This window comes from Astatotilapia calliptera, chromosome 16 (genome assembly GCF_900246225.1).
Source record: "Astatotilapia calliptera chromosome 16, fAstCal1.2, whole genome shotgun sequence".
In the NCBI taxonomy this organism is placed as follows: Eukaryota; Metazoa; Chordata; class Actinopteri; order Cichliformes; family Cichlidae; genus Astatotilapia; species Astatotilapia calliptera.
In genome coordinates, this window is record NC_039317.1 from 17,795,337 (window position 1) to 17,939,515 (window position 144,179).

Genomic DNA, 144,179 nt, shown 5'->3' on the forward strand with positions numbered 1-144,179 from the left:
ATATATGAGTCAGTTTTTTATTAGCACACCCTTATTATTCAGTTGCATATCGTTATATAGCTGTATTACGATAACTCACTGAGGAGCACAATACTGTTTTTCCTCAAAAACAGATGATGGTGTTGCAATGTTATGACAACACAGCTTTGGAGAGGTGACACAGGAGGCCCAAAACTGTAGCCACGTCCTTGAACATGAGTAGTTATAACTTCTATCCCTCCCTCCATCCATCCCTCCATCCATCCATCCATTTACTTTCCCTTATACAATTCAAGGATGTGGAGCTGGATGTCTGGAGCAGCTAATCCCCACCTGGCAGCAGGGGTGCATCCTGGCTGGGTAGGTTATCAGAATCCATTACGGACAGAAAACCTCAAATTCACTGTCAAATCCACATCTAAACCAGTTCAGGAGAATGTCTTTGGACTGTGGGCGGAAACTCATATGATAATATCTTCCATTGTACCATTTTGCTTAATAACTCGTTTTTTTAATACTGAAAAAATGTCATTTTGTAATTTAAAAAAATGAAGACAGAGAAGTTCTGTATATTATCCTTTTCATGCTTTTAAAATATATTTGCAAAAGTGTTTTAAGACACGGAGCGAAACTCACCATCGCAGTGGGATCACCGACCTCTTTATCAAGCCCCGCCCACACTCCCGGAACAGGAAGTACCAGCGCGTTGCTGCTGACGTTGGTGCTGTCTAATCTAACGATGGCGTCCACAGATCAGTCCCTCTTGGACTTAACAGATAAGGAAACCCGGGAGAAACTGTCGCTATGGGACCGCCGTGCCGATGCCACGGCTCCCCTCACGGAGAAACAGATGGACTCCGTCCTGGAGATCCGAGCCGCGGCCGAAAAGCTCTCTGTGCCCTCTGAGGTGAGCTGGAGCTCTGGACTCTGCTAGCTAGCTAGCAGTGCTGCTAACTTACTTTCTAAACGCAAGTGATGTCAAATAAAAGTCGAGGCTGCCACTGTATGACCTTAATTCCCCCTTTCATTACGTTACAAGTTAATTTATCTGGCATGTATGTATTTGTGCTTCACCACCTCGTCAACATGTCCAGGTAGTTAGCTTGAAATCAAGGAGCTTAGAAATAATGAGCCTTGTTTTGTTTTGCAGCTACCCATTGAAGACTTGTGTAGCTTGTCATCTAGATCCTTGCAGTCCCCTTTCACTGCGACTGTTCCCGATTCAACAGAAAACATCCTGCTCAAAGGATTTCAGATGCTCAACATGGAAAACAATAGAATAGAAACTGCACAACAGGTGTCTGACCCAGTCAGCTTTAAGCAGTTATGCACCCAGTCAGATTTACCATACCTTAATAAGATGCATGGGTGTAATATAATTCCTTTTTTTTTTGTAGTTTTTTGCCTGGTTTGCCAAGCTGCAGGCAAACATGGGCCAGGACGAGAATGCAAAATACAGGTATGTAAATCTTATACTCCTCTGTAGTGTCATGCTGTGTGTAGGGCTGGATATTGATAAGATTATATACAAGTTATAGGCTGGATCCTTTACCAGTTGTCTAATTTATTCCTGATCAGCTTTCCAAAAAGATAGGCCTTAATAGGTCATGAATCAAGTTATGTATTAGTCTCAAGTGTACAGTACAAATAACCTCACTGAGGTTCGCATATGCTTCACTGCCATGTGTTTTTCATAAATTTTAATATTTGGTATTGCTCTGCTCCAGAACACCAGGCATTTTTTTGTTTTCAAACCAGCTCTTCATCTAAATAATCATCATTGCATGTCTAAAATCACAATTTTAGTCACCCATCATGCTTGGATTGAATTTTCCCTAATATCGGTTTTCCATCACTTTTATATCAAGATGAAATCTTTTTGCTTGCTCATCGCTGACATAACCTAAATTTGGTGGAAAAAATTAGAGATGAAAATGTAAAACGTGCATCTTCAGTGAAATTCTGGCCCCCTACCCAGCATGTTGGCCATAAGCTCAGCGTTATTCTCTGCTCTGCAAAAATTCTGGACAATGTGCACCAGTGCTTCCAAAGCTGCAGATTCATTTGGTGTCATTTTTCTTTTTGAACTTGTCACCGAGTATCCGTTCAGTTTTCTATCCAGTCATTCTCGTTGTTGACTACTTGGAAAATAATAACTTAAAAAAAAGAACATATACATGAACCAGCAAGTGAAATTTGTAAAGGTGTTGGTGAAAGTGCTTGTTGAACAGTGTATCAGATGTTTGCATTCTGAATCAGAGAAACACATCAGCTTTGATTTAAAGGCGTTATTAAACATGCATAATTCTATTTGCAAGGTTCAAGCTTTCTGTTCGGTCAGACAGTCAGATTTATGTTCACCAGTCATGTTTGAGAAGACATTTGCATGCAGCTTAATAGTTGGTGAGGGCAGCAAAAGAAGAAACGATTGAAATGAGATTTCTAACCATCGGAGATACTCCAACAGTTTTGTTTTTTAAAATCACTTTTTATAAAAGAACTCATTGGCATTTTTAAACAATGACTGGCAGACTGAACAGGAAGGTTTGACCCGGATATCCACTAACTCTGCGAAGGCCAGCAGACAATAGCCAGAGGTTTTCCAGATTGTGTGTGCGTTGACTGGGTGTTTGTTTAGAGGAGGACAAGGTCAAATTACATGTTTTTGAAAGAATAAATCAGAATCAAACATGATGCTCTGTGATGCATCCATCCTTCGTCTGCTTATCCAGTTGAGGGTCGTGGGGGGCTGGAGTCGATCCATCCTACTGTTAGAGGCAGGGTACACCATGGATAGGTCATTAATCAGGTGTAACACACAGAGACAGATAGCCATTTAAGCTCACATTCACATCTACTGTCAGTTTAGAATCACTGGCCTAACGCCATGCGGGAGGAAGCTGGAATATCCAGAGAGAACCCACGCAGACAGATGTGTGACGGTGCTAAACACTGCATCACCATTCTCTCCCACCTCTGTGCTTTATAAAATGCACCATCATACACTACTCACTCAGTTTTCAAATCTCTTAATTGCAGCAAAGTTGTTTCAAGAGTAAAATGAATGAAGTAAGAAATGACAGCTCACAGTGTGCGCTGCTTTCACATATCATCAGGCATGCACCGCTGTGTTAGTTTCACTCAGCCAAAAAAGTGCAACCATCAAGTGTCACCTTACTGTTGCTGTTGTCAAATCTTCTAAAGCATGAAGCCAATATTTAGCTTCAGTGCACTATGCTGTCAAACTTGAATGAAAGGAAGCAAAAGATAATGTCTGCTTTCCACTTAGGAAAACCAGAGATGATCTAAACTGCTACCAGGAACACTGTGATGTTATACTAAAAGATGTCAACACAGCTCTTGAGCACTTGGATTCCCTTCAGAAACAGTACCTGTTTGTGTCCAATAAGACTGGCGCCCTACATGAGGCCTGTGAACAGCTTCTTAAAGAACAGGTGAGATGCGCACGGGCACATCAGACTGTAAGCACGTTCCTTTATTAAAATCAGAAGATCCCTGGTAATCAGAAATTGTATGTACTTTGATGCAATATAAAGCATATATAATTATTAAATAAAGCCATTTTTGGTGTCATTTTGTAAAGATTATTCTTATTTTAAGTTAATCAATATGTGCTTGAAATACTGATTTCCTGCTTTAATTCAAGTTGTTTTACAATAAAATTGTATTAACTGTTTATGAATTCAAGTCAAATTTATATGAAGTCCCCAGTTTTCAACATTAATTGAACACTCACAACTGCCTGAGAAGTAATTTCATGGCAAGATGAAGCCTGTTCCCTCGTTATTTCATGACAAATGAAGAAGATAAAAAAAGCTGTTTTAAATTTGTAATTAAAAGCTTTTCAAAGGAATATGAGGATGTCAGAGAGATGATGATGATTCAAGGGAGGGAGATCATCGTTAGGATAAAAAACAAAACAAATGAACCTTCCAGAAAAATAACATCATCTTTGGAAGTGGTCAAATCAGCAAACTGGTGCATTCTTAAAGATAATGAATGCACTGGCCAGCTCAGCTATGCCAAAGAGCCTGAAAGACCACAGAGAACTAAGTGCGTGATGACAGAATTATTTCCATGATTAAGAAAAACTACTTCAAAATATCTAACCAAGTCAACAACACTCTTAAGGTGGTGGATGTATCATTGTCAAGGTCTACAAAGAAGAAAATGAAATTATGGACTATACCAAACCAGGGATGGTAATAATTGTTTCGCCGTTCTCTGAGGAATAAATTAGTACATTGTTGAGTCTGCTGTTAAATGTCTTATAAATGTGTTATAAACTCGAGCTTTTTGCTTTTTGTTCTTTTTTTTTTCCCCCCACAAGTGTTGGAGATTTGTGCTCAGGCTCGTAGAGACTGGACTGTTGTTAGAAGCTGAACTGAAATTATTAAGCTTCTTATAGCATGATTTTTATTATCTATTTTTGCTTGTTTTAACAATGGTGTTTTGTTTTCTCTCTGTTTGCAGGCAGAACTTGTTGACCTGGCAGAAAGCATACAGCAGAAACTGTCATATTTTAATGAGTTAGAAAACATAAACACGGTAGGCTGTGTCTGTTTGTTTGTTCGTTTGTTAAATGACTAAAACTATGCACTGAAATATGTTTAACTGGTTATTAGATATAGATTTTATTTTCGCACTCAGTTGCTGTAATTTTAAATAAGAAATTATTCTCAATTTTTACATCTTGAAAAATAAGACGAAGTAAAATCTGTAGTTTCTTGTTTTTTTTCTAGATATAGATTTAATTTTTACTGATCTGAAATTATGAATAACACACATAGCAGTGTTTACCAAAAACATTTTTTTTAAATTATAAAAAAGTATTAATTAATTAAAATCGAATGTCTTTGCCTTTGCAGAAACTGAACTCGCCAACCTTGTCTGTAAATAGTGAAGGTTTTATACCAATGCTGTCTAAGTTGGATGACTGCATTGAATATGTTTCATCACATGTAAGTACATTGTGCTGTCAGTTTTGCCTTTGAAGATCTCGTTTTACCTTTTTGTAGGAATATCAGGGATAGAGTAATCAGAAGGATGTGACATTTTTGTTGGAAGCGAATTTCCTTTTATGTAGTGAATGCACATTTACAGCGTGTGATGGAAAAGTTCTGTAAAAAGATCCATTAAAATCAAAAACATGCCCTATATTGTGTTAAAGGTCATATTCTTTTACACCTCTAAAGCATTTTTAGTGCAGATGGTATTTTTTACAACTTTTAGTGGAAGTCTTGTTATTGTCCCTTGCACTTGTGATCTGGATCTCTACCAGCGTGTCAAAACTGCAGACATTGTTGCTGGGAGACAAATCTCATGAGTGGTTCTGATGGTGAGGGAAAATTGTTTTGGTATACCTCCAAAAAAGTGCACTGTGAGCCATCCCGCCGTGCACAATACTTTAGATTGTTTCCTCAAAATGTTCTCCGTCAGACACCTCAGGATGTTACAGTAGAACTCGGCATTGATAAAATTTATGTTGAGCAATAAGCTGCCTTCAGGCTTGGACACTCAGGAGTCATCAACTTAAAAAAATGCTTGCTCATACCCAGAGATCCAGATGTCTTGATGAGCCTCCAGATGAAATCATGTTGAAACAGGAATTTGTGCTTCCTCTCTGTGTGAGTTTGAGGTCCAAAGTGAAATTGCAGAGTGCACAGTGCATGTGGTCAGAACAGGATTTACAGTCTAGAAATAGCACCATGGACACGACCAGCAAGGTGACCTTGAGCGCGTCAAATCTTTTGATTATCATGGAGGTGCTCTCAGAACACTTTAATCACACCTCATATGCTCAGTGTACATTTACAGTGAGTAATCGGGCATCGGTGAGTAATCAGGGATGTAGACAAGGGGGTGGGGATCAGGGAAACGCAGACCAAAATGATAACCTGTGATAACTCCAGAATGAATGATGTTTAACACTTGCTTATCTCTTTTCATTCCAGCCAAGTTTCAAGGACTATCCTGTTTATTTGGCCAAATTTAAACAATGTCTCTCTAAAGCTATGCATTTCATGAAGATTCACATTGTAAACACTATGCAAAACCTCACAAGCCAGTTAACAAAAAGGGTAAGTAAGCATTCTGTTTTTCTTTAGTGCTATTGACCACTGGTACACACACTGTATGCGTTTAGTGGAGTTTAATTTTGATTTCTTTTTGACTCCCACAGGATCCAATGGGTTTAACTAATGCAGACAACGCCTTTACCCTTTACTATGTAAAGTTCAGAGCAGCTTCACCAAAAGTTCGGGTGAGTTTAACGTTCTGTTGCCTGCTATTTATGCAGATCATAATTTTCTACAGTAAAAATCAAAATTTCTTTTTTCCCCTCTTCAGTCATTGATTGAACAGATAGAGCAGCGAGCAGAGAAGATTCCAGAGTGAGTATTTCTTTAGAAAAAGCCAGTAGTGGCAGCGGTAGCATTAACCTTTTATAAATGTATATTTTGTTATAGTTAATGTGCTAAATGAAGTCTTCTATATTTATATTTATGCAAACAGATACCATCAGCTTCTTGATGAAGTTCATCAGTGTTATCTTGATCAAAGAGAGCAGCTCTTAAGTCCCTGCATTACATCCACCATTACTGACTTGACCAGCCAGAACAGCAAAGACCACTGTGCTTTGGTAAGTCTACTTAAAGGCTGGAATGGCTCTTTAGATATAGTAAGGTGACATTTGAGTTTGCTAAGAATGGACAGCTTGGGGCCCTCTGGGATATTTTCTGCACTGTGTTGAAGCACAAAGCTGTGCACATTATAAATGACCTTAACTTGAAGTTGTGAACAGCAGGGGTCCAAAGATTTCTCCTGTTTTATTCAGAAGTGGATTGCTTTGGAGACTAGGTGTTGTCAGTGTATCCCTAGTCATCCATAACAGTGCTGATTATTACGCTTTGTGTCTGAAATTTTAATAGACCCAAAAATTGGCACAATAAAAGTAAAACTTTTTTCTTTTAGTCATCTCCAATTTCATACTTCCGACAAACCCGATCCAGTTTTGAAGCCTGCAAAGGTTCAGTATTTTGACACTATCATGGCATTTGAAGCACTTCTCTAATTGGCTTGATGGGGATGCTATAATTAAAGCATTTCATGCAACAGAACGTCATAACAGCCGCACCATCTGCTCAGGTTATGCATCTTGTTAATGACTGCTGTAATAGGTGGCTGTATCATTTATGTGTGTTTGCTTGTTTGAGGTGAAGCCAAAGTATTTGCAGGCAATACAGCATGTGATCATTATGTGTATTTGTACAGGTTCGCAGTGGCTGTGCCTTTATGGTTCACGTGTGTCAGGATGAACACCAGCTGTACAATGAGTTCTTCTCCAAACCTACACCTAAACTAGAGTGAGCGGTATTCACATTAGTGTTTAGTAGCTCATGCAGGAAATGTGTGTTTGTTTAAGGTGTGGCATTTTAAACAGAACAATAGGCATTTCCAGTTTTGCTTATTATGTGCAGTGTTATGACAGTTTGTATTGTAGTTTAAGGGCTTTTTTTGCATATTTAAATATCGAAATGCCATTACTTAAGTCTTTGATTCTGCCAATGGAAGCTTAGACAGAAAGTATCGCATATGTTTCTTACAATGCATTGAAACAGTTTTTAATATCTGACAGTGAGCTGCTGGAGAAGCTGTGTTTGTCCCTGTATGATGTCCTCCGGCCTCTGATAATTCACATCATCCACCTGGAAACCCTGTCTGAGCTCTGTAGCATCCTCAAGAATGAGATGTTGGAAGATCATGTTCAAAATAATGGTATGTTGGAACTTGGTTCCTTTTTCTTCTTTCTGTAGGCGATTATTTGACTTGCACAGTCATGAAGAGAAGTTAAAAAATAAATTCTGCCAGCTCATCAATATTTCTGACAGTCTTCTTCAGTGCCACATCTCATATCACAACATGTCAGCTGAGTTATTGTCAGGACTCTTTTTCAGCCACTGTTCTGTGTTGTTGATTGATAGACTTGTATCTTGTGGATCGATGTTTTTGTTGCATCACCCAATATTTCTTAAGCTAGAGTTCTTGTATTGCTTGGCTGAAATTCTCCCATAAAATTTAAAATTTCTTTCAAATAATTGCAAAGCCTCTTGGCTCCTGCTCAATCACACTCCACAGTTGGGATGAGGTTTTGATATTGGTGTGGAGTGCCTTTTTTCTGTCCTAACACAGCAGAAATGTTGTGCAGCACCGAGGCAAACTTGAGACATGTTTCTTTTTTTAAAAACTCTTGAGAGCAGTGGTATTTTTTTTTTTGTAGTGTTCTTTCATTACCGTCATTTTCATTTACTGCTTTTCTTCTTATGGACATGTGATCAGAGACAAAGCGAGCTGTGAGTGAGGGTCCTTGGGTCCTTTTTCACATTGTGCTTTTGGCTTGATTTTTGCCAGACACCCACTCCTAGGTAGAGTAGCAACAGACCTGATTTTCTTCATTTTGTGGTGAGTTTGATAAACTCCCAGGTCTGCAAAATTCTGGGATAATTCTGGCTGGATTTGTAGAGTTGATTGATATTGTTTAGTTTCCTGACACCGACCCAGCTTTTAAACATAGTCAGCAAGTTTTCAATAGGGTTGAATTCAGGGCTTTTGGAAGGCCAATCCAGAAGCTCAAGTCTAGGCTGCTCTATCCATTCTGATCCCAGTTTTGATGTGTGTTTGGGATCATTGTCCTGTTGGAACACCCAACTTTGTCCAAGCTTCAGTCATCTAGCTTTTGATTTGAGGTGTGAAGTTGAAGTTTGAAACTTTCCAACTTGTATAAATCTATAATTCACTTTCTTAGATCGTCACTGGGTTTCACTGGACCTTTCCATTTTGTTTCGGGGGTTTTTTGTTATATCTGTCAGCCCAGTGAGAAGTGTCAAATAAATTATTTTTATAGTGTTAAAAAGAAACTGACAGTTGTAGTCAGTCATGATCCCAAATAAGAAATTAATATCACTTGGCCTTGATAAGTTAAAAGACATTGTAGAACCTTCAGTACTACCTATTAAAAGACACTTATGTTTAGTTTTGAACCTGTGTGAATGACAGAAAATCCAAATAAAGGTGTTTGCTGTAAAATCACTCCACCCCACCTCCACCACACTTCAAAGAAATCAATAAAAGCCCCAAATAAATTACCATGAGAGTAATGCCCATGGTGAGAGTATGGAAACATCTGACCACAACTCTACATCCTGAACTTACTATATTAGTATTTTAAACTTTTTAATATTTGAAATATTAAAAACTATTTGACGTTTTAATATGAGCGCCTGCATCATTCCAGCTGCATACTGTGTATCTATCTTACAGACAATAATTAAAAGTATTAAAGATCCCCTTTAATGAAAATCCACATTGTTAAAAACGGTAAATTATTTTAAAATTACAAATTAGGTGCATTTATTAAATGAGATGTATTGTTCCTCACAGAGCTCGATTGTATTTGTTGCGCTATCGAGGCACTGCACATGGATGTGTAGGCGAACGGAGGCACAGCACACTTTCTCGAATGGATTAATGAATCATAGCAAATACATTTCAGAGCAATAATCAGCTATCGCTCCAATAAGTTTATCATCCCATGGAGGAGCTGCAAGAGAAGATAGGATTTATTTGAAGCTTATGGGGCAAAGAACAACTGATTTTCCCTTTGTGCGAGACAAACACATTTTAAATCTTTTTACATAATATTCAGGTTATAGTTCAGACCCTAAAGGGACTTGTATTTGTTGAATCTTTTCACAGCAAAGTAGTGGTTGAACTGTAAACTGACCTGCGTGCTTTCATGCAGCTGCTCAGCTGGGGGCCTTTGATGCCGTTGTGAAGCAGATGCTGGAGGACGTTCAGGAGAGGCTGGTCTATAGGACTCACATTTATATCCAGACCGATATCATAGGCTACAAACCAGCTCCAGGGGATCTGGCTTACCCTGAAAAACTGGAGATGATGGAGGTAAGGTTTTTATATGTTCCTTTTTAAGATCTCTGTTATGTAGTTTTGCAGGCAAGCTTTAAGGGATAATTTGGTTTGGTTCTTATTCAAAGGCAGTGGTCCAATCCAAATATGTGCCCTAAGACCTAAACAGTTCACCTAGTATGTGATTGAGTGTTAAAAGATGCAATTGCTCAAAATATTACGAGTAGGAGTAAATAAGACTTTTGACATGTCTTATTACTTTTGTAGTGACCAAACATGTTATATACTGTTGTTGGTTTGGGACTTTATACTTTTTTTGTCTTAAGAGTAAAGATACTTGAGAAATAACAATAACTTGAGGTTAAATTGGTTCCTTTGTGTTTGTATAACTTTGTCTAAATCTTCTGGAGCTCACCTAGTTGGTGCTTTGATGTCTGGGTAACATCTTGCTGAGTGGGGACTTTTTTTTTTAAACACAGTGCTAACCTTTGGCATAAAGCTAAATGTATCTCTCCCTATAATTTATGATATTTTTGCCACTTAATTTTCCATTAAAGGTCTATTTTTAAAAAGGTTTTGGTGGAACTGAAGTCATTATTAGTCATTAACCATCTGTGCCCTCCTCAAAACCACCAGTCAGAAACAGTCATTTCACCTTGCAGAACATAGGAGTTACCCTTTAAAACATCACAGCTGAGGCAGCTGTTTTAGCTGCTGATTGGAAAGGCCTGTCTAACAAAAAGAGGTGTAGAGGTGAAAGTATTCCTGAATACGGCATGCACTTTAACTGATACAATTTTTGGGTTAGCTGGCTGAAGCACATTTTGCTGCTGATGTCTTTCACAGCAGTAAAGTGCTTTTGCTTCCTTTTTTTTGTAGGGAATACGCTGTGAATGAGTTCCTCATACAACGTCCTTTCAAAGAACCAGAACTGTCATTCTAACTTATAAATTCTGTTATGTGCTGTGGTGTCATAGTATATACTTGTCCCTCTACATATGCTTTTTTTAAATAAATAAATACTGCTGTAATACTTTCAGCTTCTATGCAGTTAGCTGCTATGCAACCTCGATGTAATTAGTGCTGCAAAAATAGTATTTTCATATACTGTGTATGTATTTTATTTATTTATTTTTTTATTGTTGATACACTAGTTTAAATTATATGTCAGTAGAAAGGAAAAGTGGTGATCACAAGCTCCCACGTAAGTGTTTTTTCATACGCACCATTAGCACTGTCTGCAGGTCCATGAAAATATATTTTAAGTGTGAATTTAAGCCTTAGAAAACTTAAGTTTCATGAATGTCTGAACGTGTTGTTAAATATGCCTTTGAATTGTTACTAATGTCTTAAAATCTTCTAATGTCTTGCATACATACACTTTCTCAAACTCACACATTCTCTGATATTTCCTCTGATATTTATGAGTCTTTTTGTCTCGCTTCTTTGACTTTTTAAGTTTTATTTTATGTTAAACTTTCAAAGACCCATAGATTTCTTCTGTAGAAGAGACATCTAACGCTTTCTGTCTGCAGCTTCATAATAAGTTTGAATGTTTTAAGCTGAATTATGCAAATTTATTACTGTGGAATTTCTTTGGTCTTGTGAATACTCAAATGCCATTAGATATGCCTTTGAGTCCTAACTTTTATTTAATGACTTTTAAATGTTTTGCACCTACACTTTTTTTCCCCATTAACATCAGATCACCCTGATGTTCTTAGTATTTCTTAGATGTTTATCTGACTTCCTGTTTGTATACAAACTTGTTTTGCAAGTAAAATTTTATATTCATTTAGCCTTTTCGAAACCCGTGGGCCTCCCGTTGAAGCAAAAGTGGAAGAACATGACTTTCCAGAATCTTAAAATGTTCCTGCCTACCAACTCTCGCGTTTTACTTTCCCTGTCTTCAATAGAAAATTGCTCAGAGCTTGAAGGAAGAGCAGATGAAGCAGATGTCACAGGAGTCCGTTTTTTCTGATGTACAGCTTGACGATTCTAGTGGAAGAAGAAACAGCAGTGCTGGTCTGTGTTTCCAGATTGTGACACTAGCTTCCTGACAGTGTTTGGTGTTGCTGTCATTTATTGCCCAATGGCTTCTCCTCTTTTGAATATAGGCAAAGTAGAAGCATCTCGCCTCCAGACATCTGTCTCTCCTGCAGATCTGCATGGCATGTGGTACCCTACCGTCAGACGAACACTGGTTTGTCTGTCCAAGCTCTACAGATGTATTGATGTGAGTTCTTTGTGTTATTAGTTGTTGTTTTTTGTATGGAAACGTGTACAGCGTTTATTTTAACGCTTTTAAATTTCTTATTCGTGCATTTCCAACTCTTGGTCTTTTTCCAGAAAGCAGTCTTCCAGGGTTTATCTCAAGAAGCCTTATCTGCCTGCATCCAGTCCCTGCTTAAAGCTTCTGATATCATCCTTAAAAACAAGGTTGGCATGCAGCGTAGAGTATGCCTTTGTATTTCTTCTGAGCTTTTAAAATTGCATTTTTATTAAAAAAAATAGTCTGGAAAGTGCCTTTCTTTTTACGTAGTAAATAAGATGTGGTCCCCGCTAATGAAAAATTCCTTCAGGCTACAAGATCCTTAACTAAAGCAGCTGGGATGTCATTTAAAGTTTATTTTAATCGGTACTTTATTATGCTCCACAGAGTGTTCAGCAGACCATCCCTTATTTATGGGCTTCTCTCACCTTCAAATTTGCTGTCAATATCTGTGCTAACTGGCCCATTTCAACCTAACGCTTTAAATTAAAGCAGCAGCATCAGTCTCAGAGGACACATTCCCACCCCTTGTTGATGTCTTTTTCCAATGTTTTAGTTGCTAGTTGAGCAATAAATGATTTCAGATGCCTTTTTCCCCCCCTCACAGTAATATGTCTCTTTCTGGCTATGGTTAATCAGCAGTTATTAATTAGGCATATTCCCTTATCGTCACTGAGCCCATGCTTTTTATGTTCTCTGTAGTTTGGATAGTCATCAGATGTCCTTTTGTTCTTGGCTGCCTGCAGTGTGGATTTTACCGTGTGCCTTTTACGTTCTGTAGACACAAATAGATGGGCAACTTTTCCTGATCAAGCACCTGCTGATAATGCGTGAACAGATTGCCCCATTTCACACCGATTTTGCCATCAAGGAAATCTCACTGGACCTGAAAAAAACGCGAGGTAAGATAATTAAAGGTGGAGGGAACATTGACGTTCAGCTCCATAAAGCCACTCATTACATTTTCATGCTCATTAAGCAACTTGTGCCTATCACATGCACCGGTGGCAACAATTAATGTGGAAATTGTAATCCAACACTATAATGTACATTAACCAGTGGCACACAGGGCAGATTTGCTCCCCCATCACCCTTCTCATAGTCAGTAAAGTATTACATGTGGCCACTAGAGGGCAATCTAATTCTGCACCAGCACAGATTTAGCATCTCTTCTGTTTTTTCTTCTTTTTTTTTGGTTAAGATGCTGCCTTCAAAATCCTGAACCCTAAGGCTGTTCCCAAATTCTTCCGACTTAACAGTCACAACGCCATACTTGAATTCCTGTTGGAGGTAGTGTTTTTTTTTCTTCACCTTTTTTGACTAAATATACCATACACTTTATGTACTTTGATAGCACCCTGCCTGAGGGAAATGCCACTTGATAGTCCTAAAGCCTTTTTCTCTGTGGCCCCCAGGGAACACCAGAGATAAAGGAGCACTACATTGACTCTAAGAAGGATGTGGACCGACACCTGAAGTTCAGCTGTGAGCAGTTTATTCAGCAGCAGACTCAGATCTTTGTGGGGAACCTTGAGGAGTTTCTCACCAAGGTAACTGTTAGAGCGAAGGCAGAGTTAGCCTCAGGCAGCAAAGGCTCATCCTGACCTTCATTTTTTTCAGCTTTTACCTTTTACAAACATTATTTGCTTATTCAGTGATCACTGAAGGTCTCGGTACTTAACTGACAAGCGAAGATAAAATGACAGTTTGGTTTTTGTTCTTCATCGAGAAAATCTAATTCAGCGTGTGTATATATGTGTTCTTGTGCTTTGTGTTCTTTAACTGCAATAATTCTACCAGGTAACACACTGCCTATGCCTTCTTTCTACCTACCAGACTCTGTTTTGTGCTATTATTTATGTAAATACCGCTGTGATTGAATTAGTTTAAATGGCAGCAGACCCTCTTGTGCTTATTTTCTTACCATAAATGACACAATTTAAGCCTTTTCAAATTTTTATGTTTTACCTTGGCTGCGTCTGCTTTCAGGTTGCAGCTCTTAAAACTATGGCCATCCAAGGTGGTCCCACGTACAGTATGTCTCAGCAACCTTGGGCACAGCCAGGTAAGATTTGTCTCAGGAAATGCCATAAGCATCATACTGTAATTCATCAAAACCTGTATAGTAAATGCTAGAGGGCATGTCAGTGTTTTTTTTCTTTCTCTCTTTTCAGCAAAGATCAACGATATAGTGATGGTTACCTACCGCGTGATGAAGAGCAAGCTGCCAAGCACTTTACAGAGCATGTCCTTGTACTTGGCCAATAGAGACACAGAGTTCATCCTTTTCAAGCCTGTCCGGGTGGGTGGCAGCAAACCAAGGATATAGCATGTTACTACATGAGTCACTTTCTTTTTAAGCCATTGTTAAAGCTCGAGGAATCCAAGAATCCTTTAAGACTGTCTTTACAAAGCAGGGATATTATGCTCCCCAAGGTCCAATCAGCAGTTTTTAATAATATAAATAACACTGTATTTGCATGTATCATTTTTCGAGAGCTATAGAAAAAGGTCACGTTTGAAATCTACTTTTGGAATGACTCTTGTTTAAATTTTGGCTTTTAGATTGTGCCTTTAGCTGTAAATTGTTAGTGAGATTGAACTCTAATAGAGAAATCTTTGTGCTGCCTGTGTACTATTCGTCAAGGTGCCAGGTGAGGCTGAATGAGAGAGAAACAAAATTCAGCGGTTGACATGGAAACAAGATAGCGAGGGGACATAGGCCAGATGGAAATGCGGTTTTAATTTCCTTCCAGCACTCAGTAATAGGATGGCTTTTTCCACAGAATAACATCCAGCAGGTATTCCAAAGACTGCACGCTTTGCTTCAGGAGGAATACAGTGGAGAAGACCTTCAAATCATTGCATGTCCATCTATGGAGCAGGTACAGCACTGTGGGATTAGCACTGCCTAAAGGCATCTGACTTAGTTTTAATAACACTGCTGCAGCATCCAAAACTGCTGAAAGCAACTTGAGTGAAGAAACATTAAATAAGGTATATCAGCTAAGGCACGGTGAGCACTCATCATTTTTCACGGCTCTCTTTCAGATTAACCTGCTGCTGTCTGTGAATAAGTAATGTGGGGTGTAAGGATTCTGATTTAACTGCCTCTGGATAGTGATGGGCTGCTCCAGCGCCGGCCATGACCAGGAGCTTTGAGGTTGAGTGGGCGAGATGACCAGATGACTGCACCTGAGCTGCATGCTGGACCAGGAGAACTGAACCAACAGCAAAAAAAAGAAAAATCAGCACAGGGCCAAAGAATTTCCTATAGAAACTCAAGTAGCTACAAGTATGAAGGGGGTTCAGGTGAAGTCTACACACAAACTGGGAAGTGGAGATTATCCTGTGGGTTACTGAGTTGATCATTTTGTTTGACTAAAATTAAATGTGGTGTTGGGGGTTTTAAGGTTGCTTTGTTGTAGAACAAATCCACTTTGAAAAGGGCGGATTTGTGATTACAGTTGCATCTCTCTGTACACCAAATTGAATTTGCACACTCTGTGATGGTGGGGTGCAGGCAGCGGCGCTTCAGGTGCACGAATGGAGCCACTAAGCAGTCGCTCATCAGCGCAGGTAGCTAACAGCCAGTAAAAGGGGCTCACATTCAGAGCTCCCTTGAGTGGTTTGGAAGGGTAAGAGAAAATGCTGCAAAATGTTTTATTCATCTATTTTAAACTGTAAGAGTCTTTGTAACACAGTTAACAGAAATATGATGACCTGTAGTACGTGTGTCTCAGATCCAACAAAGTTTTCCCCTCTAATCAACGCAAAATCCAAGCAGCTGTTTTTTCACCTCCTTACAAATTGTTTTCTTATTTCTATTGCAAGTGTGTAAAGACAATGGAATGTTATGTTTTATACTTTTTCCTTTTATAACTAAGTTTATTAAAACAAATATACTTCTACTCTATCACAATAATAGACTGTTGGGAGCTGTGCCCTGCACATGACTTGTGGGTATGTTTCCTGCAAGGTAACAAAAGTAACAGGACATTATACATGTAACTTTTGCGTAGCTCTGTCCGATGTAAAATGATGTGTACAGTTATTATATTTAAGGACATTCTGATTTAAAAAAAAAAAAAAAAAAAAAAAGTTGATGATCTTCGGCTCGTTTTATAAAGCTCTTTGTCACTGAATTCAAATTCGGAGCACACTGCAGCTTTAGTCACTTCAAACAAATGAGAAACTGCCATTCAAGGACATCATCGGCTTTAGGGGGTCTTCTTGGCAGACCGTTGCTGTTTCACTGGCAGCTGCCGTCTTTCCATCTGAGAGATGAAGCTTTGCTGGGGCTTGACCTTCTGTGGACTGACAGGCTTTTGATAGGTGATGAGGGACTGGATGTTCTGGAGCAGGACATTGATCTCTGCACTCTTCTGCTGCAGATACCTCTGAAGCATGTCAGGCTCTGGCAGCATTAGACCTTTGCCTTGATTCAGCTGCGACAGCAAGGCAGTAGAAAGGAGAATCAATGCTTTGGTCTAAAATTAGGTTTGCTCTTCGTATCTTGTATTCCTGCAATTCCTAAAAAACTATAATAATAACACAAGCCACACTAACTTACTTTCAGTTTTGTCCAAACTTTACACTGACTTTATCAGTGTTTTGGATTGAATGCTGTTGTGTTGGGCAGAAGTGCTGTCACTGTGAAACACTACATGATGCTTATTGTCAAGACAGCTCCGGTGTTTTGCTTTTGTTTTGTTTTCCTTAAAATGTTTTGAGTTACTACAGTACGTGCCTCCACATGAAGTCAGATTTACCCTTATAAAGAGAAGCAGCGGCTGAACAATAAACCCCTCAGGGGTCTTACTGTCTCTTCCAGATCGTTTGTCATTTCCTTCTGCTGCCAAGTTTGTCAATAATTGAACAGTGAAACTTGAAATTCTTCAACAGAAACATGCTGAGAACAAAACAGAATTTAATTATATAGTAAAATGCTCATTTTATACCAATTACATTTCCACTATGAAGAAAAATAGGAAAAATATTATAGAACCAATTATAGCCATCTCCTTGGTAACCAGTAACCTGTCCTAAGTTGCTTCAGTGTGAAGCTGCTAATTTTTGTCTTTAGAGGATCACACATAGAAGACCATTCAGCTGTCAGAATAGCTGATTTTATATGTATTTATATAGTTAAGGCTGGTAATCAAAAGGATGTGCGATTGTTTGGTGAATCTCTGATCTTCAATTAGATATACACTAAAGACTCACATGAATTTTCTATCTGAAAATTTTTTTTTAAAATGTTTCGTAAGTGGTGCAACCCCTGATGAGCCAAATTTATTCATCAAAGAAGAACAAAATTAAAGGAACACACAGAAAACACATCAGATCTTAATGGGGAGAAAAAACAATATTGACTGGGTAATGTGTTAGGAACAAAAGGATGCCACATCATCTGATGGGAATGAAAATGAAAATGGGTGTGTTTGATTTCTACAGAGAGCAGAAATCAAACACACCCAAAAAATTCAAAGTGAAAAAACGATGTAGTAGTCTACTCCATGTTACAAAATGGAACTCAGTAGTTTGTATGGCCCCACATTCATTGTATGTGTATTGTGTGCATGCCTGACAGCGTCGGGACGTGCTCCTAAAGAGAAAACAGATGGTGTCTTGGGGGATCTCCTCCCAGGTCTGGACCAGGGGACCACTGAGCTCCTGGAGAGTCATTCCAGCTGCTGGATGGTAAAACATAATGTCACAGAGGTGCTTTGTGTTCTTTAGATTTTGCAAGCATGGATGCCAGTCAACAGTATCTAATCCTTTATCCAACTGGAACTTTCTCCATACTCTCTTCACATAAGACTGGGCTTTGTTATGCACTTGGAGAAACCCAGGACCTTCTGCACCAGGTTCTAAGCATATGGAGAATTTTTATACATGCAATCAGGACATAGAGGTCTATGCATCCCTCCAGCCATCACACTGGTCATGCTGATCGATATTACAGACAGCATAATGTTCTCCACGGCTTCCTTGGAGCCTTTCACGTCAGTCACATATTCAGGGTGAACCTGCTCTCATCTGTGAATAGCACAGGGTGCCAGTGGTGAACCTGCCAATTCTGGTATTCTATAGGAAATGCTAATTGGGCTCCACAGTGCTGGGCAGTGAGCACAGGAGCCACAAGAGGAGGTCAGGCCCTCAGGCCACCTTCATGAAGTCTGTTTCTCATTGTTTGGTCAGAGACATTTTGTGCCTCTGGCAGTGCTCACTTTGTTCCTCCTTGCACCAAAGACTGCTGATGGGTTAAGGAGCTAGAGTAACTGTCTTGTGGAATCTCCTCCATGGTTTTGGGATCGCTGGAAGTCACAACACAACCTTCTGGCAATGGTTCATATTGATGTGCGTTCTTGGAGGAGTTGGACCTGTGTGTGCTTCCTTTGCAGTGTCGAGGTAATCACCTCATGCATAGAAAGGTAATACAACAATGTAATGTTGGAAGCCACCAGAATTGTTAGCAGTACTGACCTTTGATCTATCTACACCGCTGGGTCCCCATCAGCCACATTTTCTTCAGCAATAACTACCGCAGGCTTCAGGAAATCCTCTGATATCTCACAAGCTGCCTTCTTCACAGAAGCAGTCATTATTTATTCATTCACTCATTTTTATTATCATTTGTTTGTTAGAGAGGCAGAGAAGAGCGTTTTGGTAAAAATCTAAGCGGAAATGTTTTTATTTTAAAGGCCACGAATCTGGATTGATGTTTTTTGAGCTCTTGTCTTTTAAGAGTAATTTCAAATGGTGCTTGATTTAAGATTTTATTTATCCAGGCAGACAAATCCAAATTATTCCAAAAGATAAACAAATGGAGGTGATTTAATTCTAATCTAACAATCATTGTTTGGTTAAAGCAGACTCAAACAGAACTTCTTGGGATACCTCATGTCTTTTAGTGAATTTGGATGGTTGGGTCACAGAGAATGACTGAGAGGACATGCTCACACCGCAAAAGCACTAAAATTTGACTTATTCAGCCTTGATAGCTTACTTCTGAACCTGAATCACAGGCTATTGGCATTGTAGCTTACATAAGAGTGCTCCAATCGAAAGCTGCCAAATCCAAATTCAAAACTTGGAGTAAACTCCAGATCTGCTTAATGTATCACTGAATAATGGGGGAACAGGCTTCACCTGGCTATAAAACTGTTAGTCAGTTGTCCGATCATCTTTGAGGCTCTGAAATAGTGCACGATGTATAAAAATGGTTGTCTTTTCTAAATGGCTAATGCATTTACTTAGGTTAAACCCGATGGATTAAAGCTGAAAGACTTATCCAACCCAGTTTACTGTGTGAAGCTCAACTGAGGCTCATTGTTAAGTCACAAATTCACTAGGTTCTAAACAAAGTAGTGCTCATATATCAGAATTGGATATTTGATGTTTTAAATTACCTCTGTTTGTTTGATATCCCCAGTAATCGTAACTCACTGCTGCACACAGTGACTTCTGTGAGCAAAATCACTTATTTTCACTTCAGTCAGTTTTTATTTATCATGAGCTGCACACACACTCACACACACACACATTCTTACCTCTTTTGGGTCATTGCTGTTGACTATCAGATCGCTGGTCACCGGGGGTTTCTTCAGCGGCTGGCAGCACTCACATCAAATGTTCAGCACGGTCTGCGGCAATGCCTCTGATCCACTTGACGTTGGGGGTCTGAAGACATTATTTGAATAGATGCTTTTCATTCTCTTCTCTCTGTCTTTGTCTCTAAAAGACACTGTCAGAAACACAGCATCTAAATATCCCAGCAGCTAATGAGGTATTCAAAGACAGGGTCAGAGACGGACACATTTTAAAACAAGCAAAAGCCCCTACAGGCAAGCTTTGATGCAAAAAAGAAAAAGAAAGAAATGCACACTAATTGCATGGTCCATAAATGAATTCACATTTATAGCAGGGGATGAAAACCAGCAGTTTAAAAGTAGTACTTTCTTGCATACCTTGTCCAGACTAGTTAGCAGCTCATTCGTTTCTCGTTGGCAGGCTGGAGGAGCTGGGGGAGTTTCCGTGCTGAGCAAATCCAACACTTCATTATCTGGGGATATCTCCACCTCAGATTTCGTGTTTTTAGGAACACTCTGAGGAGAAAAAAAAAAAACAAAGACACTTCATAATTTATTAAATTCTTTGAGGTCTTTAACTTGTGCTTCATGAATAAATCAAAACCGTGAAACTCGGTCTCTGGATACCATGTCATATCATCTTTCACAAGATAAAACTTACACTGTGACAAGGATAGACAAGGCTCTGAAAACCCACATTCAGTATTTCTTTGGCAATAGGAAAAAGATCTCTGAAAAACACAAAAAAGCCTCCGTGTATGCTAATTGTATCAATTCACCATTTATTTCTCGACTCTCCAGAAAAAAAGGGTGTTTTTAAATGTTGGTTTAATAGCATAAAACACTAGAATCTAGCTACACTAGGCAAATTAGACAATTCCTCGAGAGATTATTGTTGTAAACATTCTCCGTAGTATATATCCTGATTATAACCTTCCTTTTTGTACAAATGTTGATTTTTTTTTTCTTCTTTCTTTTGTTGTCTCCATCTCACTTGATTTGCCTAGCGAGTCAGGTTTTTGCATCATTACTGTGATACTTTTGGAGATGCGCAGAGAAACCACAAAAAAAGGAAGAAGCAGACACAGAATGGACGGATAAAAACAACAATTTTCACCGCTAGTGTAAGCAATTGTGTCTATAAGACACCACAACAGGGAAAAAACTTTACCTCAAGTTCTATAAATCCTACCTCATCTTCTGTTTGATCTCTCCTGTTCTCGCCACAGCCATTAGTGTACAGGACTGTGCACAGTATATGGTGTGGATAAAAGCAAAATCAAAAGCTTTACGGACTTTAGATGTTTAGAGTCTTATCCATCAAACAGGTACCATTAGCTTGGTATATTTGATTGGTTCCAAATTCATCCTGCTGCATGACAACAAGGCAAACACGCAGCCAGAGACATAAAAGACTATCGTCAGTGACAAGCAAAACAACGAAGCATGCAACAGATGGTATGATCCTCTCAGAAGTCTGATCTTAATATCTACTTAGTAGGAAAGAACACAAAGAAACTAAGCAACCGAGTCAGTCTGAGTGGGCCTACCGTCTTCAAAAACCATGTGCATATACAACTAAAGCACAACAACTGCATTATTCTTAAATTAAGATAATTAGTAGTGTCTTATGTGTAATTAAAAGCTAACATTTTAGTTAGAATACACTGCCTGGCATGTCAGTGTGTAAGATTTTTCTACAGTGATACATTTTTCATTTACAATTTCAGTGATTTGCACAGGATATGCCAGTTTCACTACATGCTGAACACTTTTCCAGTTATTTATATATACTGTATATTTAAATATAACATGTGATAGTATGGATCCAGTTTGTTGTGCATTTCCAATGACACTGAAAACCTTGTTAAATATACTTTACACTACTGTACTTAATCACGCTCATGCCAACAAAGCAGAGGAGGGAAGAGCCAAAAGAAAAAGACATTGCTACCAACATTTTTGCCTCAGCGCTGTGTTGTGTGTCATGATCCGTACAACTTGGACAAGTTAACACGGCGTTATGGTCATGGTTAGTACATGCCATTTAAATCTCTGGGGAATGTGTTAATTGACAGTCTTCTTATGGGCCATTTTTATTAGCGGGAACAGGAGGTTGAGATGGACGTGGCAGAATTGATGATGCTGAGCTTTTCACTGGGAGTGACCTGGAGGGACAGGATTAGACGTGGGTAGACCTGAGCTGTTCTTCTGACAATTTCCCTACAACTTGTCCTTCTGACAGCTCAGGTTGAGTGGATTGGTGACAAAGTAAGAGCGGTAATGTTGAGATGGGTTGGACATATGCAGAGGAGGGATAGTGGATATATTGGGCAAAGGCTGTTGAATATGGAGCTGCCAGCCAGGAGTAAAAGGGGACGAGCACAGAGAAGGTTTATGGATGTTGTGAGAGACGAAATGGCGATTTCTGGGGTGGCAGAAGAAAATGCTAGTGATAGCAGGAAATACAGGCAGAAGATCCACTGTGGCGACACCAAAAGGGAACAGCCGAAAGAAGAAATGGTCAAAATCAATCTTCAATTACTGAAAAAATAAGTTTCATTTTAACAGAGTGAAAAAAATGCAACGAATTTGAGACTCATCTATTTTCAGTGTACATTTACAGGAATGTTTTGACACAACATGTATGGTAGTATGGAGACTGAAAAGTTTATAGTTGCCTCACAATGTATGTATTGGGATGCTACGGACATGATTAATTTATGAAAGGATTTCTACAAGTTTGATTTTTATATGCTCTGCACCAAAAACAGCCATCCCTTATACCTTTCTAGAAAGACAACTAGATAACAAATGAGATGAAAAAAATGTCAGAGAGGAACCTAAGTGGATAGCAATTATGATGAAAATAAAATCTTTAGTATTTTTTTGTTTATTAACTTTAAAGAAATTGCACAAGACTGGCAAGTATGACCTATTAAGAATTAATTCAGACTGACTCACTACAGCTGGGCAGACAGAGCAAGAGTGCATGCAGTTTAACCATTTCATATAAATTAGAAATAGCATACAGAATGTGAAAAAAATAGTATTGCGATGTGTCCGGCTGAATGGTAACGTATTAGCAGTCAACAATTTATTGCAAGATGACCGGTTGTTATCTGTTATGTTTAAAAGATTTCGTATAAATGGCGAATAATTCATAGAGCTAGGAAGAACGAGGAAAGACAGAATGGACTGTGTTTACCATTTAATGTGTGTGTGTGTGTGTGTGTGTGTGTGTGTGTGTGTGTGTGTGTGTGTGTGTGTGTGTGTGTGTGTGTAGCTGCTGATCAAATCTTTTACAATCTGAATGCAACCGTGAATGACTTTGCACCATATTATTCAAACAAATCTGAAATAATGCAATGCTGTAAAACGCCATCGCTGCCATAAAAGAGGCGAGCTTTTTGCCAATTCTGTATTTCTCTCTTAATTTACATCGGCCTTTATCTTTCCGGGTCACTTCTCCTTCTCCATTTGTTTGTTAAACCACTGCATCTGGGGAAGGAAAATGTAATGTGGCTTAATGTGGTGCAGATTTGCAGAGTGGTGGAACTTGCAGGTCTGCATCAGGCCAAGCAGAAAGTAAGTCTCTGTGCTTGTCATTTGGAACGCTGTGCTCTGGCTTTTTATGATTCTTTAGAAACAAAAGACAAAAAATGCTTCATTAAAATCAAAATGACACATTATCCCTTTTCAAATTTATTTTTCTTTTCTTTACAACTAATGATTATCATGAATGGCTGCTCTGATATACTGCGTGGTTTATAATGGAGGCTCCCGCTGTATATTTTTCACGTATAAGAGCGGCATATCAAATCATCGCAAGCACAGTTTGTAGTGCATAAATTTACCATTAACAACTTTAAGCTTTGACCTCAGATGAAGCTTAATATTTCCATGATGTGCGAAGGTGAAATAGGTTACGTGCATTTTTAGGGGGATATGCACACACACAAACTGATGTGCAGCCCAAGAGTGAAGGTGAGAAGCTTGAAGGGAAGGTTGCATACTTGTGGATAAAAATACAGCCAATTCCTGCACCTCCTCAGATCTCCGGTCTCACCAAAGCAGAGACCTCTACCAGGGGTCAGATTCAACCTTTAAACATACCACAGAGATTAGTGAGGCAGCTGGTCCAAAGGTCTTTAAAGAAACCTATCAAAAAAACTGCAGGTTTGAATTGGTTTTCAACATTAATTTTATATTTGGTTAAAAGGAATAGTTTTACATTTTGGAGATCGCACTTCTCCTCTAATAAAATAAATTAGATGAAAGCTTAGGTAATCTTTTACTGAGGTCATATACCAGACTATTTATGTGGGAGGAAGTTTTACTACATTTGGAGACAGGAGGCAAGTTGCAACTAGTATTTTACTGAGATGAGCTAAGAAGCTGCATATTTGCTATAAAGACAGGAGAGTGGTATCCATCTGCACATCTTCTTCTAATTCTCCACCACAAAGCAAATATGTTTCTTAAAATGTCAAACCATTACCTCAAGGCCTCATTTTTAGAAAGCCCTCTGTTTAAATCCATTTCATAACCCTTATAGAGTAACAATTACCATATCATTCCACTGGGATGATAGCATGTGGAACAGCTTTTATTTTGCAAAAATGCCTTTGATGCTGGGCGCTACGTCCTTTCTACCAGGATTATGTAAGTGAAGTCAGCAGCTTCTGCGGAAGATATTATAATGGCTGCTTTCCCAGAAGGACAGCTTTGTCTATTAAGGATCATTAACACTGTGCAAACCTTTTATCAAAGGGAACAAATGTAGTCTCTCATTTGTACTTTGACCTTGTCCTTGATCGTCCACTTTCAGCACTGCTTAAAAGGATGCAAAACATTATCCGTTCCATTCACGCATAAGGTCAGAAAACATTTCCCACTTTTGTGGAACTTCTTAATTAGCCTGCCTCCTTTAGCTGTGACACGAAGCCAAATAAACACAATCGGCTCAACACTTTGGTCTGCCCTCCTTTTCCGAAGCGTACAGAGCTTTTTGAATTCTGCAGTGATGTCCTTTTTTTTTCTTCTCGATTTTGCCACAGATGATCAAACACATATGCTTTAAGATGGAACACAACAACAGCAATGTCATTACAAATGCATGAGCATACCTTTGGATCATCATCATCTGTCTGTTCTTGTAGACACAATGTAAACATGCTAGTAGTAATTTTTGTTTTTAAATATTACCCCAGGGATGAGGCTCATCAATGATCTTTTTTGACATCCATTTGAAGAGTTTGTTTGATCTTAATACAACCTTAAGAAACAAAGGATACTATCTATGTATTCGTATCATCTCCATGGGAAGCATAAAAGACCACATGCTTAATATTGCTGTAATTTATCTTGAGAAGTCTCGAGGTTGCATACATAATTATACCTTTGTACAAGTCTTGGGTTTTCTATGGAGCTTCAAATGTTTCAGCCTACTTAAAAAAAAATACAAAAAAATCTGCAGATAGGGGGAAATAGTACTCTGGTGTTGCCAGAAAACTGTACCAATTAGAATTATTAAGGAACCTTTCAGGTCTAGTGTTGCTAAGTGCAGGGCCAAATGAGTAGGGTTTAATGTAGTCCAGCTAAATCTGTGTGGACCTGGCAACAATCTGTTACATCTTATCATATTGCGAGTTTGGAGCTATTAAGTGCCAGTTTCTTTCTCAGATAGATTCTAATGGGAAGGAAATTGCAAGAACTACAATTAATTCTATAGATAATGCTTTCAAAGCTTCTTAAACAGTTTTACCTCTCCCTATGTCCTACATTCCTATGGCCTATAATTTCATGATCAAATTGGTTGGTTCTGGTAGTTGGGTAAACACTGATGTCTTTTTTTTTAAATTAAATGTTTTTAAATGACTGCTTCAGTATCCCAAAAGGACTTTACATATGATTTTTACTTACAACAGCTGAACACAAATAGTGGCGATAGCAATCCATACCAAAACAAAAAAAATATGCGGAAGAAGACAATTTGCCAGCTACACAATTCAAGCTTCTCCACTAAATAAATATTAGTAAACTCGACTAATAGAACCAAAATAGGACTGCCAAAAACAGCACTGCCAGAAACTCCCAAATTAACTAATAATTAATAAACAACAATGAAAAAGCAACTGAGGGATAACACCGTTGATGGACTTAAGGGAGAAAGAGAAAGAGAAAGTGAACCTTGCCCACCTTCATGCACCAGCTTCTCTGACTACATATAAGAGTGCAGTCAGCTTTCTGCTGCCAATCATTACTTGGGATGACTCAAAGAGGAGAGAGCACCTTAATAAGGATGACAGAAAATCAATGATGATATCAATCTATCTATCAGTGATGATAGATGTGCTGGTGCGCTGAGGCATGTAACAGGCAATCACTTCTTCTGCGAGAAAAACCTACAGTACTGTAGGCTTGGATAACTTGGAAAAGAGCTTTTTAAATTTACTCTGGTTATCTGGTTGTCTAATATTGATGTTTTATGATCTGAAACATGTAAGCGTGACAAATATGCGAAACAAATACATAATAATAAAAAAACTTATGTTGTATCTGCCGCTACCTCTCCCACATGTTTGGAGCTGAAGGGGGTGGCTGGACCAAGACAGCTAGAACCTATCGCTAGGTAGAGCTAGCTGGCCATAGATAACCCTGAACCCTGAGTTGAATATGTGGAACTGGAAAGATGGATGTCTCTCCATCTGTCTGTCACTCTGTCCATCAGTCCTCGGTGGCACTAAAGGTTCAGGAAACTGCTGGGGTGCTTTTGTCTCATGGGACACTGTGTTCCTTTCTCTTTTGCCTTCTACCACCATCAGACTTGTCGTCAATGAAAGATATCAAGTAGCTTAGCACAGACAACACAAGACAGTCAAAGCAGCCACTGATTTAACAACGGTCTTATTATTTTATTTAACACACTGAAATGTACTGGGCAGCTTACCAGAGGTGGGACCAAGTCATTGTTTTGCAAGTCTCAAGTAAGTCTCAAGTCTTTATCCTCAAGTCTCAAGTCAAGTCTCAAGTAATGTCAGGCAAGTCAGAGTCGAGTCTCAAGTCACTGGTGTAAAAGTCCGAGTCAAGTCACAAGTCTGAAACTTTGAATTTCAAGTCCTTTCGAGTCTTTAAAAAAAAAAACGAAAAAATAATGTTGCAGTTATGCTAAATGTAAATATTAGACCATGTAATTTTAAAATCTGTGTTTTTCTCAACACATGACAAAATAGTGAACTTAGAAAATATACACAAATTGTGAAATTGCACCTCTTTAAAATGCAGCTCAATTAAACCTAGCTCCAAGAATAATTTTCACCGACAGTTCTGAGATAAGCTGCATGTTATTCTTGGATGCGCTTGTAGGACCGGCTTTAAAATCGCATGACAAAAATATCATACATATTAAAAAAAACTGTATCACCAACGTAGCCTGGACAACATTTGCTAGTTAGATGAAGTCAGCTATCTCATCTTAGCATATTTATATGCATATTTATAATCATACGGTTCTTGGAGTGAGTGCACACACTCATGAAGTTTAGTAACTTCAGGTCACTGCAACAAGCCCAGGTACAGTTTACCGACGGATGGGTACAGGACCTTGAAATGCACCGTGTAGAACGAAAGACCATCGTACGTATCATAAGTTTACCAGTCTCACAAATCGTCGTCATAAATACACATTCCTTAACCGTTTATTAATAGGACCTTTGAGCTCAACGGTAATTAATTAGCAGTGGAAATAATTTCTGGTAGCATCACAGAAATGTAGCAGTGACAATAATATTGTATGCTGTAATCGTACTGGGCAATTAGTGATACAAAACAACTGTTTTATTCTGTGAATAAAAGTATATGTTTTTGTCAGTGTACCATAATAACAGAAGCGAAACGCAATATTGTGTCAGGACAATTCACTATTTATGCACAATAAACAAAGGAGCATAGCGCGACAATTTCTGTTCAGCGCCAGACTTGCTTGTAACCTATATCACCAATTATGTTAAGAAAAATGACGCATTAACTACAACAGCAGACTGACCTTCGCTTGGAGCAGACTAACCTGTGAGCTGGAGTGTTCTGGGACGTTATATTTGATCTTTGAATGGCTGCAATCCAGTCGCGTCTTTGTTACTTCGGAAACATGGCTCGAACAATTTCTCTTCAACGACATAATCCGATAACAACCGATCTCTTTACCCGTCGGCTTCCCGTGGCTGTCATGCGACCGGCTATTGCAGTTAATAATACAACAGCTTCTTGACATTTTTGTGTTTCTTTTTATTGCTGTGTGACTGATTTCAATTGAAAGCCTGCGTGCGCTAGTACCGCTTGCCACGAGTTCCCAGAATCCTTTGCGGTTCTACCCGTGAATGACGTCACATTTTCAATCTCTATATAATATGCATGTTAAATTTTATATTTGGGGTAAAATATCAAGTCTTTTCAAGTAAACCGGTTCAAGTCCAATTCAAGTCCCAAGTCATTGGTGTAAAAGTCCAAGTCAAGTCACAAGTCTTACAACATTTTTTCAAGTCAAGTCTAAAGTCATAAAATTAATGACTCGAGTCTGACTCGAGTCCAAGTCATGTGACTCGAGTCCACACCTCTGCAGCTTACTAGATGCCAATTAATGTTGTTTTAATTTATATAGAGTTTTGTTTTCCTCTTAAAATATAAATTAAACACCAAATGCTACTGAACATCTGGATTTTGTGCAAAAACTTTATTTCTTATTGTTTATATTGGTATGCTGCCTGTCTTGTCTTCCTTTTGACTAATCGCTTTGCCATCATCACTCTCAGCAGTGACAGAACCATTTAGTTAAAGAGGTCGTACGTCACATTTTGTTAAGCTCTTGTTTTGTTTCTTTGTTCAAATTACTCTTTAGACAAATACTGTGCGATACTGAGGTGCGGAAATAAGGTTATTTGATTTTAATGGGCGTTTTTCCGGCAACAGTTGGACAACATCATATTCAATAATAATTACAAGACTTGTCTTCATCTCTGGTTGCTGTGGGTTCATGTGTCCGCTGACAAAAATATCTGTAATGAAATGAGTTGGGATGAGTTGGGGAGGGCGAGAGAGCTCCCTCAGATTGTAGTCACGTCCATTCTGTTAACATCCAGAGGCCGTAGTGGTGCAGTTATAGAACGAGGAATGTGCAGCTTACTTTTTGAGTAAAGCACTGTTAGAGTGGAATAACCACAACGTGGTGATTGTGAAATTAATTTACCCTATTTTTGTGTAAGAACTGTAACCTGCCCCAACAATTGGGGAGGTTTTGGTTATGCTCTGAAAGCTTCCTACAGCCACTCGTACAGTGGGCATGAACCCTTTCTTACCAGGTGAGTCAGTCATTCTGTAAATATTATCAGAACCGGAGTGCTTCCCAATTCATTGACTTTTAATTAACAAAACTACATCCACACTCTAAGAATATGCCTCTTTTTCTAGCAGTTGCCAGTAGTTTTTTTTTTTTAACTTTTTTCATGGCATAGATTCAACAGGGTATTGTATTGACGTCATAGCATTGTACAATTTCTGCAGACTTGTTTACATCACATCAATGATGCAAACCTCCTGTCTCACCACATCCTAAAGATGCTATATTGTATTTGAGACTGGTGAGGTGGAGCCCACCATGATCAACTCACCATCATGTTCAAGAAACTAGTTTAAGATGATTTGTGACATGGCGTTTGTCTTGCTGGAAGCAGAAGACGGGTACACTGTTGTCATAAAGGGATGGACGTGATCAGAAGCAACACTCAGGCTGTTTTATTTAAATGATGGTACCAAGGGACATAATAGTGTGCCCAGCAAAAGCCTGAAATGTTGATACAAGCCTGGATCTTTGTCTAATTCTGACCCTACCATCTGAATGTTGCAGGAGAAACTGAGGCTTGCCCAGCTTTGGTGAGTCTTTTGCTTATGTAGTCAGTCTCCTTAATAGTTTAAGGTGTTGTGTAATCAGAGATAATCTTCCATATATCTTGGTTGTGTTGACGGTTTAATTGAGATACAGTTGAGTTACTTCCTACTAGCTCACAAACATTCTGGCCAGTCTCCTCTGACCTCTGACGTCACCAAAACATTTTCCTCCAGAGTATTGTCGCTCCCTGGATGTTTTCTCATTCTCTGTAAACCTTAGAGATGATTGTGTAAGAAATTCCCAGTAGATCAACAGTTTGTGAAATATTTATACCAGCCTGTCTGGCACCAACAACAATGACACATTCAAAGTCACCTAAATCAACTTTCTTCCCCATTCTGACGCTCAGTTTGATTTTCAGCAGGTCATCTTGATCCTGTCTATGTGCCTAAAAGCACTGAGTTGCTGCCACATGAATAGCAGATTACATATTTGTGTTAACGAGCAGTTGAACAGGTGTACCTAACAAAGTGGCTGGTGAGTGCATGTGAAGGGCTAATAGAAGTGCTGGCAATAGACAGACTGAGGGGGAAAAGGGCCATCTTTTTTAGATTCAACACCTGGAACCAGCAGCAAAAAAACTGATTGATAATCACCTCTGCACCTCTGATATTATAGCCACCACATGCAGCTATTACTGTGGGGAAAAAGCCATCACTGTCATTACCAAGTTTGTTTTGGCCTGTATGCTAGGAAACAAGAATGACCCACACGCTTTTCATCATCTGTCTCCTAACTCTGCCCTTGCAGAGGAATCTGGCAGTGGTGACAGTGGTGATATCTGATGCATTAATATACAATGTAAGCAGTGCTTTAATGCTGGTGGGCACTTTTCGAAAAAGAAAAAAAAAGGCTCTATATATAGAGAGATTTGCAGTTTATAAATAAAATGCAATAATCCCATGACGTTTACAGTGTCTTAAAGCAAATATGAAGAAAATTGTATAAGATATCATATCAAATGTCAACGTTGTTTTTTTTTTTTTTTAATGATTATTATTATAAAAAATGGTGTTGGTGAAAAAAGTGCTAGAAAAGAAAAGTTGGGTAACAACAAAAGGTGAAAAATGTACAACTGTCTTTGAAAGACTGTGTTGGCAATTAGTTCATTTTAAGAACATAATTTCTCAGTTTAAAAATGTCAGTAGTTACCATCTAGGTTCATAATTTTATTTCAAGATTTCAGGAATGCTTAAAATATCCACAAAACCACAATACTGAATGGCTTTGCTGTTAGAGCCATCAGCCAGAACTGCATTAATAACAGCAGCTAATTGGGGACACTGTCCACGTTCACCTCTGCATGCATCAACGGGATTCTTCAATTTCCTTTTGAACTACACAAGAGAGAAATAATTAGGATTTTGACAGCTGTCTAAGTCATGAGATCCAAGAGGGGGCTGGAACAGGTGACCCAATCTTAGCCATACTGATGACACAGCTTACCTTGACAGCTGAAAGAGGGGCTCTGCTCCACCCACTCCCAATCTGTGTGTGTTTGAGTACTCATCAGAGTAATAAATCTTCCATCCAACAAACAAACCTTCATGAACTCTGGTGGAACTGAAGAAAACAGCGATGGGAGACAAAAAAAAATGCTTCACGAGAGCAATTTTATTCAGTATTTTTGGTGGATAAGCTACAAAAGAGCTTCTTGCTCACATGACTTACCTGCTGTGATAAGCCATGTAAGCGTGGACACATTTCACAGCTTAGACCATAATCATTGCAAATACCGAGGCTGCAATCTGTAATAAACCCAAGCATTTTGGTTTCCAAATTAAACTGTGTCCAGTGCAGATATGCAGCTGCGGTAATGGTGGGTTTGGCGAGTCATTACATCTGACAGCAGTGGTAGGGTTTGTCAGGTAAAAAGCTCTTTAGCCAAACCGACCACCAAGATAACCGTCATATCCATTAAAGCACAACTGAGGCCAAAGACCAAAAAACAGCTGGTTTCAGATCAGTTTTACCAGCAGTTTGACTCAAAATGGAGTTAATTAAAGTGACAAATGAAACAGAAATGCAAGGTGCTGTGTTTAGAAGTCTTTACATATTACCATAATTACTTCTATGGGTCCTGCATGAAAAAGATACCAAAAAAAATGTTGTATTTATTTGGAATATACCGAAAACTTAGCTGCGAACAGTTGTCACAGTCTTTTATTCTCAATTCACTTCTCATAATCTGTACTTCTTGCAAAAAAACATGCCAGCATGTAGTTTCCCAAGGTCATCTGTGAGCAGCGAGGCACAGATTTCAATGTTGAAATGAGTAGTTGTCAAGTATGTTATTAACAGTGGGATCTTTCTTGTCGTCACGTCTCCTGCTCCTCCAGGCTCTTCAGGTTGTCGTTAGACTGTCGAGGGGGAGAAGTCACCTTCACCGGGACCCTCAGGAGAGGCAGAAGCAGTAACTCTGGTAGGACTGAGACCGAGTCATGTTTTCAAATTGATATGTGTCAACTGAGGCAAAAAAATGTCAGCTGAAACTCTCTAAATGTTGTAGTTAAAATTTGCATCATTTTCGTTATTATTCAAGTGCGTTTGCCTGTCAGTATTTGTGCATCAGGCTCATGTACATCCAAAATGTAATATAGCTGCAGAAGATATTTTTCCAGTTCCCATTGCATTCATTAATGATGACTCGATAGAGTGTGACTTAGTGATAAAGGCTTTGTGGCTCTAAGCAAAGAAAATCTCTTGCTTCACTAAAATAGACATTTTGCTACATTTAGATTTTGTGAGGATATGTCAAATAAGATAATGGACAAGTTTTAGTAACAGAGGGAAAAACTGTAACACAATATCCCTACTGAAGCCTATAAAATGATCTCACTCTGCGATAGCAGACAATACACTTCAACACCATCCTTTCATTCAGGGTGATGCATCAAGGGAAGTAATTACAGTCACTACTGACAGATCGATGACTAATGCTGACAACAGTACCTTAGTCTATAAAACCCTGATTTTCCTCAGCCGGGTTATAGCAGGCAACAAAGAACCGTCCTTTGTATTAAACATACAGCCTGTTTATTATTACAGAGACTATCTGCAGGCAGTGTGTATGTGTTCATCTGAAGGTAAGTTGGCAATCATAATCAATGCTATTATTAATATTTTTTCCCTTTTAAATAAATAAAAATAAGTTAAATGAATCATTTACATTGCACTAAATCGTAAAGCTAATTAGCTGTGCTGATTATAACAGCTTTCATTTTTCCATTCCACAGTTGGCAAAAAGGCGTTTTTGAGGAATTTTACAACAATGTGGATTTTCACTCTGGTTCTGTTTTTGGGAAATCTTCTTGTCGGTGAAACGGCCAACAACCAGGACTCAGAACCATCTCCTGTAATTGAGCTCTCTGCAACAACCTCCCCTGGTTTTTTAATACTGGAAAAGGAGAAATCCAACAGCTCAATTCATCCACCTCAAGTAGCAGGACCAAAAACATCACACCCTCCTATGTGTTCAGAGTCAGCTGGAATCAGAGTCACCTTCAAATATGTCAATATTATAGTTTCCCTGGTTGTTTTCGTTGTTGGAATAGTCGGGAATTCCGCCTTACTTCGAATTATCTACGTAAACAAACGCATGAGAAGTGGCCCTAACATTCTCATTGCGAGCCTTGCTTTGGGAGATCTAATCCACATTGTGATAGACATTCCAATCAATGCTTACAGGGTGAGTTATTTACCACATGGTGTGCAATTATTGTTTTCTTTTCTGCACTTAATTTCAGCTGGAATTGATTGTGGGTGTTTTTCTTTTTTTAAATTGCCAAAAATGCCCTTTTGTTTTTGTTGCAGCTCATGGCAGAAAATTGGCCCTTCGGTTTAGTACTTTGCAAACTCATTCCCTTCATACAAAAAACCTCTGTTGGAATTACTGTGTTGAGCTTATGTGCCTTGAGTGTTGACAGGTAAGGAGATAAACAGCACTGTCCTGTGCCCTCCAAGAAAATAGTGTTCCGTGCCTCCTATCTGTATTTCATCAGGCAGACAGATTTATTTAGCATTAGCCCTTGAAATGTTCTTTAGCTGAAAATGCATCATTGTTACAGACAAAAAGTTCCTCAAGCCATAACATTTTCTCATTGATTTTACAGATACAGAGCTGTTGTGTCCTGGAATCAAATCAAAGGCATCTGGGTTTCAGTGTGGACAGCAATTGAAATAGGTCTGATATGGGTTATTTCTATCCTGCTGGCTGTCCCTGAAGTTGTGGGCTTTGATATGATAACAATGGACTATAAAGAGAAGCGTCTCACGATATGTCTACTACACCCAATGCAAACCACGGGGTTCATGCAGGTAATGTAATTGTCTTCATAACATTTAAGTTTTCATGTCAATTGTCAAAGATAACTAAAAAATGTAACAATTATCATAGTTTTTCTTCTGTCTTCAGCCAGCAGATGCAAAGTACGCTTGTTTTCAACCTACACGTGTGTCAAATATTGTTTCTTGAATGGTGCTCTCGCATCCACGACTGATAGCCTTGTCGTGTTCAACCAACAGATTTATAAAGCAGTGAAAGACTGGTGGCTCTTTGGCTTCTACTTTTGCATGCCACTAGTTTGGACTGCAGTGTTCTACACGCTGATGACCAGGAAAATGCTGAGAAAAACTGAGACTACATTATGCGAACACATCAAGCAGGTAGCATTGTGGTTTTTGGCAGATTTTGCATCATTCTGGCAATGTTTCCTTTTTAAAGCTTATTTTGATCATGTCCTTTCTTTTGAAGAGAAGAGAAGTTGCAAAAACTGTCTTCTGCCTGGTGATTGTGTTTGCACTCTGCTGGTTGCCTCTGTACCTCAGCAGAATCTTGAAATTAACAATTTATGATGAAAAAGATCCTAATAGGTGTCAGCTGCTGAGGTGAGCACAAAGTACTAAGAACCTTTAATTTAAAGTTTATATATATATATATATATATATATATATATATATATATATATATATATATATATATATATTTTTTTTTTTTTTTTCTGCTGTTCACTGGCCAGCCTATGAGCTTTCCTGACATTTTCTGACAACTCTTTTTCAGCGTCTTTCTTGTCCTTGACTATTTTGGCATAAATATGGCATCCCTGAACTCATGCATCAACCCTATTGCATTGTACATTGTCAGCAAAAGATTCAAGAGATGCTTTAAGGTAAGCGTCATGCTCTTATTGTTATTCTTATAGATGGCACTATTTAGTTTAAATAAATCGGGTATATCTTGAAAACATATTGGTCCACATTGTATGAGCTATCAGGGGTGTCATTAAGGACATATGGAGTCATGTCTGTAAAATAGCCAGACTGCAGCAAGTAATAACCTGAGGGGGTAATAAGTGAAAATGGTCTGAGAAAAAAACACATCATCAGACACTTGGCAATCTACCAGACAGTTGGTCACTGAATCAAAGTGACGTGCTATAAAAGAAGAAGAAAACATCGCTTCAAGGCAATTTTTAAGGGAAAAAAAAATCAAGAGCCTTTATTGTACCACAAGTTCAGAAGAAGATACCTAAAACATTCTTTCATTTATTTTATCTATACTTACATTTTTTTGCACTGCACAATACATGGATTTCTTTCTTCATAGCAACATATTTTTTTTAATGTAATATTTATGAAACACCCAAAGCTGAAGCTTGCTTTAAACAACTGTCTTTCCAGACTACATTTCTATTCCCGATAAGGTTTGCGCTCTCTGAATTAATGAAAACTCAATCTGTGGATCATTAGCGATTGCTTTACTGTAGATTTGGACAGGAAATACTTCACATAAAAACGTCATAATAGGCAGTTTTTGCCAGGTGAAGCTGATGGGAAATGTTTGTTGTCCTCTGACCAAATTTTCCGGGTGGTCCTTCAGGCATGTCTGTGCAGGTGTCTACCTCTTCAAGCTGTTGCCCATGACGAGATGCAGTCTGTTTTGAAGTCCAGAATGCAGGATCAAGCCTCAGAGCAGAGCTGCAACATCAAAGCTCACAAGCAGACTCCTGTACCTGAACCTGAGCAGGAGAACACCTTACTGTGCTAACAAAACTCACTTTGAAAACACTTTGTGAGATTGTCGATATATCTTTATTAAATATACATGGCCATCAAAACAGCTACAAAGGCAGCTCTATCGGCAGCTCGGCAACCTTGACATGCCATCCTAATAATATAAAATACCTTCTGAATAACATGGAGCCCTGTCTTTTGTAATGCTGTCGTCAGTTGAACATCTGCTTTGGCATGAGCAACCTGGAGTCAGACTGTTCAGACTATTTGCCCTCGAGGCTTGACTCACTCCCTAACATTACATCAGATTTTACCTAGTACCTATCTTGTATCATGCATCACAGTTCTCAAATCACTGTTTTGGGCACGATGTTAACCTGGCACCCATCAACAGAAATCTTGTCACAGCTTAGCGCCTGCATATATATATTATCTTAATTCTGTTTCTGGATTCTGGAAAGACACTATGCCAGAGGAAATTAAGCGAAGGGGAATTCAGAATTATCATGGTGGGTTTTATGAGGTACGGTGTATTATTATCTCATACTATTTACATATCTGTTAACTTTCATATGCCGCACATCATTTCAAGAGTTTATGGCATTCTTTTCCTGCATGAACCTTGAGAAATATATCAAATTGGTGCCACAAGTAGATTTCGTCTCCACTACTGAATGACTGATTGATGGTGGCCTATTTTTAATGCATTGTTAAATGTGTAATGCATGGAGACACTTTATGAAAGACCTGTGAGTGGGGGAGAAGAAAAACGAAGATGACAGAATGAGGTCAGGAAGAGAGAGGGATTGGGGGGAGTCTGAGGGGGGCACCTGATAGGTCTTCCTGTCACAGGACAAGGCAAGCACAAATAGAGTGCTGCTCTCCCAGCTAATGCTGTATCAGTCTGCAGAAGTGTCTCGACGCTGTGTGCTGGAATGCCTATTAAAAGTTTATCTCGTGTAAGTAAACTTGACTGTTTGCAAAAATGGAGTCGTTTGTTTGAATAAAAGCTTCTGACTTCTTGTTATGCTTTGTGACGCTTATACAAAAGAGAGGTGCATACTGATCAAAGAAAGCCTTTATCTGAATGCTTTTTATTTTTTTGAACTGTTGTATACACCAGCAAAAATAATAAAAACAGTGACAGGTTAAATGAATTACAGTGATTATCCTATATAATCATAAGCAATATTTTTTAAACTGTCCATAACTGGAGTTATGAAGCCACAGGCTGAGTGTTTTTGCAGTTGCCATGTTGGTGTTTTGAACAGGACGTGACAGGTGATGGGTAAAATCAGTGTTAAACCGAGGACACGACGCGCTTATTGGTTAAGGACTTGTCAATCACAATCACAAGTGACTGACAAGTCCTCTTTGGCTAAGGGCTTGTCAATCACAAGTCCTTAGCGAAAGAGCATTTCCTGGATTATCCTCCTGTCTGATTCTAACAATGGCATTACAAAATGAACTTCATGTTTTATTCAATATGACCTGAAACTAGTGACTGAGCCAATAAAGTCATTGGAAAGTGTTCACTGAGGTCATAGAGCTGTGCTGTTTTCCAATATCTATCCAGCTCGTCTTGTTTTTGTAAACAAAGGAGTCGCCCCTTGCTGGACATGAAGAAGAATGCTGGCTTAAGTCAAATCTCCTTTCAGACCTTTGCTACAGTGCCACCCCTGTAAAAATATTGCCAGGAAAAAAACGCATCACAAATAATTAATAATTTGCAAAAATATAACTTGCAATACAAATAAGTACATTTTGTTTATATAACATGTGTGGTTGCCTTCACGTGTCTGCCAGAATCGATTTTCTACTCAAACTTCACCACGTTATGTGTTATGAATAATATAATTATGTATCGACTTGCTTGTACGGACAGTGGTCAAAAAGGACAGACTGAAAGTTTTTCAGTAATAAGGGTCTGAGGGTGAGTTTTATTTGAAGCTTGGAGTTCAGCCGTCGGGGCGCAATTTTGTGCATCCGTGACCAATTGGCGTTTATGGATTTCCTTGTTTATTGCCTTGTTTGAGAATTTGATTGGACAATTTAACATCACACATCCTGACAGCACAGGCACTCTTGTCTTGTAGAGGAAGAAGAGGCACTCGCTAGCTAGCTAGGATGGCAATTTCGAGTGCTGCTTGTGTTGAAGTGTTCATGTTTATTCAAGATTTGTGTTTTTAAAGGTTTTTTTTATAGCAACGGTTTAAGAAATATTACTATTGGTGTCAGATTTGTGTTTTTTTCCCCTTATCTGTAAGATGCTTTACATTGTCCTGTCTGACCCAACTGCGCCCCCACCAATATTTTTACCTCCACTTATCACTGGGGTTAACCACTGGAAGCTGCATCTGTTTTAATTTATTGTTTTTTTAAATTCTGTTGTTATAATGCAAAGCTCTGCTTGAAAACCGTGTGTCCTTGCATGTCAGAACCAATGGTGATAGCAATTATTGTGGACTGAAGCAAGACCCCAAACTCTCAGTGTGCAGTTTAAAAGGTTTATTTGACAGGAATTCAAATATAACAACAAAGACTTGCAGCTGGGGGATTATGGTTCTCCACACAGGAAGTGACTTCTGTCAGAAAGACGAAGGAGGTTAATCCGTGTTGCTGGTAAGTTCTGAAGCCTTTAATGTTTGAACTGAATTGGATTCTTACTTGAGTATTCTAAGCAAAGAGGCAGTGAGGGAAGTGACCGGCCAGGAGTAATTCCACAATTCCTTTGTGCAGGAGCGGACAAGTCCAGAATATCAGGTAAGTATTTTCCACAGGGGGAGAGCTCTTTAGTCAGCATGATGATGTTAGCTCAGGCAACTTTTAGTTTTTTCTCTCAGTTTTCCTTTTAATTATTTGACTTTTTCTATTTGTTTATTATTTATATCCTATGTGTTTTTATTATTTAGTTTCAATGTACAGTACTTTGTGTCAGCTGTGGTTGTTTTAAAGTGCTCTATAAATAAAGATGGGTGGATGGGGTGGAACCTGGACATCAGAAAGCCTGATTTTAACAATCAAAAAATGATAGTCTGGCAAAGAATCAAATCCTGAGGTGGTCCTTAAATACTGTTGAGTGATGATCAGATAAGAAGCAAGCACATTGGCTGAAGAGCAGGAAACCAGTAGGCACTGCCAGCAGGAGCCCAGAGTTTACTCTGCCCCCCTCCACCTGAGAGAAGAGGAAAGAGCGTGACGAGAGAGAGAGAGGGAGAGAGAGAGAGAGAGAGAGAGAGAGAGCAACAAAGGACAACAACCCTGACCATTCTTGGACAGTGACAAGACATTCATACGGCCCTTACTTTGATATGTGTCACTCACCTGAACTTTGTTGCATACTTACCAATTAATCCACTGAACTGGTCTCAAAAGTCCCCAGATCACAGTCCTTTTAAGCATCCTTGGAATGTGAATGGAGCAGCTACCCAAAGGACCCAAAGGATAAGTTGCCAATGCCCTGATTTCAGACAATACGAGACACCACCAGAGGTCACCTGTCCACACCACAATGGCTCAAAACTGAGTTTAATGTTGATCATCGAGTATCTTATATATTTACACTTTTGTGAAAGCCTGCAGTTTAAAGCTTTGTGTTTGTTTTGTAGTCAGGCAAGAGACAAATGAAAAGTTTCGGCATTTACTCTAAAATTTCTGTTTAAAATTCTGAAAACTTAATTACATTGGCACTGGTACCAATTAACTGAGGTCAGCATCCTCCTGTTTGTGCTAATTTTTATTGCCAGCTAACCGAAGCCAGATCTGTGCACTGTAGAACAACTGCTCCCTAACGTTTATTCCGAGCAAAATGCCGTCTGACTATTTTTTCTCTATTTACTTTTTCTTTATCCGTCTGAGGAAATCAGTCTACAGGCTGTCAGAAAAAGCCATGTAAGTCGGGAAAGTACTTCTTTTTAAAAATCCATTAGCACAATATAAAAGTTAAAACATAAAGATTTGACATCCTTACACACAGAACTTTGAAAATAGAAAAAAAATATTTTTTTAACAGTGTGTTCCTTTAATATTTCTTAATACATCATATACAGAACACAAGCAACTATTTATTCCCACACCACATACATTCAAACCAGCAGGCTGTCATCATTATGTGTCTAATCAAATAACTATGAATACTAGAATAAATCAATCAAAAATTAGAATCAGGTTTCGATTTTAAAGCCGATTAACTTCTATAATATTTTCTGTTGTCTATGTGCAAAAACATAGAGCATCAGAAAAATGCTTATTTAGACTTATTTCTTGTAATCTTTGAAGATCACCTCATTTTTAAATTGCACTTTGTTAGAACCATCTGACTCAAAATGTGTTTGTTTGTGATTAGAGATGCCAAAAATATGCTTCAAGAGAACAGAGAAAGTAACGTACACGCTTTTCAGCCCACACAGTCACAGTGTCTGCTATGCTCATACACTCATGCATCTCTTTCTGTTCTGACATAAGAGAGACCGTGTCTCTGAGGCTTTGACTGTTGGATGCAACAGCATTGGACAGGACACAGGAGTTCAATATGCTCATTTATACTGAAGCCAATTTGTACAGTTTTTGATCTATGGCCCACATTTTTAAATCACTCCTGTCTGGGTCTCCTGTTTCTTCTTACTTTATGTTTTATGACCCCCTCAATTCCACATACCTTTCTATAGCAATGGATTTGCCATTATAATTCATCATTATTTGTACTGGTAGCTAACTTTAGGGCGATGAGGTTTGCATATATGCAGTAGCACACTCAATCAGATGCTCCTGTCAAATGCTAATTTGTGTCCAAAGCTGTCAAATGCTCAACTCTCTTTTGTTAATGTAAACGCCAGCAGATAATTAACAAATGGGCCATTACTATCATTTCCCAGCAGTAAACGCTCACAACTGCCAGATGACACTGACACAATCAGGCTCCGGTATCCAGAGGAGGGTGACGTCAGTGTCAACATCAACCGGAGAGCACGAGTCTCAGACCTTCTTTAGTAATCTCTGTGCACACACGGCTCAAATATGGCTCCCCACAGTGCTTCCCAGACTCCCCAGACTGTGAATTTAATTAAACAGTGTGAAATTAATTAATCAGTGGGGTGGCAGGTAAAAGGACTTCTCACTGGAACTGCTCACGCAACCAAGACAGGCATTTCATGTGTGCTGACAGTTATTAATTTGCTGTATGTTTGATTATAATGTTTCTATATAGAGATGCTGAAATTCCGAGAGATTAAAAGAGCTTGGCATGGGAAAAAAAAGTCATGCAAATTATCAAAATAACAGCTCCCGAAAATCAAAGTGTAAACCTGTGTTTGATCTGTTCTATCAATTAATTAAAAATTTCAGTTCTGTATAATAATGTGGTGCAAATTAGATGGAAATGAGATAAAATATTCATTTAGTTATCTGGGGAATCTGCCTGGAGGGCTTTTTAGTCTTCAGTCTGGCTCAAAATGCTGTCCATATGGCAATTATGTACAGTAGTGTTGCAGGAGGATTGGTCTGATGCCTACTGGCAGAGAGGAGCCTGCCTGTGACAAACTGCTGCTAGGATCTGATGTGAGTTGAGGGAGATAATGAGGCTGTTGTAAGCCTTAAGTATAGAGCCTGCCCCCGGGGTGGCATATCTAAGTGCTCAGGCTTCTTCATTGTTGCACGTGCTGCTGAGGATTAGAAACACATTTACTTTTTTCTTCATAAACTTTGTCAGTACTTCCTGCAACTCTTTAGACAACTTCTGCTTTCATGTGGAAAGCCTCTTGACATTGCTTTGTGGAGGAGCTTTTTTTTCTTTTTCTTTTTTTTTGTGGTTTGTAGATGTGAAGTCTTGATTTGATTCTGCTTTGAGCTATCTATAGCTCTTTTTAAGCACCCCACCAGAGAATGTGAATGTTCTGGGGTACATCCTACGGTGACTGAAGTTGAGACAAACGGCATATTTCAATTGAGAATCTTTTTAATATTTATTACATTGGCATGGCATTTCAAATTAAAATTTACTGACAAGGTAAAAAATGTGATATGGGTGAGGTGGTTTAATTTATATTGTTGATTATACAGGATCCTCTCAGGGAGCCCGTGCCTGCTGTGATTTAATGATACCTGCCCACCTCTTGTGAGAAACATCCACTGCAGGTTGGATGCCTCCACCACCGCACTAACTGTCACATATATACAGCGTGTCCCCAGGAAACCATTGGTGCAAACTCCAGCACTGTGTCCAATTTAGACCTACAGCACACTACAGGTTTTCTATTTGAGTGTAACAGGGACACCATGCAACCAAGTGCAATACACAGAAAAAAAGAAAATCCCTGCAATGTGTGCAGAGTACTCGAGTGACCCAGGAGAATTGCCGTAATGTTTCATTACATAGAAAGCAATTTGTGGAATGCAGGCAAGTCTGCAGACATTATTTACAGACATTAACTTACTGAAATAAGCAAGACAGACTTCTTTAGACAATATTAGCAGGCATTTAATTAATAGCCATTCGGGAGTTGCATAGGAGAGTGTCTTGAAAGAGAGGGAGAGAGGCAAGCAGACAGTGTAGCCAATGGCAAGGAAACTTCAGAGAGACCTACTGGGCAGAACTGCAAGTGGTCACTCAACCATGGGATTAAAAAGCATTTAAGCCTTGTACCAGGACACCCCAACCCCCACTTCATCCAGCCGTGTATATCTGACCATTCAGGAAAAAAGAAAAGACAAATGTTTGGAGCCTGGTGCAAAACTGTGGGTTACAGGTTTTTCACAACGCCAGCATCTATAAATGTATTGCGGTGCCTTCTTGGAGAAAAAACATAATGAGCCAGCCTAAAAGGGTTTCTGTGTTCTGGTTAAGGTGCAAAATGGGCTGTCACTACTGTTTATTTCATTCGTGTCTGCATGTAATGAAAAAACATGCAATCAAATGTAGGACAAGTTGACTAGAGTGGTTCACTTCACACTCCTGTTCACACTTCTAATGCCTCTTGGGTAACAACTGGCAATTTATGACAGGCTATTGACATATTTATAGGGGGCTCTAGTGAGCGCACGGGCTTGATTAGTACAAATCCATGCAGCAAACTAAATTACTAGCTGGGTTTCCCAAAGTGATTTTTTTTTTCAGTTCAATTTTGGTGCCAAGAGGATGTTGGAGAAAAAAAGCTTTTGATTCGGTGATCACCAGCGCACCACAGCACCCCACCTGCCTATACTTGTTTTGATGGGCAATGATGAAAGCGCAGGTGGACGCGAGAAAGCTCCCCTCCCTCGTCAGCTACCAACTCCTCATCTCTGTGGTTTCCTATTAGCACAGGAGTGGAGGTTTGCAGTCTGGCTGCTGGGCACAGTGGGTCAGTGCTCACAAAGCTCTGTTTGTTCCCTGGCCTGCAGGGCTCCCAGGGTAAGCTTGGCTCCAGAGGGGAGACAAACAAAAAGGCACCACTGTCTCGCACACTGAAGTGATCTCCAACACATTCGTCTTTTCTTCACAACAGGGGTACATTTCTCTTCTTAGGAGAGGAATGGCAAAAGGAAACAAGTTCTTTAGAAACAGGGCCTGAGGATAACAAAACTGCTGTTGTTCTGAGCTATGTATTTTTCTCAGTTTAAATGCCATTTTGAGTTGTTGCTTGTAATATATATATATATATATGTGTGTGTGTGTGTGTGATACATACATATATATGTATATATATATATATATATATATATATGTGTGTGTGTTTTCTTTGGTTGTCATTTCTATTTGTCTAGCTTTTTATTGAGCTACAGTATTCATACAGTATACATTCTGAGTGAAACCAGTGGAAAATGACAAAAATACCATGCACATCGCCTGCTGTACCTCTGTCTGTAGAAAGCCTATACGTATTATCTATTGCCGCATTGAACTATAGCAGGTGGAAACAGTACACAAAAAGGTTCCTCCTTTGATTAATAATTTCAAGGTGTCTTTTACACCCGTATGTGCTGTCTGCCTGTGATTTCCAAGGATGAAATAATGTGCAGGATAGTCTTACAGCTGCCGTCAGGTCAGACATTACTGTTGTGCAGCAATCTGCAGTCCAAGTATAACTCCATTATTGAGGGGACTTTAAAATGGGAGCTGTGTGACACACAGCGGGATGATTTAGTTTAATGACCATGGCAGTGACAGCACTGTGATGGAAATTGGACTCCCCCTGCAAATTTACATCACTTGAGGGTAGTTGGGGCTCTTTTAGCGGCTGCACTCCAGAGCACGAGCCATCAGGAGGTCCTGGATATGTCATGCTTGTCACCTTCCTTTAAGTGTATCTGTAGACGTGGGAGAGGGATTAATATTATATTGCCTACGGAAGCACAGAGGCCGTCTTATCAGCACTGCAGATGTGATAAGCACCTCTACCCCCATGAAAACCAAAAAGAAGGAAAAAAATCTCCAAGCAAAAAGACAAGCATCTCTTTGTGTTGTTTCCGCACACCGCTTCTGAGTTTCAATGCAGCTTTAGTGGCAGATATGGTGTAATTTCACATCTGTTGTAATTTGATGTGCCTGGATCAACCTCTGTGAAATCGTCTTGATCACAACATGGCTCCTCTCAATTATTTAGAAAGTGGGTATATGGCTTTAGAGATACTAATCTCATTTCTTTTGATTTTTGAGGTATTCGGAATAGGATACTACACCACAAGTCCCAGAAAGAGGCACTAAAAAAACAGTTTCTGTGATCATGTTTTCTGGAAGCTTTGCATTCTGCCTCTTTTCATAGAAAAAAAATATTTAATAAAGAAAAAATGTCACTTTTATGGAAACATTTTCCATCATTGCCATGACACTCATCTCACATTAGTTCACATCAATGCAGATGTCAGTGTGCACAAATTGTATTGCCCTCAAACTGATTCTGAGCTGTGAATGGAAGTTATGGCAACCATTGCTGTCACTTCAGTTTTATCAGGAAAACATGCAGTGGAACCATGGTAACAACATGTGACACAAAAAGCATCTACATCAAAGCCAGCATATACTGTAATTAGAATTTATTGAAGCCTGTCAGAAAAGGTACATGATCTGCTGAGCCTTTGGATTCAGTCCAGTGCCTTCCATTAAACACAGTACAGTGCATTAAGCCTGGCCATGACACGATACAAAAATGAATGCACTGATTTCTGAATCCGCATCTGCAAATAAGAACATTACATGTATGCATTTCCGAATAATTGTATCTAAAAAAAAATGTAGCATTCCTATCAAGATGAAAAACTTGTCATGTATAGTATATGATCATTGGCCACTTAGGTACATGCATTCAGCTGCTTTGTGCTAAAGAAAATTTCTAATCAGCCAATAGTATGGCAACAATGGTCAAGATGACCTGATGAAGTTTAAACTGAGCAGTGACTTTGAATGTGGTATGGTTGCTGGTTACAGGTTGGCTGGAACTGTTGATCTACTGGGAATTTCCTACACAATCATCTTTAGGATTTACAGAGAAGGGATTTTTTTTTTAAAAGCGAAAATGTCCAGTGAGCATCAATTCTCTGGGTGAAAATGCACAACCTGAGTCTCTGTTTCTGCTGATACATTCGGATCATAGGGTCAGGTGTAAGCACACATGAAAGCATGGATCTATATTGCCTTGAATCAATGGTTCAGGCTGTTGCTGCTGGTGATGTAATGGTGTGGGGGATGTTTTTTTCACACACTTTGGGCCCTGTAGTATCAAATGAGCTTAACTGATCAATTAAAGACCAGAGCCTACCTGGTCTTTAAATGCCAATCTCTTTATCTTGATCTTTCTTTATCTTTTAATAGCTGCTTCAATAGTATAACACCCAATGTCGCAAGGTCAAAATCATCTCAATATGTTTTCTTTTTTTTTTTTAACTGAACAGTACGTTTACTCAAATGGTCTCCACAGTTACCAAATCTCAATGCAATAGAGCAACTTTGGGATGTGGTGTAACAGAAGGGATCACGGATGTGCAGCCAACAAATCTGCACAAACTGTATGATGTTGTCATGTCAATATGACCAAAAATATTTTAGGAATCTATGCCATGAAGAATTAAGGCACCTCTGAGGGCAAAAGAAGGGTCAACCATGTACTAGTAAGGTGTACCTAATAAAGTGGCTGGTGATGGTATATATGCTACAATAAAAATGGTCACATTGAAACACTTTGCATATCACGCTAGCAGGCATAGCTTTCTGGTAGATGCTAATAAAAAGAGAAATCTGATATTTGTGTGCAGATCTGAAAAAGAAGCTGAGCTGCAAAGCACACATGTGCACACACATTTGCTCACATATGTTGTGTGTTCTTTTACACAACTCCAAAAATGCGTGCCACCCACCAGCGACAAGGCATGATGAGTCGACAAGCTACCTGGCACCCTCTGTAGTTGTAAGGCCAAGGCCAGTAGCCCCGCAGAGGCTCACACACTTTCTGGCAGTGAGTGTAGCTGCGTTGGCATTCGGAGCAGCAGATCCCCTGGTGGTCTAACATGGTGTCAAAGGTCAGGGCGCTTTCCTCTCCGGCCCCTCTGCTGCGCTGCATTTAAAGGAACCAATGTTGATTTTTAATAGCAATCGTGTTTAAGAAAAAAAAAAAATATATATTTTTTTTTTTAATATTCATTTGCAATTCAAATGTTTTGAAGAACTTCTCATCCTCTCAAGTATGTGACTGCAGTTCTTGAAGGCAGCATGAATTTTTATAACCGGTGGGAGTTTTCACTTCAGTTCATAAGTTCATCAAGTTGGAACGGCAGATATTACCCAAGTGACCTGTAATTACAGCTGCCAGTATGACACCTTAACAACAGCAGCAGTAAGTATGTACCTCCTACAGCCAGCAGAAATACAGGAACCACTTAAACACATTTCCACGCCTTGAACTTCTATCAGTGTGAAAATACATTTAACAAGGCTGCCATCTTCAGAGTCCTGATGTAGTCCTCTATTAAAGTGTTGACAAAACAGAGTGACGTAAATTCATAATGAGCCTTAAAGGGTTGCTTCAAGGCTCTATATAAGCTTCTTGATCAAAAATTCACCAACTCTTGAGACTTGTTTACCATAAACAGCACTGTGGATGAAGAGACTCACTTGATAGGGGTTTTCGGGGTTGTCTGCTGACCCCACAGCTGACTGCGCCCCCTCCTCCTCTTCTTCCACAACTCTGGAGGTGTCATTCTCTGCGTGACTCACCAGGTCCCCCTCCTCGGCAGCTGCCTCAACCTCCTCCATGTTAAACTGCCGCTTGGCTCGATGCGTGTCTCTCTTTTTCCTCTCCCCATCTGTTAGAGCAGTCGCAAGAGGCAAGAGTATTGGGTCAACATACACAGGAAGCCATACATGTCCTCAGAGCTCAATCCTACATAGCTGGAGCTGTCTCAGATGTCTTGAATAATTAAATTAGCAGCAGTGATATCAAGCAGTCTTGCATATTTCAAGATCATTCTTTTTTAATACAAGACTCTGCGAGTCTTTTTTTGGTGTTGGGCTCTGAATGTGGTGTATGTTCAAGATGTTCGAGTGCTTTTCCAACTTCTAAGACAAGACTGTAAATTTTACAAGTGTGTCAGCAGATAAGCAGGGCAAACATAACTAAGGTTTTAATAAGCAATGAGCAACATGCAGATTGATCGAAGGCCAGTCTTCCTAGATTATGATGCTGTGTACAGCAACTAAACAGAACAGAAGGAAACCTTTTAGATATGTCGGTCTGAGCCAGTAAATGGGAAGCTCCCCACAAAGATCCAGAATTTTCTTGCTCAGAAACCTGGTGTCCTTCAGCGGCTGCTCTGCTGCAACCCAAATAAGGAACTCCTCATCAAAGCTCACTGGCATTAATTCATCTGTCTGACAGAGGGCGAAAAAAAGACAGACAATGTCCTTGAATTACTTAGAAGGAAAAAGAAATTTAAGCTGTAATCTCTCTCCTTTTTTTTCTTTTCAATATACAACGGTCTGTATCAAGTAGTTTGCACGTACCAGGTCAAACATCACCATCTCTTTGTCGTGAGCTCCCATGGGAGGAAGTTTGGCTTTGATTTGGGATTTTATATAGCACTTGTCTCCTCCAAAGAAGCGGATTCCAGTCACTCCCTGCACCAAATCACAGAGATGCCATGTTTACACTCAAGGCTTTGCGACTTTGCTAAGCACACAGAAGGTCTCAGCTGAGCTACCTTGGGAAGCGAGAACAAGGACAAACTTACTCACAATTTGAAAGTCATGAATTTCCACAGCTTCCTCAGCTCCACTCCCGGTTTTAAATCTCTCAAGATTGTTGTCAGAATCAATTTCCATGGAGCCCTCCCTCACCTCCCCGTTGATGTTCATACTGTAATGAACATTATAAACCTGGCAGCATTCAAAGTGGGATGTTAAAATGACTGATTAGTCGAGTTATGTAAATGACACAGTAGCGAACATGAGAGATAGAAAACAAGCTTCACGTTGCTTGTGTTATTCCCCAGCACAGTCATCAGTCACAAAATCCTCTGTAGTTTTACCACACTGAGAATTTGAGTAAAGCACCACAGGAGATGCTGTTACAGACCCCTACAGGTGAGCTCATTAGTACACAAATAAACATTACACTATTTCTTATAAGATGGAAATGAATTCCAGGATCAATTTATGTAGTTTCTATGTGTTGCAAACAAAATTAAAGATGCATTTTTACAGTCCGAATTGTGATGGTTGTTGACGGCGCTTCCAAGAGATTAATATACATATCACAGAGCTGAAAACAACCATGCCCATTTAAATTTCCATCATTAAAGGATTCTGAAAAGTACTCGCGGCGTGCTCCTCACCAAAAGCATCCCTGTCACATTCACTCACAGATATTTGTTATTGAAGGGGCAATGCAATAACTACCTTTTTTTCAACGCTTACATTTTTATCGCTCCCCTTCTGCAGATAGAGAGTAGCCACGGATGCACACAACATTAAAACTGCACCAACAATGACAACCACGGCTCCAAATCTCAGGGGACGGCTGAGTGTAGCAGAGGTTGGTGTGCTGCAGGTGCTTTGTCCCTGAAAGTTCAGAGTAAGCAAAGTAAGAAGTGACACACACACTGAGCCAGGACAAGAGAAACATCCCTGGAAAGCTTTAGGTTTTCCTTAGTCGACAGCTTTATTAAAATGTCACAGATGTCAGTTCTATTTCTAATAAAAAGCTAATAAGGTTTCCTTACCGGAGGCCTGCAGTGCTCAAAACACCAAGATCCACAAGTTGTATTTTGCACTTTTTCCATAATCTCTCTTATTGTGTCTTGTATGAACCGTTCTCTGCTTGCTTCTCCTCCGAGAATAGGTTTGTCCACCAGAAGAGTTTTTTCTAGCCCTTAGGTGTGAATGACGTAGAGTTAATTTACTTCACTTGAGCAAAATTCTTCATCTGAATGTTACCTGTATTTCCATATTGCTCAAAGCAAGGTGGCCACCCTGTGGTATCAAGCTAAAACAAGGCTTAAGCAGCTCTGAGTTCACGACAGACGGACTGGTGCCGTGTTTTATGGACAGGGATGCAATTGTTGGTCAAAGGGATGTTATGTGACCTTTGAGTCAGTGATTGTTTGGAAAAGAATATATAACCTGTCACGACAGCTACAGATGAGGGACAGATTAAAGGAGGGAAAAATGCCTTAAAGTCACTCAGTCGGGTGTTGGTACACTGTGTGACACCACAGTTGCATCAGAATTCCTTTGTGTGCTCATTTGAGTTGAAATCTGGTGATTACACTGGCCATAACAAGAACACATTGATGATTTATTGCTTCCTAAATAGCAGAATTATTTTTAGATGCTATGAATATATTATAATCATCAAACGATTCACTGACATATTGCCATTTTGGAAGAGACCACCCAGGATGGAAATGATGAAATTTATATCCGAACAATGTCTTAGCTTTAATTTCTCCCCTTTTCTCACCGTTCTGTGTTCTTGTATGTGTTTGCTGCAGATTTTCTGCATTTGCTTGGCTGTTAAAGATTCCAGATTAAAGTAATGCACTATAATTCTAGTAAAACTTGGATAGAGAAGCTTTCATGCTCTTTGTAAGTCTTTATATTACGAGATGATACAAGAGCACACAGACTGGAAGTAATGTACACATTCATGCACGCACACACATAGACAGAACCTTTGCTGAATTATGAATTGTTTCATCTGACTAGAGGAGAAAGGACATTTTGCGGTGATGTAGTCTTTATCACAGCTTAAAGAAAATTGCATGAAAAGAGATTTAAATGTAAAGTGCTGCTGTTTCTTAGAAAAAGATAAAATCACAGTTTTAAAACCACATAAGCTGAGGGGCAATCACAAAAGGTGAGGGGAATATTTGACCATTAAAATAATGCGCTCACGGAATAGAAAAAATACTCTTATTACTTTAGAAACAATGATAAATCACTGTGTTCTTTACAATAGTTGACAATATCTACACAAAAACAAATATTGTTTGTTATATAACACTTTTATTTTTAAAAAAAACAACCTGAATAATGGGGGTGTTGCTTTTTTAATTCCCCGAGTGACTGTAAGTACATTTGACTGGCAATGCATTATTTGCATGCTAATTGAGGCAGCACAGTAAGTATATTGTGTACAATGACAAGACAGTGACATTGGCTTGTGCTTGTCATCAATTTTGCTGTGATGGTTGGAGAACCTCATTTTATTTATTGCAGCCTATAAGCCTTTAAGGGAAATTAAATGCATTCAGTTGGCTAATTGAGGTTATTCTGTATGCTTTGTGAATAGGACAAAAGGTTGTACTCTGCCTGTAAGATTACAGCTAGGCCCTACAAGCCCAGGATTTTTTTAATAGTACTGAACAAAAAAAATAAAACAAAAAACAACTTCTCTTTATTAAATTGAAACTTTATTTGTGCAACAATGTGATAAAATCTACCACAAACATGGTAATCTTTCACGTTGATTGTTTTCCACAGCAGAAAGGCCCTTCTCAGCCTAAATGTCCACAGGTCATGCCCCTTAAATATTAACACATGCTTTTAAAAATTCATAATAAAATTCCTTTTTACATTGAATCATTATGAAAAATATATTATTAATAATGTAAAAAAATCTTGCATATTACACATGATACAATGAACAGTCTTATATGAGTCAAAAGACACATGACTTACTACAAAACACTGCAACAATCCAACATAGAGTCTATTAAGATTAAGAAGTATTATACAGTATAGAGACAGCACAGAGGAAAAAAAAATCTCCCTTAGTGACTGTTTGATCTGTCATTTAAGCTTTCTTAAGTTTTTGTATACTCTGGGATGGAAATTTCGTCTGTTTCCTGTATTCTCGCTGGTGTTGGTGGACCAACGAGAATGTAATCAAATTCCTGGTGTTGAACTTTTTCATACACACTCTGAAGACCGCTGGTTTTGGGCATGTGAGGTGGGTAGTAGTTTTCCCTTCTGGTGTCCCTGGGAAGTGAAGCTGTTTTGGAAAATGTTGACAGATGGGGACCGCAGGCCAGGCTCGTGTTTGGTCTTGTAGCTGAAGGGCTCCAGCATCGGTCCGAGTGTCCCAGCACTTTGCACTCATTCGTACATGCCCAGAGACCTGTGAAAAACAGTGGTGCTGTCAGGATGTGATATGAATACAGTTGCTGGCTCACCTAGTTGAGTGTGTTTGATAAATGAAAGATCTCAGCTCAAGTCCAAATGATTCGTCACAATGCATCCAGTGTACAGTTAAATCAGTCAAAATGTTACCAGTGAAGTGGTAGAGAGGTTATGTTTTTATTATATCCAGTTATAAACCACATAATCTCCTTTTTTTTCTTTGTACCTCAAGAAACTGCTCTCATATGCTGTTATTTGACTTATTTTCTCTCTAGATATATGTTTCACTTACTGTTCGTTGGGGGTGACTCTTTTTTGTGCACATCTCCACTTATATCAGAATCGCTGTCATTGAAGTCACTGTCTCCTTTTCCACTGTCCTTGCCGCTGATGTGGGGATCTCTTGCTGAGATTGTTGTGAATGAATTGCCCTTCCATATTGTTATCGGCCTGACAGTTTCTTTCCCATATCCTGGTAGTGTAGAATATCCCTGCAGAGATTTAAACACATTCATGGAGATTTTGAGTCTAAATACAAAGAAAACAAAAGAAAACAAAACAAGAAAACAAATTAGATTACCTTTTAAATGGACATACCTTTAATTTACCCTCCATAACCCTGTTGTTTGAATCAAACATCCCTGCTGTCTGTCTGCCATCCTCGCAGCCTGTCTCCATTGTGTTGCTGCTGGCCAATGGAGGATTCTCTGGAAATGGATGGGCATCAAACACTTTGCCTTTGTGGTTTTGATTTAATGAATCAATGTGTCCACTTTCAACTTTCTCCACATTTGGAATTTCTTCTTTATCATCACTTCCCCCATCCCCTGTCTCCTTTTTCCGGCGGCTGCAAATGGTTGTGATGAGAATGATAGCCACCAGGAGAACAGAGCAACTGCCTGCCAGGACAATGATTATGGCTACGGACATGTCCCATTCAAAGGGCTCCTCATTGCCATTTTGAGCTGAGGAAGGTAAACTTGGTAGAGCACCTTCTACGAAACTGAAATGTATTGTAGCTGTGGAGGTAAGTGCGGGGGATCCATTGTCAGCGACTGACACTGTGACTTTGACATTGTCTGCGATATCATACGTCAGCTGTCGACTCACATGCACCTTGCCTGTGTCTTTGTTGATAGAGAAACCCAGGTGTCCCCCCTCGGTGATTTTATAGGACAGCTGTGCATTTATGCCTTCATCAGCATCTGTTGCCTTTATCTGGGTTACCACATAACCTGCAGGTGCATCTTTAGGCAGGAAAACTTCAGCAGATCCTTTGTAAAGGGGGGGCTCTATGATAGAAGGCTGGTTGTCATTCTGATCAACTATTTTTAATCTGATGACAGCTCTGCTCTGAAGCTGTGGTGACCCCCCATCACTTGCTTGAATGTGTACATCTAGCTGTTTCATAACTTCGTAATTAAAGCTTCTGAGTGCATATATAGAGCCAGACACTGAGTTAAGAGACACAAATGTGTTCACTGGGGATCCCATGATAACGCTCTCCACAAGCCTGTAAGTAATTTTCCCATTGTTGCCCAGATCCGCGTCGGTGGCCTCAACTGTGGTGATGTAAGCACCCGGAGCGTTGTTTTCTACCACTGAAACTTCATAGACAGCTTTAGCGAAGTGAGGGGCGTTGTCATTCTCGTCCGTGAGTCTTATGGTGTACTGAGTGATTTTTCTCAGTGGGGGTGACCCGAAATCCTCAGCCATGACTGTCAAGTTATACTCACTAATCCGCTCTCTGTCTAGGGCTGCTGCTGTAACTATCATGTAGCTGTCCTCGTACGCCTGTCGGAGTTTGAAATGGTCGTGGCCGTATAACGTGCAGTAGACTTGGCTGTTAACTCCAGAGTCTCTGTCCATGGTGCTGATGAGCGCCACCAGACTGTCCTTGTCTGCCGCCTCGCTGATGTATGCAATGCCAGTTGTAATGGAGGTCATAGGGGTGATGCTGATTTCTGGGGCATTGTCATTAACGTCGGTGACGTGAATTATGATTTTGCACACGGAGGGGGTGGGGTTGGGTCCCAGATCAGTCGCCTGCACGTCTAGCTCATAGGTGCTTTTGTCCTCAAAATCCACGGGGCCCCTGAGAGTGAGGCGACCTGATTTGTTATCCACTTGGAAAAGTTGTCGGATCTCATGAGAAACCTGTTTTCCGAACCCGTAAACGACCTCTCCGTTTAAGCCCTCATCAGCATCAACTGCGTTTAAGTCCAGTATAACAGTGCCGACAGGCGCGTCCTCTGGCAAACTGACTGAGAAACTATTTTGGTCGAAAACTGGACTGTTGTCATTAAAGTCGGTCACTTTTATAGTTATCTTTGTTGACCCCGATCGGTACGGATTTCCTCCGTCTGTGGCGACCAGCTCTACAGTGTATGATGATTGAGTCTCCCTGTCTAGCTCTTTCATTAGTACCAATTCCGCATATTTAACCCCATCCGCTCTCAGGAGCACATCAATGGTAAAATGACTGTTTACGGAAATTTGATAGCTTTGGATGTAGTTTGACCCGACATCAGCGTCCACAGCCGGGTCTAAAGGGATGCGGGACCCAACAGCTGCATTCTCTGAGATTTCCACTATAGACTCCTTGCTTGGAAACTCCGGAGAGTTGTCATTGATGTCCTTTATTTCCACCTCAACGTGAATCAATTTGTAGCGATCTTTTGAGAAATTAACCACGTCAAAAGTAATCAGACACTGTAGAGAATGTCTGCAGATTCTCTCCCTGTCAACTCGTTCTCCGACAGTGAGTTCCCCGTCGCTTTCTCTCACCCTGATGAATGAATCGTTGAATTGTTTCATCATCCTGAAATTGCTCTTGGAGGAATGAGACAGACTCAAGGACATGTCCTTGGCAAGGTTTCCGATGACCGTACCTGGTGCGTTCTTCTCATTGGTCTGATATCTGATAGTATTTCCCTCGGACCGAACCCACGAGGCAAATAAAAATTGATGGATTGAGAATATTAAAATCCACCGGTGCCAATAAGTTTTAAATTTGCCCCCTATCATCTTCGTAGTAATCTTCCTCTCGGTAAGCAGCCTCATTGTGTGCAGGAGAGAGCAGTTCACATCTGGAGCGAGCTCTCCATACAGCTCCCGCTTTTATGAACTGAAGTGTGCTGAAAGTGAAAGTTGCTTGCTCCTTGCGCGCAGCCAGTCAGATACGCTTGTTGCCTCGCCTTCAACAGCTCAAAATTCTGCAGTGGCGGGGTTTATACAGCTGCTGATGCTAATGAGACGAAGTGTGACCAATCCCTCGCTTTAGAATTAAAAATACCCCCTTATGAAAAAGGAAAAAAAAAAGCTCTGAGCCTTTTCTTTTTTTCTTCTTCAGAGTGCACACTGAAGGAAGTTGCAAAACAGAAATAAGGGCAGAGAGATATGGCAGTCCTTGAAGATAGTTCCTGTAGTGTTTATCGTCTTATTACAGCCATTACCGAGTGATGGTTTTATTCAGCGAAAGCCTATTTCTTTTTCTTTTGATGTCTAGTGTATTTCTGTTGAGCGTGCCTGTGCGCGAGCAGATATGTGCAAGTGTGCGCGCTCTTACACAAATGTCTGCATACACTCACAAGACCAGCTCAATTGTTTTTGGTGAACTGAGCAAGGTTTTTCTTCGGGGCTCAGTTAACACGAGAACAGTTTAATTATCTAGAAACAAATCCGCATTAAATTGTCTACGTCTCCCCTCTGAGTAAAGGGTGGCGCTATATTGATCTCTTGGTGTGGCAGGAGCTGAAATATCTTTTTCTTATATCTTACTTGTATAAGGGAAAATAAGAAAAGAGGAATATACAACCGCCTGCACCCCTCAAATTCGTCAAATCAATCAATAAAAAGATACCAGTATACATTTTAGGGGTCTTTAGTCTTCTTTCTGTTGCTTCAGAAAGACATCTTAGCAAAAAAAACCAAACAAAAGCATTTTAAATTGTATCTACAGGCACTTTGTTGCTAGCAGAAAAACACATCATTTGTTCCAATTTCTTTAATTGGATCTACAAAAATGCCAAAGATAGCACCGTTTGACAGGGATAAAATTTTATTTTTGCACCAACAAGGTGACTCCCAAGGATCTGCTAGGTCAAAACGCGGCATATCTTGGGCATATATCAACATGGTGTGCACTGTGTATAAAAAAAAACAGAGGAAACTGGACAAATGGGAAATAAAAGCATATCTGCATCGCATCTAAAAATATCTACAGAGATGAGCAATATCTAAAGTCATGTCCTTAAAAAACCTGACATAATACTCGAGAGATGCATCTGCCCCTTTAGTTGATCCATCTATTGTTCCCTGAAAGCTCATCAGAAATGTTCTCAGTGGAAAGGCAGCTGTCAACAAGCCATTTTAAAGCAATGGAACCAGAGAGAAAATCTTTAGATATGCCAAATTATACAACAACTGGGCTGAAAATCAGTGTTAACAAGTTTTATTGAGTGATGGATTCAAGTTTGAAAGTCTTGGTTTGAAACATCATCAATATGTACAGAGGAGGTCAGAAAACAGATACAATAATGAGTTTCTACTGCTATCTGTAAAACATAGTGGAGGCTCTGTCGTGGCTCGGAGTTGAATTTTTGCCAGTGCTTTCAGGGATTTGTCGAAACTGAACATTACAGTAATCCCACACAATATTAGAAACAATAATGGCAAACATAACTGTTAAGTTGTTTGGTATGGGAACACTGTTTAGTTATACAGACCTATTTTTACTTTACACTATGCTAAAAGCAGCAACGGCCCAGATGAGCATCTATTCTGCATCTAGTTAGCTAGCTATTATCATTTATTTTTGTGATTAGTGAGATTATATAAAATATTAAAACTTAAGTAAGTGCTGAACAACAAAGCATAATGTTAATACTTCTGATGTCTGCATCTATGAAAAAATAATTTTGGAGGGAATATTTATTTTTCCATTTGTCTCCCCTGCAGGCAGCCAGCAGCTACATTCAGGTACTTGCGTCACATTACCTCTGCAGATGTTCCTTAAAATTGCAACTAAAGCATTTCAGCCTCATGTGCTTCCAGTTGGATGCTTTTAGAAGAGTGGCTGTCATTTTCAGCTGGTACACAACATTTTAGTGGACATAACCACAAAGTCATAAACAAAGCAGAGAAAACAATTTAGATAGGGCTTCAATTTTCTTCTTCTTTTTTTTTTTACTGCTTCTATAATCGTTTGAAATTCATTTCTTTCCCTCTAATAACACAAAGACAGAGTTAACTGTAGACAGTACTTTCTGTGCAATTTAGGTTTGTGGCTCTTCATGGCACAGGCTGCAGCTCCTTAGTTCTACTTAATGGAAATTTTATTGCTATAGCATACACTGGTATTTTAGACCACAAGGCAATACAAACATTATGGCCACAATTTGGGAAAAGGACTTCCATTTTTCAAGATGACTGCACAAATTTCTGACCATTAAGCAAGTGTTTCTCTATGTCTGAAATGGAAGCACTTGAGTGGACTGCACAGAGCCCTTATCTCAAACCCTTCCAGCATCTTCGGGGTGAATGTGGAATGCCGAGTGTGAGACAGACCTTATCACTCACTATCTGTGTCGCATCTCAGCGATAACTTTGTGGCTGAATGAGAACAAATCCATAAGCCTTGTGAATAGCCTTTCCAGATGAGCAGAGGGAGATAAAGGCATGATATTAAAATCAATGTGCCCCTCCCCACTGTTCGTGAGTAACTTGTTGATATGATGTTCACATGCTTTCTTTAGGTATCCACATATTTTTAAACATGAAGTGAACTATGTAAGTATTTTAAGTGCTAATGTTTTGCACAGTACAACAACACTTTAATGTTTAACCCCAAACGTCAGCTTTTATGATTGAGTCTGTAAACTATGACTTTGATTTAGTTTCCATTAAGTATGTGTGCAACCATATTAACTGTTTTTCAGTGTTCTGCCCAGCTCCCGTGGGACCTTATTAATTATTAGAATGATAGAGTGCATTTTTGCAGTATAATTATGTTCTTGCATTTCTTTAGAGGATACATTGATTGGAGGATCCCTTGGAAACACAGTGCAACTGTTCTATTATCCAGCATCTGGATAGACATCCAACTACAATTAGTCTCTGACAATTTATAGCACTTCATGCTTATAACAAATCATCAGTCAGCTACGGAGTCCACAAGTGGCTATGGTTGAACTCCTTATAATATAATCTTATACAGTAATGCTAAAAGTGTGAATAATGATCAGAGACATTGCAAAGAGCCCACACAGACACAGTTAAATAGTTGCGGCTATAGTAAATAATAATGATAGATGGGCAATTTCATACTATACGCTTTGCAACACAGGGAGAACAAGTGTGACAGAATGTTTTTCGCTCTTAAGGCAGATGGCACTGGAAAATAAACCAGGCTTATATCATGCTTTGGTGTAGATGTTCTATTAAGACCGCAGTAAATGCAGATGCTGATTTACTTCTCCATCCTCTAATCAGATTCACTCCAAGGCTGCCAGTATTCTTTTTAACCTGACATCATAATGTCATTTCTACACACATCAGGTAATAGTTTTTACTAACAAACAATACACACACACACACAATGAACAGCCAACGTTAGAGACGATCTTTAAGACCGCCCCCAACAAATGGTAAATGGTCTGTATTTGTATAGCGCTTTACTTGGTCCTAAGGACCCCAAAGCGCTTTACACTATACACAACCCATTCACACACACACACATTCACACACTGGTGATGGCAAGCTACATGTAGCCACAGTCGCCCTGGGGCGCACTGACAGAGGCGAGGCTGCCGGACACTGGCGCCACCGGGCCTTCTGACCACCACCAGTAGGCAACGGGTGAAGTGTCTCGCCCAAGGACACAACGACCGAGACTGTCGGAGCCGGGGCTCGAACCGGCAACCTTCCGATTACAAGACGAACGCCCAACTCTTGAGCCACGACCACCCCTAAACAAGGCAGATACTTCCTTCAGGAAGAGACAAAATTAGATTTAAAAGGGAAGTGCATGTGGCCTTATATTTGTCATGGTGGGAAACAAGATAACAGAAAACAAGAAAGGTCACAACTATTTTCTTGACAGGATGTGGCAAGTTAGCCATATTAGTTTTGTATGGTGTTAATGCAATAGGTTGCTGAAGTGATATTAATGCAAGGCTATGACTATGAGGTGTGCATTTGTTAACTGTCCTCTTGTAGGACAGTCCTGTCCTTTTTATTGACTCACTCCATTAAATTTGAATCCAGAATCTGTGAGAATTTATAGAAGTTATTCTTCCTCCTAGATACATAATGGGTTTTTTTTTGTATTATTAGCAGTTAAAATGACTCAAAATAGATTTTTTAAACTACAATGCTGAGCAATTGGAAGGTCCTCATTTTGAAATGCTGTTTCTTCTTCTTCTTTTCTATAAACCTGCCTGTGCCGTGGATATGGTCCAAAACTAATTTTACCTTGTTTTTTCAACAGCGCATTGTTGCCTTGCTACTTTTAAACAACACTGGCTGATCCAGATGTTGCTTTGCAGACTTCATACATTGAGTTTTTTGATGAGGTCACAGGTAAGGCTTTCTTCTGGCCAATCTTACATGATGCACCATTACTTCTGTACTGGCTAAACCTTCCCTCAGGTCCTTCATGGTTTTATGGAGGTTTGCTTGCCCAACAGACATGCATGCAGTTTTAAAGGTCTTTCCAGGTCCTTTCTTTGCTTCCACACTTGCCCTTAACCGGTATTTGTTTATGACATTTTGCACAGTGGAAATTGCTACCTGGAAGAACTTTGAAAGCTTTTTTAGTGACTTTCTCTGCTTTGGAGACATCAGTTAGCTATATTTTTAGACGCTCAGTCAACTCCATAAATGTATGAATTTTGTAATATATGTTTTCAGTAATTGACAGCTCCTGACCTCAATTCTCGATTTGCTTTATAAGTCATAACAAGTCAGTTAAAGCAGAAGAAATTACTGTGTTACAGCAACCAATAAAGTGAAAAAAGTGATTAATTTATATATTATAAAACTATTTATTATAAAAACTATTATAAAAAAAAATATGTTAGAGACCATGTCAGAGAAAGGGTTCAGCTGCATGTCCAGTAAATGGTATGGTGTAGGGCTCCACATCCCTTCACAACAGCCACAGTCATTTGGTTAACCTTTTCATGTGATAATAGAGGACACCAAACACTGTGTTGATTTACACTGGTTTCAGACAGTAACAACAATGACGAATTCCTTCCGTGAGTAATATGGAAACATTCCAACAGCTGGCAGTACAATATTCAGGCTCCGCTTTGCCACAACATGTCCAGGATGACACCTCTTTTTAGTCGAGTCTGTTAAAGCAGAAAGGGTGTCTGAGACTTCACAAGTGGGTAAGGTGCCCACACCTTTGCAATGTATGTTTTTAATTCATTGAACAAAAGCAAAAAAACAAACAAACAAAAACAATTTTTTTTGCATGCACTAAGTTGCATAAGAAGGTTGAAAAATGGCTAATCTGTGTATGTTTGCTTAGAGGATTAAATTAGCTTGAATTTACTTGAATGTATATGAATTGGTGGTTGGCAACCATTGGTTGTTTTAGAAAAATTTCCCAACCAGATGCAAGTGCTTGCTGGAGGTTGCTCACAATCACTTATTCCTTAATGATTACTTGATTAAAGCCCCAGTCACGCAGACAAATATACCAGTCAGTGACCCACTGATAACCCCCGTGTATGTGTTTTCCCCGACCAACTGGCAATTAAATGGTCAGTGGTAAATGGACTGATCATACTCTACTTGAACACTCAAAGCACTTTATATCACATACCTCATTAACCCGTTCACATCCAATCATGCACCCACTTTTTTCTATCCTTCTCCTACCTAAGTGCTTTATATCTAACATTCACATCAGAAAGCAACTTAGGAGTCAGTATCTCATCCAAGGATGCTTTGGCAGACAGACTGGAGCAATGAGGAATCGAACCACCAACACCAAAGAAATGACCTGCTCCACTCCTGTAGTTGTACGAGGTTGTTGGTTGGTGATAGAAGTAATTGTTCAGAAAAAAATATTATTCACTAACTAATAACAGAGTGCTAGTAAAACTTAGAAAAGTGCAATGCAAACTGGAGAATGTTCACCTTCAAATTTTTAAACATGCTGGGATGCAGTACTGAGGCTATTTTTTTTTCTTTTTCAAGTTTTACTACTGCTTGGTGGTTAGTTAACAAGTGTGTAGACAAGTTGGAAACTTCGATGCAAACTATGGACGACCACAGCAATCTACAAACAACCAAAGCAAACACAATGAGGTTTTTAGTGCCGTAGCCTCTTTGCGATAGATTACAAGTTTGTAATCCTCTACCACCACGCATCCACCACAAACACTTGCATAAATATTGTAATTGTTATGAATTGTAATCCATAATTACCTGACCTATAAGTTTAGACCAATACGGTAAACTGACTGACAGAGCGCTGGACTCACATTATCCTCTCTGGAGCCTTTACAATATTTCATTATCTATCAAATCTTAGTCTCTTACTTTGAATGCCACAGTTTTAATGTTAACTGTCAAAAAATAACATTGTAATGCATTTTTAATACAAGAAAGGAAAGAGTGAAAAACTACAAACTGTTCACTGAACTTGCTGATAAAGTCGTTCCATCTCTCAGCTCGATTCAGAGGCACATGTTGGACAGGCTGATTTTTACTCTAATGAGAACAGAGGTGACCGTGGATTCAGTGTGGGCGATTCTCTTTGGATTTCATTAAACCAGTTCAAATTGTTGTTGTGATAGATGGATTATTTCACGACAATACAGCATTATTTGAACTGGCGTGCGGAGGAGTTTATGTGACTATATAAGTAATTGGTTGTTTACGTCTGTGAAAGGTTATTTAGCAGATGGTTGTTATTCATTGTGATTTGAATATTCCGCAGTTTGTTGTTGTTTCATTTGCATATTATATTTAATTGAATTTCCTAGGGAACATAAAAGACAACATATAGTTTGTTAAATTCTTTTTAGTGCTAGCTTTTCTGCTAATTATGACCTGTCACTGGTTCAAGCTTGATATGTGAGTTTCTGCCTTAGGGTTAGATATTAATAACCCAGGCAGCAGAATGAGATTTTACAGTATATCCTAATACATGAGTAAAAGGTCAGTGCTGCAGAAAGATTGCACTGAAAGGCTCTGAATTCTTGTTGCATTTTATATTAATATTTGACTTTACTTCTTTGTACAAATGGCTCTGTTTTTATCCATAGTAAAAGCAATTCAAGTGTCAAGAATCATCCGTAATAACAAATGTCTGCACGATGCTGATTGGAAAATCGTGATAGCAATTTTGTGATTGATGTTATATAATTATGTCGGGCGTAGCTATTTCCATTAAAGTTACTGACGGATTATTCACAGCCTCAAACAGATTCACCAAGAGAGTGAAGGAAGCAAGCAGCAAACTGAAAAATGCATTAAAAAAAAACTGTTGCAGGCAAAGATATTTCAAAATTACTGTTGGCCCACAGACACAATTCCATATTTAATGGGATTGTAAATGCATTCAGTTTCAAGGGATGCCTGTGCATTTTAAGTTCTCTAATCACTCTGGTCCATAATGTGCCCGAAGAAATGCCATGATAGCGTGCATTTTTGTGAAGGCGTTTAGCTTCGCATTCTTTCACAAAGATTAGAAATCAGAGGCAAATTACACTGTGGTGGAGCTCAGCTTCAACTGAATATTGCTCTGGTGGGAGATCGCTTGCCTTAAAGAACTCAATATTCAAAGTCTTTGAGAACCAGACTCTATTCTGCCTCTGAATATGTCTCTTTCTCCAACTCCTTTTGCTTAAAGAATCATTTGACATTTTGGGAAATACACTAATTCATTTCCCTGCCAAGGAACTCATAAGATGATACCACTATTGCCAGCAGCTGGTTAGCTTATCTTGGCAGAAAAAAAAGGCTGGGGGAGACAGCTAGCCAGGCTCTGTCCATACCAAATCCAGTTATGAACAACTCCACACGTAAGAGCAAAAACAGATACTGTCTGACCTCATTCGTTTGTTGGCTCTGTGATCAGGTGGTGACCTGTCCAGGAAGTACCCCACCCTGTCACCCTAGTCCATCCACAATTGGATAAAGGTTTGGGAATGAATGTATGGATGGATGAGCTCTCAAGAAACTGTTTTTTTTTCTGCAGATTAGAAATTCATGATCTTAAGATGTGCTGGCTGAAGAATCTTTTTTTAGAGCAAGGCTAGTTTTCCTGTATTTTTTTCTGTAGCTTCACAGTTTGAGAATGAGACTGGTATCAATCATCCAAACGAATTCTCTGTAAGACAGCTTTAAAAAAAAAAACAAGTCTACCAACATGACAATTTATCACTTTACAATATTTTAATTGACACTTTGCTGACTGAAGCCTGAGTTCTTTCTTTCCTTTACCCTTTTTGTTCCTCGAACTTATATATATTTTTTTTATATAGCCTTGAGATAACACTGGCAATGGGGTCACGCTCCCCTCCCATTGAGCTCTTCCCTTTGTCTTCTAGTAGTAGCTACATATGTTGACCTGATCGGCCTCATTCTATTACAAGAAGTGACACACTTCACAGTTTAACCTTCACATGAAAGTGATGTTTTAACATGCTATGCAGTGAGGCTATTTCAGTCAACACTAATTTTTTAAGTCTCTGAGGTCAGTCAGTTCTGTCCACCAAGGGAATAGATCAGTACATTTAAAACATGTGGCATGTAAAATCGGGGGGAAAAAAAGACAGGCTGAGTTTGGCACACCACATGCGAGAGGCACCATGGATCATCTTAGGTTATTATGGGCTGTTTCTTCAATGCGTTTCTTCAAAACACGCTTTTAAATACAGGCTTTGAAATCTCTGATGGCCGCAGATCCCACAGGCAACATCAGATCTTTTTGTTCTGAAGATGCTCTCTGCTGATTAATTCAAACATCAAAATAAAACTCCAGTGTTTTCATATGCGAGAATAAAGCCTCCAAAGTCACATGGGGGTTTCAAACCCCACTGGAAGTCTTAAACTCAGAGTGGAGACGGTTTTATGTTTTATTGATTCCTCTCCTAGAGTTTGGAGACAATAAGGCAAGTGAATATTTCATTTCTATCTTTATGTTTGGACTGAGAGCTGTATCCCAGTGTTCAAGGTGTCTCTCTAGACATGTCCCATAGCAGACATAAACAAAGTTATTAGATGAGCAAGACATGATTCTGGGGAGATTCAATGCTGGGAGCTTTGGAGGAGCCCTCTGACAGTACCTTTTGGCAATTCAGACTGTCATGCTTCATTGTTCTTTGGGGAAGATGGGTGTTGTTTGACTTTGAATATTACCAGAGAGCTTATGGACTCACCGGTGGCGTGTCTCTTTTTGCAATATTGTGCATCTAAATGAGAATTTATGTTTTGGAATGAGGTGGTGCTCTTTGGGTTTTGCATATTGAAGACGGATCAACTTAAATATGTACACTAACTGCAAAGCTTTGTAGAAATGTAGGTCATCTTTCCCGGGCATTGTGAATTTTTTTCTCTCTCTTTGTGTGTGTATGTTTTAAGAGGATGGGGTTACACATGTGTGTGCGCATATGGGGAGGAGAGCGCTGATGGTGGGGGGTCACATCTTTAATGTAACAAAACCATCATGTCTCATACAATGCAGATGAAGGAAGGCGCTTCGGCGTTCAGTGTTTTCTTGCCAAAAGCGTTAATATGTCTTTATTTCCTCGTGCAATTTTTCTGCGAGCAACATAGTGTTTAAGGCATGTGCTTCACAGGCCTGGATGAGGTATAATTATGTAAATTGCATTCAAAGGAATCAGCGATAGCTCATGTGGAATGGATGTGTCAACAAGGTGTCCACATTCGCTGTGAGAATTTGCTAATTAAACTTGACACCATTTCTCTTTCAACACATGGGCACGGAGAGACGCGGTGGGATTAAAAAAATACCGGGGTGTATATTGTATTGCTGTCTGAAAAATGATCTTCTCCCTAAAATAGGCTTTCATTTTGCTACTTGAAGTGTAAAAAAAATTGCCCTCCAGTTCACGGCAGGACCATTAAACTTTGTACATGCTGTTGACATGTGTGTAATGAAAGTGCCTAAACTTCAAAAAGCCTGTCCGTGAGGCAGTCTCTCTGATGCCCTGCTACACAAAAATGGATGATTTATTACACTGGTTATTTGTCTGGCCCACTAAATGCCTGAATTCTATTTGACAGCATGTGTAGATAAACTACTTTGCTTGAATGTCTGAAAAGCAGTGTACCTGAAAGGGAAAGATTAATCCAGTCTATAAGGAAACAGAAACACATTTTCTCCCCTTTTTGTGCGATATCTCACCCACCTATTACTTATCTTTGTGAAATTATCAACACGGAGAATGGTGCAGTGGGGCACAACCAAGGTACCATTGCGCCTCAGCTTTGGTTGTCGTCAAGGCACGTGACATATGTGAAGCCCTGAGACAATTAATGAAGGAGTGCTCTGAAAGCTTGTGAATGACAATCGAGTGCTGGCAAGGAGTGAAAAAAAAAAAGAGTTTTGAAGTTTTTCTTTTTCTCCCTCCTTCTTATGTGTTTGCCCAAGATGAATTGGCTTTTCAGATTTAAGAAAGTGCATGGCTGAAATACAGAGAGAGGCTCATCTATCAGCCCCTGAATAGTGAGAGAAAATCCTATGGCACTGTGGAAGGCGGGGGCCCGGGGAGGGGTATGTTGTTGGTCTCTGATTAGACCCTGGGCCAGTTCTACTCAGGAGCTTGCAGCGTAAACATCAATCCTCTCTTCTTCCGCTTCAAATTCCTTGAATCTTTTGAGACAATTTCTTAAATGTAAGCCCCTCCTTTGAAAGATTTTCTTCATCAAATGGGGCAGCATATGTGTCAATGATCACTTATCGCAGGCCGCTTTCTTTATCGGTGAAAAAATTCCAACTCGACAGAGGAAAATCAGTAAATAGAGTGAAACAACTTCCAAGCTCCATTTCCATCATTCAGATGCACGCTGTCCAGAGTCAAGAGAGTGAAGACAGTGAAGCTGCAGATGAGGCTGTTGGAAGAAAAGGAAAAGAGTGGTTTTAGAAATGGCTCTACAGTATGTAACAGTATGTCAGTCTAAACACAGAATAGAGAAAATAGTGATAAATTAAAAAAAAAAAAGCCTGCTATCCTCTTAATGCACTCTCACAAAAAGAGCCAATTACACACAGAGCAGCATTATAGAAAGCTTTTATAATGTTTCCTGGGTGTCAAGATCTTAATTTTTGATGCTGCTTTATGTGCATCCAGAGTATAAATTGGCCTCTCCAGTTTGCTGAAGTGATAAGAGGTAAACACCAAAAACCAATAACTGTCAGCCGAACATTAAATCAAACTGACATGTCTCTTAAAAGGTACGGCCATGAAAAATTAAGTGGAAGATTTTTGAGAAGACTTAAAATATGGAGTATTTTTTCATCTATCTTGGCTGCTGTGATCTACAGTTTTTTCCCCCACTGTGACTGGCTCTAGTCTGAGCATGAATACAAACAATTTGGCTGACATTGCTTTAATCAGCGCATCTGCAGCAAAGTGAGTTAAAAAAGACACTTATTCCACACAAGATATTAAGGTCATCCTTTTGATGTGCTTTGTGACATTTTTTTTTATTTGCTTTGTAATATTGACGCGTGTTCCATTAAAGCATGTCGAAAAAGGTTAACTTGACATGGATGCACTACCGACTCGAGCCGAAATGGTCACCTTGACTTCCTTTCACTCGGGCTCTGAACATCCTGTTCCTGCAGAGAGTGAGTCTGTGACCCGTGAGAGGAGACTTTAAAGATTTCATGGGCTCAGTCAATCTCAGCTGCGTCCCGAGTTCAGGAAAACTGAGAGTGAATCAAGTAACACTCCGGCAGAGAGCAAGTGACATTAAATCCTTAATAGTTATTGGTGAGATATTAAAGGATTACAGCACTGTGGGATCCTGTGACCGAATGGAAAACATTCTGTCAAATATCCTCTCTCAGATTACCGTGTCACATGCGGATGTAACTAACAGTCCCTCTGCATATACCATAAATCTCATCAAAATGTGCATGTATGGCAGTTCAGGAAATGCAGACTAAAATAAGAGAAGGGAGAACTTCATTGCTCTGACACATGTAGGTCTTGAGTCACTTGGCTTTTCCACAGAGCAATCACACTAACTTTGAGCAAAGGTATGGCAAATTTAAACATGTCAGCCAATTTCCAATGTGTGAAGCAACAGAGTGCTTCACCAGCGCTGGCGGCTCATGGCCTTGGGCCTTGAGATGTCTGAATCTGAAATTCACAGTTCAGAGCACACCCGGAGATGGAGCCTTAGAATCCTTGATGCCCTGCACAATGAGGCCATTTCATAGTAGTTCGCGGTAGTCTCTTGCTGGTGTTGAAGGGAGAGGAAAAGGGATTTTGACAGGCCAATGAAGAATTTATTTGAAATGTCTTGTGGTGTTGAGAAGATTTGCATGCTCTTCAAAAATCTGAAACACTGGAGAGAAGCACATAGATATGAGTTTATACAACTAGTCCTCCAGCCTGAATTGAGCTCTTTATCAACGTTTATGCCAACTAGAACCGAAGATGATCAGCCCTTCATCCATATAATCTTGGGGTATTTTTTTAATGTCTGAACTGTCACTTTGATGCAGCGCATCACTGTTGACAATTTGTCCACATAGCCTAAGCAAACTACACAGATTTTATCGTGTCTAGCTGCGCACAGCAGTTTGTATGGAAACATGCAACCGAGAGAGATGCTGAACATGAGGGAGCATCGGAGAAAGTGATTTAGGTTGACAAGAGCGTTTTCTGCTTGATTTTTTGGTGACAGGCTGTGACAGTGCTCACAGTGTACAGGAAACAATTGTGGAGAAATTTGCTTTGACTATTTGTACAAAGCGCTCTCCTTGCCAAATATAAACATGAGCAGACTATGTGGTGCTTTAAAGGGTTAGTTCGCCTCATAAATACATTTTCTTACTTTGAGGCTGATTATGTTGCTGTTTTTTTTTTTTTTGTCAGTCAACCATGTGGAAAGAGCAAAACCAAACACTGTTTGGAGTTGTCAGCCATGCCATTCATTTGTTTAATTAATTAGAAAGCAATCTTGGCACTTAGTGCAAAATAATATCAGCTGGTTCAGACTGAACTCATAGCCCATTAAAAGATGTTATTACCAAGGTGTCACACAACAACACAACAATCTCATGATGGGTAAAACCAATGAGCTCTCTCAAGACCTGTCCAACCTTATTGTTGTTGTAAAACATACTGATGCCATTGGTTGCCCAAGAATTTATAAACAATCGAAGGTGCCAGTGAACAGTTTAAGGACCATAATCCAGAAGTGGAAAGAATATCATTTCACTATAAAGAGGCCTCGACCAGGTGCTCCCCACAAGTCTTCAGACAGAGCTGAAAAGAATTATCTGAAGACTTGTCCAAAAGCCAAGGACTACTTGTGGAGAGCTACAGAAAGACTTGGATTCAGCAGGTACAATTGTGTCAAAGAAAACAATGAGTAATGCATTTAACTGCAGTGAACTGGATGCACGTTCAAGACTCCATTTCTGAAGAACATTTTATATTTGCTGACCAACATTTAGACAAGCCCATGAAATACTGGGAGAACATAGTCGGGACAGATGAGGGCAAAGTTGAAATTTTTGGATGCCATAATGCACACTGTGTTTTGAGGTCAAAAGGTGCTGCATATCACCCCAAAAACACCAGACCAACACTGAAGTGTGGAGGTGGGAACATCATGGTGTGAGGCTCTTTTTTCAGCATATTGCACTGGTATGCTTTGTATAATTGGAGGAAGGATTGATGGAAAAATGGCTGCCCTTTACCAGGATGATGATGATGAAACAAAGGTGGAAGTTTCAGCAATGATCCCAAACCCACAGGAAATGCTCATTTGGTTTCAGAGAAGGAAAAATAAAGTTGCTGGAAATGGCCCAGCCAATCACCTGACCTGAATCCAATTGAAAGTTCAGGGAAAGAACTAAAAGTCAGAGTTCGTCGAAGGGACCCAGAAAATCTTCAGGATTTGAAGACGGTTTGTGTGGAAGAATGGACCAAAATCACACCTGAGCAACACATGTGACTATTTTTTCCATGGAGGAAGTGTCTTGAAGTTGTCCTCACCAACAAAGGCCTTTGTACGAAGTTTTAGATCAATTTCAACAAGAGTGTTCAATACGTTCACCCTGTCTCATTATTACACATAACTAAGATCAGTAATCAGTAACTAATTTATGTACATCTACAGTTTTGATTTCTTTGTGTGGATTGAAGTGTTGTTACCAACCATCTGGTGAGAATTTCATATCAACAGCACCTTTAGAGCATTTTTGGTGCCCTTTGCATGTTATTCAGGCCAACCCATAACTATCCAAAGATTAAAAAAACATCAATACCAATCCAAGACCTACAAGATGAAGTGAGGTAGTGATTCAGTACAGCTGTAAAAGCAAAGCTTAGGTCAAGAAGACCTGTTTTCTTGCAAGTCAAGAAAAATGATGCTGCATGAGTAGAAATCCTTTGTATCATATTCCCAACAGGAAAGCTGCCGATTTCACATAGTGAGTCCCAAGTAATTATTGATGGTGCCTCAAGAAAGAGACATCCTATTTATTCCATATTAAGTACTCTGCATTGACTTTACAGAATTTGGTTTCAAATATTTCTTCTAACATAAAGAATTCAGAGTGATGAGGCCTCATAAAACCTTAAAGATCTCATAGCAACCTGTTATCCTAGTAGAGCACTTTGCTCTCAGAAAGAGGCTTTCCAGCACTTTCCGAAAGCAGACTGGAGGGCAGAGCCGTGAGCTTATCAAACTCCCCTCCTGTCATAGGCTCGGGCTGCTTCTTCTACTTCTGTATTTTCACTTACTGTAAATGCCATTACTGCATGTCATGGACTTTTTACTTTTTCACATAGTTTGTGTTTTCTTGTTTGTTTTTTGTGGTCTAGTTTCTTCCTGTTAAACTAGAGTTCTTCCTCCCCACTGTTTCTCTTAGGGAATTTTCTGTACTTGTATTTGTTTTCGCTCTATTACTGTAGGAGCTTTACTTTACAATATAGTGCCTCAAGACAATTGTTGCTGTGAATTGATGCCATAAACAAAATTAGAACTGAATTAAAAGCTAATTATCCCTGCAGCAGCTTCTTAAAGATAATAGCTGTTTAACAGGCTGTGTTAACCCGTAATAAAAATCTAAAATCAATCTAGCCTATACACGGAAGTATGTTGCAAATATGAAGTGTTGGTTGGTTTACTATTTTGCTTCTTCTATAGTGATTTGTGAAGACCGGAGCTGTGCCTTGAGGACATGCAGACCTGTGGCTGCCTCTGCTGGGTGAATATCTGTGAAACAGACAGTATGTACAAGCCAGAGGGCATGCGAAATAATTTACTTTCATGCTGTACTTCTGTCTAACTGTCAGTGTCTTTTATTTCCAGTCAGGCGCAGATCATTATCTGCTAGATTGTTTTTTGGCACTGTGGTTTTTAATATTTTAAGGCCAGTTCTTCTGTTAGGTTTCCTGGTGGCAGATTGTGGTTGCTCTAGAGACAGCTTCCATTTTATGTCTTGCACATGCATTTACTGAGAAGTGTTTGGTAGTAAATGTGGGTCACATACAGATGAGTGTTTTGATTTGTAGTGGTAGGTACACTCCCTGTCAGAGTCACTCTTTTTAAACCAGTTTTCTCGAAGTACATTTTTTACTTTCAACTAATCAGTAAATTTGCTTGTAGCAACCCTCCAATTGGTATTTTTAATTGCAAAAAGGCTAATGGTTCTCTGGCCACTAATGGTTCCTAACTAGTACTAATTATACCATTGTATCTTAAATTACTGAATTACTTAAAAAATTACTCTTGCAGATCTTAGGGTTTAATATTTTGTGTTAGTGGTGATATATAGGTCTCTGTGTGTGTTTCTACACAAACAGACACACATGCACAAAACATAATTAGGCACAGGTGTGCTTTGCTGACCTGCTGGATTGCTGGTGGCTCTTTCCTTAGCACAGTCTGTGCCCTGCTGGCCATACAGCTTTAACCCAAGACCACCATCTCCCAGCAAAGATTGAGGCAGCCTCCAAATGTCAGATTTTCTCCAGAAATATGAACCATGCTGTTCTCCACTGCACAACTGATTTAATAGTACTCTAAAATCTAAGTAATTCTTTTGTTCGTTCATGCATGTTGCTGTTAACCTATCTCTGTATCTCTAGCTGGGGTTATTGGATTAAGATTTACACGGTATGTGCAGCAAAACCAGAATAAATGAGGATTATAAATTCTACAATGCATGCATTCTGTTTCAAGTATAAAACACTGGATAATCGAAGCAGGATTTATATGCATTATGTATGGAAGTCAATAGCCTTTCTCATGTGTCTGTCCAATTGATTGTCATGTCATGACCATTCAACTTACTGGGTGTCATTGAAACCAAGGAGGAGTCGACAAGGCAGGGTGAGTAGTATACTGAGAGCTACCGACTGTGGAAGGTGGTTTAAATATTAAAGTACATTTCTGCCTGTACTCAAAACATAAAACAGATCTCCCTCTGTTCACTGTCTCTGTGCGATGTTGAATATATTCATGTGGGCTGGCTGACTGTGCTGATAGCAGGTGCATAAAAATCTAAAGTTTATGATTGAAGAGAGGGGCACGGTTCAGAGTTCTCCTTGATAAGGTGAACAGAATTAGCTCACGCACAGCTTATGGTTCTTTCTTTTGAACAAATATCTTCAGGGCTCAGTTTATGGCCAAGGACAAAACATTCAGTGTTAACCTAATCTTAGGGTTGAATTAAATATTTATTGTGCTTTGCAAAGATGCTCGTTTCAGTTTTGCTCTCGCAAGCTCCTCTAGTTTATTTTCCGTTGCATAACTCACAATGGAAAAGCTAACAATAGTTCATTTCCTGCTCCTGAAGCACCAAAAATGTACTCCAATGTTTATCTACTGCACTGTTTCTGGGTTTACACATGAAAATTGTAAACCGGCTCTGCTGTTTGTCCATGGCCCGTACTTTACCCTGTATGGTAGTAACATCTATAACTCACAGCCTCAAAGCCTCCACATTCAGCTTCTGTATGGCAGGCACATTGATTGCTTGGAGGAAAACGATGCGATGCAGATATTGCTCTCGTGCGGTATTTGAAATGTAAACATGTCCGACGTTTAAATCAGATTTCAGAAAAACAAATCATGAATATACCTACATTTCCGGATTTGTCAAACAGTGTGTTTTTGGCTCAGGATTCAACATACTAATTAGCCCCTAGGAGATTCATCTAACAGTTTGTGATTTTTCCTGATTTTTAATCAGTCTAATTTCTCTCTCCAACACACAGGCACGTTCAACAGCATACACACAAAAGCCTCTGTTTGCATAATGTGTTCGCTGTCTGCTCCTTTGAGACTAGCCATGTTTGTGCATGCCTGCATCTATGTGTATCTATGGTTGTGTGCTAGAGAGAGAGAGAGAGAGAGAGGGAGGGAGAGAGAGCACGCACGCGTGTGTGTGTGCAGGCACGAGATTGTTCAAGTTCATTTGTATGTGTTTTGGGAAAGAGGGCTCCACCCCCACCCGACCAACCCCCACTCCTTTTAGTCTGCTGCCCTGGCTGTGGCTCGGCCGTGATTGCTCTGACAATTCAACAGCAAAAAAAGGGGGAAAAAAACCCACCTTCTGCCAGACTGTTTTTCCTGTTCTGTTATGGAAATGAGATTTTCCATCTCACTTCATCTTCAGTACTTAAATACCTCTTTGCTCAGAATAGGGCTGTCTAGCCTGTTAACACATTTCCTCCCATAATAGTTCTCTGTTGTTCTGTAAAGCTTAGTTGAATTTCAGCTCCTGAGCCTTCACAAAGAAATAGATTTTCTACAAATTGTGCGAAATGTGAACTGTCCTATTAGGCATGCGCTGATTGCGCTCTAAATCACAGTTAGTGTATGTTGTCTTGAGGGCAGACTGTTGAATATCCTGTTTGCATTATTCACAGAAGCCATGTCCTGTTGTCTTGTTCATTCAGTTTTCCTCACAGACGTGCTGCATTGTGACTTTGATTGTGATTCATGCTAAATATTTTCAATCGTAAAAGCACATTATGTAATTGTATACTCCATAACACTCGCTTATTTATAGTGCACTTTTTCAGATTGCATTTTAAAGCGCTTTAGCGGATAAATATAAAAGACGAGATCGGGGAAGTTAAATGGACCTAAAAAATAAATAATAATAATAATAATAAAGTAGGAAAAGTAATAAAACATTAGCAAGTATAACATACAATTCCCTTGTGTTACTATAATCAGCAGTAGATCCTACCCTGAAATTTGAGGCACAGGAGACATCAACTGCCCTGTCACAAATCTGCAGATTCAGACAAGAAGCACCATTCAGCAGCCTCCTAATCTGTAAGGTTTTCAGCTGAATGTGTGAGTTGGGGTATGCTGGTGGTGTTATCAAGTAGTGCCTGCCTTATCAGATATCTTCTTGAGTTGAACTCACGAGAAAACCAAACTTGGCTTTTAAAACATCCCGGAGCTTGTTCACTTCCAGTGCCAAACCTCGGTTGTGCTGTAGATGAGGGTTTCATCCTTAGATGGTGCTATCAAGTCTGTCAACAGACCAACACAGCCATTTAATAAGTTACTACAAGGCAAGCTGAAAATTGATTCATTAGCTAAAACAAAAGAGTGCCTGAAAAGTTTGTTTAGCAATGTGTCCTGCTTTAATGACAGGAGGGCGATAACGTACCAGCTAATTTGTGAAAGCAGATGTCATTGACTCACAATGTAAAATTAATTTAATACTCAAAAATCAATTAAGCTAATCTGCCCTTTACAGCAAACAACGCAGACATGGGGGAACATAGTGGCGGAGCTATAAGAGAATTTCTTAATCTCAGATAATTAATAACTAGGGCTCTATAAAGCACTCATTTGGTTTTGCTCTGGAGGATGTGGAATCACTTCAAATATACACCAACATTATTCTTTATCAGGCCTTTTTTTCTGTAAAAGCACAGAGCCTTGATTCATTTTTATGAGAGCTTACAGTTTTCTATTCATAGAGCCCTTTAGAAATAGCAAGCATTCATAATGGAGCAGGGATCTGATTAACCTCCTTGCTTGCCAGCACAATGGCAGGCTACCCGGAGACTCGTGCTGTAATGGAGTCCGCTATCACCGAGCATACTCCAAACATTCTTCGCACCGCAGGACTCGGCGACCAGATTGGATTCTCTTAACTCCCCTCTGCACTCGGCACTCAGTGGGGAAACAAAACATCCTCTAAGCTGATGCCCCTCAACATTAATCTATCTCTCTGCTCCACTCATGCACTTCCGCACATGCACAAGCTATGCACCGTAGGCATTCTCTTTAGTGCCTTTGTTACAATTTTGCATTCCTAATTGCGGACTCTTATGAGCAGAGGCTGAAAAATAAGGGGCTATTGTCTCCATATGGAACCTTTAACTGGTCGGAGGACTTGTTGGTCTATGAATATGCACCTTTAAGATTATGATCGCCATGCAAGAGGGTATGCACTATACCCTCTTGCATGGCGATTAGTGTCTTTTGCAGTTTTGCTGAATTGTGATTATATTTCATATATTGTTAATTTGTTATCTGGTGGAAAATTGAGAAATCATCTTGACAGCAAAATGCCCTTTACTACAATGACGACAAATAGAAATGATAAAATAAGCCTTATTAAACTCACAGGGTGTAATTCATATTAATATTTTCTCAAATTGGATTTCATAATGCTCCTTGCCTAAATTGACCATGACTTTTCCATCCCTACTTCCTTTCCCTCTTATCTTATATGATATGAACCATTACAGGGTTGGAGTATACAGAGTTTTTCAAATGTTTATCTCCCACCTCAATGTTGCCATCTCCTGGCCTAACAGGATTAAGCAAGGCAGTCATTCAAAGCTTTCTGTTGTGGAGCAAATGGATGGCTTGTGCCAAATATGTCAGAGGGAGTGATTACACCCCTCAGTGGCCAGTTGGCCCAACAGTCTGCCCCCAGTGGCCAGCCCTGTGGGGGCTGTCAGGACCAGGCAGACTGGAGCTTGGTAAGGAGCCAGTGCTACGTTTAACAGCCAGCTCCTGCACAGCCCAAGTGTCATCCGCACCTGCCAATGGGAAACAGTTCTCACCCATCAGATAATGGCTGAGAGGAAATTGCTTCAAGGAGCTGACATTCTAGGATGGCAATATGGAGATGTGAAATGTATTCAAGAAGGAGGAGAGGGACCTGGCCCTTGAAAAAGGCACAAATTAGCATTGACACACATACGCACACATGCAGACCCATATAAATACTCCCATGTAGAAACACACAAGCAAAGCGGCTGTACTTTATCTTCCCTGCTTTGAATAATATAACCATGCAAGAGGGAGAGAGGGAGAGAAAAAAAATCACAGCCGGGACTACCGAGCAAATTCTTATTTACCTCACCTGATAATAAAAGCCAACAAGCCATGGAAATATGAATGGCAAGTGTTTACACCGTGGCTGCAGACACCCTGAAACGGGGAATATTTTAGTATCTACAATGACCGGTTTAAATGGTGACGTGGAAAATGAAAATCAGAGTGAAAGTTTGATAGGGATATTGTCACATCAAATATGTGCCTGCAATCAGCAGGCACAGAATATGACTGGAGGTTAACATGTAGGCCCACTGATCTTTTTTGGGGGGGTTCATCTATGTCGCTTAGGGTGGTAAAATTCACTATGAGGCATGAAATGTGAAGTAGTCATCATAATTGGATTGAAACTCATAGTAGAGTCTTTACTGTGATATAAAGCCCGCACAGGGCCACACTTCACACTAAAAGAGGAAAAGCAGATTTTTTTGTGCAGAATCCAGTTGTTTGCTTCTCTATTTTGAGGTTCCTGATCTTTGCTCTATATTTGCATCTTAGATCCTCTGCTGTGCCTGTGTGTTCCCTCAAACGAAAGGCAAACGGTGCAGATTTATTATTCATTAGTGAGAGCAAACAATCTGTTTCTGTGTGATAATGTTTTATTTTAATTTACTTGTTATCATTTTCTGTGAACAAGTGTGGAAATTTGAAGTGTTTTCAATATTTGTTGCTGCTTGCAAGTCGTCTCTCTTAACATGGCAGCATTTCAACCTGTAGATGGCACTCTCAGCCACTGTTTTAATCTAAACCTTTAGGGTGACTCCCTATTTTGAAATGACTGGCCTCAATTCCTAAACCTGTTTTCCTTTGTTTGCTCATGTGATTCTCTTGCAGGTATTTTCTTAAATGCTGTGATATACTGTATTCAGTTTTTTGTCCTCTCTGTGGTTAAATTCGAAATGCCAAACATCTTTGTGCATACCTGTTTCATGCATATGGTCAAAGCTTATTCAGAAATGCTTATGCATAATAAAGTGCAGCTAGCAACTGTTGTTCCAATCGTTTTCAGGCAGCGAGCATTAGTTACACAGTGGGGAATGGCTAGAGTTGAGTGGGGGTAGAGGAACCTCAGCCAAACATGATTTGTCTTTGAATACTAATGCCTCTTTTGATCTGCCTCGGCTTTTAGGAGATTTAAACAACAAAATCTGTCTTTCCAAATTTCTTAATAGACTCAGCCTTTGTGGCCAACATGAAGAAATCCTGGAAACATGTTTACACGGCACTGATATTAATTTTCTGGATTTGTTTAAAACATGTAGAGTCCACCGAGATCTAATTATGGGGAAGCCTTTATTATTCATGCTTTGCCCTAACAGACTAATTAATTTATCATAAAATAGTAAGGCATTTTCTGATTTTCTTATGTTATGCATTTATTTCCATAATTGATCTTTGTTTTACAAATATATCTTTTAAGTTGCCTCTCACATGTTCTAAATTCAGCAGCTGTACTAAAGAGATTTCATCCCCCCTGAAATGATCTGAATGCATTAGTCACTCTGCTTCAACAGGAAAAAAAATGAAACCAACAGGAAAAGAAAACAATTACCAAAGACCTAATCATGGCCACAAGTACCTATGTGATTTATATGGCCCTAAAAGCTGTTTAGGAGCATATCGTGACAGAATGTTAAGTGTGATTAGGGACAGTATGTTAAACATTTGGCCTGTTGTAATCGGTTGGAGAGCTGCGAGGATGGGCTTTGGTTGGGAGGGGTGGGGTGGTGGTGGTTATCTGTGCCTGTAACGCTACAGGAGGTGCCAAAAGCCACAGAGACCACAAACCAGTCTGAGTATTTGGCACCTCTGCAGCTGCTGCTCACATACTTCCACCCTCTCGTCTCACCAAGGGCCACAAGCAAGCACAGGATAATCTTATTTTATCTGCCTTTCAGACAGCCCAAATGGCTGAGATTAAACCTGCTACATGACCCTCACGACCAGGGTACTGACATGTATACCCCCAGTTTATTAGAGCACCTAAGGTTAAAGTGAGATGAGGAAACTGATAAGGGACTGGCCTGAAAATGCCTGGATGAGTTTCTAGCCGTAGCAAAAAAAAAAAAGTCTGCACCTATCTAAATTTTAAAAAAGCTGTGTCATGAATACAAATCAATGAAGACTCCACTGAGGCGCTTAGCAGCAGGGTAAATGTTTAAACAACCTGATGCCAGGACATTTACAGGTGGTTAAACATACCAGAGAACAGCGTTTGTCCATACTCTGGATTCACACAGCTGGTTCTTTTAGATGTGAATCAGTTTTAGGAGAAGGAAGACGTGTTATGATTGTTTTGAGATTCCATATAAGAATTTCAAAGTCGGTGTAAAAACTTTTAATTAATGTAAATTATCTAAGCTAGAGTACATGCAGTGTCTGTGACAATATGCAACGCCTGGTGGTTGCAAAATTTGCATGACACGACTGTCATTTTATTCAATTATGTAAAATACAACACAAAGTGTTGTCATGAATTCGAGCCAGATCAACAAAGGAAACCAAGCTGATTAGTGTTTTTTATTCTGTGTCATGCTTTAGTTTTATGCATAATAGCTCATTTGTGTTTCCTACCAAGTGTCAATTTTGTAGTTTGTCCATACACATACCTGTATTTCCGTGCCTCTTTGTTTGTCTTCAGTATTTGTGCAGGCGTCTTTTGCAGTCAAACCAAAAACATTGTTAAGAAAAAAAATCCCTACACAGAAACTTTTTTTAAAGTAGTTTACATACCCTCTCAGCTTTTTATTGAAAACAGCAAAATATTGGCTGAATTTTCTAACTCTGGGTGACGCTGTGGCTGTTTTCCAAAAGGTGGGCTTTTGAGACATTTGGTCCCAGTGGCATATGCCAGGATTACTGCTTCCAGTGTCACCAAATGCCTTTCCTGCCTCCATACCTGGAGGTGTGTGAAGTGGGCAAGATGCAATCTTCAAATGGCTTTCATGTGATGTTGAAGACTGTCTGGCAATCAGATTGATTTCTGACCATCATTGTGATTAATGTGATGCTCACTGCTATGGGAAGATTAACAATATTCTTACCATTAATTAAAATCACCTCAGTGAGAGAACAGATGGCAAAACCCATTAATCTGCTGTAATGTTCTTACTGTCACCACACACATCTTAATCAAGCCGTGATCTGCATTAATCACCTGACTTAAATGGCAAACAAGTATCACTCCTGTGTTAGCCTGGCTTTGTTTGTGGCCAGACCTCTGGTGACCTTGTAATGATGTATCGATCAGAAAAAAACACTCGGGACACGAGTGGCTGAGGTTTCTCATCGAGCCAGTTAGCTCATTTACACTGTAGGATGCACGAAGAAAATCGCAAATGAACAGATCATCACAACCTGTGGAGCTGCTCTTTTAATCGCTATGTCTGTACCGACTAAAATATTTTATCAACAGCTGCTCAGTTGTTACCTTGAATCCATTGCAGCACAGAGTGGTAAGTGTGTGAGACATTTGATAAGATTAAAGCATAATCCTCTTAGAGGCAAACAACTAATTTGCCTGATAATTCTGTATTACCTTCTGACTCCTCATAGCCATAAAATCCTGGATTTTAACACCCAGCCAGCATGGGGCCATTGTGCTGAAGGCTTTGTGTGTCTGGTAATGGCAGAAAAGTATCTTATGTTTGAGCCCCTGCTGGCTCAGTGTTCATATGTTCAGCATGATCTTGTTTTTAATAAAGGTTGAAAATAGAGATGCGGACTAACAAATAGCCAAAAATGACTAGATATAGAGGCTACATTTAATTTTTACGCTTAACTCCACGTCATAACATCTCTCACTTAGTGCTGAGTAGCACAAATGGTGACGCAATGCTGTTACACTTGCAAGATTAACCATTTAGGTTAGATTTGCATTGGCTTGCCTTGGCGTTTAGCCCAAAATACCACTTGATGTAATCATTTGTGGCAGTAAACAGACCTCAGCATATAGGAAAACCCACTTGTTGACTCGATGCCTTATGGATTGGAGGGCAAGTTCTGAACATCCATTTCTGTTGTAATGTGATCAGACTGAGGCACGTTCCAAGTTCAATATGGATATACTGCAGCTTTCAGTGCCATACATTATAAATTAGCCTTCTCTGCTACAAAGTGTTGGAACATTTTGTTATTGTTTTTTGTTAATGGTGCCTGCTGTTCTTGGCAAGAACACCAGGCACCGTTATTTGAAAGAAAAAAAAAATCAATTTTCACATTTAGCAAGCAAAATTGGGCTTGTATAACACTCTAACTATGGCAGCCCAGAGCTCCTTATCACCTCTCACTGACAAGTATCTCCGGTCTCTGTGGGTCTTTATTGCGTGCTTTTTTGCACCTTTCAGTGTGTGCCCTCTTGGGGGGGCTCAGACAGATTTAACCCAAACTTTTGTGAGGCGTCAAGAGCCCTTTGAAGGGTAATAGACGCCTTTTAATCAGCAGAAGCTAATCACCCATATGGTTGACAAAGGCCTGGTTGACTCATGCTCTTTTGTTATCACTGTGAGGGCTGATGCTGTTGTGTGTGCGTGTGTGCGCGAGTCTGTGGAAGTCTCTCACTCTGTGTGTGTGGTATGATTGGGAATCAATGCAGTCCTTTATGACTTCTTTATTTTTCAGACTTCCACAGTTCCTGTTATAGAACCATTGTTGAAAAGGGTAAATTAAGTACGACTGGGTGTTTATTACAATACAGATGGTCTTGATTATACTGGCAGGTTTTTCCTCTAACACAGAGTTACAGTGATATTCTATGTGTAATTAACATTGTGGGTGTCCAAAACACAGCACTAATCAAATGACACTTGTCTGGCTTTGTGGGTTTTCTCAACCGCATTACGCTGAAATTCCTCCTCCACTATTTGAACAGATGAGACAGCATTTGCAGATGCTCCACCCCAAAATAAAAAGAATATAAAAAAAACCACATGCTTTTCCTTATGCATTCCTTATGTTTATTTGCAACATTTACACGGATAAATGTGGAAGGAGAAAAAAACTGCAAAAATAAATATGTATGGAGTTTTATTAAGTTTAAATGTCAAAATATGAGCACTATGTGATTTTAATATGTGTGAAAATGAATATAAATGAATGTCATTAGAGATGGGACCCTCCATTATTAGATCTTTCCTAGTTCCTATTTTGCATTTTCTCCTGCCTTTAAAGACAGGCTGGAAATAACTAAATACATTAACTCACTATTGTGTTCTGCTGCTTGTATATATATTACATTTTCACGCTATATTATATTTCTACTTAGTTCAGAGGGAAATGTAGAACTTTTTTCCTGCATCACATTTAATTGACAGCTATACTCATATGATAATCTTGGGCATATGTATGTACTAATGCATTATTAAAGAGCCAGTAGGTATAAACGTGTTCAAAATAGTACCACCTCCACAACATTAAGATGCTCCTCACTGTTAAAACATCCACAGTAATATTGCTGTAATAAAATGTTTATAAGAAAACACATGCAGGCAATAATTCTGCAACATTTTTATTTTTTACTTTATGCATTTGCTCCTCCTTGTGTAATGAGTTTTTTTTTTTTTTTTTTTTGCATTGTGGCTTTTCTACTTCAAACATCTTACATTTCTTCCATCACTACCTTTATTCCTCACATTTTAAAAGCATCACTCCCTGCAGGGCAAAAACTGCACTCAGACTGCCAATCATGCTCATAATATTTTCTTATGTCATGCGCCCCTGTTAACTTTTTTCTGTTTCTCAGTAATTACCACCAATGTATAATTTCACTGGCATATGTCCATTGCGCTTTAATGTCTTTACATCCTAGCTTCTGCATAATGTCCTTTAGAGAGGCAACAAACTCGCCCAGTCATTTATTCTAAGTTGTTAATTTTAAACTTCCTCTTGTGGCATGAAGTCCTATTATATGCAGTCCTCCAAGTAATTTAGTTAGTTAATTAATGGCCCTATGTAGATTTATTTAGAAAACAACTTTATCAGCCTGCACAAAGCCCCACAATTGGTTTATTCAGTGAACCATTTGCACCCCAAACAGTGAACAGAAGTGGCAAACGTGTTCCGTTTGGTGCAGGACTGGAAGGCCATTGGTCGACTGGGCAGCCTATTTGCATATACCGGAGCTTATAGTCCCGCAGCAAAGTCAGAGTTGAACACCGTTGTGATTCGACCTGACATAGCACAAGTGGCGGATTGCTTGCATGATTTATGACTTTTTTTGTGCAGCATTCAGTAGCCCTTCAATATGACAGTTTGCAAGATTGCAGCAGCTGGGCTGTGCGTGGCGCTTGTTTTATTTTTAAATACTGCTCAGTGTACAACTACAAGGTATTTCACCTATGAAGAAGACGCACCCGGGACAGAAATAGGTAATTTGTCTCAAGATTTAAAGATTGATCCAGCTGATGACCCTGACACTTCATTCCGCTTTATGCAAGAGAATAACTTTTCTGTGATTCACATGAGAGAGAACGACGGACTTCTGAGTGTCGCAGAAATAATTGATCGAGAGCAGCTCTGCCCCAGGACTCCCCGTTGCTTCATCACCTTCGACATCGTGGCCTTCTCCAGGGAGAAGTTTCAACTCATTCACGTGGAGATCGAGGTGAAAGACATCAACGACCACTCTCCCAATTTTCCTCTCAACGAGACAACTCTGGAGATTGTAGAAAATGTGCCACTGGACTCTAGATTCCCTCTGCAAATCGCGCTCGACCAGGACGTGGGAGACAACTACATCCAAAGCTACAACACTTCCTCCTCCAGTCATTTCTCTGTTGAAGTACGCGATCGGGAGGATGGGGTGAAGTTTGCTGAACTGGTGCTGGTGAGGCAGCTCGACAGGGAGGTGGAGGACTCCTACACTATTGAAGTCACCGCATATGATGGGGGAATGCCTGCAAAGTCCGGGTCAATGACTGTGAATATCAAAGTGTTGGACTTTAACGACAACAGCCCGACTTTTGAGCACAGCTCTCTGAAAGTTGAGCTGAATGAAGACTCTCCGGTAGGCCACCGTGTTCTCAGAGTGCACGCGTTTGATCCCGATGACGGCATAAATGGCGAAGTGATGTACGCGTTCTCCGACGGGCTGTCGTTAGAAGCTGCGCGCCTTTTCCACCTCGACCCCCACTCCGGTGACGTGACCCTGAAGGCGCTTGTCGATTTTGAGAAGAGGAGATCATATGAGCTGAGCATCAAAGCGTCTGATTTAGGCGCGAACTCTGTCCCCTCCACCTGCAAGGTTTTGATAGATATCGTGGACGTGAACGACAACGCACCAGAAATCAGCATCAAACCCATGACCTCCAGCAGTGATGGAGTCGCCTACATCACGGAAGCTGCAGCGGCAGAGAGCTTCGTGGCTCTGATCAGCACCTCGGATAGAGACTCTGGCTCCAATGGGTACGTGCGCGTTAGTCTGCTCGAGCATGTGCATTTCACCCTCCAGCAGGCATATGGAGACACGTTCATGATCGTTACCACCACCACTTTAGACAGAGAGAAGATACCAGAGTATAACCTGACTGTGGTTGCAGAAGACCTGGGAAGCCCACCTTTCAAAACTATCAGACAGTACACTATCCGTGTAACAGATGAGAATGACAATTTCCCTCTGTTCAGTAAGCCACTTTATGAAGTTTCAGTCCTGGAAAATAACATCCCAGGCTCATATGTGACCACTGTTGTTGCTCGAGATCCTGATATGGGAAAAAATGCCAAAGTCTCATACAAACTCCTCGATTCAGAGGTACCAGGCGGCTCTTTAGTGTCCACTTATGTTTCTGTGGATTCCCTCTCAGGGTCTTTGTATACTTTAAGGTCCTTTGATTATGAGACGCTTCAGGAGATTGAGCTGGTCATCCAAGCAGAAGACAAAGGTTCCCCTGCTCTGTCAAGCACATCAACAATCAGGGTCAGAGTTGTGGATCAAAATGACAACTATCCATATTTCACCTTCCCTGTCCTTGTGAATGACTCTGCTGAGATTCCTTTGCCCTTTAATGCACCTCCTAGCTATCTTGCCCTTCGTGTAACAGCTGAAGACGAGGATGATGGAGTGAATGGAGAACTCTCATACCAAATTGTGCAAGGTGATCTGAAGCTTTTTACAATGAACAAAGACACTGGAGAGATTGGTTTAAAACAATGGCTGACAGCTGAAATTGGGGACGTGCTGGAAATGAAAATCGCAGTGAGTGACAATGCCAGGTCCCCGCTCTCTAGCAGTGCCACTATTAGGTTTGTCGTCTCAGATACAGAGCCCTCCGAAGACCAAGTTGTCATTGTGCTGCGGTCAAGTGATGAAGAAAGCGCCGGCGTTGATGGCTCACTAATTATCATCATTATGCTCGGTGGGGGTTGTGCATTGTTGCTGATTGCAATAGTGGTTGTAGCTGTGACATGTAAACTCAGACGTGGGGGGAGAAGCCGTGGCGCCAAGAGAGAAGTGTGTCAGGGCCTGTTTGATGGCAGGCCCCTGCCCATGCTTAGTTCAACAGAACCAAACATTTACACAGGTCAAGGAGGCTTCTTCCACGAGAGGACCTCTTTGTCTCTCGATGATTCCTGCCTGTATGAGGAGAGGAGCAGGGACTCTGAGACGAAGGTGAGTAAACTACATTTAGTCTTGTTTTTCTGTTTTATTTTCCCTCATATTTTTATAGGATGTTTCCTAGTACTGCTTTGATCTGTGTGCCAGAAATGGAAACTAAGCTCTCTCTTGTCACTTTGTTCTCTTAGATGTTCCTGCCCTCCAAGCATTTCCAACCAACATCTGTGTGGCAAGGTGACAAATACTGCTTGCAAGTGAGGTAAGACAACTAAATGAATGTCTTTTCTCAGATCTGATGCTTTACAAACAGTGAAATCAAACTAAAAAGAGTTTCTTAAAAAAAACAGTACTTCACACACGCGCGCACACAGTCACAGACACAAAACATACAAGTTGCTTGTGGCATCTATGCAAAATGAGGTTAGATGGGCAACAAAGTCCCGTGCTGTGTATGCAGAGAAAAAAAAGTCATCAATAATCAAGCTAATGTGATGCAGTTGTGCCTCATACTGTATTTGTTGATTGCATTTGCAGTGGGATGAGCAACACTGATCAGCTGAGCGTGAAGGACAGTGGTAAAGGGGACAGTGACTTCAACGACAGTGACTCTGATATCAGTGGCGATGGAGTCAGAAAGAACTTCAGAACCTTCCAGCCGAGGCTAAAGAGTGAGTTTTCCTGTATGTGTTTAAGTTCAGATAAAGCAAACCTTCAGCAGAAATATATAAATGATCAATTATTTTAAAATATATGTAAAATCTTAATCTATAAATGCTCACCATTATTATTTTATTAAATTCATATTGCTTCTATTTCAGGTGCAGCTAACGGCTTATCAGAGGATTGCCAAGGCACCTACTGTGCAATACAGCCACAGAGCTTCCGAGCCCCTAGAAACACTGCATACACAATAGGCTTTTCCCCAGCGCCTGTCTTCAACAGTCCTCATGGCTGCCCTGAGTCTTGGAAGGACTCTTGTTATGGCACAAGTCAGCCCAAGTCCCGGAGCAGCATGCAGACCTTCTCCAGGACCAGAACCCTTCCTTCCTACTACCCTCAGCAACAACACGAGGCTCGTGGTGCAGTCAGGCAGAGCCCAAATATTGTGACTGTGGCTACAGGTTCGGAAGTTGCAACTGTCTTTTAAAAAAAAAGGTTATTCCAAGTGTACATAGAAAGTGTAAATATTTTTTGTTGTCCATGTGGGTCATTAAAACATGGACATATTTATGATAGAAGACATTTTTTCACAACTGCAAAATTTTATTTTACATCTTTGAAATTCAGTTTAATGCACTCTGCACGCTGCTCATTCTTTTTCCAATAAAGGTGTGATTGAAATACCAAAAAGGCTCATTCATTACAAGATTTTCTTCTCCAAATGTGGTGACACGGCAAACATAATAAAATATTGCCAATTAATCTATTTTAATTGAACAAAATTTAGCTTTTCAAGATGAAGTGGTATCCCCTTGCCATCAGAAACCACTGCCTGAATTGGTAAACACATAGAACTGTTCCCGCAGTTTGAATCAACATGATCAAAACTCCAGTCAGATATGATCAGATGTAAAACCTGATGCTGCTGCATTACCTGAGAGACTGGCTTTGAAGACTCCTAGGTTGCTCCGTGGAGTTTCTTGCATGCAAATGAGAGAGTAGAACTGGTACTCAAGTGGAAAATAAAGTACGAACCATTATTCCTACAAATTCATGCTGGGTGCTGTCACACCTGCTTTTGCGCTTTGAAATAATTCACATCACTGTACACAACACAGAACAACAGGTATTATGGTGCTTGACAAATTCCTGCCTGTCATTGCTGTGAGGGACAAATCCTTAGCCCGTGAATATAAATTCATGTACATTCATTCAGAAAATAGCACATAAATATACAAGTAATATACAGTTTTCTCATGCAACTTGTCCTCTGACACTGATAAACCATGTTCTTGCCAAGCTACTCTTACATTTGCCACACTGGTTGCTATTTTTCAGCTCACTTCAACCAGAAATATTTAGTGACAGTGCGAAGTGCCTCAGGTCCCAAATAGTTTATTGATGAAACACTGATGATTTTTAAAAGCCAGATATACAGAAACCTGGCCTACAATTAGCCAACCTTGACATGATTTTCAATCTCAAAGCTGTAATGCTTGTACTGTTTGTCTCCTCAGAAAGACCCATCATTGGTGAGTACAAGTACAAATCCAGGACAGCTACAGGAATCCAGAAAGCCTATACCTAAATTATGCAGGAAAAAGATCAATTAAATACATCTCTCAATCAAGAGACCGTGTCCATGGGGAAGTGCTTGAGTTTTCATCAACAACTTCAAAAGTACGGGCCAATTTTAATACTGCTTTTCATAAACATTTTTCCAAAATTTCTTCTGAGCTGCGTTACTGTACTTACTACTCATGGAAATGAGCATTTTAAACAGTATTCAATACCTGCTGATTTTCATCTGCTCATGTCCAAATTTGTCACAATATTCTGTCCTCGTTATTTTAAAGGTCGATTTAAATAAGCATTTGATTTATGGAGGCAAATGAGACAAGAGTTGAAGCTGTGGCAAGTTACATAACAGCCATTTAAGGGACATTACTTAAGAGGAAATAAATAGTTGTGGAAAAAAAGCTGTAGAAAAAAAGAGCTCTCAGTGGAATCTGATGACAGCCTGAGCCATTACTTTTTTTTTTCCTGTTTTCTGTTCATCTGCAGGAAGCGGGGGCTAAGGGCAGTGCTCATTTGCATAAGCATAAATACCTGCTTTTTTAGTTTTTGATAGCTGTGATAAAAGCTGGAATGGAGTGGATTAGATGCCTTTTACATAACACCTAAAGCACTAACAGAGTTCTCACACATCACCTCAATGTGCCTCATGAATAAAGGACAATGTTCAAACCTTATTCCATATTTAATCTGTCATGGCCACCTTTTTTTATTGAATGCTTGTATTCTGCAAAGTCACTCCAGTTCGAATATTGCTAAGTTATTCAAGGCCATGCAAAACAAAAGGCAAACGATTAAAAAGAAGGTCATATTTGTGCCCCCAGTGATGTGTACTGGTCTGACAGATATCCAATTGTACACAGAAAGAAAATGCATTTATCAATCAATACAGTATGGTTCCCTTCGTCATTGCTTTGTATGCTCCTTGTAGGTCAAATAAGTTGTGCACTGACCTGACAATTTATGCCACAAGGTACATTTATAAACACAGTTTGTTATAAATTGCGTGTCTGTCAGAAAAAGCCATTGTTAGCAGGCACCATGTTCATTTATTTTCAAATGGATTTCCCATTAATGTCCTGCAGCAACTCTCGCAGTGCATTTGAAATCTCCTCATAGTAGTAGAAAGTGAGCGTTTTAGACCTGGTTTTCAGCTCATCAGTAGTCTACGGACAAATGAGTCAGATCTGCACACGTCATTTCTAGCCTCAGCACCTGTGGTTTATTTTTGACAAATAGCTAACTATGTGACTGTGATTATGCTGTTATGGTCTCTTAGCATTTCAACTTTGAGACACAATTCCCCAGTGTACCCAGCATGTACAGATGGAGCTTTTTTGAATCACTGTCATTTTGTGCTTCAGGCCGATCCCAGAATGCAATGTTTTGTACGTCTCACACCTCATCTTCATCTTTGTCTGAACTGCCAAGTGTGGGTATTGACTTTTGGATGCTTTGAATTGTGAAGCTGGTGTGAAAAAAAATAACACCATTTGTTTTCCACTTGACAGTTTTTTCTAGAAGCAAAACTTTTGTTTATGTTCATTTACTATTAAGATGTCATCTGCATCATTTACATGTAAGCCTATGTCAAACTATGGCTTTTTACTCCTGTGTAAAGTAAATGCCTGTAATTGTGACAGTGAATGAAAAACTGTTATTATGATTATTGAGATTATGGATTCAATTTAATCACCGACTAGCAGAAACCTTGATTTTATGACTCACTATCCAGGCCACACTGAGATTATGAACAATCTTAAAGGACGGTGTGTCACTTTGGGAAGAAAAAAACTGATTTGTTTTCTTGCTGAGAGCTGAAGAAGATAAGATAAGAAGATCAATATCACTTATATCAGTCGGTGGGATCCAGAAGCTCATTAGCTTAGCTTAGCTTAACAAGGCAACAGAACAGATTTATTGCTTGACCAATGCATGCTGACATGTGGCCTTCATCTGGCAATTCTTAGCTTAGCACAAGGAGCTGAAATTGGGAGAAACAGTTAGCCTTTTCTCTTTGGTTGCAAGGCAACCAGACTGCTAAAGGTCACTGTAATTGTAATCTCTATAAACAGATATCTGCATGTGAATATGCAGGCTCTGCATGCAAGGGACAAGATTTTTCATACCAGACATTTTCTGGTTTCCATCTGTCGTCATTTTGTAGTCCGAGTAATACAGAACAGTCATTTTTTTGAGTTTGCATACAGAATAACTGTCTGTGCAGAGAGAAAGAGAAATCCATGGTCTAAAATGAAATCTAGAAACCATCAGCCATCAATTTCTGACAGTTTAGCTTCTTAATAGCTTTTTTTATTCAGCATCCATCGTTGGACAGCAAATAGCGATTGGGAACAGGGAGTGGTGACCTGAATATCAGGTTATCCCTTATTTCCTGTAGCTGCTGGTTACACCTCAGACCCCCAGGGGCAAGTCATTAGCCGATACTTGATAAATTCTCTGATAACTGTATTTGTGGGATACCGGGACAATAAATACTTCTTCACATAGATGACTGCAGATTGTTTTATTCTCGTTTATGTTATTGCTGCCGAAGGTATGTTCTTAAAATAGGGCAGAGCCAGGATTGCCGTTTCCCAATTTCTCATCTTGGAGCGAGGCTAAGCTGATTGGCTACTGGCTTCCGGTTATTATTGAATGGACAGATACGAGTATGGCATATCTAACCTTTTATGTAACCTGCAAAAAGAAAATGAAATGCAGTATATTTATCAAAAATGTGGAACAATTACCTTAACCTAGAATTCTCAGCTAGCCAACTCCCCCTTTCCTGCTCTGTTTGATCACACATTGCATAAAAATGAGTCTTGAAAAGTGAAGTAAAAAAAAAAAACTCGCTCTGGATTAGGTCTCTTGCCTGGATCACAACCTGTAATATTCAGTACCCAATGCCAGACACTCAGACTGTAACAAGGGATCACAGTGTGCTGCCTTCAGTTGCACTGCTGCCATTCCTGCACTCAGCCTTAATTAATACAAGGTGTTCTTTCAGTTCTAGACTGTATTGTTTTATATATGTGTCTTTACCTTATGAAATAGTGCTTTTGAATATTTTTAGGACTCAGAATATTTGTTACTTTTCAATTCCTATAAACACTATTGCCACGGTTGACGCTGGCCAACCATGGGGATGTGAGGAAGGAGGACCCAGGCGTGGAGCTCTGAATGCAAACAGTGCGTTTATTTACAGTGAAAATGGAAAACATAACAATAGATCCCCAGTGCGTTCCCAACTACGGTGACATGTCCTCTTCCCAGTCTAGTATCCCTGTCTCCGCTTCTCAGTGTCTGAGCACCCCATGCTCACTGCCCTCTCGTCTCCATGCTTCTCCTGGGGAAATAACAGAGAGGCCGCCGTCAGACACACCACCATGCAGCAGACTAAACTTAGTAACTGGTCAAGAGACTAACGTGAAGCCACGCAATGATCCAGTGTCGGAGAGAGCTCCACCATACTCTTAAATAGCTCCTCCAACGGGGCTTGATCAGCTGTGTGATGGTCTTCAGGAGTGGTCAACCACCTGGCAGGGCCACACCTACCAGGCCTGAAGGCGCCTGTAAACAGGTGCTCCCAGACACACACACCCACACACACATACCTGCAAGCAGGGAGAACAAGGGACAGCAACACCAAAAACACATATAATATAATACAAGTCCATAACTGCTCAGGGACCCTGGATCGCTCAGATCCAGGGTCTATTTTAAACGATAAGTCCAGATACCTCTCAAAAAAGGTCTTTTGGGTTGTTTTTGTTGTTCTTTTGTTTTAAATGAACAGCCTTTAACTATTAATTCAAACCTTTAATTATAAATTGTTAGTTATAAATCATAAATTGTTCTCACCTTGTGTCTATTTCCAATGTAATGAAAAGAAAAGGCAATTTTAAGAATTTAAAAACAGCTAAAATAAGAACATAAAAATCCAATTCAGTGCATGTTTGTGTATCCTTTTATTTTTTATAAAGAATATATTGCCTAAGGCCACATACAGTCATGTGAAAAAGAAAAATTTCTCAGGACTCTATGCAGTCCTGTGAAAAACTGAGTATACCCATGATTCACTAGCTTGGTGAATCACCTTTAGCAGCAATAACTTGAAGTAATTGTTTTCTCTGTGACTTTATCAGTCTCTCACATCACCGTGGAGGAATTGTGACCCACTCTTCTTTACAACGTTGCTTCAGTTCATTGAGGTTTGTGGGCATTCATTTATGCACAACTCTCTTAAACTTCTGCCACTGCATTTCGATCAGGTTGAGGTCTGGACTTTGACTGAAACACCTTGATTCCTTGCTTTTTCAGCCGTTGTGTTGTAGATTTTTCTGTTTCTGCTTGAGATCCTTATCCTGTTGTATGCAACAGTTTGGGCCAAGCTTTAGGACAGATAGACTCACTCATAACTCTAGAATACTTTGCTAGACAGAGGTGTGCACAGTCATGGTGTGGCTACAAATCGAACCTACATCATCACATCTCTGCCACCATGCTTGATAGATATGAGGTGTTTATATTGATGTGATATGTTTTGCTTTTACCAAATGTGGTGCTATGTATTGCGGCCAGATACCTCTACTTTGCAACGTTGCAAACCTAAGTTGTGCTCCCATGATGTTTCAGAGAGAAGATTTCTTCAGGCAGTCCTTCCCAAGCTATGCTTTTTCAGTCTTTTTCTAATTATACTGTCATGAACTTCAATATTTAAAATGGCCTGTATAGTCTAAGATGTAACTCCTGGATTGTTTGCAATTTCTCTGATTGCAAGATTGTGGTATTTTGTTAATGCACGCTTGTTGCTCTGGACCATGCTCTGCTTTTGCAGTTAGACTCATTTTCTGATCTTTAATCAGCCAAGTGCATTTGATTAGCAGACCCTGGTTGTCACTCACTCTCTTAATTCCTATGGAAACAGTAAGAACATACTTTGTTTTTCACAGGACTGCATAGAGCGCTGTCAGTCAAGGCAATGCCAAGGTGCAGTGAAACTGTTACAGCCCCACATGCTGGTACAACGACTTATTAGTACACCTTTTATTATTTTTTTCTTCTTTACGTCACACAGCCAGTAGCGCCTCTGGGGTTTTTTCATAGGGCCACTGAGAATATTGGGGTGTCACACCAAAAAACAGAATTTCCAGTTTTATTATGCTGTTGCCCAATATAGTTTATTTAAAGAAAATATGGCAAAAATGAGAAACAGAAAAGAATTATCTGCCTATTAAAATTCCTGCTATGAAAGTTGATATCACTGAAAACAGGTACATATGAAAACCAAAGAAAAATTTGAAATCTATAATAATTTATTTTAAGCAGGAATAAATAAAAAGTGAATGTTTCAACTCATTGTAGGTTGTCTTCCTCTCTCTTGTGTTCAAGTTTATTAGAATTATTACCAACACAGCAAGCTACTGCAAGATGCTGTAGCCTGGATCGCTCTCTTTATTTTCAACTCTCTCAAGTTAGCATCAGTTACTTACAGATCATAAACAAAACAAATTATACTTGCAGGACAAAGGATAAGCACATAGTATTCACTATATAATGTGTTCATCCTTTTTGCTAAAATCCCCAATTTGTTAGAAGAAATTGGTGCAGTTTTTTATGTATTGATTAATTTGGCAAACAGCATCATAAGTTCAGAGAAACTGTGCACTGAAAGTCATTATATTCCCCAAAGTTTACTAAAAATGACCAAAATGATACTCTGTGGGTTTACAAATAGAAATATTTGCTGTATTTGTCACAGATTAGGAAGTTGGTACCATCATGTATGATATGTGTCAGAATTTTTACATGAGGAGCACATTTTAAAGGCGAATGTTGCTATATAATACAATATAGAGGTCATCAATTCATCTTGGCTCCTTCATCAGTCATTATTGATTTTATATTATTACTCTAGTTGAATCTGAAATGTATTAACCTCCTAAGACCTGAACTCTTCGATGGCGTGCATTTTTAATTTCTCTTTGATATTTGGGCATATTGGGGCCCGATGAATGTAAAAACAAAGAATTACCAGATTTTTTTTTTTACCTTATTTTTGTTTTAAAGAAAAATAAGAGCCACATATGAGGAAATTCATTTAAATTTTTGATAGGACAGTAGCAGTATAATGTCCTCGTAAGTGGATATCAGGCCCTTGTAGAGCAAAATTGAGTATTTTGGTCTAAATAACCCAAAATGTGATGTCCACATATGTGGACGCCAGGTCTTAGGAGGTTAATGTTTACAGCATGAACCACAAAGAACAAACAGGAATGCTTGAGCTAATTTCTTTAAATTTAAAGAAAATAAATGTAAACAGGCATAGGTTAGTTAGGTTAGTTAAGATTTATTATATGTTTTAATTCTGTCAGTTTCAATCAAACTGGGGTGAAATTGAGTCCATATAGATGAAGTTATCTTACACAGACCCTTGCTTTTTATCTATAAAACTATTACAACCTGAATAATTAACTGCACTCTATGTAGCTTATGGCAGCACTAAATAACAGTGCCAGTATCTGTCTGTTCTATTTTGGTTCTTATACCACTAGGGGGAATCATCATGCTATGGAACCTCAAGAAATTACAGTTTGCCCAAACATCATTTACACTTATGGGGCGCAGATTTATGTACTGCAATCTTGTTAAAATGAAGTCTCAAAAAATATATTAATAATCAAATAAAAAAATAGGTATTTTCATGTATTGTATTGTGACTGGTTCACTCAAAGTAGAAAATGTTTCTCTTCAAAAGCAGGGCAGTGTAATCCATGAGCTCTCGCTATGCTTTTACAAAACATCCGCTTTTAATGGAGTTCTAGTCTCACACGGAGCCTGTGTTCAGTAGTAACATCACGCAGCGTGGCATTAATGTGTCAGTACTTTTACTTTCCCACTACTATTTCATCTTTTTCCATTGTATAGCTCGAGATTTTTCAGTGCTGTTTACATAATTCTGTTAAGAGCTTCCACTGATTTAAATCTGTCGGTCCAATGTGGCATCATCTGGAGGCTACGAACGTGTTGCATTCAAGTCTGATGAACAAACAAAGGATGAGTACATTTTGAGGGGCTTCTGCAATCAGATCACTGAGTGCTCATTTTAAGCTTGAGCACATCTAAGAGTAATCCAGTACCATGCAATCCATATTCTGCTCTTTTATCTTTATCTCAAACAGAACCCCCAAAAAAAGGAAAATCAAAATTACACGCAATATAGAAATAAATATATATTCCATTTTCTTTCTTTTTGCTTCAACTGTAATTATTATTCATGGATTAAGGGGAAAAAAGTGGAGCACGCTAAAGACCATTACAGAGAATATTCACAGTGATCGCAATATAAAATATGCATTTAAATCCCAATTCAGCTTGTATTCTGGATGAGCTGTTATTATCCGTTTTCAAGAAAACAATGATCATAGCATTCTCATAAAGGACCTTCTTTTAAGCATCTTTGTTATGTAGCATCTATGCAAACAGAATGTTTTACCTAACCAACCACAGGCACAGTCAAATAGGTTTTTTTCTAAATACGGAAATGCACACAAGGGCTTGACTGCATCTTTGCCACCTCAGAAACTGTGTGGTTGACCTGCCTACAGTTCTGTATCTGCAGACTGATTCTGCTCACACATCGAGCTTTGGTCCTGTGCTGATGATGATAAATCTGTGCCAGTTGTTCACCAGTTGATTGTGGTATACTGCTGAGCAGGGAGAGTGTCTCATTCATTGTGTCAGTGTGGGCCGTCATGGAGACAGCTGCCAAAGGAAACACGGCTTTTATACTATTCTCCGCTACATGGGAGAGAAAATTAGGAGAGAGAGAGAGAGGGAGAGTGCAAGAGGGAGAGGACAGAATAATATGTTGCATCAATCAGTCTAAATGACTTGCTTATAATTAGCTAACAATGTTTTGTTTCTTCGGTTCCCTGAAGTTATTGGTTCACAGTTAACCTTGAAGTAATTGGAAAGGCTCCGTTGATGTTCCCCAATCTGTATGGAACTGACAGTTTATTTTTCTTCTGCGGATGGCTTCCCTCCTCTTTCATGTTGCTACAGTATTTATGAATTAGTTTCCTGTCACTTTACAGTACAGCCTAATACTAATTGGTGGCGAGATATATGGGTTATTCACATCCCACTAGGTGGCACGCAGTCTTCCTTCCTTCCCGACATTAACATGACTGAGAATTGTCGAAACTAATAACATGGTGTTGCGCTGGTAATACTGCTGCACAAATTACACCTTCCTTGAAAATGGCATAATCTCAAACATAAATTTAAACACTAAGGCTCGGCAGCCTCTGCTTCTCCAACCGGTCCCTGACATTTTAATTTGATGCTTCATCTGCAATTAGACATGCACTGCACACAGATTGGCTTATTTTTATTTAGTGAGAATCAAACATTCACTTTGGATTCCTCTTAATTTAAAAGGAGAGACTGAGAGAGACTTAGTGCAGGGGTTTTACCCTCAGTTCTTATTAAGTTTTAATAAGTTGGACAGTGTCTCGACTGAAAAATGAATTTAGCTGTCATGCTTTTGATGGCTACCATATTAGTGGCATGCTAGGACACAAAATCCTAGTCCAGTTGTCAATAAAAAAGGCCGAGTGTGTTGTGAGAGAGAGGATGATGAGCCGTGAATGCAAGAAAAAAAAGCGTCGCTCCTCATTGTTTAGATTTGTGAAAAGAAAAAAGATCCACATATAAAAGAAAGACAGTCTGTCAGTGAACATCTTGGCATGTTTATGCTTTGCACAGTTTTGTTCCATTTCAATTTCACACTGAAAAGTGTTATGCTTTTTTAATTTTCTGATAGTCCCTTGCCTCTGTCGGCCACTTTGCAGGATAGATATCTGCCCAAGAAGTTAATTTAAATGACTTTTGAGGATGGTGATTGATCCATTGCATACTAAATAACTTTCCAAGCCTAATATGAAGTGCCACAGCAGAAAGAATAAGAATATGTTATGAGCTCTTCCAAATCACTCCCCTATTGTAGCTATCTATTATCAATCTAATTATGTAAGCGCTGTTCGTTTCATGGCTCTCACCTTAATCCCACACAGAATACCGAATGTAGTCACTGTCAAAACCACTAATCTTACAATAAATGCACTGCAGTGTTGCATGCTGAATTTGAATACTTACGATTCATTTTTCAAGGGCTTTAGGCTCATATTCAAAATATATAAAAACAAAAAAGCGGTTTGTTTATTGTTTTGCTTTGGATTCTCAGAGATCACAGAGGCTGAGGCAGGTTTTCTTTTGTTTACCGAGGAAGATCACAGCCTGGGTCATATTAGAGATGTTTACTCCTCCTGTCAAAGGATAAGTTGTAAATTTTAGCTCACAGGAAATGAAAGATGTAGTGGCATGCTGAGTACAGACACCAAAGTAATGTCACCTTGAGTGAGCACTTCTCTTGTCTGGACTGGCAGGTGATATCAGAGGATAAACTCCATTTTGACCTTGTGTTCACTCATCTCAACAAAAACACAGGAGAAGAACAGCATTTAAAAAAAAGAAAAAAAGAAACACCCGTCACATTTCAAATATTATTGCTTCAGTCATGGCTGCCGATAACGGCGCTTCATTCTGTCTGGAGCAACGGAGCAATGTCTAGGCTTGATGTTAACGTTGTTTATTAAAAATGCAAAAAAAAAAAAAAAAAGAAAAGAAGAAGAATTAAAAAAACAACAACTACTAAACATATCTTCATTAACATTCACTCCCGTGTAGGTGTGATTGATTCCATCATCAACCAAGTTATTTTCGTGACCAGCATAGGAACATCAAACACCATGACCTCCATTATTTCCCCTTTGAAATTGCATTCACTTTATTCACCTTTGTGGCTCTCCAATACCTTGAATCATTTCTCCTGGGAGGTGTTTTTTTCTAACCTGCTGCTTCTCTGCCAGTCCTAAGAGCAGTGTAACCAGCAATTCTCTCACACTGTATGTGGGACACTTGAGCTAAGAGTGAGATGAGACATCTGGCACAACCTTCCCGAGACTGTGCACTAGATTCAGCTCAGTGAAATTTAGACAGAGACCCCCAAAATAAAGTAGCACACATGTTATATTTATCTTGATAATATATGGCTCTTCTGTGGCAGGATTCAAATTCACTCTTTGATACTGAGTTCTGTGTCTGTGGAAAAAGATGCAAATAGATTTAAACATTTATATGTCTTTGTAAGTTATTCTGGGCCTATGCACCTCTAACGTCTCACTAAATAAATAGGAGTTAGAAAAAATAGAATGAACCTGGAAAAAAAAAATCTGACTTCTTTCCAGGAGTTAGAGGAAAACTTACTCACCACTCGTGTCTGTGCTCTAAGAGTGGATCTGAAGCCAGGTGGAAGTTAGATTAGCTTAGCATAAAGGCTTTTACCACTGGGGAAAGAGATGCCCTAGATATCACCAAAGCAAATTGTGTGCCTGCCACCTCTTTAAAGCCCACTAATTATCAGATTTTGTTTGTTTAATATCTACACAAAATGAAATCTGCTAATGAGAATCAATCATTTTGGTAATTACAAGCAAGGTTTGCTTGGTTATCTGAAGTCTTGTCATCGCAATCAAGATTAGACTCCAACCAGTAGGGACACTGCGCACAATACAACTCCACCTGCAACAAAATTTATGTGCAATTTTAAGCTCATTCTTTGTGTATAGATAAAACAAATGAGATATATTGTGTTATTCCCTGAGCTTTAGAAGTCTTGATAGGCTTATATCAGATCTAGCCGAACTGTTTTTTTTTCTTTCCTGCTCCACATGTATCGACACGATAAGAGTGGTACTGATCTTTTCTTTTCTTTTTTCTCTTAAAATGTTTGCACCAGTAGGATTACTGATGCGCTTATGTAATATGCCCATCTATGAGCACTCCATAACTTTTTGCCCTTTTCAAAGTGCTTTTCACTTCTGTCTTTATTAGCAAATACAATACACTTTTCTTCGTAGTTCTCATACTGGTTCAGTTGTCGTGTAATTGAAGAAATTACATCTTGGTGTAAGATGCTTGATGATGGCCTTCTTAAGCTTTATCCACTCATCTATTACTTTCTGGTTAAAAACACAAAACAAAACAAAAAAAACCTTGGTTACATTGCAGTTTGATGCTGGACTTTGTAGTGGTTTTCGTATTTTGAGTGTGTGTGCACCTGGAGAGGTGTGCTCTTCTTATTCTTTTCTTTTCTTTTTTTTCCCAGCTCTTGTTCTGGCTCCTTACCATTTCCTGTAGTCTCCCCTACAGCTGTCCCAAGGGTTTTCATACACCATCCCTTGAGTTAAAAACATCAGTTTTAACTTAAGGGGTATCTTCTCCTTGGAGTGTACTTGGAAAGATGTTAATGTGTAAGCGCAGGCTGGCAGGATACTTATAGCTTCAAGACTTTGACTAGATATTCTTACATTACAATAGGAAAGAATGACTTCAATTGAGCAGACAGCCTTGTTCAAAGCCTGAATCAAAATGTCCAAATCTGTGATATTCCCAACATAATCAAAGACGCAGCAGTTGTGTTGCAGGCCTGTTTTGAAATTTGAACAGTAAGTTGTTGCTGGAGTCGCTAAAATCTGCCACGTGACTTTAGAGTGCTGAGGTCTAACGAGTTAGGACATTAGGTCATTACGGAAATGAATAATCAATGTATCTTCAGGAGCGTGTGATTCTTCCTTATGCTTGCAATACTTTACAGCTCAGGCTATTTACAATTATTGGACTCATTTGAAATACAAATTCCAGATCCCTTAATGAAGCCTAGCTGAATGGTAAATTGTATAGATTTACTGAAATATTAATAATGCGCGAGTGTTAGTATCTATTTCAATATATATTACCATTTTTTATGTACACCTGATCAAGAGGCAGACATGAATTAATGACTCTATTTGACTGCATTCTTTGACTGTTAAGTAGTTTGTGCTTAAAAATAACGTTAGCCTTTGTGTCGTGAACAAAGCTTAAAACCAGCAACTGTGACCAAGTGAAGCCAAATTAAAATGATTTAATATATTTGACTCACTGATGTTTTGGCTTAGTCAAAGGCAATTAGCACCAAATCCGACATGCCTTTATGTAGCACTGACCCCCAAACAGAGCTCTTTTTAAACTCTGTTTTTCATTTACTGCAGAAACTCTGGAAATGTGCAATTGCAGGTTATGGCGTGTGTTTCCTTGTGTCTTATAATTGCATTCACGATTCCAGTCTGAAATGTTCAATGTGAACTGAATAGGAATTCAGCTCCACTAAAGTACCTGCGAGTTTTGCCATCCTAATGTGTTTTGTGTTTGGATCACAGCACAGCATTGCATGCTTCTTTACCAGACTGATTGATGAGCAGGCAATTTGTGAGGTTTTAAGGTACATATTTGCATAAACTCTTAAAAAGACTGTCATATTCTTAACTCCTTCCCCCCCACACACAAACAAAAAAAATGGAGATTTGTTTTCAGAATTTATTAGGAACCAACAACCAAAACTGCACTGGGTGCTATGAAGACTCCAAAAATGATTTTCAGAATTTATGTTTTAAGAATTTGGCAGACAGATGCTGTAACTCCTGGATCCCTGGAGAGCTTCTTTAAAAATCTAATGCAAAAACATCAACGCTTTAACCCATACACTCTAGAGAGGGAGGCTTGACTCCGCAGTTCTGATTCAGAATTGAAATGTTGGAGAATTGACACACTGACCCTTGAGGATTTGCATGTACATGCAAATCCACAGCTGGTTTGTAGCAAAAATAATTTATTCGACACGTATCATGATAACAAGGCTTGTGAGATGTGTGAGTCTCCTTTTGTTGCACCCACAGAGAGGCAAGCAGCTCTGCTATAAAGGTGGATATGAGAGAACCACATAACAATTGTCAACCTGCAGTACAAAAATGGAAGAGTAATGGCCACTAGTAAAAGGCCAAGATGTGGATGTGCTGTGCAAAGAAAACCAGTGAAATAAAACAAAAACATATTTTTTTATCCTTTGACTATATTTATTGCCAGAAATGAACAAGAAAAGTTTTTATTCCATATATACAGAAAGACACCTATAAATTAGGGAATAATACAAGAAAGTGGAGGGAATAACACGTAACAATGGTCTGGTATTTGAGTGTGCTTTGAACTGTAACATATTAGTGGAGATACTTGAAAACTAGATTAGCTCAAATAAGACAAGTCAGTGCACTAGAAAAAAAAATCCTTTCAATTGTTGGACAACTTCATAAAACACCAAACGCCACAAATAACAAAGTCCACTTATGGGAATTATTATCGAAGGACCAAAGGAGGACATCAGGTGAGGTTTCTTACATCTGCTTCCAAGACTCGCTGTAAGGTTGGGGTCAGGTTAAACATCATCAGAGATGGATGATTTTAGATGAGGTCATGTTCCAGTTAATGAAAAGTTAAACACAGATACTTGGAAACAGATCAAATCCCAGTCCTTAAATACAAAGGTGGTCAGGGTTTATGGATGGGTCAACACAACACAACACCAGACAGTAACATGGATGGCTGCTGTTTACTTTCTGTTTCAAGCTGATTAAACCTATATTGTTTTTATGCAATGACAAAAAGTCCTCTAACCCTACAGAGAAGTAGTATCTTTCTTCTGCCGACCTTGCTCTTTCATGGTTGAGGTAAATACAAGAGACTAATTTAAAAATAAGTGCCTGCATGCCTGAAAAGATCATAGTTTGAATTAAAGCTAATCTAAAAAGTAATTAAAAATAACCAGTCCTTCACCACAGCACTGTCATATCATAAATGGCTTTTTATTTTTTTCAGCCAAGGTTGTTGACAATTTATCTGTGGCATTTCTTCTGCTTCAGGTATTCTCTTACGGGTCATATCACTGGGTAGGAACAGCTGACCTATATGGCTGTTTATGTTTGGAGACTCGTTGGCAAATAGGGCATTTCTCTGGGACTATTTTCAGCAGCAGATTAATGCACATTTGGTATGCCAGTGAATTATGACAGCTTGTGTATATGGGACTAAAAATAAACAACAGCTCCCATGTTAATCTTAATGAAGAAACATGCTACCCAGTGCAACAGTGTCAACCCGTCTCCCTATGAGATTGTATTTCTACAAGTAGCAGCAGCAAATATTTTAATATATTTTGAAGGAAATGTAAAGCTGCCCCAATTACATATTCTATTAACATATTAAGGAAATGTTGTTAACTAAGGTATTTGGCAAGTTACAAAAATGTTTTACATAAAAATTTCAGTGAAATGTTTGCTGACAGTGTATTTATTATCATGTTTGGTTTGTATTACAGTATATAATAGCGCATTTCATACACCTAAAACTAATCACACTGTCACTGAGCTTTGTTATGGTTGTGATTATGCACTGAAAGCACATGGTTAAGGTTAGAGTAAGTTCCAGTTGTGTCTCGATGCAGAACGGCGACTGCAGTCATCAACATTAGATGAGACCACAGTCTTTTCCTAATCTTGCCTTAGTCTAACCACAGATGGGGCTCAGGATGCAAACCTCTCCCGAGTCAAAGTCCTATGCTTTGTGCCATCTTTCTGCTCGTCCTTACCTCTTACATTCCAGGCATCACTTGTCAGTCAGATCATTTTTTTGGCATTGTTGGATTTGGTCTTTTTGTAGGATTTGTTGTGAAGAAAAAAATAGGGAATATGGCCAGACTTATGCTTTAAGAAGAGTGCAAAAACAGAATAGATGAAAATAGGACATGACTGGACTCACATGCAGATAATGTTTATTTTATTTGCTGCAGTTTCAAGATGTCTGCTGCTACCTTTACTGAACTGAAGCAAACTGAATTTGTTTTGGGGTGGTGAAAGAAAATTGCATGTCACCAAAAACAAACTTTTTTTTCTCCAAAAACAGTATGTTAGTCACTGAGGAAATATTAACCTTCTGAGGTGTAAGTCGTTATGGGTGGTGATCATAAACTAATCCTGTGTTTTAGAGAAAGGCAAAATTTATGTGTGTCAGTTAAAATGATGGTTTTCTTTGTTTACATATAAACAAGACACAGATGACACCACGGTGATTGACCTCATCAGTGACAACAATGAGGCCGCCTACAGGGAGGAGGTGGATCGTCTGGCTGAGTGGTGCGACAGAAACAACCTGCTGCTTAACACCGAGAAGACCAAGGAGCTCATCGTGGACTACAGGAGGAATGCTGACCCACATCCACCCATCCACATTAAGGGGACGGCTGTGGAGCGTGTGAGCAGCTTCAAGTTCCTGGGAGTCCACATCTCCGAGGATCTCACCTGGACGACCAATTGCTCTAAGCTGGTCAAGAAGGCTCACCAGCGCCTCTTCTTCTTGAGGACTCTGAGGAAGAACCACCTGTCCTCAGACATCCTGGTGAACTTCTATCATTGCACCATCGAGAGCATCCTGACCAACTGTATAACAGTCTGGTACGGGAACTGCTCTGCCTCGGACCGGAAGGCGTTGCAGAGGGTCGTGAAAATTGCCCAGCGCATCGCCGGAGCACCACTTCCTGCCATAAAAGACATCTACAGGAAGCGGTGTCTGAAAAGGGCTGGGAAAATCATCAAAGACCCCAGTCACCCATCACATGGACTCTTCACCCTCCTTCTTTTTCTGGCATGCCTATTGCATAAACAGGGAAAACTCAATGTCCTTCCTTCAACTTTTAGTTTCATTCTCCTGATCCTCGCCCCACTAGTAGATGGCATAAACCCCAGTTTAAGAACCACTGCCTTAAAATGTGGATATCATGTTGTGTGGAATGTACAAAACAGATTTCCCTTTAATCCCTTCGGCAGGTACATTGAAATTCAGTTTCAGTGTTTCGGTACAACTTTTTTTTTTTTTTGTATTATATTGGCAGCAGAAGTTTCAGAGGCAGGCTTCTCAAAAATCTTGACACATAAAACTAAAATTTTCTGCATGAGTGGTTACAAGAATAGGGGGAAGAGTTTTTGGTGCTTGAATGAACTGTCCCTTTAAGATGGGTACTCTGCTGAAGAATCATGACACATCGATTATGCAGGGATATGGATCATTATTTCACAGTAAAAGACACATAATAGTGGGCTTTAAGAAACTTTACAGAAATACAGACTTCTTTTTATTGCAATATAGTAGTTTAAGTAGTTCAGAGTAATAATTATTACTGGATGTCACTGTTCTGTGTTATTTTGACCATCATACATAATAACTGTTGTCACTATTGTAACTTTTTTTCTTTACAGTTAATAGGGATGCTGTCCCGACCATTGCTGTACAAATTATTTTGTGTGCGCAATTTACATCCTTGCAAAATGTCTCTTGGAGGAATTTGTTTGAAGAACCTGCTTTTCCCTTTGTTTACACTGCACCAAGATTCATTGACTTGATCATCATTCCCACTCACCACCATCAGTATTCCGGTGTGCAGCTTGAAGTGTGGTGCAACCAGCAACGGGAGCAAAAACAGAATGATAAACAATTTAATCTCACCTCTAATCACACTTGTGCAGAGTGGTAAGTGAATGACATCAAAGAGATGCCAAGATATTACAAGTATGCTTAAATGAGCAGTGTTTTGCCGTTTCAACCCCTGTGGAATACAACAGGTATGATTTTACACCAGCCAGATATTGTGCTTCCAGGTAAAAATCAATTCGTCATAAAACATCCCTGTGTTTTCACTGCAAGAAAAGCAGCAGAGATCGTGGTTCATACTCCAGGGCGGGGACAGTGGTCTCATTAGAGAAACTTATCCATGACAAAGTCATCAGCTTCTATAAGAACAAGGCAGCCAAAGCCTCACATTAGGATGTGGCCTATTTATTATGGATATGAACCACCCTCTCATTCAAAGTTCAGATCATATTAAATGGTATGACTGTGACAATGCACACACATTTGTCAATAGCAGTTCTTTCCTGAGGTTTTAACATAGACTGAATGATAATTAGTTTCCCTTTGTTGTCCTTATCTCTTACCTGCAGAAATGGCCAATTTATGCAGGCTGCACCCTGGCAAGGCAAAGTTGATGCTCCCCAGAGGAGGAAAGCAGCCATGTTTCAGACAATGAAAATGAACTCGGGGACAACTCAAGGTTGATTTAGATCCTGGGCAACATGGAATTAAATGAGAAACCGGGCCACACTAGTTGACACAGCTTCCTCTCAGAATGACTCTGGTATGGTACCTGCATCATCAAGGAGCCCCATGCGTCACTAAGATTTGGTCAAGTGAGGGGGAAAAAATGCAAATGTCATATTGTTGAAATTCTGAGTGAACTAAATGTCAGTCCATCTTTTTCCATATGAGATATGAGATTGATGTGGATAGGCTATTGAAAGCAAGTGTGATAGATGCAGAAGGCAGGTTATACCAACAGCTGTGATATTTGAGCTGGGAAATAAGCCTTGTTATTTTTTTTTTCAGAGGAATAAGCAGTTCTCTTATGTCCTTTGCAGAGATAATCCTGAAAACACCCACAGTCTGTCTCTTATTTTATGTCATGGTTAGATTTTCTCAAAACTAATCGCACTAATCGACAACAAGGTGCAATGCAAGAGACAGGTGGTCGCCTGCTATTTTTTAATAATTAATAAGAATCTTTAGTTCTGAATATCCAAAGATGTTCAATGACACCAAGAACATGGCACTGCAAGGGGAAGAAACCTTGAAACATTTTTATCAACTTTAATTTCACATTTTCCACAACATGTTGGCCATCTGATCCAATTCACCTTAAAAATGATCACTTGTCAAGTCCTCACCGCTTCTACTTCCTCCCAGCCAAACACATTTCACCTATCTTTTCATAATCCCTAGTTCACTTCCACATGTATTAGGAGCAACATCCACAAGCACGTTTTCCCTCTGATGCTGCTGCTCTGTGCGCGCACATCAGTAAATGAATCACGTAGCACTAGAACAGCCCTTCTTCATGCGATCTTGCCAGACCTATTGGAGAAACCCCCAAGGCAAGATCTGTCACTGTTCACTCATTTGCTGGAAGACGATCAGAAACTATGTTAAATGCACCAAGAAACAACCTACACCGGAGTCTGTTATAAAGGCGTCGAGAGGATTCCGGGCAGATCAGCTCACTGTGAAGGGAGCAGGTTTCAACAGTTGACGCGGAGAGAACTGAGCGCAGGAAAAGCGATTAATTTTGATTATCTGAAATCTTCCAGCAGCCTTTTTTTCTTTTTGCATTTTCTGGCAACGTTTACGGGGGCAGTGCAGATGAGCATTGTCCGAATGAAGGATGCGAGAGCACTGGGTCCAATTGGACTGGATTATGGGATTACTGGACTGATTATAGGACAATCATCGGGCAAAAGTCGCAGCCGTGCTATAGATGCTCTTGAATGACGGGAACACAAAAGGTTGGACAGGAGTAGCAGCTCTATATCCTGCTTTTATTCTACTTTGTGGCATGGGTAGGCTGTATATGCTACACGAGCAGAACCCATATGCAACAGTGTGCCGCACAGGGAAAAAAGTAAATGCATTGCGAATGGTAACATCGGCCAATGCTGCATTTTGAACGGGCATGTCAGAATTTGCTGTAGCCTAGGTGTAGATGTCGCATGAGGGCAATGCGCTTTTGTAAGCTACGGTCTAACCTTCACCAGAGAGATTCAAGCGCTTTAACCTTGGATGCAGGAGGGAATATTAATACTTTATAGTCATCGATTATTCATTAAGTCCCCCCCCGTGAGAAAAAAAAAAACAACGAAAAAAAACCCCAAAGCATTTCTCGTACACGATGTTGAATTTGATATTTAATTCATACATCAGGTATCGCCAGGCGGTCATCTTTGTTTACAGAAAGAGTTCATCATAGCCGAGCGGTATATGAAAGAGGTTAAAATACCAATTTAAAAAGAGGTAGCGGTTCACGCATCGATTTAGTACCTAATTAGCCAAAGATCGGCGTAAACCACATGCCGGGTTCGGTTTTAGTAGTCTAGGTTTGCCGTAATCAACAGGTTGAAAGTCAACGAGGATTTTTTTTCTCTCTGCCACTACTGCGGATCAGGTTGAAGGGATGCGTCTCTCTGTACCAGTTTTCTTACTGCTGTGGGTTAAAGCCCTGACATTGAAAAATCTCAATTATTCTGTCCCGGAGGAGCAAGGACCTGGAACTGTTATAGGTAATATAGCAAAAGATGCCGGATATGGGACCATGGAGAGAGGGAAAAAATCAAACTTCAGAGTACTGGAGAATTCAGCACCACATCTGGTGGATGTTGACCCGGAGAGTGGACTAATCTTCACCAAACAAAGGATTGACAGGGAGACATTATGCAGGCGTAACCCAAAGTGCCAGCTGTCTATGGAAGTGTTTGCAAATGACAAGGAAATATGCATGATCAAGATTGATATACAGGACATAAATGATAACTCACCCAGTTTCCCCTCAGATCATGTCAATATTGATATTTCAGAAAACGCAGCTGCTGGGACACGCTTTCCTCTCACTATTGCACATGATTCAGATTCTGGGGAAAATGGGATAAAGACCTACCAGGTCACAAGAGATGATTACAATACATTTTCTCTGGATTTAAAAGTGAGAGGCGATGGGACTATATATCCGGAGCTGGTGGTTCAGAGACCTCTGGATAGGGAGGATCAGAGTCATCACACCCTCCTTCTCACAGCAATAGATGGAGGGGAGTATCCAAGATCGGGCTCCATGCAGATCAACGTCAGAGTGACTGATTCGAATGACAATAGCCCGGTTTTTGAAAAATCCTCTTATGTTTTAGAGATTCCAGAGAATTCTCCCCCTGGAAAAGTACTTATAGATTTGAACGCCACTGATCAAGATGAAGGAAGTAACGGGCAGGTGGTGTATTCCTTCACTGGATATGCATCTGAGCGAATACAAGATTTGTTCTCCATCGACCCCAATACTGGCGTCATCAAGGTCCAGGGAGAGATTGACTATGAAGAGAATCCAATCATAGAGTTTGATGTGCAGGCTAAGGATCTGGGGCCCAACCCAATACCAGGCCACTGTAAAATTACCGTCAAAGTGCTTGACAAAAATGACAACTCGCCAATAATTAGTTTTGTTTCTGTCCGGCAGGGAGCCATCAGCGAGGCAGCGCCTCCAGAATCTGTCATAGCGCTGGTCAGAGTGACAGATAAAGACTCCGGCCGTAATGGTCAACTTCAGTGCCGGGTACTAGGAAATGTACCTTTCAGACTGCAAGAAAACAATGACAATTTTTATACGCTGCTCACTGATAGACCTCTGGACAGGGAAATGAAAGATGAATACAATGTAACAATTGTAGCCAGAGATAATGGGATCCCATCTTTGAATTACACTAGGTCATTTACTGTAAAAATCTTGGATGAAAATGACAACGCACCACGCTTTACAAAAGCAGTGTATGTGCTACAGGTGCCTGAGAACAACATCCCGGGGGAATACTTGGGCTCCGTTTTGGCCCACGACCCAGACGTGGGTCGAAATGGGACAGTGACGTACTCCATTCTTCCATCACATATAGGAGATGTTTCAGTCTACACATATGTGTCTGTTAATCCCACCAATGGAGCCATATATGCCTCCCGGTCTTTCAATTATGAGCAAACTAAATCATTTGAGTTCAAAGTTCAGGCTAAAGATGGTGGATCACCTCACATGGAAAGCACTTCTACAGTTAGAGTCAGTGTTCTCGATGTCAACGACAATCTCCCGGTTATTATTTTACCGCTTCTTCAGAATGATACAGCGGAAATCCCGGTGCCTAGAAATGTAGGTATTGGATACATTGTGGCTACAGTGAAAGCAGTGGACCATGACCATGGAGAAAGTGGACATTTGACCTATGAGATCACAGAGGGAAACGATGACCACCTGTTTGAGATGGATCCAGTGGGAGGAGAGGTCAGAACTGCCCATGCTCTTTGGGAGGAGGTCGCCCCAGTGGTTGAGCTGGTGGTGAAGGTAACTGACCATGGCAAGCCCCCCTTATCTGCCGTGGCTAAGCTGATCATTAAGGCGAACACAGACACAGCAACAGGAGGGGGATCCAGCGCGAGTGGGGAACAGCAGCACTGGGATGTGTCCCTGCCCCTCATAGTTACCCTCTGCATTATCTCTGTCATGCTCTTAGCAGTCATGACCGCCATTGCTGTCAAGTCCAAGCATCAAGATAAGGAGGCTGGGAATTATAACTGCCGCATGGCTGAGTACTCCAATCCTCCAGTGGGGAAGGGGAAAAAGAAACGGATCAACAAGAGTGACATCATGCTGGTTCAAAGTGAGATGGAGGAGAGAGATTCTGCGAGTCGAATGAACGTGGTGAGCAGCCCGTCTCTCATCACCTCGCCAATTTGTTTTGACTACCAGAGCCCCCTGCCACTCACACTGCCCAGGTCAGAGGTCATGTACCTGAAAACCACCCCAAACAGCCTGACAGTCCCCAGGGCAGGTTGCCACTCCAGCTTTGCCGGGCTTAGCACAGACACTCCAGCGAATAGGATGTCAGTGATACAGGTAAGAAGGATGCTGCACTGTGTTCTTTATCAGCCCTTTATTCTTGCTTATCTGTACACACTGCTTAGCCATACTGATCTGACAAAAGAAAAGTAATCGACTGAAAAAAGAGAAACTCTGTCACTGTGAGCAGACATCATTATTTTCACTTTTTCTCCCGCTGTTATGATGCTCTGAATCATTCTCTGCATATAAAGCGTTATACGGCAACTTACTGTTGAATCGTATTCATGTGCTTCAAATGGCATTTCACTAAGGAGAGGTTTTTTGATTTTTTTTTATCCATAGCAGTATTTTAGAATCATTTCGAAATTGCTCAATCTTAAGTCTTCTGTTGGAAAATGGTACAGTTGGTCTTCATAATCAGAAAGCACTCTCAGTTAGACATGCAAACAGCGTGAGTCTTGAAGAAGGCTGCTGTGACCCTGCCAGATCTGCTGCTATGGAGTGAAAACAAAACCTTGCCTGAAATGTGGGATTGGACAGGTGTTTGAGCAGCTTGTCCGATCACATTACTGAACCAATGTGCACCAGACAGCGAGATGCACACAGCATAACCTTACAATCGCATTTTTCGCTCCCCGCAAATATGGGCCAGATCCACCAGCCCGTATCCAAAGTTGGCACGATAAGGCCATTAATAGGGTCCAGCCATGCCTTGTAGAGACGGCAGGGTTGAATACACGAGCCAGCTAACATGCTAATTTGACAGCATAGGCTTGTAGTGCAGTTTAGCACAGCAGAATTATGTGTTGTAAACGATGTAAATATCTAGGACAGTCTCGCAGACAGTCTCATTTGGAGATGATAACGCAGATGACAAGGCCTGGCACTGTCACCAGTCACTAGAGTATGTGGGTGTGATCAACACAAACACATTATTGTCAAGATAGGGTGGAAAGGATGCTGATGACAGTGGCTAATGCTTAACTCTTCGCCTCGCCGAGGGAGAGTACATATGGTCACAATGGAGATTTGTTCCTCTCGTGATTTCGTCACTGCCAGGTGCTCAGCAGATTTTCTTGAGCAGATTTTCCACGTGCTAGAGTAAAGAAATTCGAATCTAAAAACTGGATAAGGGAATTTCTTTTCCTGTCTTAATCTCATGTTACTTACGCTGTCAATTAAAATTTTAACATGGACAATGTAAAATATTATTTTCCTTTCATTTTTAGACTGAAAATTTTCCCTCAGAGCCCAATTATGCTGGCAGCAGGCAGCCATTTGTTCAAAGGTAAGAGCACTAGCCAAAAACGTCTGACCAGTGCGTTTAGCTTCTTCACTTTTGTATCAAGCCAGCTGACTATGGCTATCAAACAGGAGTTAAGAGGTAAGTTAAATTCTTTTTTTTTCTTTCTTTTTGTCCTCTTCCTGTTCTGCTGCAGCTCAACATTTAAGGATGCAGAACGAGCAAGCCTCCGAGACAGTGGCCATGGTGATAGTGACCAAGCTGATAGTGACCAGGATACTAATAAAGGCTCACACTGCGACACGTCTGCCAGGGAGGCCCTCAAGATGAAAGCAACAGCAGTTAATGGCCAGCCTTTCGAGCAGGGTGAGTGGACATCTTGAAGATGCCTATCTGACTCTTACACTAGACATTATTTATAGTTTATCCAGTGGGAACATGCATGCACCTCACTGATCTTTAAGTGGGGGTCTACCATTTTGGGGGTGCAGCCAATGCAGCCACTTCTCCTGTCAAGAAGCTGAACTGTCATTAGATGCTGTAGCTGCAGTGTTACTTTGTCCCACTTTAACTTGCATGCAGCCTGAGTTGTGTTTCAAAGATGACATGAAGGCACCAGAGAGGAAGGCAGATGATAGTTTAAAAGGATAAAAGTGTTCCTTGGCTGAAGGTAGAAATTGCAAACATCTTCTGTCTGATTTAGCTATCAAACCACCTCATATGCATGGCAAAGTGTACCTCCGTAGGCGCCTTTCTTTGATCATGTCATTATTTTAATACAGGTTTGTCACATACATGTCCTGAATAAGATGACAGAGACAAGAAACATGATCGGCACTTGCGGTGCAAAATGAAAGATATTTATGGTGCAACACGACACAGAGCTTCCACCTTTTGCTTGGAAAGACTTTCTCAGCTGTTATTGGTTTTGCTGTGGTTGCACTGTTTTGAGAGGAGCCTGCTTTCCAACTGGAAATAGAAATGTTAAATTTTATTTCACAAATCTGAAACGATTGGCGCTGCCAGGAGTATAATCATAGATGACTGTCAATCTGTTTCAACCTGGCTGACCTGATAGGGTCTGATATATTTAGCTATTGTGGATATAAACTGAAAATATGAGAGCAACTCTCAGTGGTAAGATAAAAGATAATGGGGGACTTGAGTGAAGTGGTGATGTTTCTCATTTCCTTGTCTGCGCCTTGGAAGAGAATGGCTGTGGTCATCATGTCCCTGTGCAGTACTTTCCACACCATTTACATTGCTATGTACTGTTTGTTTGCAGCATGCTCAGGAGGGCAGAGATGGAAACACTCTTGCGGCTGCCAGAAGGATGTGCGAATCTCTCTCTCTCGATCTATCTCACTTTTATATATGTGTGAGTGAGTGAGTGAGTGTGTGTGTGTGTGCGTGCTATGAGGAATTATGGTAGACCAAACTTGACTCTGTGGGAGGTGTAAATTCAATCACTTTTTTTTGCAGCACATTTCTGAATCTGATTCAACCCAAGTTCTAAGGCCAATCACATGAAGAGATATTGAAGGAGATGTTTTGTACATGCAAAACTGAATATTTACAAGTGCAGTACTGACGCTTCGCTTGACAGGAATGTCAGTTAATTTATAGAAATGCATTTATAAGATAAGAGAAAAGCGATGAATTCGGGCTTTGCTTTTAATATCAACATGTTTTGCTAATGGCTTCCCTGCTTGCATGTGAGGAATGCAGTTAAAAGGCAAAACTAATGGTTGGATTAAACTCTGTTCTCTCTCCTGGGGTTGGTCAGTTGAACATTAAATGGTGTCACTGTCCGCAGACTACAAGCTGGAAGGTCTACATTATGCATTATGCCTTAGACGTGATCACACACACAAAACACCCTCCAACCCACATACTCCTTCTGTCTCTCACTGTCTCTCTCTCTCACACACACAAACACACACCACACAAACATGCAGGTACATTTATTGAACAACAAAGCCACTGTTTTGCAGATTTAGACAAGATAGTGCTATTATCCAAAATGGAGACACCTCAGAATTTTAGTTCCAAATGCACCAACACAAAAGCTTGTGGGTTAAGTAGTATTGCTTTTATGTCTTTACCTTTACCATCCCTCTAGTCTCCTGGCTGCTTTGATACAGGTAATATATGCACCTGTGCAGCTTCCACCATCATGCACTCTGAATATTTATTCACTCTCACAGACACCAGATGCACAGTGGGTATGTTGCTAGGCTTTCTCTGATTCTATTTATAATGGGCAGGCAGTTTCTTTGTTTTTGAGAACACATTATTGTTGCATTCTACAGTTGCCCATAAGATCACAGCTATTTGTCACTTTGTCATGTTTCTGTTATGTGGCGGTGTAAATGCAGCAGCAGAATACATAAAGGTGCTCCGTTGTTTCAGAGCACGCATTTAACAAAATTTTACTCAGTGATAAATGTAAAATGGAGAGCAGGCAGATGAAGGCACTCCCACTTCATTTAGCCTGTTTTAAACTATCAAAATCCCACAACATCTAACAGTACTGCTATACAAGCTAGTGTGCCTAGTTAATTTCCTATGTATATATTGTGTGTTATAGAAAAACCTGTAGTGTAGGACAATAAAAGTGGGAAAAATATCATTTTGGTGCAATTTACACAATTGCAAAAAAAAAAAGGGGGTAATAGCTTAACCTTCCCAATCAAACAGACAATATAAACAGTTAAAATATGCCTTTTAATGCACTTCAACTGTTAATGAATGTGCTTGTTCTAAGCTATAACAACTCTTTTTAGCCCCCAAGTGGAGACTGCAAAATCCCTAAACATATATATATATTATAACTGTAGTAATATAAACTATTTAATAATCTTAATTGCAGGATAGGATACGTTATAGCTTTTGATAGACACTATAAGCTCGTGTGTATGAGCCTAGATATGCTTAAAACTGCACAGGTGGCATATATACAATGTTTACATGCTGGTAATAAATTCTAAGCAGAAAGGTCTATAATGTAAAGTATTATCTGAGTAACAATTTAATCTTGTATAATATAAACATGTCTTTCAATTACTCTCGGCTTTCTAGCACCACACAATAGTGCAAACGGCAAAAATACCTTACTCTGTTGCAGGTGTACCTTCTAAGCACATACATCCTTTTGCATCAGCATCATCTGCTCGCTCCTCCGCACTAGTGATAGGCAGCATGGAAATGAATTCAGCATCTCCCTGCTTCTCCTTGCTTATGCTTATTGTTCTGGCCTTGTGTATCTGTGCATAAAAAATACTTTTTTCTCTGTGGCGGAGAAAAGAAGATGGAGAAACACAAATGCATGGGGCACAGAACTGTAATCTGGGGTGTAGATGCATCAAAGCGTGTAGCACTTACAATATGCAGGATCTGTGTTGCATTTATGCCAAATCAAAGCCATAATTTAGTTCTCTCTTGTAAGATGCCTTTTGAGCAAATGCATATTTTGAATCCTGACAAAGCACCATAATAGTTTATGCTAAGAATGCAACATAAGTTCTTACAACCTCCAGCATGAGAGGAAAAAATCATTGCTGCCCGAAACCCAGAAATACAAATTTGTTTAGTAAATCTAAGAGTTGCTATGGCTTGTCAGCATCTACTTGTGTTTTCAAAGATACATTTACACATCGTACTGACCCAGTGCAAATATGAGCGACCAAGAGAAGACTTTATTTCTACTGTTTAGATACAACTTTAACAATAATCACAAAGGTTTCTGTTCTTTACCTTGGATCACATGCAACTTAATATAAACTGTAAAAGCACAATCGATGATGATCATTGACCTGAGAAAACTTGATAAAGCACATGTTCCGCTTATGTCTTATATACAAATAAATTGAAAAAAAAGTTAAAAAGCAAAATATAAAAAAAGATCATAAAAAGATCAAAATTTCCAGATCATTGGACTAATTATTAGAGCTATCTGCTAAGAAAATGTGAGTCTGTGTGCATTAGCTGTGCACCGGCTGGTTTAATTCTTCTCAGAGCACGTCTCACATCACACATTTATATAAAGGATCTTCAGTTCTACAATGTTTGTTATGTTTACTTAGCTGGGAATAGCAGCAGAGCAACTAGCAGCACACAAAGGTAAAAGGTGGGGTTTTCATTTAGTGAAATCTGCAAGGTCTGTGTTTATACTCATTTTGATGCGAGATCTTTCTACAGAAAACCTCAATGTGAAAAACATTGGCCTGTATAAACAGACAAAAGTCACATCTCATATACAATTAGGAGATGACATGATTTAAAATTACACCTATTATTCCCAAAAGTCTTTACTTTGCACATAAAACACACACAACGTTACAAAGAAATGACTGTTGCCCTTTCAAGAAATCTGTAGCACACTGAATGCCATTTTAACATTTGTTGGGAAGAAAATGTAAAAATCTTTCCCTTCAACATTTTTGCAGACGTGGAATCTGTAAAACAGTTCTTATGTAAATTAACAACCCCATTTAAATCTGCCCAGTCCTTATAAATAACAGTTCCATTATATCCTATGGCTATGTGTGGGTGTATTGGTGTTCGTATACTTGAGCAGCGGTATGTGATAATTGTGGCATGTACTTTGCAAATGAGCTTCCACTGGCTGTGTGGCACATGGTGCTGCTTTTTACTGCTTTTGGGGGTTTTGGCATAGAGGAGGTATCTTTTTTTTTTAATTTTGAACTTCCTCTTCGCCGTTCAGTATCCTCCAGCAAACTGGTCGAGGCCAGTTTATGCGGAAGGTACTGTTGCCTTTGAAAAGGAGGATCTATCCACCTCTTCTAGGATGAACGCGTTCATGTGGAGCTTCCTCTTATTCCAGGCTGTGTAGTCCCATCCTCATCAAAGCCGGGTTTCAAAATGAGATCAAGTGCCTCATTCAGGGTTACTCATTTGCTCCACAGAATGACATGTGAGCAAGATAGAGGAGTCTTATCTAGCTAATCAGAGTAGCATCAAGTCGTGTGAATTAAATATTGCAGTTATTTATATAAATGAAATACAAGTTTTGATTGGAATTTTAGTTGCAGGAAAGTGATTTTTTTATTTATGAGAGAGGAATGATGTGAAGATTTAACATCATATGTAACAAGATTGTATTACCGGTGTTTGTGTCCTGTTTTGTTTGTGTCCCAATCTGTATTAATGTCTCCCCCATTCAACAATAAGCGTACAAGCCATCTATGTCTTGATGCATGCTCAGTCATCCAGGTAAGGAAATGCCAGAAAGTTGATTCTGTTCATCTGGAGATAACGGAAAACACTATCCCCAAGTAAACAGAATCAATTTTCTGGGATCTACAACATCTAAATATTTAATCAAATACTAATCAATTCATTGTTTGCATTTCTTTGTATATTTAGTGAAAGGGTGCCTTTAAAACCTCAAAGTAATCACAACAAATGAAAACTTATTTTTTTACATAAGTTTAATCAGTCAGCAGAACAATTGGAGGATTCTTTGAAATATTAGTTTTATAGATTAAATTGCAGTTTCATTTTCATGTATAGCAAATGAAAGAAAAGTAGGATTTACCGCCAATTTACAAAGACGTGTTTGACATTTTTATTCTTGTGGCTACATGCAAGACATCCCATTGCATCATTGTCAAATTAATTTCAATAGCAAAGTGTAATGGCGTCAGGAAAAACAACACCTTCTACATCATTACACCATGGAAATTGGCTCTGTGGTACGTGTTGCTTTCTGTGTGCTTATTGTACCCCTCCAGGGCTGGGTGTGGTGTGAAATGTAAACGATGGATTTACAACCCAAATATAGAGCGCTGTCCATTTCTCCTTTGTTGCTGACATTTAGTGCCATGAACACGTTGTGCAGTCCTGTGTTGTGGTGTGCCGCATCAGCCAATCAAGCAGAATCTACTGCAGCCATGGAATATCCAGCGGACCACTTAAATCAACAGTACTCAATACTTTCAGTGTGGATTATATGTAAAGCTTATTGTTTGGCCTTTTAAAAGAAGCTTATGAGAAAGATTTAATCTTAATTTTAGCCAGTGTCCAAAGACAGTTGTTTAGGGAGCTTGTTGATGACTGTTTACTACAGCAGAGGTCCACAAGTGTTCAGAGAACAGCTTAGTTCACAATATGCATCCACTAAAAAAGATGAAAAATGTGCCAATGAGCCCCTGGCTATGCACCAGAGTCCTTTAAAATAAATAAAAGAAACACTCAAGGTCAAATGGCACTTCCACAATCAAACTAAAATCAACTGACTTGGATATATTATTATAGTGTCAATATAACAGTTTTTGAACTCCCTCCCAAACATTCTATCTTTTGAAGTTTTAGAAAAAATATATAAAAATGAAAATAATGAGCCCGCACAATGTCGAACAACATCCCAACTACGGAGTGTTTCAAAACTTTCTGGTCAGAAATGGCAAATGCAGTCATGCAAATTCAGGCTTGTTTTTCTTTCTTTTTTTGTTTATTTCACACAAACATCTTCTGATGGAAATGTAAATGAAAAAAAAAACATCACTTCCTCTGCACCAGATGATATTTTCCAGGAAACACCTACACAGGTTGTTGAGAATAGCAGAGGGAAAAGATTTCATATATAGGACGAATCATTCATTTGGTACAATAACGGAAAAAGAAAAGAGTAAAATTAACTTTTTTTTATATGACTTTATTTGCGTATCAGTGCTTTAAGGTTGCATCGTAAGCAGTTTTTAGAATTGAAAACATGCATTGCTAAATTCAAACCCTCACAGTTGCTGTCGCAATAAGCTGCTGTTGCTATTCATTCTGAAAATGTCTGGTGACACATACTCTATATCAACAAAGATACTTAGCTATGAGCTGGATTTTAATAGCATCAAAATTTGCATCCGTTTGTGGCGTTTTATTATTGCTGCTCATCCTTCAAATGCCATCTACATCATCTTCTGTTTTTTTTTTTTACTCACCCCAGCATGGTCCAATAACAAAATGTTTAACTGTTTTTACAGAGCAAGACAAATCAGTCCACTGCACCGATGAATGTCGTGCACTGGGACATTCTGACAGATGCTGGATGCCAAAGTTACGGGTAGGAAGCCAAGCAGACAGCGCCGATAATCGCACCAACCTTTTCATCCCTGTGGGAATGGATGCAATGGTAGAGACAGAGATTTATGGCACCATCAGCTGCAACAGCAGAAAAACCCTCAGCACGTTTGGAAAGGAACAGCGGGACAGTACAATCCTTGTGGCCAATGTCAAACCTTACTTAAAATCGCAGCGTGCACTAAGCCCACCGCTCCAGGAGAGTCCATCTGCATCTAGTAGTCCCACCAAGAGTAGTGTGCCCCCGGACTTGGCCAACCAAGAGCCCAAAGAAGTGAGGGACGGGGGTTCAGACAGCAGTGCCTATGGCCCTCCAGATGGCCAGTGCTCCCCACTGCACACAGAATTGGAGGAGCCCTCCTACCTGACCTGCGAGCTCAGGCCTAAGTCCCTGTCAAGCAGTCTCATTCACAGCTCTGTCATCAGCCAGGAGTGTGGGGGGTCAGATTGTGCTCTCGACCCTCGGGACTCTGGTAACTGACAGGTGGGGCGCGATCCCGTTCTCTCTCACCTGCCAGGGGTGATGATGATGATATCACAGATCAAATGACCAAGAGCTGATTTAATTTAACCCACAGAGGTGTTCAGACACGCATTGTAACCAAAAACCATCTGCTTTGTATGTCTTTTCTTTTTGAGTTTGTGACTTGTTGTGTTCAAGTGAAATATGTGTCTTTGACTGCTGTGAAGATTTGGGGGTGGGTGGGGGGGGGGGGGGGGGAGGTGGGGGCCAATCAGTGCTTACCTGACTACAAGTGTTTTCATAGTGTACTGTACCCGTCGATTTAGGTGTCTGTATTTTACACATTTCAAACTCCAATTTTGTGAGGCTGTTGAACAAATTGCTACTGTTAAGCTATTGAGTCCTGTCTGCTTTTGTACAGTGAAGCTTTCTGTCTCCATTTAGTGTATAAGGAACATCTCTTTGAATATCACAGCAACTGAAATACATATCAGTGACGTTACATTCAAAAAGTGAAGTGTCTTATGAACTGTTAATGGTGGTGCAACAGGGAATGTCCCTTTTCATGAAACCATTTGAGGTTCCTCGAAAAACAATTTTTTAAGAATGTATTTGTAATTTTATTGTCGTCCTCTCTGCAGTTTATGTGAAAATAAGCTGAGCTTACACGTGAATGTGGGCCACTGTACTTGTTGTGTATTTTATTAAATTTGTATACACTGTGCGTGCATGGAAGGCAATTATTTTTGACTGGTGACAACTTCTGAAGCTGTCTTGTTTATGTGAGAGAAGTGCTTTTATGTCTACAAGGTGCTTAATGTGTGTTAATGACAGATAGCACTAGTGACTCTGCAAATGTGCCAACTTTAGCTATATACTGTATACCAGCACATGTGACCTAGCAGTAATAAAGATCTTAGTCACAGACACTGCTAAAGAAAATCACAATCAACATTTTACACAGCTATTTCTATTTAATAAAGGCAAATAAAAACAGGCACTGTGTATTAGTGCACCCACCAGAAGATGGCTTGACTCCCTCTGCTCAATGCTTTTATTAAAAATATGTATCGTACGGAAGAGATGGATACATTTTCAGGGATATTTTTAAATTCAAAGTCATCCGAGCTGCTGTCAGTCTGGGCTACTTGTGATTATAGGTTTGTTAAATATGCATGTTTCCTGACAAATGATGAGACACGACTCTAAGAAAAAAAAAAAGGAAAAAAAATGACATTCAGCAGTAACAAGCAGTTACAAGCAAGGACTTTTGCAATGAATTCTTTGATTAGATAAAATGAAAATTTAATGATCCCTGTGGGGGGAAGTAGGTCATTGCAGCAGCAAAGGATTGAACAAATAGTGCTATTAGAGGTTATCACAACTATATGCAAAAAAAGAAAAAAAGAATAATGCATCAAGCACAAATAAAACATCTTCACTGTAGCGATTTCAAGGTTAGGAGAACCTAGCGTTTAATATCCAGGGTTTTATAGTCTTTTTACTGACTGTACAAAATGTTCGATATTTGCTCCCTACCTCATTATGAGACCAAATGTGCAAATTTGCTGTTTGCATGCACTGTACTCTATTTACTATTCAATCAAATGCAGAAGGGGTAGGTGTAGTGACAGAAGGCCATAGTCTGCAGACATATTCAAACAGACAAACTGCAGCAATCCATCCATTTACTAATTTCTCTCCTGCTTTCCAAATGTGGCTGCTGGTTATCCATCGCAGCAGGAGACAGGGATATACATTTTTTTTTATTCCTTTTTCTTTTTATTTTTGAAAACTGCCAAAATACTCACTTGACACTGTGTATGGAGAGATTAAACATAAGCATGGATGTATGTTTACAAAGTTAGATCACTAAACTTCCTGGAATCCTGGAAATGTAAAAGTGTTTTCTATTTTCTCATCTGTAAAACCATCACACAAAAGCCTCTCGCTTCTTTTTACTTAGTTTAGTTTAGTTTCTCCATCTGGAGACACTGACTTTTGTACCCTGGCTCAGTGAGCGGTTTGAGAATGCCTTGTTTTTCATGAGTTCTGGATAACAGAATCCTGTCATCTACTGAGAGCTGACTATAAGTACGACTCAGTTTCTCCTCGGGGAAAACACATTAATTTGGATTTTGATTTGCATTTGTTTTGGTGCTGGTATTGACACAATTCCAGACCTAGATGTCTCATCTCAGCAGGCAGCTCTGATGAGCTCATCTGCATAAGTTGAAATACTCTTTGAGAGGGAGATTGCGTGGGTCACAGCAACTCATCCCATTGAAATACAGACAGAAACATCACATCATTTTATCTGTATCAGTCCCAGGGTTTCAGAACACGAGGGATGAAGACAGGTGAGCAGAATGTCAAGTGGAAAAGGGTTGAACCATTTGCTGCGACTCTTACTCCTCCAACTTTTGAACGCTATATCACTTAAGGATGTAATACAGGTTAAACTTCCACTTCTGCAATAATTATGCAAAATTTGCTTTGAAGCAAGCCTTTTCTTAATTAACACTGTGCTACAGTACAGCTGTTTGACAAAAAGTGCTATGTTGTCGAGGGGAGCTGAATGCAGATTAAGGACCAGCATGCAGTGTTGGATGAATATGACTTGTCTCTCAGAATGATTACAGTCACAGTGAAAGGGAATTACAGACAATGAAACTGATATGTGTAATACCTCCATTCTTCTACATTTTACATACACAAATGATCTATTCAAATGAAAATAGAATGAGCACTGTACCATTCAGTTGTGAAAAATTGACATGCTCACCCTGAGTACTTAAGCTTTTAATTCAATAATTCAATAACACAGCCGATTAAGAGCTTGTCTTCCACCTCCACTAAATTCTATGGGAGATGGTTCCACTTGGCTGAAAACTGTTGGTGGGGAAACAACAGTAAACAATATTGAGAGTGTAGTTTTCATTTTAACTCAGTCATGTCGTTGAACACAGCGTGCATGCCTTTAGGGGGAATTTTCAAAACGCTGCTTTTCAGGTTTATTTGCATTTTAAACCTAGAAAACAAACGTGCAAATAAACGGCTTAAACAGGGCACTATTAGGCAATGTAAACTAGACGCCAGAGCATTTATCTTAAAGAGATTTTAATTTGATAACATGGTTATATAGCCTAAAACATAGTGAGTGAATTTATGTCATGTTGAAAGAATCTTTTCTCTTTTCCAGTAAAAAAAAAAAAAAAAAATAGGAAAGTGCTGCAATGGGACACGATCCAAAGATGACTCTAATTGGTTTTCTGAATAAAATTTGCTGTCATTTTTATAGGTTTAAATCTGGAATAAAAGAAAAACTTTAAAAGTCATGTTCATGCCTGGAGTTAGGTAGGATGAGAAATGGAAACCTCTCACATCTTTGTGGCAAATGCAGTGCGACCCTGCAGCCAGCAATCAGTTACAAGTGGGGAAAATACTCCCTCATCTCTGAAGCTCACTAATTTACACTTATCTAATTTATATCTTGTTTCATTATTTTGTACAAAAAAACAAAGTGTCAAAGACAGTTTGTTGTTTTCCTGGAGGATACGGACAGTTGCAAAGGCAATTCGATTTTAATCAAGAACAAGTCGAGGTGCGGAGCTGTGCAGCATCAGAAAATCAGAAAACACTGTCAGATATAAAATCACCATTAAGAACTGCCTCTGAAAAAAACTGGGCACAGCTGTCAGGCTCATGTACAGTGCCCAGAATGATATGACCATGATAGACCATGCCCATGGTATTAGATGAAGACCGCCACATTTCGAAATTCTGAAATCATTTTGTACTAAATAAAATGGTTAGATGAGGTTTTTACTTACACTATAGTTCATTTCAAAAATCCAACTTAAAGAAAAGAACAAAATGATTAGCATCAAAATACACATCATTCATTCATTTTTTTTATTTATTTCTAAATACATAAATAGCAAGTAATTATTATTAGTGGCTCCTTAGTGTAGCTGCTTAGAGAACAGGCACGTCTCTTTGTGTTTTCAGAGTAAAAATCTGACAAATCAAATTCGGGGAGCTACCCACTGTGGCAAACCCTTGTGACAAGCAAGCAGCTGAAAGTAGCTTTATTAGTATTTACACAATATTATTGTTGGAGATGACAGCTGTTGGTGTTCTGTATAATCTGTAATAATATCGGATCATTTATCAGTGTATTAATGTTTTATATTAATCAATGTCTACAAAATATTTAGCAACTACACTGCATAAAAGTTCCATCCAAAATGTAATAAGGTGAAAGTGGAAAAGAGGATAATACAGAAATACTTATTTAAAGTAAATGTACATTAGAATTGCACTAATAGAGTAAATGTCCTTCAAATCTTCTCAACACAGTGGTTCATTCCTGTTGTCCGGGCTTAGATGCAGTGGTACTGGAGATGTCATATCAACTATATTGATAGCTACTCTCCAAAGAATGAAATTGGTGGTGGCTCTGCCACCCCTTTATACACAGCCCCTGTCAGGTTAGCTGTTCTCTTTGTCTTCATTTTTTATGGCTAGCTAAACTTGCTGCTTACTGTAGTTTCATGTTTAACGCAGCGGCATGGATCAGGGTATCATTTTTAGGTAAGTAAACATTTTTACCACAATCTGTCAAGTCAGGTTGTTAAAGTTGTTGAGTTACAAGGATGAGAATACAATTTTCTACTTCAGCTTATACATTGCTGTGTCACTAAATTTAAAACGTCCACTGCATGTTTCTCTGTAATGATAAAATGCAGACTGTCTCTTCATGTACTTGTATTTTTTAATAGAATATAGAGCTTTTTTAGTGATTAAAAGAAACAAAAAACTCACAATGATTGTAAAATACTTGTGAAAACAGACTGAGAAAAAGCCAAACAGTTAACCAAATTGATTAATGTGTTGTTAAATTTCTACCAGGCACAGTGACATGGAAATAAATGTACCTGCCAACTTTCACTATTCAGTAATGATTTCCTTAATTTGGATTCAAGGTGCTGTAATGATATGCATGTGTTGAAGCAACAGCAATTTCACAGTTTATTTTTTCTTTATAACAGTGGACAGACTTGACAGGGCAGCAAAGGAGGCATTTGCACAATACTGTCCTTTAATCATTGTTCTGCTCCCATGCTTAAAAGATGTATGCCACCACAGAATGCATTGAGTCCTCATTCAGACTCATGGGAATTAACACTCCTCTTGTTGACCCTGTCTGACAGAAAATTCCCGACTACACAACCGTTTCATTTTAAGTGGTTGTTAAGAAGGTGTTACTAACACATTCTCCTATGGGAGGAGTTCAAATACACGCCAATCTGTCAATCATGATTAATGTTTAACGCCAAGAAAGGGTATAGCGAAGGGAAGCGATCCGGCAGGACTTCACACAGGTTTCGCTATGTGCTACTGGGTCATGACATACTTTCCTCACTTTGAATTGGGCAAAAATAGTCCTCTACATGCCTTTTTAGGGACAAAGTGGGCCAATATCTGCATAAAGTGGAAAAGCTAATGCGTTCTGTCATATGCTCAAAAGTTCTCTGTCTAAAAAGCTTCACCCTTTAAGTGCTTTGTCTGCCATCATAAATAAGATGGAAAATAGAGAAAGGAGGCACTAGACAGAACCAGGCAGAGTACAGAAACTTGCCCAGCCTTTTAGAATCAATAGACAGTTTATTAAATCAATACACAGTTTGGTGTAGCAAAACCTGGCTGTCTGACAAAAGTGGTAGATGTTCAAGAAGATTTAAGTGTCATGCAGACATAAGTGCATGATCCAGAGACTTTTCAGACCCAGCAAGCCTCACAATTTTCAGCTGTTTGACACGGGTAAAGCAACAGCAAAGGTGCGGGTGTCACCTTTGCTGTTTTTATAAAACCCACTTTATGTTAAGCTTCTCAGTTGCTTAAAAAGGAGAAATCTCATTAGCATTTACTGGAAGTGGACTCGAAAGTTAATGATGCAGCCAACTTGTCTGGAGGAGGTTTTAGCTGGAGTTAGTTGGGAGATTTCAAGTTTGCATGAGGATGCATACATTAGCACATTAACTACATAAAATTTTTCGATCCTTTCTTTGTATAGAAAACCACAATTTTTCTTTGCATTTCAATTTATTACTCAAAACAACTTTCAGATATCTTAATATGTGTCCTGCAATGCGTATATATTTACTTGTTTTTGCATATGTTCGACTGTATTAGCCATGCACCATTGAAATTTCTCAAAGGTGACACGAATAATATTGATCCTTTCTCATTATAGTTCTGCTATCTTTTGGCAATCATATGGATATTACTTTAACACATATCAACCACGTAATCACTGTTGCAGCAGCTGATTACCTCTTCACTCAAACTCGACAGGAATGACTCACAGAACATGACAAAGACCGCTTCACATACGCCCCACCCACACAAGCCTGCAGGGTGCAGAAAAATCAGTTGCCAACTTCCCAGTGCCAGTCACCACATAGCCCCAGAAGTCCTGTGACCGTGTCCTAATGGGGCCAAGAGTTTGGTCTGTTTTGGTGACACAAGGGGAACCGATACAATCTTAGCCGATTTTTAATATTGTGGTTAATCTGTATATATAACTTCCCTTTAGAGCATTTTTATGATGAGTATTGTCAGAAAAAATCAACTCACAAGCCAAAGAAATGCTGCTACAGATGGTGTGAAAAGGATAGGCTAAAGCTACATTTTAAAGTTTACCATTTTGCAGCAATTTCACTAGTATTAAAGCCCTTATACACCCATTGTCCACCCACATAGGTGTTTTTTTACTTGTTTTAGCTGATTAAACCTCCCCAGAGGACTGTGTGGGTGTGTTCAGGCAAGTACTCAACTGACATCTCCCTCACTCTCCTGTTGGTTTTATTTCACCTGTGGGGTCAGTCAGTTTAGACCTTTATGATTATTAGTACACAGACAGTGGGAACATCATGTAATTCTGAGCCAAGTTTTGCACAAAAAGAGATTGATTGGAATAACTTACTCATCAGAGCCTTACTAAACTTGCCATTTCGGACACGCAAACAAATTGGATATAAATGCAAATCAGTGATCAAAGCTCACTTAAATTGGCTTCCCAGTCCAGGTAGTTTTATATCTCATGTAAAATATAACAAAATTACAGAATTGCTGAGACTTTTAAGGGGAAAATAGCAAAACTGAAAAAAGAAATGATTTTAATTAACAGTTTTGTTATTATCTTTTGGGGGTTGCTTGTTTTAATAAGTACTTGAACTTGGATTATTCCTCATTCACCTTTTCTTTCACTGTCTTTAATAGTCTGCAGTGTTGAAAGTAATTGGCCATTTTGACGTGTTTTTTGTTAGTCTGTTTCATTTTTTTTTTTCAAATCTGCTGATTTGCTACAGCCTTAGGTATACTCTAATGCTTGAGGAAGAACTCTTGTATTAGTAGCCAGGGATGAAAAAAGCCTGTCATTACATTATACAGCACAGCGAATAAAACATTAAACATGTCTCGCTGTGACTAAATTGAAGTTTTCTGGGTCATCTGTTGGTTGGTAATGAGCAAAGTGACATATTAGTGATAGACTTTAGAGGTTCACTCATTGAAGCAACTGGTACACTTGGAGTAGTACGGCTATGGAAATTGTCCTTCATACTCAAGCACCTTTTTATACTCTGATTATCTGTACTTTGGTATATAGGTTAAGCAAATTTTATGCAGCTTTGACACCTCCTGTTGAGAAGCACTGTTATCGTAAATAAGGCATTTAAGAGAATATCCTCATCCACCTATCATCGTGTTTCACCCAGAGAGAGATCAGTCCGCTGGCATAAAACTATGAAAGGCAGCTGCCAGCAACCCCCTCCCTGTCTGAATGAGCAAAAGTAGGTTAACCATAACACTGTGCAAGTCTGGTAAATATCACAGCGAGCCAAACCTCTCAACCTCATAATGACAGCGTTTGTCTACATGAACTCTTACAGGCCACTTATCGTAGTGCCGTACGTTAACCTGTAAATCAGGTTGCTTAATTTTTTTTCCGTAAGGAACGAGATTTTCAATGCAAATCTGTGTGACCGCTAATACAGCTCACACAGTGGTGTATCAGCAGAGGTAAACACATGTTAAGCATCGGCGTTATTACAGGGGATCGCATTATTGTGGTGTCTGTGATTATGTGTAATCTATTTAGTCATGACACACACACACTTTCATTTACATGTAAACGTATTGATGGATGTTGTAATGCTTTTCATTTCCACTGGCAGCTGTTTGATGATAGAGTCTTGCGAAAGGCATTCATCAACTACAGTACAACTGTGAGACCCGCAAACTGGACATGAATGTCCTGTGGGGCTGTCGTTCCACAAGGAGAGTGTATTTATAGATGTGAAACGGATTCATCATGAATGCCCAGCTAAGGTAAACTGTGGCCCAGAACAGTCTATACTGTTTTAAGAAGTAATGCCAAATCTAATAATTTTGGCAGCTGCAGGAATGCATGACCTTACGCCGGGATAAAAATATGATTTGTTTAAAGGAGAGCATGACAAGGTGCCATGGCACTTGAGTGGATTAGTACAACCCCCTGGGAAATCATCCATTTTCAGCTCTTGCATGGGTTTGAATCTAATTGCATGCAATGCTATTATATATCTCTTCTCAATCCTGTTCAGGATCACTATACATTCTTAACAGCAAAATGATGAAGACAGATGAGATTTATGTAAAAGCTTGCAAGCCCTGAGATTCAATGGGTAATAAAGCCTTTTTTTCAGGAAAGGTTTCTCCTTATTTCATCTGATCTTTTTCTTATTAGTTTAACTATCAAATGAATGCATTGATTTCAAAGCACTGTAACATACAGAAAAGGCCACATGTTATCATTAAACATATCATATTAAATCATATTTCTTGTAACCTCTTGTAACCTCTTCAGAGCATTTCAAGGACAAAAGAAAATACAGGAATAAGCGTCAGAAGTTATAAAATGATTATTTATACATTTTAGACAAATGTGCATTTTAAAATGAATTTGTTCATTAGGCCTTCACTTGCTGTAACTTCCTGTGTAGTGATGGCTAACAAATCCAAATTATCAGCATAGTAATTACAATCATGTGATTGTGGCTGTTGCAAAATTGTCACTGGGCAAAACAAACACCACTCTGGCTTTTATAGAAGCAGGGTCAGAGCAGTTTATGTCAGTGATTTCCAACCGGAGATACAAGTACCCCGATGGGCAATTTTGCAGTTGCCAGGGGAATGAAAATATTAGCTTCACTAATTGAAAAAGAAAAGAAGAAAAAAACACTGAAATTACATTTAAATTCAATGACTGCAGTTGCTTAGCCATGACTTAACAATTACGACTTAAGTCATGAATCAGCAGTAGGAAAAAAACCCCAAAAGTAATGCTTATTTGAGTAAAATAGATAAGTAATGGTCAAAAAGTGAATAATTTAAAACGCCAGCTTAAGGTATACTGACCTAGTAAAAGGTTCAGTATCAGAAGGTAATTTAGCTATTTCATAGAGGTAAAATAGATTAAAGCAAACCACAAGGGAACTATCTGAAACAGAAGGGCATAATCAGAGATCACTTGGAATTTGTACTAGGGAGCTGGCAGGTTAAAGACTGTTTAATGTCCAGCCTGACTGTGTCGGACATTTATGTTCACACACGGACTTCGGTCGCTTAAGGGGATTAAGTGCAGCGCTACTGTGACAATGAGCCAAACAGACACACTTCTGTATTATTTTGTCTGGCTTTAGGCATTGTAACGGTGAGACAAAAAAAGGGGGAGAAAAAAAACATCATGAGGTTATACTGGAAATTACAGCACTGAGATGTGTAATTATGGTCCAGCACACTGTGACAGAAACAAGTTATTAGACTTGTCAATTTGTTATTTTATACACTTTTTAGATTTGAAAGAAAGAAAGAAAGAAAGAAAGAAAGAAAGAAAGAAAGAAAGAAAGAAAGAAAGAAAGAAAGAAAGAAAGAAAGAAAGAAAGAAAGAAAGAAAGAAAGTAAGTAAGTAAGTAAGTAAGTAAGTAAGTAAGTAAGAAAGTAAGAAAGTAAGAAAGTAAGAAAGAAAGAAAGAAAGGTAGGTTCTGGTTCTTTTTTATAATAAAACACTGTAATAAGACAAAGTTTGAGGAGTACCTGAGAGTAAGTTGCTTTAACAAAAACAAATAATACATTGCAAATAAAAAGTCTTGGGTCACTAACATCCCCAGGCATGAATTTGAGAAACCGCAGAGAAACTATGCATGCAGACTTTGTACGGAAAGACATGCTGCATAATATAGAAAGGCTGAGGACAAAAACAGAAAAAAGAAGAATGTGAGGGTCAATTTGGAAAGAATCTGTGACCTCTGTGTTCATTCTACAATGATGATAATGGGCCATAATTAAAGTCAAAAACCTCAGAGCATGCATTGTGTCATATCTGCGCTGATTAGAGAGGTTAAGAAGGTCTCAAAGTTGACCTGAATCTTAAATTTGTCTCATTGGAGCACTTTATGGAAGCAATAAAACAGAACCAAAGCACACGTTGTCAGACAGCCAGGATCAATCTTTGGAACATCTTTAAACAGCAACGATACTCCCTCACTTTGTCATTTCAGGCAATAACTGGCAGCCCATTTGAATAAGTAAATGTTTGGATCAGTGGGAGGCTAGGATCGAAACTGTTTGTGTTGGAGTCAAAACACTGTTTGCAATATTGACCACAGAGCTGTGGCTACAGTAAGATCCAGCTCTGATGGTTCTGTTTTGTCCATCTAGTCGATCTTTTTTTTTTCTTCCTGAAAACTGTAAAAGAAACGTTTTTAAGTTTTACAAATAGTTCTTTGTGCAATAATTGTTTTGTCAGATGTCCAAAGTCAGATCACGCGAGGTCTGTTGACTGTTTACCTAAAGCTTAGACAAAGCCAAAATCAGAGGCAGCTCATAAAATGAGTTGGATTCCCATTTCAGATGTGCATGCTTTAACTGCCATCGGCTGTAGGCTCCCCATTAGACTGTGACGCAATACCTCCTGTCCAATCCACTTTAATTCTAAATCTCATTGTGCTCTGTCTGCAACAAGGACACTGCAGACAGAAAAAAAAAATTCAAATTGCTCCAGATATTTTAACCTTGGTGATTAGGCAACCGACTCCTCAAGGTCACTAATGTTGCTCATAATAAAAAAGAGCGTTTTAATGAAATGAATCTATCAAAGCTTCACTAAGAAATGTGTGCAGTTCTTCAAACCGTGTACCCTTATCACCGAATCCTGGGCAGGATTTCATGCAATTTGTGAAAGCGAATGTGTTCTTTTCACTATTCCCATTCCTGAAAACTCCATGTGTGGATGAAAATCGCAGCCAAAGTGGAGTTTCATTCTGGCTCAGATGAGGTGAGGGAGCATTTGCATTCCCCTTGATTCCTTACTTCTTCCACCTGTTAGTGAGTGGAATGAAACATAACCATCCAGCATGATGTTTAAATATCAAAATCCACCAGTTCTGTGAGCCTTCCTGCTGCTCTAAACAAACAGGTTTTGTCACTGATTAAAGCCAAATCAAATGAGATTAATATATAAGTATATATGAATACATTTGTTTGAATTAGATTGAAATAGAAGGCCTCTTAGAGGGGTGGAAATTATTGCCATGGCAGAAGCAGCAAACCTGTTTCCAGGTTTTGATTGGTCGACATGCTACTGGAGAGCTCTGCTGGATATGCACCAGAGGTACAATAAATGAGAAACTGAACACATTTCGAGCTGCCTTGAACAAACTGAATGTTTATAAGGAGTTTCCCTTTGGGATTTAGTTCTTGCACCAGAGGGAGAAGTGATTGCGTGGGCTATCGTCATCTTTTTTTTCCCCCCCAATCCATTATAAAGACTCTTCCGTCATATGTGATCCTTTTCCTCCGTCATCTTGAGAAAGGAGATTAGAGCTGGATCTGAATACCATAGTGCACTATGTTGCTTTTTTTTCTTCTTTTTTTCTGTTTATAACCACCTCTCATTGACCTTGATGGAAACACTAGAGCAATTGTAACTTAAGGGGCGGAAAGATTGCTGAAATAGTCTAGCTAAAAGAAAAGTTGGCATGTAATGCAATGACAAAGGTCGGAAGTAGCATCTGAATAGAGGGTCATGTTGGAGTAAGGACACGTGGGGACAAAAAATCTCTTTCCTTTTCCCTTTTTAGGACAGTGCTTTTCTCAGGCTGAAGGAAATCAAAGGAAACACCATGAAGAACCTTGTATGGGAGCCTCACTACTGGCTTCAATACAGCATCTGACAGCCACTTTAAGAACTTTATCTTAAGGCAGTTTTGCATGGAGCGCAGAAGTCTCCCCCCTTTTCTAAGTGAGCCTTTGTTCTACTGGTCTCAACTCCACGATACATTTTCTCTTCCAGTCTCTTTTATCGCCTTTCTGAAACCTGTAATATCATAACTGCCTTTTTTTTCTGCCCAACACTGTGCTAAATTTAGTCTTATACTTGCTACTAAGATTTGATCACCTCATCTTTTACCACTAAAATAAAACTATAATTATTTTGCTAGCTTTCAGCCACTTCTCCTTCCATCGATAGCACACTGATCACTTTAAGCTGTCGTCACCCTCCTGGGGCAGAAATTGAGAGGGAACTCGGCACAGTGCAGAGGCTAATTGCCCATTTCAGTGCAAAAAACCTCATATAATAATATTGCATCCTCTAACAAACTATGCAGTGCAGAATTATAGCGAATTTCAAGCTACAAAACGACTCCGCAAACTGGAGTGTGGTATATAAAAGAAAGGGAAACTATAAAACTATAGCTTACAGCGAAAAAATTAGTTCACAAGATATGGATCATTTATTTTTTCTAATAGTGTTTTATTAGATTTTTTTATTGCATCCACAAAAAAATGGGGAAATCACATATTTATGCAAGTGACAGACAGGAATGCAAAATAATGCACAAAACAAACCAGCACAACCTTGCTTATCACGATTTCGAAAGAGTAGCTGTAACATGCTGTAATTCCCACACAGTATACATGCATGATATGCAAAATTTCCATCAGATATTCCTCCGTGTTGCTGTGTGATGAATTAGCCCACACTTCATGCTGGATGTTTGCATTTCCTGCTCCATGTGGAAGAGAAGGAAAACAAGGAAACAAAGCAGAATAAATTATCTGTGATTTGAGAAAACTTCCAACTAAATTCCACTTTATGTATCTGTCATGCTTCATGTTGGAATTTTGGAGTACTCTCACCCCCTACCACCCCAGTCAATTCAGCAGAGGATAACATCCAGAGGAAAGTGTTTTACATGAATGAGTTGCTGCTTCACAGACGGAGTAACTTATCATTTGAAAATTCATGCGAGTACAAAAATCATGACGAGTTATGCGGTTTGACACAGTATCAATCAGATTTTGTTTTGCAGACAGTGTCTTGTGCTTTCAAAGCTATTCTCAGTGGTCAAAAAGATTAAAGGCCTGGTCTACGAGTGCAACTACTGGGCATCGTTTTGCCAAGAATAGACTTCAAGCCTTCAGCATACACCACTCTAACCCTGACAGGGCATGGACATTTACTTCTGAGTGGGGCTCTGCGGTGACAGGCACCAGGTTGTTGGCGTCTTTTGTGATCTGTGTGTTGAAGGGCGTGGCTTTGTTCCAGGTTATCACGCGGATATTTGGTCACATTGGTATATATAGAGTTTTTAGGCTGAGCCATCATCTTAGGCTTCATGTCGTGTTCCTCAAATGCTGCTGAGACATTCTGGGCTAAGCGTGCAAATTTGGCGTGTGTCAAAGCAGCATTCACTTGAATGCCAAGACCCAAGGTTTTCGAGCAGAACAATGCATTGTAATGAGGAAAGGTTTATTTATCTCAACCGGTGGGTGGGAGTGATTTAAATGTCCTAACTCAACTGTGTACACTACACTGTTAATCAAAAGTTTTTTTAAGAAAGCGATGAGCTTCATTGAGACCACATCTCCAATAAGTGACCTTGGTCTGTCCAAACGATCTTTGTTGACAAAGCTGATACGACATTTTGAGTGTCTTGGGTTATTCTGTGAATGAGAGTTCAATCATCACATCATTAATGGGTTTGGAGTGGGGCCAGTCATTCATGACACTCTGCTTTATAGCTTTGCCAGAAATCTCTGTGCTGAAATGAGAAGGTTGTAGATATTTTCTATGGAGCTATTTCCTGACCAGAGGGTGCCTTTGATTAATGGCTTTTTCGCTGCGAAGCCATTTAGGTAATCCAAAAGAATAATCTTTCCATGTCTTTGAAACCTGAAACTGAGCACAATGACCAAGACTGGCTGTCTCCTCCTCACAAATTCCTGGGCTAATTAGTACTTATGTGTGTCAACCAAGATGTTTTAAGTGAATTGTTTTGTCCTTTTGCTCCAGCTTTGTGTTTCCATTTATTATTATTTTAAAGTAACTCAAGAGGTCTTTCTGTGCTGCAGCAACAATAGCCACATGTATGAATAGGTCCTGGATAAATAATGGCTCTAGAGAGGCTATTTTGCATGATTATATTTATTCAGCTCCAGTGGTCCCTTATCCAACAAAAGCAATTTACAGCCATATTGATCATAGGCTCTGTTTTATTAGTCAACAAAATCAGTTTTTATTAGCCTTGGATTTCTTTTGCTTAGGAGAGCTCCGTGTTGACTGATCTTGATTTGTGTGTACTCAAGTTATTGTTTTCTGTTTTTATTTCTTTAGAACTTCATGCCTTCCATCACTCTCCAGACTGTTGTAAAGCTTAATAAAAAAAAATCCCCTCCAAAATCCATCTCAGTAAGTAAATATAACTGCTTCCCTTCAAAGCCTGTTGAGTGCTTCTCTTGACTCACATTGACTGGGCATTGCCTAGGAGACTCAGCCTGCTCTCTACACCACAAGTGTTAACGCCAATTAAACCCCTGGCACCACCCTGTCATTCTCCACATTCTGTGACATATGAGTGATAACACAGACCCTTACCTACAGCTCTCATCTGACGCACATTAAATGGCACTAGACCCTTGCGTTTCCTGACATTTTGCAGAAATCGATTGCAATTTAATCAGTGTGAGCATGCTGCTATCAGCCACGCTTACACCAGCTGTTTTTTCGTGTTACCTGGGTCGAGTTCTCTGTGCTGGGAGAACAAAAAAGACCAAAAAAACCCAACAAGATTTACGGCAATTTCAAACTCCAACAACATGAAATTCTCATTAAATCAACCATAAAAAAAGATCAAGACAAGATCACAGCCTCCGAGTTGATAATAATAATCACAGATTTGATGTTCCTGTGAAAGCATATTTCCATTCAATTTGCACGCTATTAGATTTATTGTCTATTTTGAACACTCATTACTTCCCTTCTCCCTCCCCTTCTCTCTCCCTCTCTCCCCGCCTGTCTTGTTGTGTGTCTTCGTCTCTCCCTTTCTCTTCCCCTCTGGTGGTAAGTTCAATAATTATCCCATTATTCTTTGAAGTCTTTGTAAAATCCAAGGCTCCCAAACAATCCTTCAACATGTGAATACATGGTCCTTTTAAGTATTCGGGGTCCTACGAGGTAGCCGACAGCTGGAATGCTCCCGCTTTCAAATTCCAACAGGTCAAAATAAACCCCCAAAGAACGTGGCTTTAAAGAAGGAAATGTGTGGAACATGTCGCTTCTCGGAGCTTAACTCATACACTTCTTCTCTGAGCTAAGGTGTGCACCGAGGCCGGATTTAAACTGCCAGAAATTATCTCTGAACTTAAAGCATTGTGTGCCAATTGAATCCTCATAACACCACCATTGCTTACTGGGGCGACCACGCAAACACTCACAGATGCCTCAAGGTAACTACATGCAAACTCTATAGAGCTCAGTTCTCAGATGAACAGACTGAGCTTTCCAAGAGAGCTTAGTACCATTTTCTTAATGACTTAATTGGGTGATAATATGTTAAAAATTTTAATTTGTCTCTATTTTAGGAAAACCTTGAGTTCCATTGCCGGCTGCAGATCCTCGCACATGTGCAAGCACGCACACACAGACGCGAGTTATTATCCACTCATCCTTTGAATTTGCAATTATGTATGCACAGAGTGTCACACAGAGAAATCAGGAAAAATGAATATACCGGCACATGTTCCTATTTCCACGTATATCCAGATGAAATATTGATTATTAATGGCAGCAAGAAACCTGGGCTATTAAGCAGAGTAACATTCCACAAACACACTTTCTCACTTTAATTGAGTAGAGACATTAATACGTCAGTGATGTACAAATGTCTGGGTCCTATCTGCCACTAGGTATTACTCTGGGTTACTGCCTAAGGCGATACAAATATGAGCTGAAAATGAAAGCAGCTCTATAACTGTTTGGATGGTGGATGGTCTGATAAACGTGATAGAAATACTCATGCAGTTCGTGTCGTCTCAGCCAGTGCTCTTCCCTGTTTTATTGCTAAATCCGCATGGGAGCAAGAGAGGTGATGGTCAACTGAATGATCATCGTTGGTGCGGAACATGGGACATCACACCAAGGAACAGCAACACATGTTGATACATGCATGCAAACGCATGCTCACAGTCTTAAATATACAGCAATGCACTATTAGACAGCATGCATGCAAACACATGCTGTGAGGTAATTATCATGTGTAAACAAATGAACGCCACACAATCTTTCCCATCGCTAAATGAATGCAAAAATGAGTGAAAGACATGCAACCCCATAACTTATTTAATACAGTGCAGTACAAGTTGGATGCTATCATGACTGCAAATGATCACGCAAAAGATGTGAGCAGAAGCTGTCATTAAAGGCACAATGTGTGTTACCGTGGCAACATCATAGAGACCGCCATCTTTTTAATGCCGTGGTTAGGAACAATCGACACTGCACCCAATCCCCATGTGAATTAAAGGCACATAGCTAAATAAAGCTCAAGTACCCCGCTGCCACACTTTTACAATCCACTGTTTGTCTCTTCTCTTTAGGGAATTCTGTAACAACCTGTTTCTGTGGGGGGAAAGTAGGCAAAGTGTCAACACTCCACAATCAACGTAGCTCCCTGTTAGCTGGGATTTAATTTTAAAATAATCACTGAACAAAAAGAAAAGAAAAAGAAAAAGCAAATGATGAAACTGGTAAATTTTGATTGTCACACTACTACTTGACGGTAATTGTTCGACACAATGATGTCTCTTTTCACTCCTTCACTGACTGATTTAACGCAATCACAAAGGTGACATCTTGTTTCCCTCATTTGCAGTTTCATGCAGTGTCCTTACTCTAGCTTGGTTAAATGTCTGAGTCTAACTCTTCACACTTTGCCATTTTGTACCACAATGACCTCTCTGGCCAAAGTAATTACCTCAGCTCTTGAGTCGTCCAAGTCATAGATAAAGCCCCACAGTGATATTTCTGCATCAGATTAGCAGATTGGCTTTTGCAGGCTTCTGTGACTTACAGAACAGTTGTTCATTCTAGACTAACGTGGTGCTTTCTGCTTGTTTGTTTATTCATTAGCATTTGATCTGTCAGCTGAAGAAGAGTTGTCTTTGGTTTACAGCAGTCTTGTCAGCATGAGCAACCGAGATAAGGTGAATGTAGTATTTAATTAAGACGTGGGTAGGAAGCCTTCCTGGTATCTGCGTACATACAGACACCACACAGCAATTGACCTTAGTGAACATGTCAAGACTTTATCTTGCTCCCATCAGCTCCCAGCAGGAGTTGTGAAGACAGTGAATAGCTTTGCTGCAAGGCAGCTTTTTCATTTCCACAAACAGAGGATTTTTTAAGTGTTTGTTTTGGATGTTATTTTTCAGTCAAGTGAGGCAACATTATTTTATGCTTCTTGTCATAGTGTTTCCAAAATTCCTAAATGCTAATTAGTGTGAGTCATGTTTTTTTTTTTCCTGCACAGTCAAATTATCTTTCGCCATGCCTTACTTCAAAATATGTGTGGCAGACTGAAATTAAATGAAATGCATGAAGTTATTTTTAAAAAATGAAAATCAAATTAAGAGTATTTCCACAAGCTTTGCTGCTAATATCTGTCAGATTGAAAGGAAGGAATCACTGCAAACGCTAACTGCATTGTGCTCTTATTGATCAGTCAGTAACCATCACTCTAAAAAGCAAATCAAAATATCAAGACATGCATTTAGACATTTAATGCCATGGCAGTTTCTGAGCTCCCTCCGTCTGCACTCAATTAATTTTGATATTGCCGTTGTCTTTCATATTCATCAAAACTTGTTTTATCATTGGTGTCACACATATTTAATGTTTATAGCAAAGAACAACAAAGGAAGCGCGAAACAGTTCTTTCCTAAGCCAACAGTGACACCTTGAGGCTTTTCATAAAACTACAGCTGGTTTTAGATTGATCGGTTTAGATGGATTGAGGATTATCTCTCATAGTATGATAACATAAACACTCAAATGAAGAGCAATATTTGATGGGAGTAAGAGCATGGTTGCAAGCAAGAAGCAGAAATCAAAATGTAACAAATCAAGAAAAATAAAATAGCTGGTTGGACACAATTAACACAAAAATCCTAAAATCTTAAAATTGTTCCTATAAATTAAACAGTGTAATGAGGGATATTATAGCTTTTCTCTTCTGAACCAAGACAGTAAAATTAATTATCTGTTTGATCTCAATTGCTCCCATTGAGCCTGACATTACTTCAGACAAGGACACAAGTGACAAATAAAAGGTCAAATCCGAGCTCTTGAACAACACTCAGGGGATTTCATGGTTTTGTTATGCTGTTTTGGGTATTTCAACTTGGATCCACTTAACCCCTTAAAGGTGGCACTTGGTAACATATTATCATGCACAGTAAGAGTGAAACAGCATACTTCTTTACATTACAGTAATCTGCATTTCATACCATTCTCATACATAATCATTACACAGCAGCACGGGATGAACCCCTCTGCACTGATGTGTCTTTTCTGTAGCTGATGTTGCAAATGTTATGAAATGAACTATGAACCAGTATAAAAATAACAAACACACGACATGCACAAACTAAAAGCACTTGATGTGTGCATTGTTGCCTGTGAGGCTCCCAGTCATACGTTGGTTCCTTAAAACTTTATGACCCACTGCTTCAGACACAAGGGTCACCGCAAATCAATACAAAGCTGAGTCCTTTATCCTGTGAAGAAATATTCCTACCCTGGTGTATATGCTCTGTTCAAGGATGACACTGTCCCCCACACAGAGAGAGCAGAGTGGTGCTCTGAACAGTTTGATGAATATGAAAAAAAGGATGGAAATCATATGGTACTGACTTCACACTCATCGCATTTGTTAGATGATGCTTTTGGACATAGTTGAATATTTCCTTTGATGGGTTTTTTTTTTTGTATGTTTGTTTGTTTGTTTTTTCCCTAGTCAACTATCAATTGTAGAGCTAGATTATGAGAATGCAATAACAGCAATGACGTTAGCGCATTTTAGAGAACTGGGAGGGTAATAAACGAGGCTGTGTCACTGCATGATTCTGCTAACATATATGGATGTGTATGAATTGCAGTGTCATTAATCAGCAGGAAAGATCCATGGTTTGTTGAGCTATTTATATGCCGCCTCTTATTATTTCAACTGCACTTCTCAAATTTGACCAAGAGGTGGGGCTATAGCAGCTAGAAAAGAAAAAAATAATAATATTTTGGTCCTGATTTTGTTTCTAGTCATGATCAGCAGTATCTATGCTGATATTCGTGGATAGTCACTGGAGCATTTCCAAGCTGCAGCTTATTCTTTCTTTCCCCCTATGATTTCATCAGTGGGGCCTTAAACTCAGTGATGAGCCCCACTGAGGGCTTAAATGGGTATACTTATTTAGAATCAATATTCAGCTACCAACAGACCATTGATGCAAAAAGGTTAGATGCAACTGCTGACATATTTTGACTTTAAAAAACATAGAGTGAGTCCAGAAAAAACAAATGCGATGAAATAAAAGAAGGAGTAGAATATGCGGTAGATGAAAAATGAAAAGATAAAAAGAAAAACCATCATTAAGATTTTTACAATTTCAATTTTTATAAACATCATATGATGGATGTGTGCTAAAACAAAACAGTCAATAAAGTAAATCTAAGGATATAGTACATTAGAGCGGATATCGTGGATGGTAATAAAAAGATCATTAGATCATTAGAGCAAATGCGGTAATTATGTAAATTGTTTAGAACAGTGGGGATGAAAAATGTGGTGTAGTATGCCTTTTATAAATGGAGCTGCCTGCCACATACGCAGCTGCCCTGGGTGCCTTGGGAACCATGTAGAAGGTGAGAGGTGTCATCCATGATGGCTGATAATGTGGCCAACATTCTCAGCCCACCCCCACCCCACCTCCTCAAGAGAGATCAGAGATACCCTCGGAGGCATGTACACAGACTGCCTGTTGTTAAGAGTGCTTGTAGCCAGAGATGTTTTTTCATGCCCCTACAAACACGCTCACATTTTCTGCTCCAATCTGTCCTTAGTCTGTCTTCCTCCTGTACTAATTATTACTCCCATTGTCTCTGTCATTTAGTTGATCATTTAGTTCATTATCTACTTGGTGATGCAGCATGTCAGGCTGTTTGCGACATCATCATCTTGAAGTCTGAATTTTCTCGTGAAGTGTTTAAGGTGGCCTCTCAAAGTTCCATTTGTCCAGCTCTTTCCCAGCAAGCCCTCCAACCTGAACAGCCGTATAGGTAATTTGTCCCTATCCTCATTGACTAAATTGCTTGTGGAGTTGCAAGTGATTAACATGTCAGGTCTCCTGTAAGTATATTGCTTTACTCCATAAATAACTAACAAGCCCTTTTTGTTGCATTCTATATCCCTGCTGGCACAGCATGCCTGGGAAAGGTATACTACACTATAATTACTTCACAGGTTCTCAAGAATATCATTATTGTTAACCTTATTTCTCCCTAATTTCATTTAAATTTACAAGTGGAATACGCTATTGCTATCCAACTTACACTCATTGGCTGCTTCTTTAGGTAAGTAACTAATATTTATTTATAAGGAACCTTTCACAGACAAGCGGACACAAATGGAGACACAAAATAAAGTAAAATAAATAAATATAATCAAGTCATCCATACTATACAAAAACAAGTTAATATAAAGAATTAATTAAAGTCAGTAAACATATTTTAAAAAAGCCTAGCTAACCAAAAAAGTTTTTAACTTTTTTTTTTAGTCAGCAAAGTCAGCTGAACATAACAGAAGTGGAACATTATTCCAGAGTCTTAGTGCAACAGAATAAAAAGCTCTGTCCCCCCAGTTTTCAGTCTCGTACATGGGACTATCGGCAGACTCTGAGCCTGTTATTGAAGGGTACTAGCAGAAACGTGTTTGGTAAGAAGTTAGAACAGTCTGGAGCCTGGCTACTTGAGAATTTTAAAGGAACTCTAAAATCTGTAATTCACATTTTTAATACTTATTGGACCTCAATTTGCCCTCAGAACTGCTTTAATTCTTTCTGACATAGTTGAACAAGGTGCTGGAAATATTCCTCATTTTGTCCAAGTTGACATGATAGCATGAATCAGTTGCTGCAGATTTTTCAGCTGCACATCCATGATCCCAATCTCCTGTTTCAGCACATCTCAAAGGTGCTGTTTTGGACTGAGATCATTGTCGTGCTCAAGAAATGAGTCTGATAAGATTTAAGGTTTTGGGTTCTTAGCTGACAAGAGTGGACTGCTACTGTAACCCATCTGTTACACTGTTGTATTGCTCTTCTGCATAACTTACTGTTGCCCTCCGATCAGTTCAAAGCAGTCCACTCAATCTCTTATTGCCAAATTTTAAAAAAAAAACACACACACAAAAAAAAAACAAGGACTTTTTGATCAGAGAACTGCTTCCCACTTGAAATTTTTCATTTTGCGAACCTTTCTCTGTAAACCCTCAACATGGAAAATCCCAGTACAGTAGATCAGCAGTTTCTGAAATGCTCAAACCAGCCCATCTGGATCCAAAAATCATGCTAATTTCAAAGTCACTTAAATCACTTTCTTTCCCTATTCTGATGCTCAGTTTGAACTTGTTTGCCTTGATCTGCTATACTTGCATAACAATCCTGAAAAAAAGTCAGTGTTGTTTAGCTGTTTGTAATGTAACGTCCCTTCTGTTGTAACAAAGGCCTGTCAGAGTCCTGACAGAAACGCTTCTGTCAGACAAAGGCAGAACATTTCACTGGGATACCGAATGTTCTTGTATGCTCCAGCTGGACACAGATGACAAAGTATGGTGCTCCATCTGTAAGGAACATACATCAGAAGCACTACCCATCATGCTCTGTGGCACGGCGCCAACTCTGTTTGTGTATTTCTGACCTTGGAGCACATACACATTGTTAGTCATCATCCTTTTCTTCCAGTTATTTGTAATGCTGATTCTCTGTGTATGTGCATGTGTGTGCCTGTGTGTGTGCCTGTGTGTGTGCCTGTGTGTGTGCGTGTGTGTTTGGAGGGGGAGAGGGTGCAAGGGGAGAACACTGTTTTCTGCTCCCAGTTGGTGAAGATTATGTTCAGTGTCATGGAAGACTTGGAGAGATATTAAATGAGCCTCATATCATGTGGTGTGTGTGCCTCGTGCTCCCTCTACACATTGTGACCATGGACAGAAATTAATTATCATAGTGCAAGGAGTGTAAACATATGCGTGAACATAAACAAAATGCAAATACACAAAGTCACATTCATTTGAAAGTATATTGAATATATGGCTTTTTTTTAGTGTAATATGATGTAAGTCAGCTGCACAATACATCAATTAACATAAATGCTAATTTATTCAGAAATAGTGGTATAATGATGGGGTTTAGCTAATGCTGAGGGCCTAGCCTCGGATAAGGAGAAAACCTCTGAAGGCAGAGGAAACAGACGCACAAATGAATTGCACGAACACTGAATGCAGCCTTCATACTCTTTAATATGAGCCACAGGCACTGTCCCTGATGTGCCTGCTCTCCTCCCATGTGAGCAAGAGCCAAGTGGGGAGGATGATGGATATAGCTCCATGAGGATACAGCAGTATGCAATGATAGTTGACATGTTTCCACATGAATGGCACTGCATCAGGTTGAGAAGGCCATGACAGGTCTTTTTCTTTATCCTGTGCATTATCTCTAAACTAACATGAAATTTTGCACGCACCATGTGCCACCAGTTCAGATGCTACATCTGATAAATTAAAATGAGAGAAATGAATAATTCACTCTTAATTATAGCGGTGTGAGAACTCATTCCAGAACTGTTTGGTTTTCATTAAAGCTAGGTGAAAACACAGTCAGTGAGGACAATGACTCATGCTCTGTGTGACTCATAGTTTGCCATTCAGCTTTCACCAAACAGAGTAAGTATCACATCAAATTTAAGAATAATTTAAGAATAATGATATATTTTTTAATTTTCAAGCTCTCTACTGGCAGGTGTGGGATCATAGTTACATATCCCCAAAGTGGCAAAGTCCCAGTGTGTTCATGCAGTGATGGCCAATGGCATGGTTTTTATTAAGACTGCTCTGCACAGATCACATAAGCACTTCATTGGTGTTTCAAAGAGCTGAAATGGGATTACTGTGATAGTTCATTCATGCTGTGACCTGAATTTTGCCAAAATATTTTAAAGCATAAAAATCTAACAGCCCCGTACCTCTCACTGACAGAAGTGATATGGACAGAAAGCTGATCAGTCGAGCACTTTGCAAGGCACCCTGTGTCTTCATCAACCGCGTCTCCGGGTGTGATGTCCAAATATAGCAGCTGGGACGTCAGAGGGAAAACTAACACAGTGTTTTTGGAAAGCCACCTGCCATTATGGGATTGACAGATTATGAAAAGCTGATGTAACTTGGCATCCCGGTGAGGGTTTTGTTCTGAGCATGAATAACAAAAAAACGGTTTGAACACGGGGCCACGCCTAGCGCGGTGACATCGTTTGTTTTATATATTTAGATTTTTTTCTTTATTTTTTTTCTTTGGAACATCTTTTAGGTCAACATCTTTTGGGGGCTGTATCTCGGTATAATGCTCCAGTGAGCTGATTCCTTGTGCATGAAATGACTTGACATCCTCCCGACCACCGAGTGCGACTCAGTGCGCGTGTGCCTGAGCGTCCACGGAGGGAGAGAGAGAGGGAGGGGGAGAGAGAGAATAAGCAACTTTGTGACCAAGCATAGCTGTGTCTACAGGAACAGCGTGGGTCGGGAAAAAAAATCATTTGACAGTTATGGTTGATCAGCGTTTCTTTCATCCCGCATTAGTGACGACGAACGTGCTCGCGTACAATAGCGCCCGTTTCCTATTTCGTTTTGACGGATTAAAAATAAAAGACGCGCCGAAATACCCAGCGAGCCTACATCTTCATCAATGTGCGCGAGGTATGTATTTCCTACCAAGAGTTACACAGAAATTATGAAGGCTATCTTATCTCAGGCAAGGCGCTGTCATACAGAATTTCTGCTAATCTTCTGTAATTTGCAAAGCTTTGCATTTAAATCGGCAGCCTATTTAACAGCACTTCAGGTCTTAACAAGCAAGTATGATATGGGTTCCCCCCTCGCAGTGGATTTAGACTATTGTTTGTGCTTATGTCTTCCTTTGACCTTGCTTTTTTGTTGTTTGACATAGCTTGAAGGAGTTTCTTTCTTTCCTTCTTTTTTTCCTCTTTTCTTTTTCTTTTTTTCTTTAGCCGTTTTAAATCAGCAGGCACAAAGACAGAAGTTACCTCTGGGTAACAGCAATCAAAGCTTTGACTCATGCCGACTAGAGCTCTCTTGTTTAGAAGTTGCTTTCATCGCAGCCCGCCTGTTTTACATCATCCTGTCTTTTATTTCTAGATGACATTGAGGATACCTTAGCAGGACTGTGAGCTTGGCCGTCATTTGCAGGAAAATGCATCTTTGGATTCCATATGTTTTGCTGAGTGCAACGTCAGTGTGCACTGTTGAGATGTTGAGCCATTATGGAGAAATATGTCAAGGACTATGTGCCTGTGAGGAGAGAGAAGGGGTGCTTACAGTGAGCTGTGAAAACAGAGGAATTGAAAGTCTCTCAGACATAAGCCCAGTGTACTTCTCCCAGTATCATCTGCTGCTTACTGGAAATCTTTTGAAAAAGCTATCCACCAATGATTTCGCTGAGTACAAAGGACTTACAATATTACATCTGGGAAATAATGAAATATCTGATCTTGAAGCAGGAGCTTTTAATGGACTGCAGGAATTAAAACGATTACATCTCAACAATAACAAAATTGATGCCTTGAAGGAAGAGTTTTTCTTTGGCCTTGATAGTCTGGAATATCTACAACTTGATTATAATTATATCACTCATATTGTGTCAAATGCCTTCAGCAGACTTCGACATTTGGAGGTCCTGATTCTAAATGACAATTTAATATCTGCCCTGCCCGTAAACATTTTCACGCATGTACCATTGACCCACTTAGACTTAAGGGGAAATCAGCTCAAAGTACTTCCCTACACAGGTCTGCTGGAGCACATGAACAGTGTTGTGGAGTTGCAGCTAGAGGAGAATCCGTGGAACTGTTCCTGTGAGTTGATTGCTCTTAAAACCTGGCTCGAGAGCATATCATACACAGCTTTAGTTGGGGATGTTGTCTGTGAGTTCCCTTTTCGGCTTCACGGGAGAGACCTTGATGAAGTTTCAAAACAAGAGTTGTGCCCGAGGAGAGCCATTGCTGAATATGAGATGCCACCCCTGCCGCATTTGAGCACCGATGCATACTATAGAACCACACCAGCTCTTACAGCCTCCTTCGCTTCATCTGGGTTCGCACGGTCCTCATCAAGACCCACTAAGGGACCTCGACAGTCAGCCAAATTAAAATCAAGACCCACAGCTCGCATTTCGTCCAATAAACCACAAAATTATGGCCAAATTATTTCATATCAGACCAAATCCCCTGTGCCTTTAGATTGCCCAACAGCCTGCACGTGCAATCTTCAAATTTCAGACCTTGGCCTGAACGTGAACTGTCAGGAGCGAAAGATCGAGCAGATCTCCGACTTAAATCCCAAACCTTACAATCCCAAAAAGATGTATTACACTGGGAATTACATCACTGTGGTTCGCAGATCAGACTTTATTGATGCAACTGGATTAGACTTGCTTCATCTTGGTAACAATCGAATAGCCCAAGTACATGACAGAGCTTTTGCTGATTTGGCAAATCTTAGAAGACTATACCTTAATGGTAATTTAATAGATCATCTTCCAGCTGATATATTTTATGGATTAGATAGCCTGCAGTTCTTGTATTTAGAATATAATGTAATTAAAGAGGTTACATCTGACACCTTTCAGCATGTACCTAAGCTTCAGCTTTTATTTCTAAACAATAACCTACTGAAAACTTTACCAGAGGGAACGTTTACTGGCCTGACGTTAGCCAGACTAAATCTTCGCAACAACCATCTTCGATATCTGCCAGTCAGGGGTGTGCTAGATCAGCTTACAGCACTGGTACAAGTTGATTTGTTTGAGAATCCCTGGGATTGCTCATGTAGCATACTGGAGTTGAAGATGTGGCTGGAGCAGCTCAGCACGGGCACAGTTGTAAACAATGTCATCTGTGGATCTCCTAAGAAACTAGCTGGAGAGGATATGAGATACATTAAGACGACTAATTTCTGCCCTAATAACTCTGATATACTTGCCTCCATGATTCCACCGTCTGAAGAATCTTTTCCTGGAAGCACTATCACCATAGAAACATCCTTGGACTCTGACACTCAGTACAGCACCATTCCTTTATCTGTGATGATTCTTGCCCTTCTCCTCATGTTCATTATGTCTGTGTTTGTGGCTGCAGGGCTGTTTGTGGCAATGAAAAAGAGACGTCAAAAGAGTCAAAATGAGCAGAATAACTCAATGAATGCTTGCATTAGCTCTCTCAACATGGAATATGGCCTTTACAAAAAAGGATCCATCCCCAAAGTCAGGACCTCCAGCGGACATGTGTACGAGTACATCCCACCTCCTACAGAATCTTCATGCAGAACCACTGCTCACACCCCAGCAGACAATAAATCAGCGGACGGATTTAGAGACTTTGATGAGTTGAGTGGCGCTTTTCTGGGTAACTCGGATGAAGAGCCAGCCAGTAATGTAATAAGCTCAGAATACAGTGCCACCACTCCAGAGCCTCTTAACAAGCCCTCCACCCCTCACCAAAATGACCCGTGCTTCTACAGGGATGTGCTTGAGCCTGACAAGCACGCACGCTACAGCAATACATTGCCATGCAGACATACAGCACATTCATCAAATCAGTATGCCACAGACTTTGATGCGAGGCATCAGTATGTTCCCCCTGAAAGAATACAACAGACAATACTGTATTGTACTTCGCCAAGTACTGTTTATGTGGAGCCGAACAGGAGTGAGTACTGGGAACTGAAAGCAAAGCTTCACATTGACCCAGATTACCTGGAGGTTCTTGAAAAACGAACTACATTCACACAGTTTTAAGAGACTTGGACGGATTTCTGTGATGTATCTATTTTAATCAGGAGTCGTAACATGTCCTAAAAAATAGGCATAATTATTTTCTCAACTTTAGTACAGTGCATTGGGAGTTACAGCGTGCACTTCTCGGAGTCATGCCTAACAGAAGTGAGCAAGAAAAGACAACACGCTTCATTTTAAATGATCACTTAACACTTTATCCCTGTTTTGTTTAACAGTTTGGTTTAATTTTAAAAATATAAAGAAGAAAGCACAGATTCAGGGCTCATATGACTCATCTCTATCCTGGAGCTGTATCATTGACAACAATGTGAGACTGAGCTTTAACTCCCAAATTAGCTTCATTTTATGAGTGCTAATGAACCGTGCAGACGACATGTACTTGTCCCAAAATAAACCAGGTTTTTTGTCACAGATACATGTATTGCTGCCAGTTCTGCCTTTTCAAATTTATTCAAAATGAAACACGTGCATAGGACTAAAACAAATTTGTCCTGCAAATAGATTTATAGCCATGAAGTTGACCTTTTAGGTAGACAAAAGTCACTTAAGCACTGAGCCAGACCCATTTAGCTATGCAGTCCTCGAGGAGTCACAGCTCGGAGGTGATAATATTTAATGCATTAGATCATGGAATAAATTCTAAAGTAATGTTTCAAACCACAGATTATGAGACTCATAAATCGCAGCTCACTTGTTGGGAGGTTCTAAAGAGAATA

General features: G+C 39.5%; 7 protein-coding genes and 1 long non-coding RNA gene across 9 annotated transcripts in view; 5 read left to right on the forward strand and 3 right to left on the reverse strand.

Annotated features, from left to right (window-relative positions):
- The first annotated feature begins 642 nt into the window (after positions 1–642).
- cog3 (component of oligomeric golgi complex 3) lies at positions 643–16,297 on the forward strand. Its single transcript, XM_026143748.1, has 23 exons — positions 643–886; positions 1,130–1,276; positions 1,377–1,438; positions 3,269–3,434; positions 4,474–4,548; positions 4,869–4,961; positions 5,955–6,080; positions 6,182–6,262; positions 6,349–6,392; positions 6,514–6,640; positions 7,273–7,364; positions 7,637–7,776; positions 9,800–9,960; positions 11,841–11,949; positions 12,042–12,160; positions 12,274–12,363; positions 12,978–13,098; positions 13,398–13,486; positions 13,612–13,746; positions 14,186–14,261; positions 14,371–14,498; positions 14,983–15,081; positions 15,248–16,297. Exons 1-23 carry the CDS (start codon positions 719–721, stop codon positions 15,275–15,277), a joined length of 2,478 nt encoding a protein of 825 aa, XP_025999533.1. The 5' UTR covers positions 643–718; the 3' UTR covers positions 15,278–16,297.
- On the reverse strand, positions 16,289–27,891 carry LOC113007321 (uncharacterized). Of its 2 annotated transcripts, none has more exons than XR_003269902.1 (3): positions 27,860–27,891; positions 20,170–20,307; positions 16,289–19,946 (listed from the first exon to the last, which is right to left on the reverse strand). It is a non-coding gene; the product is annotated as an uncharacterized LOC113007321 (long non-coding RNA). The 2 variants fall into 2 exon arrangements; XR_003269901.1 differs by having other exon boundaries at positions 16,289–17,892; positions 19,753–20,307.
- Positions 27,892–32,536: 4,645 nt separating this feature from the next.
- LOC113007320 (endothelin receptor type B-like) lies at positions 32,537–36,753 on the forward strand. Its single transcript, XM_026143757.1, has 8 exons — positions 32,537–32,820; positions 32,971–33,422; positions 33,548–33,660; positions 33,847–34,051; positions 34,259–34,399; positions 34,488–34,621; positions 34,794–34,902; positions 35,613–36,753. The coding sequence occupies exons 1-8, from the start codon at positions 32,664–32,666 to the stop codon at positions 35,778–35,780; spliced, it is 1,479 nt and encodes a 492-aa protein (XP_025999542.1). The 5' UTR covers positions 32,537–32,663; the 3' UTR covers positions 35,781–36,753.
- An 8,995-nt stretch (positions 36,754–45,748) lies between these two features.
- cnmd (chondromodulin) lies at positions 45,749–49,024 on the reverse strand. The gene is made up of 7 exons (XM_026145490.1): positions 48,932–49,024; positions 48,627–48,770; positions 47,946–48,086; positions 47,715–47,828; positions 47,429–47,582; positions 46,827–47,017; positions 45,749–46,269 (listed from the first exon to the last, which is right to left on the reverse strand). Exons 1-7 carry the CDS (start codon positions 48,989–48,991, stop codon positions 46,042–46,044), a joined length of 1,032 nt encoding a protein of 343 aa, XP_026001275.1. The 5' UTR covers positions 48,992–49,024; the 3' UTR covers positions 45,749–46,041.
- Positions 49,025–50,606: 1,582 nt separating this feature from the next.
- Positions 50,607–54,590, reverse strand: LOC113007856 (protocadherin 8). The gene is made up of 3 exons (XM_026144860.1): positions 51,930–54,590; positions 51,625–51,823; positions 50,607–51,330 (listed from the first exon to the last, which is right to left on the reverse strand). Exons 1-3 carry the CDS (start codon positions 54,393–54,395, stop codon positions 51,017–51,019), a joined length of 2,979 nt encoding a protein of 992 aa, XP_026000645.1. The 5' UTR covers positions 54,396–54,590; the 3' UTR covers positions 50,607–51,016.
- A 26,463-nt stretch (positions 54,591–81,053) lies between these two features.
- On the forward strand, positions 81,054–84,739 carry LOC113008090 (protocadherin 8). The gene is made up of 4 exons (XM_026145247.1): positions 81,054–83,493; positions 83,628–83,698; positions 83,974–84,107; positions 84,258–84,739. Exons 1-4 carry the CDS (start codon positions 81,130–81,132, stop codon positions 84,584–84,586), a joined length of 2,898 nt encoding a protein of 965 aa, XP_026001032.1. The 5' UTR covers positions 81,054–81,129; the 3' UTR covers positions 84,587–84,739.
- Positions 84,740–103,561: 18,822 nt separating this feature from the next.
- LOC113008089 (protocadherin-17-like) lies at positions 103,562–116,173 on the forward strand. Its single transcript, XM_026145246.1, has 4 exons — positions 103,562–107,194; positions 108,370–108,428; positions 108,580–108,749; positions 115,385–116,173. The coding sequence occupies exons 1-4, from the start codon at positions 104,726–104,728 to the stop codon at positions 115,960–115,962; spliced, it is 3,276 nt and encodes a 1,091-aa protein (XP_026001031.1). The 5' UTR covers positions 103,562–104,725; the 3' UTR covers positions 115,963–116,173.
- A 23,686-nt stretch (positions 116,174–139,859) lies between these two features.
- The window catches only part of slitrk5b (SLIT and NTRK-like family, member 5b), a 6,731-nt gene continuing 2,411 nt past the window's right edge, over positions 139,860–144,179 (forward strand). The window contains exons 1-2 of the mRNA XM_026145779.1: positions 139,860–140,348; positions 140,808–144,179. The exon at positions 140,808–144,179 is cut by the window's right edge and continues 2,411 nt beyond it. Coding sequence (XP_026001564.1) covers positions 140,863–143,463 — 2,601 coding nt within the window. The 5' untranslated portion in view covers positions 139,860–140,348; positions 140,808–140,862 and the 3' untranslated portion in view covers positions 143,464–144,179. The remainder of the gene's footprint in view (positions 140,349–140,807) is intronic.

Bases quoted from the DNA above. Each gene is read 5' to 3' on its own strand.
- LOC113007856 (XM_026144860.1), bottom strand. From the start codon at position 54,395: ATGAGGCTGCTTACCGAGAGGAAGATTACTACGAAGATGATAGGGGGC. The intron at 51,824-51,929 runs GTATGTCCATTT...AAATCTCTGCAG, and splicing joins TTATGGAGGGTAAATTAAAG to GGATATTCTACACTACCAGG. The intron at 51,331-51,624 runs GTAAGTGAAACA...TGTTTTTCACAG, and splicing joins AGAGTCACCCCCAACGAACA to GTCTCTGGGCATGTACGAAT.
- LOC113007320 (XM_026143757.1), top strand. From the start codon at position 32,664: ATGACTAATGCTGACAACAGTACCTTAGTCTATAAAACCCTGATTTTC. The intron at 33,661-33,846 runs GTAAGGAGATAA...TTGATTTTACAG, and splicing joins TGTGCCTTGAGTGTTGACAG to ATACAGAGCTGTTGTGTCCT. The intron at 34,903-35,612 runs GTAAGCGTCATG...GTGGTCCTTCAG, and splicing joins GATTCAAGAGATGCTTTAAG to GCATGTCTGTGCAGGTGTCT.
- LOC113008090 (XM_026145247.1), top strand. From the start codon at position 81,130: ATGACAGTTTGCAAGATTGCAGCAGCTGGGCTGTGCGTGGCGCTTGTT. The intron at 83,494-83,627 runs GTGAGTAAACTA...TTGTTCTCTTAG, and splicing joins GCAGGGACTCTGAGACGAAG to ATGTTCCTGCCCTCCAAGCA. The intron at 83,699-83,973 runs GTAAGACAACTA...TTGCATTTGCAG, and splicing joins AAATACTGCTTGCAAGTGAG to TGGGATGAGCAACACTGATC.
- cnmd (XM_026145490.1), bottom strand. From the start codon at position 48,991: ATGGAAAAAGTGCAAAATACAACTTGTGGATCTTGGTGTTTTGAGCAC. The intron at 47,583-47,714 runs GTACGTGCAAAC...GCCCTCTGTCAG, and splicing joins AGATGGTGATGTTTGACCTG to ACAGATGAATTAATGCCAGT. The intron at 47,018-47,428 runs GTTTCCTTCTGT...CTGCTCTAACAG, and splicing joins CAGACCGACATATCTAAAAG to ATGGGGAGAGGAAAAAGAGA.
- LOC113008089 (XM_026145246.1), top strand. From the start codon at position 104,726: ATGCGTCTCTCTGTACCAGTTTTCTTACTGCTGTGGGTTAAAGCCCTG. The intron at 108,429-108,579 runs GTAAGAGCACTA...GTTCTGCTGCAG, and splicing joins AGGCAGCCATTTGTTCAAAG to CTCAACATTTAAGGATGCAG. The intron at 108,750-115,384 runs GTGAGTGGACAT...CTGTTTTTACAG, and splicing joins TGGCCAGCCTTTCGAGCAGG to AGCAAGACAAATCAGTCCAC.
- cog3 (XM_026143748.1), top strand. From the start codon at position 719: ATGGCGTCCACAGATCAGTCCCTCTTGGACTTAACAGATAAGGAAACC. The intron at 6,263-6,348 runs GTGAGTTTAACG...TCCCCTCTTCAG, and splicing joins CAGCTTCACCAAAAGTTCGG to TCATTGATTGAACAGATAGA. The intron at 6,641-7,272 runs GTAAGTCTACTT...GTATTTGTACAG, and splicing joins GCAAAGACCACTGTGCTTTG to GTTCGCAGTGGCTGTGCCTT.